Raw genomic sequence first — 144,179 nt, forward strand, 5'->3', positions numbered from 1 at the left:
AAAATAATAGATAATGAAAGATAAGCATTTATTCAGCAATAAATAAGAATAATTGAAAAGTTTTTTCAGTAGCTATGTGCATCAGTTTAAGATACACATTGAGAAAATATGACCTCAAACTGTGAATGTGGGATACTAAGAATACAACAACACATTCAAGAACTAGTCAATTGACCCTACATCAAAAAAGGATAAGAACTTCCTTGAGCAAACAAAAACATATTTTGGTCATATGAAAGAAGTGAATAATGGATTAGGAAAACTTGCTGTACTACACTTGTCGCGGTTGAAAAAGTAGGAAGTTGAAGAAAGGGAATAGATAAAGTATATTGCATGGATAAGAAAGTATTCTCACAAGAGATACGGTTTTATTATTGGAGACAGGTTAAGCTAATGTGCCATTTGTGCAGTCTCCAGAAATCAGAACTAATTGGTACGTAGGCTTGAAACATGTTTTTGAAAAAAAATTGTATCTTAATTCTCAAGCTTTCATTTCTGCTTTAAAAAATGGTGCTCTGAGAATTATTTCGTGTTTCAAAAAATGGACGCTGAATGACTGAATAGCAAAAGCAAAAATTAGATGTACAAATACATGAATCCAGCATACCATACAATGGAAATGTTCAGCAAAATGTATTGTTTAGAAACAAAACTACACATATTTGTGAAATACGTACCTTAAAATGAATTATAAAATTCTATCAGTATATATAAATGACACATATACAACATCCAAATCAAACAGAAATAAAACTGTTAGGGCTATTTCTTTTTCTCTGCATCTTACTGCCTTAAAATGGCATACAGCTGTCATGTTCACTTTTATACTCAAAAGATTTAGATGCAGGTTGAAAAATTCATTTTGGTACCATTATTGTTCATTACTTGCTTAATATTTCTAAGTCATTATGATACATAGACCATTATTTCCAGCAGAATTGAGTGTGTGAGAAAGAGCACAAATGTTTGACACAGAATCATTACCCAAGCCCAGTGGTGGGTTGCCCCTGGTTCGGACCGGTTCGCAAGAACCGATAGTAAAACCGTCGGGAAGCTCTGCCCACCACCCCGGATGTCGTCATTGGCGATCTGCACATGCGCAGAAGCTTCTGCACATGCGCAATCCCCTTGCGAACTGGTAGTAAAGGTAAGTAGAACCCACCCCTGCCCAAGCTCCATTCCTCTGTTCACAATACATGTACAAGAGGGGCAGGTCTTAAATCATGACACATCCATTGTCTTACTAGTTCATGCCTTGCAGATGTTGCTGATTTATACAGCTTCCATCACATTTAATCAAGTACTCTAAATAATAATAAACTAATACTCATATTATTGTGGAGTACATGAATTCTTCAAACAGCTGTGTAGCACTTACAATTAACAGGAATAAATGCTTCACAGCCCACAAATCCTTGGTGGTCAAAATGGCAATGATAGCAGCATAACTGAAACGCCACATCCTTTGACTGCGCATGTCTAAGATGGCGTCCCGGCGCTGAATCCCGGATCCTTGGGGGGGCAATGCCTCGGCTTGGGGGGACTTTGGGGGGGTCATTTTGAACAGCTATGACCCCCGTTTGGGAAAGAGAGCACCTGGGGATCCCATTGAGAGCTTTGTTAGCTCTCTGGACCATCCCAGCTCCGAGGAGGACGACGTTGAAGCGCCAGCGGGTGAGGGCGTGAAGGATGCGGCCTGCGGGGGCGGCACTAGCACCGGCGGCTACGGGCAGTCGCGGCGGCGGCGGTGGCGGCCCCCTGACGACGGCGACGTTTGAGGCCCCTACGGAGGTTCCCCACGCCCCTGGATGCCTCGAGGAAGATCTAGAGGCAGGGGGCGGCTGGGGGCGTCCGTGGGGAGGCCGATGGCGACGGCGACGATGGTGGCGGCGGCGGCCGCGGCGGCGGCTGCGGTGACGGCAGCTGATGTCGGGGCGGCTCCCAGCGGCTTGCAGACCTGAACTACAGCATAGGATTCTTCAGCAGCAGCCTTAGACTGAGCTCTGGGAGACTGGAGAGTGTTGGACCCTTGGGGGAAGGGTTACCTCCATGGGGACCCAGAGACACCCCCCTAGGACGAGCTGGATGGGGGGGGAACGAAATAGGGCCGCATTATCCATCAGATAATGGTTGAGGGATTGCAGGGGTCGGAAAAGAACTACAAACCTATGCGGCTTGAATTTCCCCTCCCTCTTCCATCCTTTGGACCGAGTTTAGGCCTATGGGCCTTACTACGGTTACAGCTACCCATCTACTTTGGCCTGCTGAATTATTCCAAATTTTCCCCCTTTTACATCTAGTCTGTCTGAACTCCCTGCCATGTAAAATCTCTTCAACGTGAATTTACGAACTTAAACCTCCTTCTGAGCAGGATACTTGGACCCCCGGATGCTACTAATCCCAGGAGGGATACTGGTTCTATGGACATAAGGCCAGTGGGAGGCGGACTATGGCTATCTTCACGCCCGGATTTCCATCAGAGTTTCCATGGGTGGCCTAGGTGAGAGCATGGCTGCCCTGGAAACCTCCGGGGTCGAAGGATATGCACCTCCTTGGCCATTGTCGTGAGAGGACAATGGGCTTGATGGCCTAACCATGGACTAGAATTCTCCCTATGTTTGTAACATCAGCGGTACTCCCTTCCCTTGGACTCTGTCTCCCCTGATGATTATATGTATTCGGTGTCGGAACTCCTCGCCTTGCGAGATTCTCCCCACTCGCGGGTTTGGCCCTCCACATTATCGAGGGCCTATCTCGATGACGGACTTTGGAGTCCAGAGAGATGGCATGGAGCAAGGAAGAATTTGTGGGGTTTTTTAGGGAAATTTTTTAAGATTTTAAGGGGTTCTGGGAGGGGGGTTTGTAATGATCTTTCTAGAGAAATTGGGAAGAAGATTCTGGGGGATGGGGGGGGAAATCCACCAGGGTCAGAGCCGAGCCCGGCACAGGGTAACGATTTGGGAGGTGTTGGTCGAGGGACTGGGAAAGGGATGGGGGACGATACCTATGAGGTCTGTACCATCAGCACGGTAGATGGGAGGGGCAGATATGGCGGGAGCAGGGGACCATATCATGTGTTGGGGGCTCGCACTTGCTGTTTGAGAGCAATTGCTTGCCCCGGTCCCCATGGCTCCTCTTGGAGACTAGGTGGCTTAGATACTCAGGATCTGGGCCTTCGGCTGATGTTATGCAATGCCAGGTCCGTGGTTAATAAGGCCCCCCTCATTCACGATCTTATACAAGAGGGAGGAGCGGACCTGGCGGGTATTACGGAGACCTGGTTGGGCCCGGAGGGTGGCGTCCCTCTGGTTGAAATGTGCCCACCAGGCTTCAGAGCATTCCATCAGCCGAGGGCCCAGGGGAGGGGCGGGGGGGGTGGCGGTTATTATTAACGAGGATCTGGATCCGAGGGAGACCACTGTGCCTCAGATAGCCGGATGTGAGTCCCTCCTTGTGAGGTGGGGCCGTGGGGTTCAGATGGGCTTGTTGCTTACGTACCTGGCTCCCTGCCGCGTGGCAACAGCCCTTCCTGAGCTACTCGACGTGATAGCCACGGTGGCAGTAGATACACCCAGGCTTTTAGTCATGGGTGATTTCAACTTGCCATCTGTCGGTGAAACGTCTGAGGTGGCTCAGGAGTTCATGGCTTCCATGACGGCCATGGACCTGACCCAGTTAGTTCATGGCCCTACTCACAGGGGAGGTCACACTCTGGATCTGATTTTTGTCTCTGGCCAGTGGTTGAGTGGTCTTGTTATAGGGGATATAGACATGGAACCCTTGTCATGGACTGACCACTCACTCCTTTGCCTAGATCTTCGAACCGCGACCCCTTGCCGCAGGGAGGCGGACCCAATTAGATGGATCCGCCCCAGGCGCCTGATGGACCCTGATAGGTTCCAGACGGAGCTTGGGCCATTTCCTGAGGATCTAGCACATGACTCGGCCGAGGACCTGGTAGCCGCCTGGGATCGGGCGGCTGGTGGGGCCTTGGACCGAGTTGTGCCTTTGCGGCCTCTGACCCGATGCCGATCCCGGGTGGCTCCTTGGTTTACTGAGGAGCTGAGGGAAATGAAGCGCCGGAAAAGACGCCTGGAGAGCGGTTGGAGGGCCAGTCTCGCTGAATCTGATCGAACACTGGTAAGGTCGCATATTAAGGCCTACCTAGTGGCGATAAAGACGGCAAAGTCTAACTACTTTTCCGCCTCTATTGCGTCATCAGGGAATCGTCCGGCCGCCCTGTTTAGGGTGACCCGCGCCCTGCTCCATCTGGGAGTGCGGGAGGATCCCTTAGAAGGCAGGGCGGAGGATTTCGGACAATACCTGTATGACAAAATCGCTCAGATCCGGGGGGATTTGGACTCTGACTGGGTAGATCAGGGCAGGGTGACGAGGAACAGTCTTGAGAATGTTATCTGGGAGGAGTTTGATGCTGTGACTCCCGATGATGTGGACAGGATTTTGGGGAGACTTAGTGCGGTCACATGTTTACTGGACCCGTGTCCCTCCTGGTTGGTACTGGCTTCCCGGGAGGTTACACGAGGCTGGCTCCAGGGCGTCATTAATGCTTCCTTGAGTGAGGGTCACTTCCCCGCTGCCCTGAAAGAGGCGGTGGTGAGGCCTCTCCTCAAGAAGCCGTCCCTGGATCCAGCAATATTGGCTAACTATCGTCCTGTCTCCAACCTTCGCTTCATTGCGAAGGTTGTTGAGAGTGTGGTCGCGCAACAGTTTCCACAATTCCTGGAGGAAACATCCTATCTGGATCCGTTCCAGTCGGGTTTCAGGTCTGGGCACAGCACGGAAACGGCATTGGTCGCGTTCGTTGATGATCTCTGGAGGGCTCGGGACAGGGGTTATTCCTCTGTTCTGGTCCTATTAGATCTCTCAGCGGCTTTTGATACCATCGACCATGGTATCATGCTGCACCGGCTGGAAGAGTTGGGGGTGGGAGGCACCGTGTTACGGTGGTTCTCCTCCTTTCTCTCCGACCGGTCGCAGTTTGTGTTGGCAGGGGGGCAGAGGTCGACCTCGAGGCCTCTCATTTGTGGAGTGCCGCAGGGATCGGTCCTCTCGCCCCTTCTGTTCAACATTTATGTGAAGCCACTGGGCGAGATCATCCGTGGCTTTGGGGTGAGATACCACCAGTACGCTGATGACACCCAGCTGTACATCTCCACCCCAGGCCACCCCAACGATGCCCTTGAAGTGATGTCCCAGTGCCTGGAGGCTGTGCGGATCTGGATGGGGAGGAACAGGCTCAGGCTCAACCCTTCCAAGACTGAGTGGCTGTGGCTCCCGGCATCCCGATATAGTCAGTTGACTCCATCACTGACTATTGGGGGCGAGTCTTTGGCCCCCACTGAAAGGGCTCGCAATCTGGGAGTCCTCCTGGATAGACAGCTGTCTTTGGAGGAACATCTGACGGCTGTTACCAGGGGGACCTTTTATCAGGTTCGCCTGATTCGCCAGTTGCGGCCCTTTCTTGATCGGGATTCCCTGTGCACAGTCACTCACGCCCTCGTCACCTCTCGCCTTGACTACTGTAACGCTCTCTACATGGGGCTCCCCTTGAAGAGCACCCGGAGGCTCCAGCTGGTCCAGAATGCAGCAGCGCGGGTAGTGATGGGAGCAACATGGCGCTCCCATGTAACACCACTCCTGCGCGAGCTGCACTGGCTCCCGGTGGTCTTCCGGGTGCGCTTCAAGGTGTTGGTTATCACCTTTAAAGCGCTCCATGGCATAGGGCCTAGCTATCTCCGAGACCGCCTGCTGCTACCGATGACCTCCCATCGACCCGTGCGCTCCCACAGAGAGGGCCTCCTCAGGGTGCCATCAGCCAAACAATGTAGGCTGGTGGCCCCCAGGGGGAGGGCTTTCTCTGTGGGGGCTCCCACCCTCTGGAATCAGTTGCCCCCGGAGATAAGAAGAATCCAGGACCTCAATGCCTTCCGTCGTTCCCTGAAAACCTATCTTTTTCAGCAAGCCGGGTTGGCTTAAGAAGAAATTTTTAAAATTTTTAAATTCTTTTAATTAGTCTGCGATTTTTAATTTTTTGGGCCAAATTTTATATATATTTTTAAATGTTTTAATATTTGTATTCTATGTTTTTTATCTTGGCTGTACACCGCCCTGAGTCCTCAGGGAGAAGGGCGGTATATAAATTCGAAATTAAATTAAATTAAATTAAATTAATTGATGTTGCACATACTGTATACAGAAATAGGGCTTTGATAGCACTGCCATGACTGTCATCCTAATTTTGTTGATTATCCTCCCTGCCCCACAGGCATTGTTGCATGGGCCACATCTGCAATTTTCTGAAGCAGCTGTACTTTTAGCAGAGAAACTTTGTGCCTAATGGCACTTCATTTTCAGCCAAGTCAACGCTGATTTTTCTCCCAGACTTAAGTAAAATAATCCTTTGTTTCATGGTCTTCGGTTTCAGAAAAATTTCAAGCTAGAAAAAAGCATTAGGTTATAAATAATTATTCCAATATACATGTAATCACATCTGTATATGAAAATATATAGGCTGAACATTTTAATTTGTGAACATTTGTTTGCCAGTGTCAGGGTTTGATATGGTTTATAATAAAACAATAAAACAACTCTAAAATATTCATAAACCCAAATAATTAAAAATCAATTAATAACATTATTAATAAACAATTATATCAGGCAGACGTGAATCCCCTTCAGAGGGCTGTTTTCATCACAAAAATATGTGCACCAAACAGACATAAAATGAAACTGTACTGTAAGCATCAGATTAATGTATAAGGGAGAATAGGATGAAACTATTTGTTATTCATAAAATGTGGTGGAGCTGAGTGTCCAAAGTAAGAATTGTAGTAATTCCAAAGGCAGTTAAATTATACAGACCTAAATATCAATTCCATTTTACCAACATTTAAATCTAATCCAATATTCTCCTTTTTGCAACCTCAGACAGTTACCAAATGAAAGTTATCAAGATGATGATAAATTGTCATGCTGAATTTCATTTAGCTTAAGTTACATGTTATATGGCATCGAAATGCACAATAGTAGATTGTACTTCTATGGGATCAAAAATCAAAACACAAAGGATGACAGTTATAGCCAACATCTAAAAAACCTTTGCAACTAATTTTATCACTAGTTTCCATGTCTTGTAGAATGGACCTTCACAACCAGCTACATAATTTCTAACATTATTTGGAATGGGTAGATTTTCTTCTCTATGAGAATATAAGGAACACCAAACTAAACTGATTACTAATAGATTTTAAATAAATGGAAAAACTTTACACAAAAGCTTTACTGCCTTCCCTTAACTGCTGCTTTCTGCATGTACTGGACTTCAATTTCCATAACTCCAAACCAGTATTGTGGCTGCAGAATATGAACAGTGCAATTTCATCACACAGCATTATCTGATTGCAGTAGGAAATCAATAGGAAAAGCAACAGTGTATACAATCCTTCAGATTTAAGACAGTTTCCATTTAAACTATCTAGAGCAGGGGTGTCAAACTAGCGACAACACATTGTCACATGACGTATTGCAACTTTCCCCCTTCACTAAAATGGGGGTGGGGTGGCCAGCGCATGACGCATCCGGCCTGCGGGTCGTGAGTTTGACACCCCTGATCTAGAACATACCCATAGCTACAACTATTATGTGGAAATTAATTATTTTAGCATTGTAATATGCCATGCCAAAATGTTCTAGGAGACTTTGGAATAGAAGGTTTTAGCAAATAAGATTTATTCTGTCATTTAGTTTTTTATAGTATAAAACTGGAATCCTTCTTTATCAAGGAAGTTCTTAACCATGTGTGCAACTGTGATATGTTGATAAAATAGAAATATTTCAGAATTTCATCTGTTTAGCAAGATGAAAACACCAGTTGAAGAGAAAAGAAAAGATGTACTGTAAGTATTTAAAATGTATTTCAACCACAAAGTCATTCTTTCACAAAATTGACTTTGGATTCCTGAATGATATCCCTGGGATTGAATCTGCTCAGATTGAAGAATATACTCAATATCAAGTTTCTTGTTCATTTTATTAAAGTGATACAATGTCTACAACTGGATCATCATTTTTATGTCAAAGCGGTTAGATTCTGGGTTTAAAATTAAACAACCAATTGTAAGTGGTTGTGCCAATTCCCCTTTTGTATTTCTGATTCCCTATTTTATGCTATAAAAAACATAGAAATCCTTCATGTTATTTCAAAAGAACAAAGTGGATTCAAACACAATGAAATGGAAAGCTATCATATTGTTGCTTCATCTTGGGAGTAGTTTACATTCCTGCTGTATCTATATATGCGATCAATTTAGATTATTATCTAATATTGAGTCTATTCTCTGTTATTGATTTCTGCAAGTGTTAATTTTTCCTGAATATTAAATTGGTTTGAATCCATACATTTAGCTAAAATTAATTCAAATAATATTTCAAATTGAAATCCTAATGAGGTACATATCACAAAGTAAAAAGTCAGATACAAAACAGGCTACATATTCAGAATAAAATTATGTATTTCAAGTAAAATATTTTCAGAGATTTCAGTCCCCATCCAGAGACAGATAAACAGCATATTTATTTATTTAAGTTACATCAAGCAAAATGAAAGTAAGCCTTACAACCAGGAAAAGCAATGTGGGGGTCAGTAATTGAAAAGCAGTAATGACTACTTTAATAAATAATGAAATTATGTTGCTTTCATAGTAGTAAAATTATAGAACAAATATCCTTGGTATTAGATTACACTTACTATTAAGACTCAACGTACTGCAGTCAACAGGATTGAAAAAGTTAATTTGTAAATTAAATTTCTCCTTGAGGTATGACCTGTAGAATTCACTCTAGAGTTTGGACATTCAAATAATGATGATTACCATTAAAAGAAAAGAAAATCTTTCCAAATAGCAAGTTTAAAAAATAACAACTATAATGAATCATACACAGCTGAGATAGTTTGAACAATTACATCTCATTCTTCAATATGCGTTGCAGTTACATCATTCTCCCAGTTACATAAATACTACCTTTCCAAACCATACTTCTTATCCACTTACAAAATAAGAATCTGAAAATAATTACTATATCGGCATAAATAGTAAGTTCTCTAAATAGGATAAAGGACAAACCAACTAGAAAATGAATGGTTGATATTTGGATACAATATGCAAAACCTTATGGATGGATATAATGGTGTCCAATGAAAGGACAATTAACCATTATCGAATCCCTGTATATTTTACTTGAAATCTGAATGATAAAATCTAGCTGTAACATTACATGTCTCAAATTGCTTCCCCAGAAGACAAACTAATGTTCACAGATGTGACTATCATATTCTTGAGGTGCTTAAATACTATTAAGATGCATTCCCTTCTTCCTTTGTTAGCTCAGCTCCAGACACGTTAATGTCTGGTTTAGCAGCAGACTTATTCCAAGTTTTCTTATGAAGAATATACACCTCTTTCAGAAAAAAATTATAAGTAGATCATTCTGAAGAGTAGAAAATTATTCTGTCATGATTGAGAAAATATATTATCACAGAGAATCATGTTTCTCCTTACCTGCCTTATATTTTCAGTAAGGTATTTATCCCTACTCTATTGGGCTGTACTGGCAAAAAGGAAGAATACATCCCAAATCATCAGAAAGCAAAAATTAAAATTAGACACTGATAATAAACACAAAAAGAAAAATTGACATTTTCAATTATTGGTTAAGAAAAACAAATTGTCTAAGATAGGCATATCGGAGAACATACATTTATTCGTATTTTCTTTTAGAGTGGAAAAAGTTTCTAAGGTGATTTATTTCTATCTCTCACTCTTGTGAATGAGGATAGGACTGTGCAGTGCTTCAGATCAGATCAGGAATAGGGGTTTTGGAACATGCAGGAATGCAAAGAAAATCTGTCTACAACTTTTTGTTTTCCTTGGACTGCATGGCAGCTTTAAAGTGTTGCAGATAGATGTTGTATTCATACTTCCATGTATTCCAGAGCACCTCTTCTGCATAAAATCAGAAACAGTCCACAGTCTTTGTTCTTTAACATCTAGTGAAGCCACCAAAACCTAATATTTATAAAGATGCTGGATTCTATAAAAACCATTGCCGCATATTTATTTTATCAAAAGGGGTGATTTATTTTAACTCAAATGAATTTCAAAACAGTGTATGGTAACTATTCATAACTTTCCAAATACCAATAGCCTTCATGCTATAAAGATATTTAGGTCAGAAAAATAAACAGCTCCACTCACAGTTCACCAAGCTACTGTTTCTAGACAAAAACAAAAAAGACTAAAGTTCTGATTTATTTTGATTTAATCCATTTTGCCTGAAATAGCAAAAGTATTTCAAGCAAGTTCCATCATAGGTCCTGCATTAAACAATCCTCTATTAAATTCTGAACATGTTCAGCGAGTTCTGAATTTTAAAAATTTTTACAATTGTTTCAAAACCATTAAGTAGTAAATGTTTAAGAAACTAATTAGGACAGAGGCCATAACTTCATTAGAACACCATTGCTCATGTTTTTTTTTTTTTTGTTTTTTACAAAGCATTAGTGTTACCTATTTGGCTATTAGTAGTAGCAGTTTTATCTACAATATTTAACAAGGTAAGTTGCAGGCAAAATTTTTAGTACAGTTTCAATAGAAACACCCTTTCCTGAAAATACAGCAGTATTTGATGGACTAATTTTTTTCTACATCATTTATAAGGAAACTTCCCATCTCTGAACAGGAACAAAAAAGTATCTACAAACCTTGTAAACAGATCTGCATTATTTATAAACATAAATAATTCAAATTATTAACAGCCAAGAGCAGAAATGAAAATTATAAATTTGGTGATCCTGGGCTCTCCTGCCCAATCCAGCCCTCTCATCAAAGGAATTAAGAACATAAGTTCTGGTAAGACATTCTTATGGGCCATTCTTAAGTACAGCTAATGATCCACAGGACACATAAGCAAGTTACTGTTTATCTGTCAGAGTTCATTATTACTCCCACTTTCCCCTCCCCCAGAAAAGCACCCTGAAGTCTGGCAGAAAGCTTCTTTTTAAAAAAATAAATCTACATTCGTACAATTTTATCTTCTTGTTGAAGTCCAAGACAAGAATACCATCTTGTCCATCATAGTGAGGGAGAAAGCCCAGTTTCAGTGTGTTTCTTTAAATGCAGCTAGTGTGTTAACATTCAGCATACAATCAGAGTGATGTTTCCAAACTATGCAGTGGGCTCCCTGGGGATGAAGAGGTAGCAGACTTACTCAAGTCTGTCGTAAGATGAATTCCACTATTAACCGCATTGTTATTTTTGTTGGGTGATAGTGGAAGAGGAGTTGAGTTGCGTTTTGTTGGAGCATCATCTTCAGCATCAGTATCATCAATAAGTGGAATATGAGTTTCAGAATCTTCTATTCTAAACTCAGGATGAGTCATAAAATTGTGGATTGAACTTCGGGATTCAGGTTTTTCCAATCCTTCATATAAGGAACTACGAAATGCATTCACCACTCGGATCTGCAAGTATGAAAAGCGCAAGTGTTACTGTTTAATAATATTGTTCATAGGAGAACATTGTTTTATGAGGTTGAATCCACAAATAGGTAAGACGAGTGAATTGAATTTATATAATGCAATGGAACTTGCAATAAACTGTAAAAAAATAAATAAAAATTAAGAGCATTTCAGAACAGCACTGTCGGGCTATAACAGAAATAAATGTAAAAAAATTGGTCCAAAATGTCAAGCTACAAAATTGAACCTCTCTACTTTTATAACTAATATGAAATGTTGAAAATTTTAAGCCAATTTATAAATTCTATTCCATTTTAAAGACAGATAAATATTAGACTTCTAGAATATGGAATTATAAACTACTGGCCGGGCTTTAAGAATTTTTAAGTTTTTTTTTTTTTTAAACAAATGCTGGGAACTCAAGCTATGAAAATTTCAATATAACATAAACTTGTTCAAGCTTGCTGGATTTAATCTAAATATTTGAGTATATGTCACATAAAATACTTTCATAGAAATGTGTGCCATAATTTGTAGGATCAAGAAATGCATGATAAAAATAGCCTATATGAAGTAATCTGTTCTCCCTCACATTACTGCAGATATTTCAGCCATATTATGTATATATGCTCAAATGACAAAAATATGAGCCAAGTCAGGTTTATGTGAATTTATTTTAAATACCTTTGGATATATTTTAAGCTTTTTGCTTCAAATATCCCAGTTGCCATATTTTATATACACTAGGTTCTAGATCATAACTAGAAAATAAATGTGTCTTATCAAATTAAAATTAATGGTATGCACATGCCTAGCTAAACATTTTTATTTATTGGGTTCTTGTTTTTTGAGGTTGATTCTCTTCCTACAGACATTCCATTACCAATGTAAGTAACTGATGATGCCATCTAGTTTGGTAATGAATACAAAAAGAGACAGCTGTTTTTTGAAACAGGTATTTGCTCAATTAAGACTTCCCATATCCTCCAGATGCCAATATCGTCAATGCTGAAGCTGCTGTAGATATAAACAACTCTAGTTCTTTTTCCAACCTCACTCTATAGCAGGGATGTCAAACTCAAGGCCCAGAGGCTAGATCTGGCCTGCGGGGTGCTTCGATCTGGCCCATGGGACCGCCCTGAAAACAGCAAAGGACTGGCCCGTGGTGCCTCTGCCAGCAAGAATGGAGCTTGGGAGGCTGTCGCAGCTGATAACAGAGCTTGTGACGGCCGCAGGTGGCAGTCCCAAGCTCCATTTTTACTGGCAAAGAGTTGCAGGAGGCTGTCGCAGCTAAAAACAGAGCTTGTGACGGCCGCAGGTGGCACTCCCAAGCTCCGTTTTCACTGGCAGAGGGTTGCAGGAGGCTGTTGCTGCTGAAAACGGAGCTTGGGAGTTTTTATTATCCACAATAAGCAATCCAGAGTAGTCCTATGTTTACAACTTCAACAGTATGAAACCCAACGTATGATCAACTTACATTCAGAATATTTAACTTGAGTCTGATATTATATCCACTTTATTTTGTGCATGTCTACTATTTCAAATGGAACATTAAATTATGATCCAAAGACATTAAAGTCTCTTTTGGGAAGTAATGTCTATCAAAAGCCCCCATTAGAAGCCAGATGGAACAGATCTATTTCTTATTTCTGTCTCTATAGTTCTTTTTCATTTGTGCCATGAATGTAAACTCTTTATAGAATGGCATATTTATGTATATGTATTTTTCCATAACTAAAGATGGTAATTCCACTTAGGCATTACATGTGGCATTCTGAATAATATGCCTGTCAGTGAAGACTTTCTTACCTATAAACATCACCATGACTAAGAGGATGTCTCCAAAATGACACTGACATCGACATCAATGACATTGCTGGGAGAGTTGAACAAGGCTTTTATTATCATGCATAACAATTTTTTTTACATAAAGGACATTTTAATCCTAATATTTATAGCATAGAATACAATTTATGTATTTTCACTTTAAATATTGTTAATTCTGGAAGATCTTAGAACATAAAATAACAATCTTTATGAAAAATATATGTGCTTAAAATTAATTTTGCTGTTGCAAATTAAACCCTTTCCCTCATGATCTACAAATTATTCTGAAATTACAGAAGTAAACATGAAGTAAACATATTTGTCTTGGACCAGCTTTAAGCATTTCACTAAACAAGTTTGTAGATCTTTTTGTTTATAGACTTCAAGGCATATACTCAAATATTTGTAGCTATTACTATAAATATTTTTCAAAAATGTCTGTTCTGTGCAAGTACGAAGGTACTATGTGCATGTTCAAGGTTTCACTGTATAGAATTGTTTCAATTGTTCCACTTGAACTGTGACCCTCGAAAAAGATGGGGGGGGTTAGGACTCCCATTTTGAAGGTAAAATGTGAAAAAACGTTAATGATGAATTTAACGACTGAAGGAAAGAATGAAACGTTAGATGTGTGAATTAGGAAATGTTAATTTCATGCACTTATGAACACACACTCACACCCCACAGTAGTAGAAGCAGAAGTAGTAGTAGTAGTAGTGGTAGAGGAAAACACTACATGTGTAGGGGTAGAAATATTTGTTACATCATGATGCTGGCTGGCGATGGAAGGTTGCCGCCTTAGAGCCCCCTGAATGGAAGTTCCACTCTGGAAAGCATTCACTACATCCATCTGCAAGGAATCAGAGATTGTGACAGCTTGCTCAGCAAGAGAGAGAGAGAACAAGAGAAAGGAGCATCCCATCTACAACACATAAAAAGCAAAGAAAAAAGGCACTTTTATAGAGCAGGTAAAGAGGCGAGAAGCACATTTGGTGATGAAGTAAAGAAGGAATTTGAAAGTTTAAACAGCTAATACTTTTCCCATATAAAGATTTCAGTCACACATTTTATGACTACAATCCAAACCAATACTAAGAACAATGAGGAAATGTCAAGTCCTCAACCCTACTTCCTACCTTTACAAGACCATACCTGAGTTTGTATCCTGTTTAGACCCCTAAACCATAAGATCTGACCACGCCTTAGCTCTCTTTCAGCATGATCAATTTCTTCCACGTCTTCTGCTAATTCTTCTTCAGGAATCTCTTCCTTTTGTGTTCCATGGCCAGCTTCTTTAAGGAATTTCAAATGACTGGTTGGAATAGTTGATATCAACTATAACAATGAGAAACAAAAACTTAACATATTTATGAAAACTTTCCCTTATGTTCAAATACCCTTTTAGAATTAGTGACAGACTTCCCAGCCCTTCCTTAAATAAGAAACAGCTAGTTTAAAGTTTTTCACTATTTTCTTTGGAGAGGGTTTAAACAAATTGTAGCTAGTCAACATTGCAGCATAATACTTCCATGAATTTGGATGCATAATAAAAAGATTGTATTAAATTGCTTTCTTTTCCATATTGTCTTGAGATTTCAAAGTTTAAAACAGCAATAGTAGAGCAACATGGAGAAAATTAATGACAGTGAAACTGAGTAATATGAGTAAAATGCATTCTTTGGTAATTTGAGGAACTGAACTACAAAAGTAGTATTACATACCTGGCCCCAGAGAAGTGTTCCCATTCCTAGAAAAATTGACCACAACCAGTGTTCTACTGTAAGCTCAGAGCAACTGAAAGGCTTCCCACCGAACTGTACAATAACTATCTGTTAAGAAAAATAATGATTGTATCAGCTATTTGAAATTATAAAACAATGTATTGGCTTTTATGATACAATTTCAGTAACTATTTAAAAGATTGTAATTCTAGCCATTACATGAACCAGTTCATAAGTAGACAGTGGACATATGTCATTGGAATGGCTTCCAATTTTGCTTCCCATTATAAAAAGATGTTTTTTACTGTACCCTAAGCTTCACAAATCCAAGGTTATCTTCTATGGCTTTATATTGACTTTATAAAAACTTATTACTCTTCTCAAATCATATTAACAAATGTATGGACAGTAGGCCAAAACAGGACAAACTGATACACACACATACACACACACACACACACACACACACAGAATATATCATCCTACACCAGGTTTATTTATTTCTGGGGCAAAAGATTTCACAAGTGGGCTCCATCACTGAGATGGCTCTCAGATGAACACCCTCTTTTCCTTGGATTGAAGGAAAACCTGAAGGAAATCTTGCAAAAATAATTATAATGCATAGCTATGTTATAAATAACCCTATGTTGTGTTTCAAGATAAGTTATTAACACTTTTGAATTTTATAATACCAAATTATAGCAATAGTATTATATACACTGCTTCCTAGTGCTTTATGGCACTCTCTAAACGGTTTACAAAGTCAGTATATTACCCCCAACTACCAGGGTCCTCATTTTACCAACCTTGGAAGGATGGAAGACTGAGTCAACCTCGAGCCGATCAGGTTTGAACTTCTGGCAGTGGTCAGAGTTAGCCTGCAATATTGCGTTCGAACCACTGCACCGTGACAGCTCTTATTATGTGAACACATTCTAATTATCAAGCTTGCCATAAGCTAACATGAGTGTGATATGAACATATTATACATCTTTAACAGTAATATTAAAATTAACAGTAACACAAACATATTTCTGTAAGCATATTACCAATGATAAAACCATGTTTGTACAGATCACATTATCCTCTAATGTGATACACACAGATATGTTTTACATTTAAATAAATTCTGAACCTGTCAAGGGGTGTCCTACCTGAATACTGATTATACATACAGCAATCATTGGCCTCTAAAAACTCTAACCTTCCAAATTCTGCATGACTTTATTTAAAAAAAATCTACTCACCTGTACAATAAATGTCCCAAGAACTATAGTACAGAATATAGCATTATTGAAAATTCCTTCAAATACATTCCTTTCACCATGAATTTTTCGGGCATTTATTTCATTAAATAGCTGCATCATTACAAATGTATTAAACACAATTGTGTAGTGCTCTGAAGGAGGAGCATGAAGAGGTGCATTTCTTCCACTATCAATATCAAAGATTTTTTCACCTGTAAACAAGAGATAAATATTCTCAAAATGCCACTCAAATTCATGTTTTTGTAACCATTGCTTTAGTCTTCTTTTAACATGCCTTTCTCCTTTAACATTCTATTAACATGTCAATGTCCCTTAGCATTCCTTTAAATACTGAAGAAATTCTCACAATAAAGCAAGCACAGAAAGTATTCCAGAAGTTTAAATTATAATATTATTCTTACCAGCAAACAACAATGTGAAGACAACCACAAGCTGATAGAAAGCATGACCCAGAATATTCTTCATCATGGTCCGTGAGATGAGAGGTTTGTTTCTACCATAAGGTTTTCTCAGCAAAAGTGCTTCTGTGGGGGGTTCTGTTGCCAAAGCAAGTGAAGCTAGGGTATCCATTATGAGATTTACCCATAACATCTGAACAGCTTTAAGTGGAGAGTCCTGTAAAATCAAAGTTTTTTAATATAATCACAAATATCCTAAGAAAGTAAAATTATCTAACATTTAATATTTCCAATCAGGGTTTATTATTGTACTTTAAACTGTGGTGTAGTGATTAAGAAGTTAAGCTAAGACTAGAAAAATCCACCCAGTTTCTAGTTCCATATTAGCCATGGAAACTCATTGTGTTACTTTGGGCAGTTATTCTTTTTCAATCCAGCTCCCTTACAGGAACATTGTTATGGGATAAACAGATTTGAGAGCCTGATGAATTCCTGGAGAAAGGGTGAGAAATAAATCTACCAAAGAAGAAATCACTCTCAAAATTAACTACATTGATTCAATCTGTTTTAATCCCATTACATGCAAATAAATACATAATACTTACTTGTGTAATACATGCTCCTGTGAAAGCAACAATTACAGCTACTACATTAACAGTAAGCTGGAACTGAAGGAATTTGGAGATACTATCATATACATTTCGCCCCCACATAACTGCTTTAACAATGCTTGAGAAGTTGTCATCTGTAAGAATAATATCAGAAGCTTCTTTAGCTACATCAGTTCCAGCAATGCCCTGAAAGAGAAAACAAAACACAATTACAATATGATCCTTGAATATTATGTCAGCCCAGATTATATACTACTCACTTTTATAGTCTCCCCATCTGTTATGAAGTCAAAAAAAAATAAGGAAGAATAAAGAGATACATCATTCTTCCTGCTGTCTGCCAAGTGTAGAGGAGAAGACTTTCATTATGGCCTGCCATTTATCCTGAGGAACAGAGTAGGGACAGGTTCCTTCATATTTGTTCTTCCAATCCATTCATTTGCTACCATACAATTTCTTGTGAATTATAAATTACCATGGAAGTAATTACATGATGTAATTAAACAATTATTGAAAACTCTGGATTAGAGCTAATGATTTTGTTTCTTCAGCTTTCAATACATTTTTAAAATTTTGAATAGAGGAAAAACTACCCATTAGCATGAAATTTAAGCAAATTCAGAATTATTTTGTCATACTCACTTTTTTAAAGTAGATATTATAATATCAATATTTATGCAGAAATGCAGTGGACGCTATTATGAAAAATCTTACTGATGATTCTGTCATATAAACTGAATTCAATGGTGCTTAGCTAAATATATTTATGTACATAACTGCAATACTACAATATCTGTACAGTTTTTAAAAATATTGAATTTCTTTCTACAGATAGTTCTCAATTTACAGCCACAATTGAGCCCAAAATTTCCACTGCTAAGCAAAGCAGTTGTTTAGTGAGTTGCGTCTCATTTTAAGAACTTTTTTTGCCAGAGTTTTTAAGTGAATCACTACAGTTAAGTGAATTATGTGGTCATTAAATGAACTTGGCTTCCCCCATTGACTCTGCTTATTGCAAGCCTGCTGGAAAGGTTACAAATAATGATAACATGACTCTGGGACAGTGCTATTGTCATAAAATACTTGCCACTTGCCAAGCAATCAAATTGGTCATTAAATTGAGGACTACCTGTATTGGAAGTGAATTAAAAATGATGTGCCATTTTTCAGCTATAATAATTTTATAGTAGTAATGAGAATTACACAAAGATTTATCTGCCTTAGTTAATATTTTGCACATTTCTTGCTCAATTGAAAAAGTAAAAATGGCCATTATGTTAAGTAACTTTGACTTCTAATTCCAGATAACCCTCAAAGCCAGTAGATGGCACAGGAGAATAGCTTCTGAGCATTTAATTTAGATTAATTAAATTCCTCAGCCTAGGTCAAGGAGGCAGTGTGCAGTATGTTTTGGATTCAAGGTGTGGTTCCTTAAAACTTTGACAAATCATTTGAGAAACAGATGATATTTAACTATTCAGAATAGGATATTTGTTACTGATATCGTTTGCAATAATACAAGCTTGCCTGTTTTCCCCAGTGCCTCAATTAAATGAAATTATGTTATACAAAATTTGCATGACAATGGTATGGGAAGTACCTGCAACTTAAAACACTCACAGATATACCAGACTATCTGATTTCTACTCCTTAGAAAAAACATAATGTTACAGATTCCAAGTTATAAAAAAGTGTTGAGAATAATTTGATTGTTTACTATCCTGCTAAATAATATAACTAACACCAAATTCTATTGAAGAAAAGACCACAGTTATCTTAGATGTATGTTATTGCAAAAAGCAAAGGAAAATAGAAGAATACTGATCTTAGAATTATGTATTCAAGTTAACATGGAACACAATACAACCCTACACCAAACTTTAAAATGGTTATTCTTGTAAAAGTATTTCCAGGTTCAAGTTTTAAGTTGATCATGTCAGTTAGTGTCATTCTCAGAAATATTCCAAGAATTGTACCTATTTTAACTAATAACTTATCAGAATACATATATCATCTAACATTGTTGTACATTCTTTTGTACATTATATATAATAATAATATATAATTTTAGATTTACTCTCAAGAAAAATTGAAAACATATTTTATTATTTTTAGCCTCTCTCTGAACTCAGTTAAATTGTGGAACTCAACTGTTTAAATTTACATACAAGGATTGTGATTTTCTATATCGACATCAAATTTGGACCTCATCATTAATTGTGCAATTATCCCAAGGTAATCTTAGCAGAGAAGGATAATGAACACAGGAAGCTACAATCAATTCCTCTTTGCTCACTGCTATATGTGAGCTAATTTTGTTCAGTCTTCAATATAATGTTAACATCATAACTCAGACATTTCAGTTTATAAAAGCACTTATTAGTAACAATTATAATACTTGTTAAACTCCTTACCATAGCAAAGCCAACATCTGCTTTTTTTAACGCTGGGCCATCATTGGTTCCATCACCAGTCACTGCTACAACCTGCCTTTGTTCTGACACTGTGCTATCGATTATTCCTAAAAATAACAAGTATTTGTTACAACAGTACATATTTATACATTACAAATTTCAATAATTTATTCATTCATTTACTGAAACTGAGTAAATGTCTGACTAAATCCAATATTTATACTGCATAGCAAGATATAATCTTCTATTTCTCAAGAGTGTTTCCAGCTATTGAAGAACCGATTGACTAAAAAGCTGTTTGTAAAATCTGTTAGAAAATGTATTTACCTTTCACCAGTGTATGTTTGTCAGTGGGAGAAGACCTTGCAAGTACCCGAAGTTTTGGCCAAATTTTATCTATTCGCTCCTGTTCTATCTGTAAAGATAGCTTAGATTAATTTCATAACTAAGTTTTCATAAGTCAAAAAAAGAATATTAACCATACCTACCTCTCCTTTTTCATTACGTATTCGTCTATTGAATTCCTTGCCTTCCAGGCATAAGAAGTCTTCGCCAGGATGCAAAATACCACATTTTAATGCAATAGCACGAGCAGTGTTAATATTGTCACCAGTAACCATGCGGACAGTTATACCAGCACGCTGGCATTTTTTAATTGCATCTGGTACCTAAGGAGAGGGAAAAGCTAATTATGTAGTTATTTCTCAGCAATGATTAATTTAAAAAGAGTTAACCTGCTTTTGGCTAAAATACTAAGGTTTAATTCCATCTTTGTGTCAATAATTTTATGTTATTTAAGTTATAATGCTGAAATATTTTACATATATTTCATCATGTGCTATGAAATTGTATTCAGTTCCTAGTGACATGTAGGTTTCGTCTATGATCATCTATCCTTACCTTCTTCTTTCAAGTCCTAAAGATATACATTATCTGTGATGACTATAATGTTCTTAAGGTCACAGTTAGGCAATTAATATCCTCCCAATGTTTGGGAATTAAGCTCCCACCATTCCCGAACCCCAAAGTAAGTACCGTGTTTCCCCGAAAATAAGACATGTCCTGAAAATAAGGCCAAGCTTTATTTTTGGGGTGGGCCTAAATATATATGCCCTCCCCTGAAAATAAGCCCCACCTCTCTCTCTCTCTCACACACACACACACACAGGTTCCACACCACCCCAATCCTCCCAAGGCAGCCACATCCCTGCAAACTCCTGCGCCACCCCACCCCTTTTGCCGCCCGTGGCACCAACCGTAAACTTCAAGCGCCTGCTCCTGCACCATGGTAGCGGCCCACCCACTCTCTCCCCTGTGCCCAGGTGCTGCGTCCACATAGCCTGCGTTATGGTTTGGAAGCCGCAGAGGCAGAGTTTGGGGGAGAGAAAGAAAGACTTCTGTGCTTTTGCTGCTTTCCTTGCATTCAGCCAAAAGCAGAAGCGGGCAAAAGTCTTTCTTTCTCTCCCCCAAACTCTGCCTCTGCTGCAGCCAGGGCAGCAGCCGCTCTGGGAGTGTGCTTCCCACTCTATGGTGACAGTGGCCTGAGGCCTCCAGCAGGGATGTGGCAGAGGCAGAGTTTGGGGGAGAGAAAGAAAGACTTCTGCTGCTTCTGTTTTTGGCTGCATGCAAGGAAAGCAGCAGAAGCAGCAGAAGTCTTTCTTTCTCTCCCCCAAACTCTGCCTCTGCGGCTTCCAAACCCAGCCAGGGCAGCGGCCACTCTGGGAGTGTGCTTCCCACTCTATGGTGACAGCTGGAGCTGGAGCCTGCCGGGAGAGCTGGCCCAGGCCATGGTTTCTACTATGAGCTCAAGGACCTGGTGCTCACCGGCTTCACCCACATCAACATGATGAAGCCTGGGAGGCGCGTGAGCGGGGTGGGGGGTGGGGGACAGGCACTCATGCGGATTGATCACACACCCCGTGGGAAGGGAGGGGCTTGATGGCGGCGGCGCACGAAGGGAACCTCTCTCTGTAAGTGCGCAGGCCACCCGGGCCTCCTGCACCCCCAAAATAATAAGACCCCCCTGATAATAAGGCCAAAACCTTATTTTGGGGTTCAAAAGAAAATAAGACCCTGTCTTATTTTGGGGGAAACACAGTAATCTGGAAATTGCAGTAATACAACTCCTGGTACATCTGAGACAGTCAGCTCATTGACTATGTTACTCAGTATAAGATTTTATGCTTACCCTAAACTGACTTTTTTTTTTTTTTTTTTAATTTGATTTATATGCCGCCCTTCTCCGAAGACTCAGGGCGGCTTACAATGTGCTCAGCAATAGCCTTCATCCTTTTGTATATTTATACAAAGTCAGCTTATTGCCCCCACAAACTGGGTCCTCATTTCACCTACCTTAGAAAGGATGGAAGGCTGAGTCAACCTTGAGCCTTGGCGAGATTCGAACCCTGCAGTAATTGCAGGCAGCTGGTCTTAAGCAGCTTAATAACAGGGTGCCTTAAACCCTTGTACTACCAAGGACTTACTAAGAGGTTCAGGCAAAATAAAAAGACTGGAACATATTACTGTTTAATCGATGCACAAAGAATTTGTGGCCAAACCTAGTTCTTAGGCAACAGATATAAAAAATAAAAACTATACCAATCACATCGTATAGCACAAAACATATTACAACATCTGCATTTTGAAGAAATGGCTTCAGAATTATTCTAATGCGTAAGAACCCATTTCTGTGACATTTAAGCAATTTTAAATTAAATATATATGCCTGTTATAATGAATATTATTCAATCACTACTCTTAAATAAAGAACAAAAGAAATGTGGGAGTTCATATACTTTCCCAAAACAGTAGCTAAGAATAGTTATTACTCATTTCCAGAAAGGCTTGGAAGACAAGTTTAAATCAATGGATATTAAATCCTCAAACCATGATGAATGACATTTTGCCCTACCTCAGGTCTCACAGGATCTTCAATGCCTACAACAGCAATGCATGTAAGACCAGTGACAATATCATTTTCATTATCCCATTCTGGTTCAGGTTCTCCAGCTGGGAAGTCTCGGAATGCTAGACATATTGTTCTGAGTCCCTCTGATGCCATAGGTTCTATAACAGTTTTTACAATATCATCACGGTCTCTTGGTCTGAATACTTTTGGTTCACCATTAGCGCTTAGTATCTTGAAACACCTACAAACAAAATACAACCCATTTCAAGGTTCTGAATGTCAATGAAATCTCTTCCAACGCAAAGAATTCACTCTCAATGCCTAATAAGGTTTTTTTAAAATACTTTTAATTTATGGAGATTTTGTTTAACTCCATTGAACAATGTGGAAAAATGTGTACCAAGGTTTAGTGATGAAGAGAAATTGGAAGAATGTTAGGAAAAAATATGAGAAGGATAATATGCGATTTATTCTAAATCACTATGAATTCATAATGTACTTAACATGGTTTGGGATGCACTCAGAAGATCCCTAAGTAGGAATATTTTTGATGCATAGTCTAAAGGTTAAAAACAATAAGCCATAAGAGCCAGTTTGTTGTAGCAGTTAAGGCATCAAGATAGAAACTGGGAGACTGTGAGTTCTAGTCCCACCTGAAGCCCAAAGCCAAACTAGGTGACTGTGAGACAGTCTTAGCCCTAGGAAGGAGGCAATCTTGCCAAGAGAAGGCTCAGGCTATCACCAAGAGTCAAAATTGCCTATGGTAGGTAGTATAAAAAATTGTAAGTATAAAACATCCTTTTCAAACAAGAGGTGCTACGCTTATTTCACTATTTGACAAATGTTTTTATTAACAGAAGAGTAATAAACCTTCAAAATGTATTTTTCTCTCTGTGTGGTATATTCACAGCTATAACTAACTACAAGATTCTATAAATAAGGCACAATAAAGAAACTGTTCAAGAACTAAACTGGCAAAAGCTTCCCAGGAAATACCATTATTTTCAGCAGTAATTCCAGTAAATAATAACATTCATAGTAGTAGCAGAAATTAAAAGATTATGGGACTATAACTGTACAAATAACATTCCAACTCTTCTTTTATCTAATCTATTCCTACTCAACTGTACAATCATCAATCCAGCTTTGCATTTAAAAATCATGAAGGAGAATATATTCAGCTTGGCTATATTAATTCAAATAAAAATGTAAACAAATGGAAATGTTTTTATTATTATTAAATTTATTTGCAGCCTATCTCGCTCTGGGGCTACTCTGGGCTGCTCACAACCATAAAAAGTGAAGAAATAAAAAGGAGGTTTAAACAAAGCAAAAGTAAAATAGAAAAGTAAAAGTAAAATAACCAAAGAAAAAGAAAATAAAGAAAACACATCAATATGATTAGCAAAAAAAAAAAAAAAAAAAAAGATGGAAGAGTGGGCAGCAGAGTTTGGGGTGGCTGGGTGTTGAGTCTGCTATTAATCTAGCAGCCACTTCCAGAGATAAACTCCCCCATTGCATCTCCAGGTCAACTTGCAGGGTCCGATCTTTTAAACTCTTGCAGAATAAGAGGGGATTGGGGACAGATCTTATCCTGGAGCGCAGGGTGTTCCAAAGGGCAGGTGCTGTGGCAAAGAAGGCTCTTCTGGAATCTAGCAGTCAAAGTTCTTTGACTGATGGGATCTGCAGCAGGCTGCCTCTACCAGGCTGAGTAGGACGGGAAAGACTTAATGGGACAATATGGTTCATCAGGTAGCCTGGACCTATGCCATTAAGGGCTTTAAAGGTCATAACCAACTGTACTTGGAAGCAGACTAGTAGCCAATGTAGTTCGTCAGGCAGAGGTATAATATGAACCACTAGGGCTCCAAAAATTGCTCTCACTGCCACATTTTGCACCAACTGAAGCTGCCAAATGGATTTCAAGGATAGCCCCATGTAGAGTGCATTGAATTAGTCCAGACGAGAGATGATCAGGGCTTGAGTAACTGAGTGCAGAGTCAAGATCCAGGAAAGGTCACAGCTGGTGCACAAACCAGAGTGGGCAAAAGCTCTCCTAGTCACACCCCGCTAACTGCTCTTTCAGCAGGTAACATGAGTCCAGAAGAAGCTCCAAATTGTGAACTGGGTCTGAACAGAGAAATGCAACCCCATCAAGAACCAGAGATGACAAAGCCCAGTATCCTGAGGCTCCGTGCACTCAAACCCACTCTTGCCAGTGTACAGAAGTCCATTGTCCCCTATCCAGGATCCCACAACCTCCAGGCATCACGAGAGGACAGAGACAACATCACTTGGGTCACCACATGTAGAAATGTAGAGCTGAGTATCATTAGCATATTGATAATATCTCAACTCATGGTGATGGATGATCTCACCCAGTGACTTCATGTAGATGTTAAATAGAAGAGTAGAGAGTACCAAGCCTTGCGGGAAGCTGCAAGTGAGTGGTTGGGGGTTGGATTTTTAAATGCCTATCAACACCGAGTGAGCTTAGAGAAAGGAGCTGAACCAGTTTAAAACTGTGCCACCAAGCCCTAACTTGTGAAACTGGCCCAAAAGGGTACTATGGCTAATGGTATTGAAGGCCGCTGAGACGTCAAGAAGGGCAAGAATGGTTGCACTATCTCCTTTTTGCTTTCACCAGAAATCATCCATAAGTGTGACCAAGGCTGTCTCTGTCCTATAGCCAGGCCTGAATCCAGACTGAAAGGGATCCAGGAAATCCATTTCATCCAGAATTCTCTGAAGCTGCCAAATATCCACCTTTTCTACTACTTTCTCTAAAAAGGGAAGATGAACAAAAATTGTCCAGGCAGGGGGGCTGAATGATGGTTTCTTAAGGAGAGCCTCCTTAAAAGGTCCTGGGAATATCCCCTTTTGCAGGAATGGTCAAGGAAGACTTAACTGTTTCTAAAATTAAGGAACTTTTTAAAAGATAGTTTATGAATTAATCTAACACTACAACATGTCAAACAAAAGCATTCAATTGCTAATACAGATTAAAAACACCCTTACAACCACTTTGAAGGCTGCTTGTTCAACCTTATCAGCAAAGCAAATATTCTAAATAGAATATATTATTCTAGTTTTAAAAGTTACTGAGAAGTTACAAATACAGTGTTCAATTACCAGCAAATACTCTTTCACATATTTATTCAGATCTCTATAATAAGAGTTATTTAAATGCTAGGGAATTTCAAGAATACAATTTCAAGAATACAAAGAATTCCCAAATATAAAAGATAACTTGCTTTTTAAGTACTATCTCTGAAGCACCCTTGCTGAAGATCCGGAAACTGCCATCTGAGTTCTTTAACACAGTACTCATAGATTTTCTAACAGAGTTAAAGGTGTAGACTTTATAGAGTGCCTCTTCTGGTATTTCATTTCTAACTTCCTGGTAATCTCGTTTCAAATCCAGAAGGAATCCCAGCAAGGCACATTCAGTTTTATTACCAACATGGCGAGGAAGGCCACCTTCCTTTTCAGGAGGCTGAAAGACAAAGCAATCTTTTTGACTAGGAATTTGCTTCAATTAAAATAAGCCACAATAATTTAGGATTTAACCTTTTGGAAACAGTTTTACGAATTATGAATTCTGTGCTTAAATTAAATGTCTTATATGTAGCTTCAATGAAAGTGCATTTCTCAAAAAACACATTACAGAAACTAAAATGGAGCACATTTTGTAGAATATTAAAAGCCTAATTGGGATAATTGCCATTTGTCTTCAAGGGCAACTTTTAAGATTTAGTCACATTTGGGGATTCAGATAAATTAATTAAGAAAAACCATTTGACATTTTTGTCCACATGCAATATTAAATGTGTATTTTAATCTCAGATAAAGAATTGATAGAAATAACTTCTCAATAAGCCATACATCCTTCTCCTCCACACACACATACCTATTATCATATCAGGTTTTTATATCCCAGTTTCCCCCATGGGAAGTCTCTTTAATTAGATCAAACTACATGACTGTTAGAAGCTATTGCAATCTAAAAACACAATCATATATTATATTACCACAAATGTTGGTTTGTAGTTGTGGAAACATACATAAATTGACATATAGCAAGTAAGATTCAATTTACTGACCATGCTCATAGCTTCTCAATAAAATTGTTTTTGCTGCTCTCTTGAGATTGCAAAACTAGCATAGGGGCTGCTGCGGAGAATTTGCCAGATGTCAAACATGGATTATATTTGGTTTGGTGAGTTATTTAAGGCACTTCTCTGTATATGGTCTTGTAATATGTATCTTGTAATGTATATCTATAACAGGGGTTTTAATTTTTTTTCTACATTCTAGAACAGGGGTGTCAAACTCAATTTCATTCAGGGCCGCATCAGGGTTGTGTTTCACCTCGGGGGGGGGGGGCAGAGTGGGCGTGCCCAGGATGAGAATGGCCAGCTTGACATCACTCGGGTCGGGGGCACCTGTAGTGGCCCAAGCGTTCTGCCACAGAAAACAAACTCCCGAGCTCTCTTTTCAGCTGTGACAGCCTCCTGCAACCCTCTGCCAGCGAAAATGGAGCTCGGGAGGACCACCTACAGCCCTCCCAAGCTCCATTTAGGTTATGACTGTTTCCTGCAACCCTCCACCTGCATCCCTCCTGAGCTCTGTCTTTGCTGTCAGAGGCACCGCAGGCCGGTCCTTCGCTATTTCCAGGGTGGCCCTGTGGGCCAGATCTAAGCACCCTGCAGGCTGGATCCAGGCCCTGGGCTTTGAGTTTGACACCCCTGTTCTAGAACATCTTACAATCAGCTGAAAACATTTCTGAGAACATCACTGAGATGGGATCAGATGGCTGTGTATGTTCAAATTTGTTTTCCACCTAGTCCCTTGTAGAAGATTGTGGGGAAAATAAACTATCTGAAGGGACTCACCCTTAGTTCATGTTTTCTTGTTTTAGCTCCACAGAACCCATTTAAATAGCCACAGACATCTAGGGATTTGGAGAACCCAGTTTTTGAAGAAAAAAAAACTATGCTAAGAATATGTTATATACATTTGTTTGTATCTTTTAATAGATGGTCTAGTGGTTAAAGCACCAGACTAGAAGCCAACAGACTGATTTGTAAAAACAATGAGGACAGACTAATAAATAAATAAAGCTAAGGATCACTTTATATGACCATTAATTCTATATTATCCAGAATAAAGTTTAGTTATGCTTTATAAATTTAAAATGGGTTAACCTTTGAAGAGCAAATGTAAATATAGCATTTTACATTTAATATTAATTTTCAACACCATTAAATACAAGAGAACTCATCTACTAGCATTAATTACAAGAAAGCTCTTGTAAGTTTAATAATGTTAATGTACAGATAATATTGTAATATGACATAAATATTTAAAAAGAATTTTACTATATTTACCTTTAACAAGTTAAATTTAAGTAGGTTTACACAGACATTGATTAAAATATACTTAATTAACAAAATATTAATGCTTAGTTTGGATTGAAATACCGGTATGTTCAATGTTAAAGCATATATCTTTTCAATATATACCTACCAAGATTTTGGAAGTATAAGCAGAATTAACAGAGATGCCCGTTACAAGATATGATAAGGTTTTATCAGGAATAGCTTGTACTTCAGGAATTTTTTTATAATGCTTTTCACTGATATATGCCTGGACCACTGTCATTCGGTTCATTGTCAGGGTTCCTGTTTTATCTGAGCAAATGGCTGTTGCATTTCCCATTGTTTCACAAGCATCCAGATGTCTGACCAAATTGTTATCTTTCATCATTTTCTGTTTCAAAAAAAGTACAAAATCATGTCTGAACGGCATTAAGGCATTCTTAGAAAGTATTTGTTACCATCTTACTCAAGTTAAATTTCTTATATGAAGACAAATATGGAGGTTTTCCAGCAGATACCAGACAAAATAAAGGCGTAAACTGCGTATTTGTAACATTTGGAAAGAATCTGGCAGGCTCCCAGTCTTTTAGTTTTCCAGAAGCCACTGGGATAGAGTGATGGGAGCCTAGGGATGGTTATGGGAGCATCATCCTAGGAGATGAATGGGACATTGGGGCTTTTTTAGTTTTTTTTTTTTATAGATTGTAATTTTATTATTATGGCGAACTGCCCAGAGTTGTGCTCTAAGATAAATAGCCATACATATCTTTTCTAAAAAATAAACAGGTAAAATTTATATTTAATTCTAGATTGTAAGAGTGCCAGCCATTAGATCAGATGAATAATACACAGACTGCTTCTGCTTGTTGCTCTCCTTCATGCCCACCTCCATCATGGAGCTCCCATCTGTTCATGTAATGCACTGTGTTCTGATATTTGGCTGTATCTTTTGGCTTTGATAGCACTTTCTGCAACTTATCATTCCTTTGTCTTGTTGCTCATTCTTAAGAGGGAAATTTTTCATCAAATTCCACCCAGGCATTTTATCTCTGAAGTCCTCATCACCTTCTATTACTAGATAGGCACATAAGACTTTGAAATGGACTTACATCCACTAGGGGTTAAGCAAGGCAAAAAGCCATATGATGGGGGAACTCTCAAAGTCATTTCTGCACATTTTTCTTTGAAGTGTAGCATACTGTACTGTTCCATCTTTTCTATCTTTAGTTTTGTTCCCTCAGAAAGAGTCAGTTCCCCATCTAGGAGTTCTCTTATACTTGTATAGCAGCAGATGAAGGCTGTGGTCAGGAAAGTATTTGCTAAATATTGGCTGAAGTGTCAACTATGACTGTTCTTGCAGCAGAGAATACTACTAATGGTTATTTATGCTCTTCTCACTTGGACTGCTAGAGCCAAGTCTACATGCAGCTATCCTAGACACCACTATGTTTATAACTATAGCTATATTTATAGTTAATATAAATTATAGTTGCCTAGCCTGCCTGCTCACTATCTTTACTGGAGGAGCTGCATTGTTTATCAATTCAAGAAGTTTGCTATTATATATAAAGCTCTATATTCAAGCTTGGATCTTGAATACCCTTGACACCAGTTACACCATGTAAAATCTACCCAATATACTGCTAGGGAAGGTATGCTGCAAATCCGGTCCATTCAGGAGTTGAATAGAGTGTTTACTTAGAAATTACATTTCTCTGAGATAGTCTTTATCCAGTGAAATCCTCTTGTTGTTGTTCCTTCCACCTACACCCTATTAAGGTGGATTCATCCTTCCTGTTAATATTCAGGAAGGCAGTTGAAATGTTGCTTTTTTGCAGTGTTTTCAGAGGATGAATTTCATTGCCCTTTCCAATATGAACATTATTTAGCAATTTTTTATGAGAAGGTTTGTGGTGGTGTTTTCAGATATTAAATTCTGATCTGTTGCTTTTGGTAATGATTGAATACTATTTTATTTTGCTTGTTGTACTGCCCATGTTGTAAGCCATTTGTAGTCTTTCATTGAAATGGCATATAAAATTTGAAAATAAATGAAATAAGCTATTAAATAACCACTTCAAACAAATATCACAGAAGTTATATTTTATTATAGGCATATTATTTTCCTTGGGGAAAAAATCCTATACTTAACTATTACATATTAAAACACTACATACCAAATCACATTTTTTGCTCATACCTTTACAGAGTAAGCCAACGAGATAGTTACTGCAAGTGGAAGACCCTCTGGAACAGCCACAACCAAAACAGTAACACCAATGATGAAGAATTTCACAAAATACTGAATATATATGGGTGTACATTCTGCAAGCCAAGGACGCTTCTGGATCCAGAAGGTATCAATTACAAAATATAATACAAGAATGATGACTGTAACAGCAGACATCAGCAACCCTTTCACGAAGAAAAGAGACCTAGTTAATTATTTGTCATATAAATAACAGTCTTAAATAGCATTCACAAACTTAGTCACCAGTTTATAGAATTGGAAGGTACCTTAATGGCAATCTAGCATAACCTCTTAGGGCAAAAATTCAGTAAAGTATCTTTGACAGATTACCATTTAGACTCTGTTTAAAGATTCAGTGAAGAACTCACCTTTTCATGTGGTTGCGTGTTCTACTGGCTGATAAACTTGTACAGAGTAAAGTGAACTAATAACTGCCTACAATTAGGATTTTATGCTCCTATAAACTGAACCCCAAGATAACATTTTTTTCACTAGCTATATCACATTGCTGGTTCATTTTTAACTTGTGATCCCTAAGAATACTTAGTGATACCCAGACCTTTTTCACATAGACTATTGTCAAGCCAGATTTTATGTATCCTCTACCTGCGCCTTAGTAATGTAAAATAGCGAAGATGTTAAAACAATTTCTTTGAAGCCTAGAATTTTATGAACAATGGCACATATAGTTTCAGAGAGCCAAAATCTATAGTGCAAAAAGATCTTAATCACATATATATTAATGAGGCCTGAACTGGTAATGACTGATCCAGAAATATGTTTTGGAGTTTTAGGTTTTACCTCAATGAGAATGTCAAAATATTATGTTGCAGTTAAGAAAAAGGAAAGTTTTGTGTTGCTCATTAGAAAAAAACACTGAAAAGAAAACTCTGCCATTATATTACATTTATTCAAATCTAGTGTGTATTTTAAAGCTGAAACTAAAAGCAGAAAAGGCAAGTAACACAATGAAAGGATTAGAGTAACTCCCATGGGTTACAACATTTGAGATTGTTTTATTTAGAGAAAAGGACAATAAGATAGTAAGTACACAGCACATAATTAATATTATTGATTTACTGCCATCAAAAGTATTGGTAGACAGCACTATTTATGGCTCTAAACTACTGTTTAGAAAATCATGGAATGTAAACATTGTCAATGGCTACTAATCATGCCACCTCTAGAATAAACAAAGGTAAAAAGCTTTTGAATAGCTACTGTTTTTGAACAACATGCTTTCCATGAACATTGATTTGAGTACCAAAAGTAAGAAAAGGATATGTTTTAAAAATATTTTGATTAATTCAACATGGTTTCTAAATGTTCTATGATGCCCTAAAACATTTCTTATTAAAAATTAGCATAATGGCTATTATGGTAACCTCTGAGGAGTATTGATGGTAATGGCAAACTCAATACATTGTAATCAGAATCATTAAGACACCACTCAAATAGTGTGATCAAAGCAAAGAAATGGCAGAAGCTGGACTTTCAGGGTTCAGCTTGTGAAAAGAGTCAAATTTTAAATATTATAAATCAAACCTAAACAAAGGTGTTAACTTTAGCTGACGTTCAACTACACCATCACCAGCACAAATTGAAATGTGACAAGCTCCAGTAATCTATTCTAACTAGTCTGTTGTATTCTCTGTATCACAATGCCAATCCATGGTTTTATTCTTTCCAGAAACATAACAATTGAAGAGTCATACCTGCTTTGCCAATCTGAACTGCTAGTTTTGTCAGTTTTCCCTGTAGAACTGATTTCTCTTTCTTAGGCATATTATTTCTTTTTTTGTCATCTCCATCTATACCATCTTCGCTCTTCAAAGGTTGCATTTCCATGGCTGCACCATCTTGAGCTTTTGCTAAATTCATAAAAACACAATTGAATGAACAATTTATTATGGCTCAGAAGCAGATCATGAATTTCAAAACAACCAAATACAACCTTGGAATATAGCAAAATATCATTAACTGAGTGAACAATCTGCTTCTGTTTTTGGGTCTGAATATAGCAGAATCTTATGGCTTTGATCAGGTGTATAAGTAATTTCAGGGCACCTATCTTTTAGGAAGAATTCTAAACATCATTCGCCAGAATGGCCTAATAGTTCACCTATTAAAGATTGGATCAGGTGGGAATGTAATAAGCTCCAGAAAATCTAGAGTACATATAAAAGATATGAGATTAATTTTGTACAGTTTTAAGAGGAGCTACTTTAACACTTATTGAGAGAAATACCGTATTTTTTGGAGTTTAAGACGCACCGGAGTATAAGACGAACCTACCTCTTTTGGTGAAGAAAAGAAGAAAAAGAAATCTCCCTCTGCTCTGCACAATTTTGCCTCGTTGCAGCAAACAGCAAATAGCCTGCTTTACTTTCATTTTCGTTTTCAGCATAGCTTGATTAGCATAAGGAAAAAAAAAATCTGCTCCAGCAATTTACCTCTTTGCAGCAAGCAACAGAGTCCTGTGCAAAACAGCTGAGAGCAAATCAGCTGAGAGTCGGGAGGCCATCCAATCAACTTGTGCTAATTAGGCTGTGCTGAAGCTGAAAGGAGCTGTTTTTTCTTGCTGTTTGCTTGCAAGGAGGTAACTGCTGCAGGCAGAGGCCAAAGGGTGGGGGCCAATGGGTGGTTGGGGCTACATTCGGTGTATAAGACGCACCTAAATTTCACCCCCTTTTAGGGGGGAAAAAGGTGCGTCTTATACTCCAAAAAATACGGTAAGCTTCAATTTTCAATCAATCAAAAGTATATGTTTAAATTTCCAGAGTTTCCAGCAGGCATGTGTAAAAAATTTCATTTCAAATCATATTAAGCACAAAATACCATAAATTTTGAGTTTAAATTATATCCTGGAAGTCTTTTGAACTTAAAACAGAATTATTCCAACTCCGAACAGCTCTGCCTAAAATTGCAAATAGAAATAATCAGTGAAATCCATTTTGCACCGACTATACTGTCTCAAGTGCTACTATATGTTTTATCTGCACAACACTAAAAAATATAATGTTATGCTCATTATTAAATAGCATGGTCACCAACAAGTTAGGCATCTTATTCTTTATCACACTTAAAATATTGTTCTACTAGTTCTGTTCACCCATATTGTAATTTTAATACTATCATAAACTATATATTTGATATTTAAAATTAAGATGCAGTGAACATTTTGCATAGAAGTTATTTTTAGGAAAAAATTAATACAATAATACTTTTATTAGAACAAATTGGAATACCCTGAAAAAGTGTGCAAGCTTTTGAATTCTACAGAATTCATTCAAAATGCTACTTTACCCTTTTTAAAAACCTAATGAAGAATTCTGCAAAAATTGAAAGCTTAGACATATTACTGTGGTATTCTGATTATTTCTAATAAAGGTGCTATTCTAACATATATTTGAATTTTTAAAAATATAAGTCATATTGTTACCTTTGTTACGATTTTCAATAGCACCATCTTGTTTTTTACCTAAAACCAAAAATAGTTATCATTTTCAAGAAATTGGTAAACACTTTATATATTTTTTGTGACTGAGATATCTATTCCTATTAATTTGCTAAAAACCATTTTCTTTCAGAATAACTGGCAACAATCTAATGTGAATGTTTATTGGACCATATAATGATCTACAGGAATAATGAGCAATTCAGTATGTATAGAAGGCAATATTAAACAAAATGTTTAATTCTGTTTAAAATAAATATAGGTTTAAACTAATGTAGTAAACCTATTAAAATGTTCAGAGGCAAAATTTCTGAAGAAGTGATAAGAAAACTCAGCAGAGGGCAATTAAAGTCATTCTTAAGCTTACAAGATTTCAGATACATTGCTAAAATATAGTGCTCAAACCCCAATTACAAGGTATTGCATTCTATTCATTTTGGTTTGTAAAACAGGAAATGCCTTATTATTTTATTGTTTAATTGTAATTCAGTAATTTCCCTGCTTCTCCAGCTGATTAATCCAGTCAAGTTTAATAAAATTGTATCAGTTTGCAATTTTAATTTTGTCCTTGCTTCAATTTTGTCTTTGTTCTTTTCTTGTAGCCTTCTCATAATCTCATGTTTTCCCAAAGAGTTGTTCTATAACTTTGATCATTGATTATTATTACTGTATAATAAATCCCTGGTATGATCACATTGAATATGAATACAACATGCTAAAGTATGCTTCAGGATTTATTTTTTAGACTTTTTAAATAATTATTCTGTTTTGTTTATCATTATCTGATATGTCTCATTGAACACATCTTACTTTAGTGTTATTGCTAAGAACACTTGAGAGAAACTTGATTCTACAGGCTGACAAATTGAAAGCTGAAGCTAATTTGAAACATTAGGTTGAAATAATTCAGATACTGAAAAGATTCTAATTTTGTTTTTAAATTTATTTTGAATGGCTGAAGAGTATCAGTGAATTCTAAAATTATACTACTCAAAATTTACATATAGGATAAATGAACAACAACTATCTGTAATTATTTCTAAAATAAATTTACAGGATTTAAAAAGTGCCTACTTTTCTTGTCTTTTTTCTCTTTTTCCTTTTTTTCGTCTTCATCTTCCCCTCCAGCACCAAGTAAAGTAAAGATAATTCCAGTTTGTGAGTTTACCCCTACAGCAGTAACTACCATTCTTCCAGAACCTTCCATAACATGTGTACCTAGGATGAAAAAAAATTGTGTGAATTAAGGATAAGCAATGTGAATTTTGTAGCTTTATGAAAATGTTAATACTTATTTATTTGGTAATCTAAAGAGTTCAAGTAGCTCATATAGAGTTATCTTTCATTATATCTGCCAATAAACCTGTGAGGTAGGTTGGTTGGTTGAAAGTCATAGCACAAAATTGCTAGTAATACTTAAATCCATGATAATAATACCCTGTTTCCCCCATAATAAGACATACCCTGATAATAAGCTTTTTATCAGGCTTTTGAGCGCATAGCAATAAGGCCAAGCGCTTATTTCAGGGTTCAAAAAAATATAAGACAGAGTGTTATTTTTGGGAAAACATGGTATACAAAGCTATGATCAATAAAAGCAGCACTGAAAATAAAAATATATACTTATTTTATCAAAGATGAAGACACAAAAGGGGGTCAAATGCTCTTCTGGTGCATAATAGTAAGCACTAAATGAATAATAGTAATAATAATAGTAAGCAAAATAAAGGCAGGAAGTAAGACAGAAGGAACTTGCATCTTATTTACATCAATAAGATTCACTACTACTTTTTATATATTTAAATCCCTCTAGAAAATGATTATTCAATGTTTCAAGTATAAATGTCTAGGAATGGAGTAAAGAGAGAGATTACCATGAATTTTAACTTCAATCAATCAAGCCACTAGCCTACCATTTGTAGCGGAAAACTTTTCTAATCAATCTTTCCTGCATCAATAAGTAAAGATGTAATCTTGACTGATCTTATCTTCATTGTTTTGAATTACATTTTGAAGCTTCGGGGGAAGGAATTATGTCTCATAGAAACAAAGAGCAACTTTCTCCAAGTCCTGACTCATTTGGAACTTATAGGAAGGAAGTTGTCCTCTGAAAAACGTTTAAATAAAGCATCCAGGGACCTTATGACATATTTTTTGTTTTATAGTGCAATTGGTACAATTCCAGTTTATAAAAGGAATTAGATATTAGAAGATACTTTAGAAATTTATTTATGATTTATTTATATGATTTATATATAGCCACCTATCTCACACAAGTGATTCTAGGCAGCTTACAAAATTAAAGCAAACAAACCTACCAAACCAATCCCACATCCACACTGACACCCAAATAATTCCACACAGCATCAAAATAGTAGAGCTCATTTACCCTCACCCCAAATGCATGGGAAACAGCATCTTTTTTTATAGCAGTCATTAAGCAAACTCTACTTCTCCCATTGACTTTATTTATTGGAAGCCCTCTGAGAAGATTTATATAGTGATCACATGAACCCCGGAGACTGTAAAATTCATAAGTACATGCTGGTTGCTGAGTGCAGGAGTTTTGATCACGCGATAATTAGGATGCTGAACAGTTATAAGTGTGATAACCAGTGGTACGTCACTTTTTCAGTGTCACTGTAACTTTGAATGGATGTTAAACAAATGGTTAAGTCAAAGACTACCTGTATTCCCTTGAACATTTGTTAATATATTTAAATGTTACATTACATTACATTTATTTATTTATTTATTTTCAATTTATATACCACCCTTCTCCCTGAGGACTCAGGGCGGTGCACAGCCAGAATTAAAAACATGAAATACAAATATTAAAAACAATTAAAATCTATATAAATTTGGCCCAAAATTTTAAAAAACCACAAACCAATTAAACATTTAAAAATTTTAAAAAATTTCTTCCTAAGCCAGCCCGGCTTGCTGGAAAAAGTGGGTTTTAAGGGCACGGCAGAAGGCACTGAGGTCTTGGATTCTCCTTATCTCTGGGGGCAGCTGATTCCAGAGGGTAGGTGCCCCCACAGAGAAGGCTCTCCCCCTGGGGGTCACCAGCCTACATTGTTTGGCTGATGGCACCCTGAGGAGGCCCTCTCTGTGGGAGCGCATGGGTCGCTGGGAGGTCGTCGGTAGCAGCAGACGGTCTCGAAGATAGCTAGGCCCTATGCCATGGAGCGCTTTAAAGGTGATAACCAACACCTTGAAGCGCACCCGGAAGACCACCGGGAGCCAGTGCAGCTCGCGCAGGAGCGGTGTTACATGGGAGCGCCATGCTGCTCCCATCACTACCCGCGCTGCTGCATTCTGGACCAGCTGGAGCCTCCGGGTGCCCCTCAAGGGGAGCCCCATGTAGAGAGCATTGCAGTAGTCAAGGCGAGAGGTGACGAGGGCGTGAGTGACTGTGCACAGGGAATCCCGATCAAGAAAGGCCCGCAACTGGCGAATCAGGCGAACCTGATAAAAGGTCCCCCTGGTTACAGCCGTCAGATGTTCCTCCAAGGACAGCTGCATATCCAGGAGGACTCCCAGATTGCGAGCCCTTTCTGTGGGGGCCAAGGACTTGCCCCCAATAGTCAGTGATGGAGTCAACTGACTATATCGGGATGCCGGGAGCCACAGCCACTCAGTCTTGGACATTGAACATTCCTATGAGTCAATGGGGGAAAATAAACATGGTCAAAATGATTATTTCTTCTACACTGATTTACACTTCAAGATGAATTTCTATATTAAATCCTTTAGATGTTTTATATCAAGAGAGATGTTATTCAGGATTTTTTATGAGGTAGTCATATGGGTTTTTAATAGTTTTTTTTTTAGCTAATGTAGGCTTTAACACAAAGAATGGGGTTTTATCTACCATATTTTTCAGAGTATAAGACGCACTCCCCCCTCCCCAAAAGTGGGTGGAAATGTCTGAGCATCTTACACAGCGAATGTTGCCAAAGCTCTGCCCACCCTTCGGGCATTTTGGCCTCCGTGCATCATGTTTTCAGCCTCCGCATGCTCCATATTAGACCCGTTTCAGGCTGCGGGGATCGCCACAGCACATTGCTGCCAATCACTGCCTCCGTGCGTTGCGTTTTTGCCCTCTGCATATTGCGTTTTCAGCCTCTACACATCACATTTTAGGCCTCTGCACACCTTGTTTTTGTCTTCCATGCATTGCGTTTTCGGCTAGTTCCAGGTGGCGGGGATTGCCACCACCGCCGATCCCCACCGCCTGGAACTGGCAAAAACGCAACATGCGGAAGCCAAAAATGGGGTGTGTAGAGGCTAAAAACACAACGCACACAGGCCAAAAATGCGACACATGGAGGCCAAAAATGACACATGGAGGCGGCGAGGGGCTGTGGCAATCCCTGCAGCCTGGAACAGCTGATTGGTGGTATTCCAGGAGGATGATCCAACTGCCAATCAGCTCCTCGTACTGAATCAGGCTGTGATAACGTGCTGAAGTTGACCAGGCTGCTTGCTGTTTGCTGCAAGGACGCTAGCCAGATGAATACCGATGGAGGTTGGTAGGCAGAGGCAGATTTTTTTTTTCTTTTTTTCCTCCCCCAAACCTAATACGCGTCTTATACTCCGGAGCATCTTATATTCTGAAAAATATGGTATATTTAATCTCCAAGATTTTCAGTTCTACTAAGTGGCTTATATTTTCATTAGTTTTATAAATAAAATAATCCTGAGTATAAACTTTTATAGGAACAACTTATAGGGAGTGAGAATATATTTATGACAGGTCATGATTCCTACATTATGAAAAAAAGTCATTCCATACATACCTTATTTGTATTGTGAAAGAAATCTAAGTATTGAATCATAATACTAAATGAAATGTAAGTCAAGAAATAAATGATTTCTGTATCAAATTTTGGGGACTGTACCATTCTATTGCATTTTTTGAAAGATTAACTATGTATCGCTCTTTACTTTGAAAATTTATTTCATTACTGAAGTATTAAACAATTAAGTATTGCAGGTTGGCCAGAAAAATAACCTACTGAGGGCCACAACATCAATAATTTGTAATAGTGTTCTATTCTAATATACTAGTATTCTAGAAATTATTTAATCTCACGGGAAAAGAAGATACTACAGTTACATATGCTTAATTAAACTAATCACATTAAAGGATGCTTGTATGTCTGAAATCCTACCTTTTGTTAGGCCCTATCATTTTGGTCCTGAGGAAGTTAAAAAAGTAATAAATAATATATAAGAGCACTAGTTCTTACCATACTGTCACCTGGGAAGACAATGTGTCACATAACCTAGTTCTAGAAGTAGGAAACTTTGTTCAGTTTCCATAATATCTCATGCTTAGATCCTAGCTATCATTTGATCACTCACCTGAGAGCATCATAAGATCTCGATCCAATACTTTCTTAACAAGATCAGATTCTCCAGTGAGCGAGCTTTCGTCAATTTTGAGGTCATTGCCCTGTATAAGTACACCATCAGCTGGTAAAAGGTCACCTAAAACAGAAGCCAAAACTATATTTAACGAACAAATCATAAGTTACAGCGATGACAATAAAATAAATGGGTATATTTACCATATTTTACTTGTGCAATGTCACCAACAACTATGTCAGCTACAGGTATCTGGATGACTTGGCCACCCCTGATGACAGTAAACTTCTGTTCTTGTTCAATGCGGCTTTGCAATCCCCTAAACTGCTTCTCTTTACTCCAGTCATTAAAAGCTGTCACTAATACCACACAAACGACAGACAGGAGGATTGCAGCTCCTTCAATCCATCCTGTTTCAGCTTCCTCTTCTTCTTCTCCAACTGATACTGTTCCACATACTGCAGAAAGTAAACAAATAATCCAAATTTCATATTCGGTTTTTATACTGATCTGGTTTATTCCAAAATTGCAATAATTTAATCCATACAATCATTACTTCACTATATTGAGTACGTTTTAATAACAATAACACATCTGCATATTCGGTATTTAAATTTAACTACCTCAGTTGCTTTCATATTACACACACTTTAGCAGGTAGTACCGATACAAGCATGTTAACCCACTATTGTATTACAGCTAATGTAAGGCTTTTTTAAATGGGCATCTGTTCTGTTCTTCCATGTCTTAAAATATATTTCTATTTCAATAGGTTTTCAGAATTTCCTGAAACAATTTCAGAATTGTTTAATCTCGGGTTTCTTTATTGTTGTTTCAGTTTTATTTATTTATTTAAGAAAATTTATATGGCCGCCCACTCACTCTCAGTGAATTTGGGTGGCTTATGAAAATAAAAACCCAATATACAAACAATAAAAAAATAACCCCATAATACTTCAGTTTATTAACTCATTAATTCTATTTTGGTCTAATTTAAGCATTTTAGCTTAGATTGAGTTGTCTTACTCTATATTCCCAGAGCTAGTTACAGAGGATCACTAATATTTTTTTGTAAATAAATAAGTTGGTAAGGCTATTTGGAACAATCTCTCCAAATTTTTCTTCTTGTGATGGAGTTTATAATCTCAGAAATTATGAAAGAAGCAACTGGGATAAAACACACTGTTTTTGCATTCTGATGAGATCTACTTCTTAAATTTTTGCTGGTGTATTTTGAGTTCTAAATACAAGGTATCATCTCACCACCCACTTTTTTCAATTTTGGAAAGTGGGCAGTGGCAGAAATGTCCTCTGTTGGTCTCTCATCAGCATGATCTAAACTGTAAATTTACATAGAAAAATTATTGCAACATTTACTAATTTAAGAAAATTTATACGGTCACCCAAGTCACTCTCAGTGATTACATTTTAGTAGCAATATAAAAGTAACATGACATGGATCAACACTGTTCCCTTGGCATTAAAGTAAACTTCAAAGCTATGTATGTACAAGCACTCATAAAAATAAATGTACAAATAAATAAAACTAACCAGTCAATATGTTTCATGATATATTTTATTCTTCTTCTATTTCTAATTGATGTACCTCAAATCCAGTTACTAGTCATCTTCAGAAATTCAAAATAAATGTTTTGCTATACATAGAAGGGAAAATGAAGATACCTCCTTCAACTGTTACAGCACTACTGTTTCTAGAGTGATATGTCTGCTTCAAAAGGTTTTATATGTGTATGCATACACACCTACACTGCAGAAAGCTGGGAGCAACTCCCCAAGCAATTGTATGAGCCTTGCAAAGTAATTTATAGGGAAGTACTTAATTTGTCCTCTCACAAGTTGCAGAACACCTGTTCTTAAATAGATTAAAACCCAATTAAACAGATAATTTTAAATTGACTACTCATAGATACTCTGACTTTAATCTAATTTTGGATTAAACAATTTCTCATAAAGAAACACATAACTAAATAGTTCTTACTCAATTTACTTACTCAAAAGATATATCCCATTCAGTTTTCAATGCTAGTAATTATTTGGTCAAGTTCTCATAAAATTAAAGAAAAATAAACTCCAATTTAGTTGAAAAGGCTCCATATTGGGGTACAGAACAATAAAATAAGCTTATTATCACAGGTGAACAAGCAGTACTAAAAAGGGCATGGCAAGCATCTCTACCAGAGATGATAACTCTTCTTGGGTACCACATATAGTCCATTTTTTCAGTTGAATTACAATGAAAGTTGTTTCTTTAGTGATTCAGTAAGTTTTAGAGGCCTTTATGCTTTATTAATTGTGAGGATCAGTAGATATTGAATTAAAATCAGAAGAGCTACATTCAAAATTCTATCAATAAATTTCTGCTAATGCAAAAGGCCTTTCTCTTCTCTTTAGAATTCTCCAGCTTCAGAAATCTGAAGAATAAGCAGGTATTGGGTGGACAACACATTGCAATGTAAGGAGAAACCTCGTTTACCATCCGATATCATCAACTGATAAAAAGAAAAACTGATTCAAAAAATAACAAGTAGAGCCGGTCACACTGTCATAAAATACTACTTAAGCTATATGGTTTATGTCAATCAGGACAAACATAGATTCTAATTTAAGACCAAGGATGGGGGAAGTGAAGTTGGAGCTTAATCCTCTCTTGGCCTGGGACCAGACCTTGCAATTACTGAGAAATATTAACAATGCTTCTTCCTCCTAACTTCTAAGGAATAAATACAAACAAAAAAAAGAAAGAAAGAAAGAAAGAAAGAAAAGAAAAGAAAAGAAAAGAAAAGAAAAGAAAAGAAAAGAAAAGAAAAGAACCCCAATGAAAGTGAAAAGAAACAATTACATTTTACCCAATTACATTTTAAATTAAATATTAAAGGCTACCCTTGGGCTGGCAGAAATAACTCATTATTTGTTCAGTGTGTTTTACAAACGGAATCTATTAATATTATAACATGTATGTTACCTTATAAAGCAGACTTCCCAATCTACTTAGTTCTAGATCAGGAGTGTCAAACTGGTGGCCCGCAGGCCGGATGCGTCACGCGCTGGCCATACCCACCACTGGTTTAGCAAAGGAGGAAAAAGTCATGATTCATCATGTGACAATGGGAGTTTGACACCTGTTCTAGATGTTGGCTTACTTTAATTAGTACTTGCAGCCAGCAAGGTCAAGGGCTTTATTGGACAGAGAAGGCAGGTGTACTCAAAGCAGAGATATTCTATACCTGTCAGCTAATTCCTAAAAGGAGTCAACTTTTTCACAGACATGCATGTAGCTATATGGTTTCTTACAAACAAGAGCTTGAGTTAAGGAGGATGCTCATTATTGCCTAGTTCACGTTTCCTTTACATAAACATATATTTTCCTAAATCCATTCGGGACCAAGAGAAACCAATGAAAAGGAAATGCTCCTCAAAGGTTTCTTATTCAATTATACCTGAAGGTCTACAGAATGTAGAAGGCTGATAAGTCTGCCAGAAACCATTGGAAGGCAAGCAATGCTTTAGAAATTAATACACTAGTTTTCTCCCTTTTCTTGCAATCATGATCCTTTTGAACAGAGACTTTTGCTCCAATAAAATAATACTGCTTAGAAAAATGTTATATTTGGTGGTCGTGCAAATAGTATTAATATAACTTGTCAAATTTTGAATTAAGAGGAAACTGAAATTGCTTTGTAGCAGCCTTTGTGGACTATCTTTCATAAGAGCTCCTGGAAGAAGCATTTGTTCATTTTATAATTCATGATAAAAAAATTAAGTGGCGCTGAATTGAGTGCAGTCTCTGGGGTTATATGAACATTCAAACATCAGAATTAATATAACACTTGCATCTCATATAGGTAAAAATAATTTTGAAAAGAAATATATATGAAGCATAGTAGCAGATTCAGATTTAAAGAAAGAATATATAAAGCTATACTGTATAATTCAATCAAAATGGATTGATATAGTCATATACAGTTTTGTTGTCTTTTTTTGAAACTATTACTACCCTGAAAGACAGTGTGATAACTGATGTAGTTCTTAAAGTAGTGATATTGTAAAACAGCATCCTGGCAGTTCAGAAATTTGGCATTCAGTAAACACTACTTTCTTTTTTCTACATAATTTAAGTGAAATAATGGAACATTTAAAAGGATGGCTACGGCTATCATGTGATGGCAAGATTAAAAGATGTGGAAGACAGCACTCCTGGAATCATAGAAAGCAACCATAACCAAGAATTCATTGTATTTATTTAAATTACTATATCAACTAAAACTATAACCGGACATACTGGGCAATTAAGCAGTGTTCTATAGCAAGAGTTATAAATACTTTGCTTTAAACATATTTTGTTGAGTAAGGTACAATAGCTTTATTAACAAATAAGCCTTAACCCTATTAATATACTACATTATAACAAAGCCAAGTAAATTACATGTTATGTAATGTGTAAACCATTAGGGTTGACTCTAAAGAATATCCAGGGTTCTATCTGTTCTAAATGCAATACCTGTGTTTTAGTCAGCATTGCACTGGTTTCAAATTTATTTCTCAATACAATTCACAGTTATAATTAACTTTTAAAGTTTTAATGGCCTTGCTCCATTCAGACTACCTATGGAATAAACAGACAGAACATAGATCTAGATTTATCTGAGGTACAGAAGTAAGATTTACCAATTACTAATTATACTGCTGAATAAAAATAGGGATAATTAAGCAGATTGTTACAGGGAAATGAAACAGTTTAATTTTAAAACTTACACCAAATTCAAATATAAAATTTGATTCTTTGATTTTAAAATTGTTTTTGTAATAAACTTTACTTGTTAAATGTCAGAGTTATTATAAAAACTGAAACATGTTCCACTAGCCTGAAATCTTCCTGATCCTATTCTGAATAAAGAATATGTATATCCCCAACACTGAAATATTTAAAGGAGGCTTTGTTTCCAGGCTACTTTAAAAGTAAGCCAACAATTAAGGAATAGGTTTCCAACAGATTTCCATATTACAGAATGTCTATGGACATTCTCAGTCATCCAGGTCATGACTGTCCCAAATATGCTTTTTAAAAGAGTCAAAGAAAGTCCAGTTGCCTCTTGAAAAAGCACCTTTGGGACAGTATTTCAGAAGTCATCTCAGTGAACATGTCAGAGAAAGAATTCTGCAGAAAAACACTCTCACTTTACTACCAAACGCCTCTGACAGATTTTGAAACAATATGCAATTTTTGTCTTAGACCATTTCAGATACAGTGTTTTGATTTTAAGATTATGATTTTATCTGATAATTCTGACATTTTGTAACACCATATTTAGTTATTACAATTAATAATATTACGGTAAATAAATATTTGTACTATGCATTTAGAAAAATACCTGTTCTGAAATCAGAACATGGTTTATACATCTTGATTGCTCCATTTAGCAGATTTCAATATAGATGAATGGCATTTTAAAAAAGAAATTCATCTAATAAAATGCTAATCCAGGAATATTAATCTGCACTAGTGTTTGCTAAGTAACTGAGTATTGACCTGGATATAAGAGTAAACATGGGGTATATATGTTAAATGTGTCTGCTTTTGCATTTACATCATCAGGAATGGGACTTAGAGAGGACCTTGTCCTGCCTCCACCGCGTTTCCTACTTCTTTCATTAATGCCTCTATTTAGACACTCATATTTACCTGTCCTCGGGAGCAGTAAGGAATGGAGTACATGAATCCAGGCCTGCTCCTGAACTCTCTCCAGTGAAAAATACAGCATCTGAAGAGATCCTATACTTGAGGAAATTAGATTATAGTAAAGCTCAAAATGCCAGTCCAAACATAGATTAACTGAGCTCTTTTGATTGTCTACACTATGTAACCCTGGGGAAATTAAGTTAAGAACACAGAGTGAAGTTGCTCTAATTATCCTTGTTTTCTAGATTTAAAAACAGAAGATAAAGGAAGAGTGATATGAAAGATTATATAAACCTACTGTCATTCCATCAGACATTCAAGATATGTGCATATGTGCATATGATGAATATTAAAATCTATATCTTGCTCAAATGAAGAAATGACTAGAATTTAATGTGAATATACTTTAACCTGTCAAGTTCTCAGTTCTAAGAACACAAAACCCATTTTTTTGATTTCTAACACACTTATTCTGGTGTATTTCATGATAAATAAGAATAAAAAACCCCTATTTGATTACTTACATGCTTCGTTTCCTCCTGGAGGTTGGTAAAAAGAAAGGCCCAATGATATTATGGCTGCAATTTCTAAAATTATTAACGTAACATCCTGTAGTGCTTCCCATACTAACTGAAGAAATGTTTTTGGCTTTTTAGGAGGTATAAAATTCTTCCCAAATACAGTTGCTCTCCTCTCTATATCTGCTGGATTTCCACTTAAGCCTAAACAGTAAAAAGAGAAAATGGTTTTAGAAAATGGTTTATTGTCACCTCCTAACAAAAATGAAACATTTTCATACTGGATTTATTAAAATGTTAAATATACTACAAATCTGTTATTTTGTATTTATTTATTATCATGCTATTTATCCCATGTTTTCAAGAAAAATAGCCACTAGAGTAATATCAGGACATTTTAGAGTTGCTTGCTTTTCTAAAATAGTAGCAGCAACTGGCTACAAATCACTGAATACATGTATTGTTTAATTGATTTTAATTTGATTTATATATACATATACATATACATATACATATACATATACATATACATATACATATACACATACACATACACACACACACACACACACACACACACACACACACACACATATATATAGTCTAGATAAAAACCAGGTATGCTTTTAAATATATATATTTATTTATTTTGACAATTCAGTATATGCTAAACAAGCCCCAAGTTTCGAAGAAATTAATTATATCAATATCTGGCATTAGGATTACATGAAGGGGTTGTTTTGTATGATAAGATTTTTTCTTGAATGCATAGAGGTTTGAATACAAAAGTTTTGAGTTTCTGCTCATGCCAGTTTCATGCCAGTTTCACATGTATCAAGCATATCTTTTTCCTTTTACACACATAACAATTGGTTGTGTGACTTTCCACAAGCATAAATTAATAACAGTAGCAAATTAGATGTCCTTATTTCCCATGTTTCAAGAAAGGGAAATTCCAATATGCTGGGAAGATTTTATTTTGGAAAATTACCAATGATTTCTGGGAATGTCATATAACAATTTTTTTCAATGCTATCTGAAACTGTAACTATTGTTTGTTTTTAAAAGAAGTAAAAATATATATTGTGAGTACTTAAGGCAGATTTTGACCATTTCTGGAAAAAAAAAATTCAAAAGGGAAACTTCAGACTTTTCTAACATTGCACTTCTCCGAAGCCTTTGCTCCAAAATAATTATAGCACAGAATATATGTGTGTTCTCAACACTTTGAGAACAAAAGCTGTTCTCAAAAGCTGTGCTACAAAAGCTGTGCAGACAGGAGTAGTTTGTCCACCATTTTAAGTACTAATTGTATTTGTTTATATAACTGTATGTTACAAAGCCACTTGGTTATTGCAAATAACCTTGGTATTGCAAGAGCCTTGGTAGCACAGTGGACTAAAGCATTGTTATTAACATCTGCTGCTTGCAATTACTGCAAGTTCAAATCTCACCAGGCTCAAGGTTGACTCAGCCTTCCATCCTTTCAAAGGTAGGTAAAATGAGGACCCATATTGTGGGGGCAATAAGCTGACTTTGTATAAATATACAAAAGTATGAAGGCTATTGCTTAACGCATTGTAAGCTGCCCTGAGTCTCCAGAGAAGGGCGGCATATAAATTAAAGCAAATATATATCCAATAAGAAATTTTAAAAAAGAACATATCCCAGAATTGTATTGCTGTTTTATTTTCCCTGCCAGTATTAAGGAATCATTCTATTCTACCTGTATTAATATGGAGGGGGGGGGAAATCTCACAATTTTGCTTAACAACACTAAGTACAACAGAAACAATGACAATAGAAGTGATTCCTATAGCTACTGCCAAGTTACAATTCCCAGTCGAATGCCCAATATTGGCTGGGAATTCTGAGCACTGTAGTCCAATCACATTTAGGCAACTCAGACCTTGACTACACAGAATTAAAACCCAATTTACATATTAGTAACACCCCAAGAACACTTCAGTTAATAACTGCCTCACTTGGAAGTCAACATGTAAACACCTGCACTCAGCTCAATAAAGTTTGTAGGAGAATCCTAATGAACAAATTGGCCAATAGTTATTAAAAATGAAAGTGTTTCTCTTTTAAACATGTGTTGAAAGGACATTGTACAGTCATTACAAATCTCATAAATTATGAATGGCTCAAATACATAGAGACCAAGTTTGTTCCTTAATTAGGCAACAAATAAATGTGAATAGGAGCCATGAGTTGTGGTCCAAAAAATGTTCACCAATGGTTGCTGGAAACGTCATATACATAAACAGCCCTTAATAAATCTTTTAGATCATGAGTGTCCAAACTTTTAGCTTGCGTAGGCCACACTGAGTATAGAGATATTGTCTTGAGCCACATATAAAATATATAAAATGTATATGTATGTACCTATGAATATGTATATAAATCACATGTTAAAAATTTATGATCTTGTGGAGCCACTTTACTAGCTGATGTGGACCACATGCAGCCCGTGGGCCATATGTTGGACAACCCTGTTTTAGATGGAAGATAGTATGTTTTACTATAATCCTTTTTTAAAAATATACACTGTGTGCACAATTATTAGGTAAATTGTATTTTGGAGGATTAATTTAATTATTGAACAACTACAGTGCTCTCAGTCAATCCAAAATGATAATACACCTCAAACCTGAATATTTAAGAAAGTAAAAATGAAGTTTTGACTTTCTTAGGAGAATATCTATGTGTGCTTAATTATTGGACAACCATTAGTGTGCAGAATTATTATGCAACTAAATGGAAAACAAAAATTTGCCCATCTTACGCTCATTTATTTGCATCTGTTAAAGTGAGTATAATAAACAAACAACTTAAAATATACAAATGGACATTTCTGACATTAAAAAAAAAATCAGTGATCAATATAGCCACCCTTATTTTCAATAACAGTCATAAGCCATTCATGGAGTCTGTCAGATTCTTGATCTGTTGACGATCAACTTTTTGTGCTGCAGCAACCACAACGTCCCAGACACTGTTCAGAGAGGTGTGCTGTTTTCATTCACCGTAAATCTTCCATTTATGAAGGGCCCACAAGTTTTTAATAGGGTTTAGGTCAGGTGAGGAAGGGGGCCATGTCATTATTCTTTCATCTTTAAGGTCTTTACTGGCTAGTCATGAAGTGGAGTACTTCAGTGCATGCGATGGAGCATTGTCCTGTATAAAAATCATGATCTTCTTGAAAGATGCAGACTATTTCCTGTACCTGGAAAACTTTTAGACTGTCTTCTAAAAACTGGCGGCAGGTTTGGGAGTTGATTTTGAGTCCATCTTCAACCCAAAAAGGTCCAACTAGCTCATCTTTAATAATACTAGCCCATACCAGTACCCCACCTCCACCTTGCTGGTTTCTGAGTCGAAGTGGAACACTGAACACCTTGTACTTCTGGACACACCAGGTAGGTTGCAGTTCTGGAATATGACAGCACTGGAGTATAATGGGTTCCTGGTAGCTTCATTCAAAGAGCACTGAAGTCAAAACAAGGATAGAGAAAGCTCGAACAGCATTCTTCAAAATGAAAAAAGTCTTTTGCAGTCATGACATAAGCCTAAAATTGAAAATCGGGCTTGTCAGATGCTACATTTTCTCTATCCTGCCTTACAGAGTGGAGAGCTGGTCTCTGACAGAAAGCCACTTGAAGAAACTAGAAGCATTTGAAATGTGGATTTACAGGTGACCGTTATGTATAAATTGGATTGACAAAATCAGAAATAAGGAGGTGATAAGCCACCTGGGAAAGCCAAAGGAAATCATCAAAACCATAAAAAAACAAAAGTTAGAATATTTTGGACATGTGATGCGACACGTGATGCGACACCCAGAAAAATACGGCATACTTCCCTTAATCGTCCAAGGAAAGATTGAAGGCAAACGAGGTCCAGGCAGAAGAAGAACATCATGGCTTCAAAATCTAAGGGACTGGTTTGGACAAAATTCAACAGCACTTTTTTGTGTGGCTGTTGATAAAAATAGGATCGCCAACATGATCACCTCATGACAGATATGGCACAAGAAGAAGAAGGTAGCTTCATGCTTGATCCTTCTCAAATCTTTGGCAATTAATGTGCATCTTTTTTTCTCAACATGTTTCTTGAGACCTTGTTCACTATTTGCAACAAAACGTTTTATGGTTCTGTGATCACACCCCAATATCTTAGCAACTTCAAGAGTGCTGCATCCCTCTGAAAGACTTTTTACAATTTTTGACTTTTCAGAGTCAGTTAAATCTCTTCATGGCCTATTTTGCCTGAGGAAAAGAAGCTGCCTAATAATTATGCCCACCTTGACATATGATGTTGCTCTCCTTAGGCCACACCCTCCCTCATTACACAAATACACATCATCTGATATGCTTATATCCACTAAGCATTCAAATTTATACAGCTTGGAAGTGGAAAATATGCATAAAAATGATGATATGGTCAAAATACTCACTTGCCTAATAATTGGGCACACAGGGTAAGTAGCATTCTATTTCCCCTGCTCTCCCCCCTCCCAAAAAACAGAGCAAGATACTTAAATACATTAAATACATTGAGTTTCGACCAGTACTCATACTCATGACTGTCACAGTGCCCCACAATCACATGATCATATTTTAAGTACTTGGCAACTGACATGTATTTACAATAGTTGCAGTGTCCCAGGTTCACATGATCACAATTTGCAAACTTCCTGGACAGCGTCAAACAAGCAAGGTTAATGGGGGAAGCTGGATTCACTTAGTGACTGTGGTGATTCACTTAATAACTATGGTGATTCACTAAATGACTGGCAAAAATTAGGCATGGTTGTGGTCATGGTTGACCCAACAACTGCATTGCTTAGCGATGGAAGTTCCCAACCCAATTGTGGTCATAATTTGAGGATTACCTATAATGACGTTTAAGTAGCCTGTGAGTTTTACTAGGAAGTAATCAAATCAGAAAGACACATACTATAATGGGCCCTACATATAAAAATGCCTAGTTTTAGGAGAAAATGTTTCTGAAAAAAATGCATGAATAATTTGCGTAGAATGTTTCATTTTTTTTCTAACTGAAGTGTCTGAAAAAAGTTATACATAAAATAACAGGTTTATCTATCCTTACTTGAAAAGCTCAAGAAACTGTTAAAAAAAATACAAATAAGTTATATTTTTTTGGAAAAAAATACCACATTATTGGCCTGATAAATGTGTGTTCACTATGTTGCTTCTTAAATTATTTTTTGGAAGCTTACAACACTGAGAAACAAACCTTAAATAAAAGGTTTGTTTTAATCCTAATATAAGAATATATTTAAAAATTACTTTTTAAAAGTTTTTTAAACCAACTTTTTAAAAGTTAAAGATATAGAGCACAAAGGAAGGGGAAAAAACTACTATAGAGTTTTAAAAATCTCAGAAAACTCTTTTAGTAATGCTTTTTCCCATTAGATTTGAATGCACACACACACAAACAAACAATTCTTTCAAATGTTAAGAGAGGTTGTAAAAAAGGGATCAATTTTTCATTTGTGGTGGTCATGTGATAAAGCTATATCCTTTTGGCATAAAATACTTGGGGAGATAAGTAATATCAACAAAGAATTAAATGCTTCCCAGAGCTGGGTTTACTACAGGATCAAACCTCAAGCTTAAAAGTAAAGAACATATTATCTATTTAATTTTAGTAGCCAAAATAATTACACAACACTGAAAAACATTAGATAACATAATGTTAGAGATGTGGCTTAACAAAATCTTTTCAATTGCCACATTAGAAAAATATCATAGATGAAGTTAAAATAAAGGAGGAACCTCAACTTAATCAAATTTGGTTATTTTCCTTATATATGCATCTTGAATTTATGTTAATGTAGTTACCTAATACTGTTTGTTAACTATAGTTCAATAAAAACAACAGGGGCAAAATCATCAGAATTTCTAGCATCAAATGAAATATTACATGAAATCAAGGACAACAAAGTAATGCTTTTTCCCCTCCCTTTCCATTTATTTCAAAATTGCTAACCTGAGTGTTTGTACTTTTGTTACTGACCATTGAGTTTATTTCTAATGTCTGCTTAACTTGCTTTATCTGTTGTTTTTCATGGTCTCATAATCTTATCTAGAAACTATATTCCAAATGTCTTAATTTCTCTTGCTCTGTACTATGTATAAGGAAGCCATTCCTGCTAAAATTTAGCAGGAATAGAAATATGTCTATTATGGACATATATTGTCAATTGTGCCACTGCTGCATATTCTCCAATTTTGGCCTCCTGGTCTTGCATCACTGGCAGTTTCTCTTTCCCACTGTTATACTAAATATGTCCTGGCAGGTATCAGCATGCATCTTAGTAAACTGTGGTATTTTTGACATATTTTCTGGACTTATACTTAACAGAAATATTTGCAGCTTCAATTCAATATTTATTTTGTTCAATTCTACTTTTAATTATCTTAATTTAGAACCAAATAAATCCATTTAAGATACAACAAAAGCCAGGTGGCTCTTCACGTGACAAATAAAAACATTGTCAATTAACAAGGCCTTCAGTATCTATACAAGTCAGAATTCTCTTACTTAAAATTCATATACAATCATCCTTACCTTCATTTGGAGAAGTTTTCAATCTTGTACAGATTCCATATACATCTCCATAGCATTCTTGTATTTTATGCAAACCATCAGTAGCTCGCAGTTCCATAAGTGTACGAAGCTCTTCAAGTGTAATACCAAAATCTCCATGATTAGAATCTTTTATAGTGTATTTTACACCACCATATGCCACTGAGTTGTTGGCCATGTCTCCCATGGTGTATAGTTTTCAAAAGTAAAAAGTTTCCAACAAGAAACAATTTTGTATTTTGAGTATATCCAAAAGAAAAATAAATCCTTTGTATGTAAAAACCATCAAATATGCAGATATAAATCAACTCGAAATAGCCATAAGACACCTTGTCCAGGAGTGTTATCTTGAGTGTGTTCCCATTGTCTGTTCCTTCATTCCACTTCTAGCGAAAGGTAAATGCTATCTGCAAATAAAAGAGAGATCACAGCAATAAGATGCAATATTTTCACATAATCAGTTCATTCACTGCTAACAGTAAACTATATTGTTATACTTGTGATTCACAATGCTTCTTTGCTATTATAGATGATATGCAAATATGCTTGTGCTTGTCTTTCCCACATTCCTCTGAGTCTAAGTCTTTATATTTTATATAATGTTAATATCACACTACCTAGTCTCATTTTTTCCTCACCCCTTTTATATCAGCTATTTCTCTCCTCTATCCTTTCTCACAATGAATTAACTACACTGCGGTTCTTGCCTTAATCTGTCCTTGTATTTTCCTTGATCTCGCCTTTCTTCCATCATTTGCTTTTAATACCTTCTCTACAACACTGAACCCATACTGCAGTATCCCCATACTACAGTATTTTTAAATTTACTTTAATTCATTGGTCTAATTGCCCTTTCATGTTTCAGTTTAAAGTTACTTTAGTGAGTTTCCATTAATAAATTTAATTCCCTTCAGCCTAATTTTTGCATTTCATGAAAGATTTCCTTTCAAAAATGACTGACCTTAACAATTCAAAATCAGAACTAAAATCAGACTACACATGGTCCTCAAGTTACAACCATTTGTTTAGTGATCATTCAAAGTTATGACAGATGCTGAAGGTACTTACAACTATCCCCAAAGTTACACCCTTTGCACCCACCCAATCATAGATTGTGATCTCGGTAGTTAACAACCCATTCACACTTAGCCCTGGTTGCCAAATGCTCTGTGATCATACAATTATGATCTGCAATCTTCCCTGCGATCATATGAGCACCATTTGCAATTTTACTTGCCAGTTTTCCCAGAAAGACAATGGGAAGACCACAAGAACTGTAGCATGTCCAGAGGATTCTGTCTAGTCTTCAGGGACTGGCTAAAAAAGGTACATAGCAGAATCCAAGCAGGATTTTCAGCTCCAGAGCAAAGCAGGGGATGAAAATTCTCCCTGCTGAAATCCAAGCAGGTCAGCAAAGGCCATGTAAAAGATTGGAGGTGCTGCAAACAAGTCTCTCTGGGGCTGAAAATTCTGCTTGGATTTCAGTGACTCTGCTTAATGACCCACAAGATCATTTAATGATCTCAACTGGGTGTGCTAGGATTGCGGTTGTTGGGTAAAGCTATGACATCTGGCTTACCTACAGATTCACTCAATGACCAAAATTAAGGTCCCAACTGTGGTTGTAAGTTGTGTACTACAGTCTAGCCAAGAAGCACCTGATCTTACAAATAGCTTAGAAATTTTACACAAAAGGAAAACAAGAAAATCAATTTTATACACAAAAAGTAAAAAATTAGCTGTTCAGGAGTATATCTCCAAGATAACAACTTTACAGTAGTTGATCAATTGCTTGGTTTGAAAAATACAAAAACCTAGGAACACCTTAAGTGGGATAGAACTTTATAAGATCTAAGATAGAAAGATATTAGAGATCACATTATTATTCTCTGTTCACAACAATGTGAAATCTCAGCAGCCAGTTCTTTAGCTGGTGTGGGCCTTCATATGGATCACATTTTTCCCCAAGGACTTATAATGTCATAATGTGTAGGTGTACAGATCCAAGCAATATGGCCTTTTGCAACTGACAGATGGACATTTTGTCAACTTATGATGATGATGATTTATTCCAAGTTTCCTTCCTAAGTATGTTTTTGATCGACTCGTTACAGCTTTTGATGAACATAACCAATATTTATTTTAAAAAAACAATTTAAGAGGGTCCAATAAAGGTTTAACCTAAATACAGATTTGTAATTTTATGACAGTTCAAAATCAAACGTAATTCTTGTTAAATATTCTTACAAATATGTTTCTAATGTTAAACTTCATTATACTTGCTATTTGAAAATGTATCCATGGCACACTCTGACACAAAGAGAGAAGTAAAAATTTATTATAAATTGTTTCAATTATACAAATGTGCAACAAAATAAAGTGGAGAAGAGCCCCTCATGCTTGAGAAATTTTCCAAATGTGCAAGCATATCTGCACCTGTGAAAATTACTAGCTTACAAACCCATTTCCTAGTTAATGATTATTCTAGAAAAGAAAACATTTTTTTGTGGCAGAGGGAGGGAAATTCAACAAGAGCTGCAAACTCCAAGTGGTAATTTAGATCAAGGTAACTTACATCAGGTATTTAAATAAGCCATAAGATAGCTGCATAAATTTCCCACTGATACTTACTGCCTGAGCATGCTTCCTTATCTAATAATTAACTCATGTTAATTTACAGCAAAAGAGTTTATTTATATAACATCATTCTTAAAAACACTCAAATAGGTATAAATTCAAGTTTAGTTTGTGGTTTACTCTTTTATTTGAACCTTAAAGAACTAATCTCTTTTTTCTTCCACTTATGTTCCTAATATATCTTGTCCTGTTAATATAAATGGCTGATAGACTGGCCCATCTCCCTCAAATTCACATGAATCACAATAATTACCCAGGAAGTGGAATAAAAGTATAAAATATGATCAGATACATAATTGTAATAATAATGCTGACATTTCTATTGCATTTCATGAAACGTTCCCTTCTTTCCCAATTTTTTCCTTATCTTCAAATTTTATTCTTAGCTAATTTTCCTATTTTTACAATGTTTTCACTTAATAATTATTATTAAGATAATAATAATAATTTTAATTACTTATTCCTCTGCTTGTTAGTTATTGCTAGTTTCAAATATAAGGTTAAGCCTTCAAGTGATTGCTTAATTTTAGCTTAGCCATGTTATACGATTCTAATCACTCTGGTCTCTGAAAATCATAGTTTATGAATTCATACAGTGAGTGCATCCAGCCTCATCATAAGTGCATACACCAGAGTTTGTCAGTAATAAGTTCAGAGTTCTCAGATCTTCTTTAGATAGTTCCTCTGAGAATCTCAAGAACCACATTGGCTTTTCCTAAAGACCGCAGATTTATTTTTTCTATGATGACCTATGCCTCTTGCTTCAGTCTTGCACTCTGTTTCCTACTCTGTTTCCTTGATGGAGAGAAAGCAGCTGAAGTTTTACATCCATTGAAAAACTTTCCAGGAGTATGCAATGAATTGTGTGTCTATCAAAAATCAAGTGATTAAGCAAAGTATAATTCCAGAAAGCATATTGACAGAATATATGAGACTTCCTAGGACCTGAGGAAAGACTCCAACAAGGCTTGAAATAAACAATAATAGATTCATTGCCACCATAATCCCATTAACAAGTTAGTTATAAAGTCCAAGGAAGCTGCATTATGTGCTTTGCTAAACACAGAATTAGCTTGGGAACATGTAGCAAGAATAGATGTAGCCCATGACATCCATTTTAACATGACACCATCAAAAATCATGGAGGAGAGAGGTCATTTAAGATATTCTAAATTGCCCAGCTGACCTGGTAAAGAAATATTTCCCCCCCAATGAAAGAAGGATATATAAATGGCCACCTAAAAGAGAATCACACATTTATTTAAGCCCACACTAAGTGTTGATTTCTTACTTTCTGGCTCCAATACTCTCATAGGGTGAACCAGGTCTTAGAGGAGGGAGACCAAAGGTTTTTGGGCATAGAGTAGAGGTTGGAGGACAATAATAGGATAAGATACATTCTTATTTAGTGGTGGTGCAGTGATTAAAAATGCAGTATTGCAGGCAAACTCTGCCCACAGCCTGGAGTTGGATCCTGACGGGGCTCAAGTTTCATTTAGCCTTCTGAGATCAGGGTAATGAGGACCCAGATTATTGGGCCAATATGCAAATAATGCTGACATTGTAAACTGCCCAGAGAGTGCTATAAATTGCTATGGGGTGGTTGTTAGGGTGTGTGTAAAGAGTATTTGTTGCTTGTGCAACGAGCAGAGCAGAAACACACAGGGAAGGAGATAAACGTCCAGCTCGTGTGAGAATAATACTTTATAGATAACAGTCTCGGTGTAAGTAAAACAGTCCAAGGTCATAAACAGTAATATCAGTCCAGTAAGTATCTTCCCTTACCAAAGCAAACAGACTTTAGTAACTATTGGTATACAGTACCATATAATAGACTCAGTAAGCAACAGGATACAATCAGGTATCAATCCGGAAGAAGCAGGAAGAACCAGGAAGAACGAACGCTTCTCTGTGCTGCTTATTTATGCACTGTAGCCTAATTACAGGGTTCAGCAAACCCTGATTACGTGGCTCAGTTGTTTCTTAAAGAAACAGATATTGCCTGACCAACAAGTTAGGAGTACGCTGCAAGCTAAACCTAACATTCTCCCCATTGGGCAGGACAATATACACAATAGGTACAGAAACAAAAATGCACATCCAAATCATACATTGTACAGTGGTATCAGTTACATTTCAGATTCTTAATCCAAATCTTTCACAACAATTGGTGTGTTTAATGGCACCTTGCGCTTTGGTAAAATTATCGGCAATATTGTCCTCTGATGCGCAATATTCCAATGTAATCATGTTATCCTTAACACATTGCCGAACATTCAGATAACGTATATCAGTGTATTTAGTCCTTGTCTTTACAGCAAGATTCGTTGCCATTTTAATGGCTGCCTGGTTATCCTCATAAACCGTAATAGGATAATCCATTTTGAATCCAATATCTTCCATCAACTGTTTATAATAAATCAGTTCAGTACATGTAAGTGATAGACAAGAAAACTCCGCTTCCATGGTAGACAAACTTATGTGTTTCTGGCGAATTGATTTCCATCCAATCAGGCAGTTATCCAACATGATTGCTATTCCAGACGTAGATTTTCTGGCAAAACTGGCATCAGCATATGCCTTTAATATCATATTGGCATTTGGTTCTAAATACATAGCAAAATGCAATGTTCTTTTAAGATATCTAAGAACACGTTTAGCAGCCTGCCAATGCCTATCAGTAGGCTCTGAACTATATTGTGCTAGTTGATTAACACTAAAAGCTATATCAGGCCGTGTCCAGTTGCTCAAATACGACAAACTGCCTATTAATGATTGATACAGGTCTTTACTGAACTGTGGACTCTGCAAACTATCCTGCTGGAATTCCTGTGCCATAGGAGTCTTGGCAGGTTTACATAATTCCATCCCATATTTTTTCAACAATTTGCAGATCTTATTAGATTGTGATATTTTAAATCCTCTAGATGTTTTTAGGATATCCAGCCCTAGATAATGCCGTATATGTCCTAGATTTCTAAGTTTAAATTTTGTTTGCAACTGACCGATAATCTCTCTGGCCTCAGTGTCAGTTCTGGTAATTATGGCAATGTCGTCTGTAAAGAGTAACAAGAATGAAACACATCCATCCTGTTCTTTTTTAAACAGACATTTATCTGCTACGCCCTCATAGAACCCAATGTTATGTAATTCTTGCACTATACATTTGTTCCACTCGTAACCTGATTGCCTTAAACCATATAGGCTTTTTTGTAGCCTCCAACACTCAGTTCTATCCTGTGTATCATAACCAGGAGGTTTCTTCATATATATTGTATGCCTTAACGGAGCGTTCAAGTAAGCTGTATCGACATCTAAATGAGTAATTGAGCATTTATTTCTAGCTGCCCAAACAAGCATCGTTCTCAAAGTGCTCGCTCGTAAACTTGGAGCAAAAATCTCATCATAGTCTCTATCTGTCTGTGAGAACCCTTGTGCAACAAGCCGAGCTTTATGGGTTACTACCCCATCTACACTTTTCTTTACCTTATAGACCCACCTACAGCCTATAAGTTTCTCATTTGGTGGTATTCTTACAACTTCATAGACACCAAGCCTCTTCAAAGAATCAATTTCTCTATCCATTGCCTCTTGCCAGGCTTTTTGCTCCTTTTCTGGATATAATTTTATATCATGATAACTGGATGGTTCGATATCTACTTGGCAAACCACTGTGGCTTTATAGCGATCTGGTGGATGCCGGTCCCTGGAAGATCGTCTAGGCATAACAGGACTAACATCAGGTATATTGGGTTCATCCTCCCCTAACCCTGATTCCTGTTCCTGTTCTTCAACCTTAATAGATGGTTTATCATCCATCTCAGATGAACTATCATCAGGAATATGGTCTACCTTAACATCAACATCTGTAAAACCATAGTCTGCTTTCTCTAACCTGTCCCAGCCTTCATGTTCTAGGAATTTAGCACTAGCGCTACACAAAACTTTTGTTGTTCCTTTTTCCCAGAACCTATAGGACCTATGGTTAGCCTCATAGCCAACAAAAATCATTTTCTTTGCTCTCTGTTGGTCCTTCCTTCTCTGACTAACCGGTATATGCACCCAGGCTGGTGCACCAAAAGTATGTATATAACTTAAATCAGGCTTCCTGCCGTGCCATAAAGTAAAAGGTATTTTTCCTGTAGAGGAGTGCACCACATTATTTAAAATATGATTGGCACATAGTATTGCTTCTCCCCACAATTTATCAGGTAAACAAGCATCAGCCAGCATAGTCCTAGTCATAGCTTGTAGGGTCTGGCCTCTTCTTTCAATATATGCATTATGTTCCGGCCGAAAAGGGGCAGAACGTTTATGCTGTATCCCAGCATCCTTCAAAAACTTAACCAACTGATGGTTAGTAAACTCAGTTCCATTGTCAGTAACAATGCATTTCACCTTAAACCTCTGCTTCCTTTCTACAAAACGAAGCCAATTTGTGATACATTGAAACGTATCACTTTTGGACTTCATAAGGTAGCAAAAACCATATCTGGTAAAGTGATCAACTATACTCAAAATATAGCATGCTCCCCCTAAACTGGGTTTCTTTGGCCCTATTAAGTCTAAAAAGACTACCTCCAAAGGTTTAGTTGTTTTAAACCCATTGCAGCGGTTTGCAGGTGTAACTTTACTTTTATGCTGGTTACAAGTATTACAGTTCAGGTATTTGCTGCAAGCCCTTACCTTGATGCCTTTAGACTGCTTAACAGTCAAATTCAACAACCTGAAATTCAGATGACCAAGCCTTCTATGTAGTAAATGTAAGCATTCATCATGAGGCTTTACATTTCCAAATTTAGCTTTTGACTGAACTAACAGTAATGACTTATCCTTAATGACAAATAAGTCGTTTTCTAATTCTGCAGTAACTACAGTGCCTTCACATTCCAGCAAACATTTGTTGTTTTTAAAAGTTACTGTAAACCCAGAATGTAGTAATGACTTTACAGATAAAAGGTTATATTTCAAACTAGGGATATAAAGCATGGGTAAAGGGTGCTTACTAATAGAACATTGAACAAGTCCCTCCCCAGCTACAGTCACATTCCAGCCATTAGCTAATTTGACCTTTTTAGTACTTTTCGTCATATTTAGAAACAGTTTTCTGTTTTTTGTTATGGATTGAGAGGCACCACTATCAATCACCCACCAATCATCTTTTATATTATTAGATGAACTGGTTGCTAAATTACACCCTTTCCTGGGTTTAGCAGAGTTTCTAGCAGATACTTTCTTATTACAATATTTTGCAATGTGCCCCTTAGCCCCACAAGCATAACAGCGTTTAACAATATTGACATTCTCATATACAGCTTCCACTTTTGGTTGCTGTTGCATCCTTAACTGGTCTTGTTCCTGCCTACGTTTGGCCTCATCCAGTAACCTACCAGTTATACTGGCCAATGTTAGTTCATCTCTAGACAATACTTCTAATGATGAAACAAAAGAGTCATAACTGTCATCCAACGATGAAAGAATAATATAAACTTGCTGCAGTTCAGTAAACACAAGGTCTTTCTCATGTAGCTCCTGGAAAAGCCCTGTCATGGAGTCCAGGTGAGCCATCATGTCTCCTTCTTTCTGAAGATGTAAGCGAAATAGTTTCCGTGTCAGGTAGATATGGACACCCACAGAGTCACGAACGTAGAGCTTCTTTAGCTTTGACCAACACCTCGCAGCAGACTCTTCGCCCCGGAAATGGACAAGTTGCTGGTCTCCCAGTGTCAGGCCAATGATGCATAAAGCATGCTCGTTGTCCCTGTGAAACTTCGCTATCTTTTTGGCATCTTCTTCATCATCAGCATTCAGTGCAGTTATGTCCGGTGGATTATAAACCATGTCCCACAGTCCCTCTTTTCGCAAAAGTAGACAGCATTTTGTGGACCAGGTAACATAGTTTGTTCCATCCAACCGGGTTATGGTAGAATAACTTGTACCTTGCTCAAAAGCCATCATCTTGACTACTACACCCACTGCCTGCACTTCTCACTTCCACAAAAACAAATTAAAGAGCCTGGAACGTTCTGGGCCCATAACCAATGTTAGGGTGTGTGTAAAGAGTATTTGTTGCTTGTGCAACGAGCAGAGCAGAAACACACAGGGAAGGAGATAAACGTCCAGCTCGTGTGAGAATAATACTTTATAGATAACAGTCTCGGTGTAAGTAAAACAGTCCAAGGTCATAAACAGTAATATCAGTCCAGTAAGTATCTTCCCTTACCAAAGCAAACAGACTTTAGTAACTATTGGTATACAGTACCATATAATAGACTCAGTAAGCAACAGGATACAATCAGGTATCAATCCGGAAGAAGCAGGAAGAACCAGGAAGAACGAACGCTTCTCTGTGCTGCTTATTTATGCACTGTAGCCTAATTACAGGGTTCAGCAAACCCTGATTACGTGGCTCAGTTGTTTCTTAAAGAAACAGATATTGCCTGACCAACAAGTTAGGAGTACGCTGCAAGCTAACATAACTGTAAATGTGATTGCTGTTATAGAGTAATAGCCCATGAGTCAGGAATCTAAGAAAAATGAAAAAGGGAAAATTGTTGGTCAGGCAAAATTGTTCACCCAACTTACTACTGTGTGAATTTATAAGAAAACGAGTTGATGGTTATTTAGGGATGGTTAATACATGAAGACAAAGTAGCAATTTGAGACTATGCTTACTTTTGTAAAAGACATATATACTTTTCAAGAATAGATATGATTTGGACGTCAAAGAACTTTGCTACTAAAATTTCTAAAGTACAGAAATTACCAAAATTCTGTGAGTTTGGTTTATAAAAGAAAATCCAATACTTTTAGATGAAGACCAAACACAATATGGATGTTTGTTAAAAGAAATTAAAATATTTTTGTAAAAATAATTTATGCAAAAGTATTAGAATGCTTTGGAATGCAAGTAAAGTTTTTATTAGAGGTTCTTTTATGCAACATTAGAGTGACCTTAAAAAGAAGGGGCAATAGAAAACATAGGCTATGGAAAGAATTTCAGAGAAGATAAGTATTTCTCAACAAATTAAACTTTAACAAAGACAATAATAACAATAAGAGAAAGAGAAATAAAAATAAATTATGTAAAGCAAAAAAAAAAAGTATGTTTTGCAAAATTGTTTGAAAATAAACCAGGGAAGTAGCTAGCATATAAATTATGAAAAGATTATAATAAAAATGATACTGAAGTTACAAGTGGAAAACAGTGTATTAATAGACAATTTTACCATACAAAGTGCATTTCAATAATATTCCAATCTATGTAAATAAAACAACATTTCTCTTGTTCAAGGTTGTGGAAGATAATAATTTTGGAGAGAACTTTATATAATGGTTAAGATTGAGTTATACTTCACAGAAAGCACAAATAACTGTTAATGGAGAGCTAATAAAACTCTGAGATAAAAAAAAAAGAAACAAAATTGGGATGTCCAATGTGTCCTCTCTTGTTTATCTGAAATACTGACAAGATGATTCTTCAAAATAAAAACAATGGTAAAGACAGTATTATTGAAATAAAACAAGATTAGAGGATTGTGATTAAAAAATAAATTTGTTAAGTTAAGGGTTTTTGCAAATGACTTGAGGTTGGTTTTGGAAGATCCTTTAAAGGGAATCAAAATATTAAAAGTGGGCAAATTAGAATTTGTTATTAGGTGTTGTGGTCTGCCAGCTGCCAGTGGAGCTGGCAGCAGACTTGGATGATGAGGTGGTTGGGGAACTTGGGCCAGTTCTGGAATCTAGGGAAAGCTCTGATGGATGCTCTGCGTTCGACGCAGAGATAGAGCCAGGGCTGTCTGACATTTTCCAGCCACCAGAGAGGCAGTTGCCTTTGGAGGCTGAGATGAGTGAGTAGGAAGAACAGCTGGGGCCTGTTCCAGATGCAAGTATGCACAGAGTAGTTTGGAGAGGTGAACAATGGAGGACAAGGAGTCAACTCGGGAAACAAAGCACACATGGACACTGAACGGCCCCTCACTGGCTGGGGAATAAATAGAAGGAAAGGGGAGTGGTTGTCGTAGGAGACAACAGTTCGTATTTCTGGAAATTTTTCTCATTGTGTTTCATGTATCAAAGACTGCTTGCCAGAACTTAATTTGCAGCCTTTCGGCTGGGAGCTCACGGCCTTGCAATTATCGCAAGGAACTGATAAGGTCTTTGCTGCCGTTATAACTCCTTGCAGGACTCTTGCCTGGACTTTTCGGTGGGTGAATGCAATTAATTCATAAGAGTTAAATAACATGCGGAAGAGGCCTTCATCCTGCAGTGGACAGATAATGGCTAAAATGATGATGACGACACATAATGTATACTACATTCAGAGCAATAAACATATAAAAACATACTTTTCACAATATCAAGAAAAAAATTATACTTTAAATAGATCAGAAAATGACATCCTGGGAAATATCAAGATTTATAAAACAGAAATGATTAATAAGAATATGTACCGTTTCCTAGTAAGTATTCTTACTAAGCCTTAAAGCCTACTAATGCAAAGTTGCAGGTCTATTACATCTATAATTCTAGTCAGTTCATTCATTTACTGAAATATGATTTCTGAACTAGTACAATACTTGAAATTATAAGCATATAGAACCAATGGTAAGTCTCTATAAAGTAAGACAGGAAAAATTCATTAAAGAATATTAAGTCCTCAAATCTTAGGAGCCAGAAAAAAATATTAATCACATAATTAATGACAAGATTTTGAACTTGGTCAATATATTAATGGTATAGTTCATCAGGAGATGGGTATTTGCAAGATGCAAGCGACAGATAAATTATTTATACTGACCCAGTTAAAGATGATTGGCTAGAATGATCTTTGATCCCCTCCAAACCCATTTAATTTCCAGTTCACACTTCAAATAACAGCTGAGCAGTGATGACACCAAGATAGTGGCAGGAGAAAGAGGAAGCAGAACAGCTCACTCTCAGTGGTGCCTCAAAGATCAAATAGCATGACAGGGAAGGTCATATCCCCAAGAAAGAATTCAGAAAGGGTGGGAATCTGAGCCCAAGAAAGTCCCTGCTATCCCAGAATAATTTGGCTCCCAAACTTGTAACACAGATCACCTCCCTTTCTTCTTCAGTGAATAATTGTTGGAAGTTATTACTGTATATTAACTAGTTTAATCAATATCCTATTTATCTGGTCTCAATGTTTAACATAGCTATTTGCAAAATTATATAGAAGACTGAACAACATCATGGAGGAAACACCTTAAAGTAAATATTTTAAACTGAGTGAAAGAACATAGGATAGTGTCAGATGCTATTCACTCTAAATAGTTGCCAAATGAGGCTTTGTGTAATCCTGAAAGATAGGATCAAAGTTGCCTGGAAATAAGCCCAGAGGAGACCACTGAACTGATATGGCCTACATAATTGCCAATCCAAAACAGGCAATGTCAGAAATTTAATTGTAAGCTGCCCCGAGTTACTGATTGAGATAGGTGGCTATAGATATTAAATTCATACATACATGCATAAATACTAGAATTCTGATTTATATAAGCTATAATGTGGAATTTAGAAACTATTACAGCATTTTCTCTTCCCTCCTAGACCAAAGAGTTCAAGCGGGGTTACCTATGTTCTTCGAAATCATTTCTGTATTCCTCTACAACACTATACCAGCTAATTTTTCTTGGCAAGTTGACAAATATACCTCAATAAAATTTTAAGACATTGAATTCCACATATGTTAATACAACACATAAATCTCCCCAAAGGCAAAAGAAAGCAATTTAACAATTCATCTTATCACTAGAGCTTGACATTTAGTTTTTTAAATATATGCTCTTAGCAGCAAAGTTGTGTCAATTTTAGGATCAATTAACTGAATTACAATGTATCCTGATAGATTTTTGGTATATGATATCTAAATATTTATCAGTTTTTATGATGTCCGCTTACATTGCTAAAATGTACCTTAAAACAATCTTCCAGCCCTTCAAACCAGGTTTTATTCATGGCAAACATAAGGAAGCAAGAATTGTTGCTTCACATCAGTTCTATCAGTAAACAACTGGATGTAACATAAGCATTTTTGTTTATTTTTAAATAGAAGAGCAATAATATATATTTCTTACAACATAAAATACTATCTATTCTAGAACTTAAAGTAACTTGCATTCAAGTCACAGAAAACCCTAGAACCGTGATGGTGAACCTGTGGCATACGTGCCACAGGTGGCACGCAGCGGCCTCTCTGTGGGCACGTGAACTGTTCAGATCCACCGCGCATGCGTGTGTACCTCCTGCCAGCCAACTGGTTGTTGGGTCTCTGCCACACATGTGCAGGGGCTGGGATGCGTGCAGGGGGTGCGTGCACATGCATGGGGGCGGGCCCAGGTTGCATGTGTGGGGGCTGCGCGCATGTGCGGATGGTGGAGCACACGGGAGGAGTCTGCATGCACATGCAGGGGGTGGAGCGCATGTGGGGGGATGCGTGCACATACGGGGGGTTGCGCACACATTGCATTTGGGGGGTTTGGCTGCAAGCACCCGCATTTGCGCACACATGGACGTGCTTTGGGCACCTGGTCTGAAAAAGGTCAGTCATCACTGCTCTAGAAGATAGTCAGTATGACACTTCTAAAAATGACTTGAGTATATACAAGAAATTATAGTCCAGTCAGGCTAACATCTGATTGGTAGAAACAGTAAGTGAATGAATGAATGAAAACATAATGAGTACATAATAGAGGAACAAGACTTGCTGAAGAGAAATCAGTATGAATATATCTTGCCTTACTAACCTTTTTAGTTTTTAGAGTTATCAACAAGCACATATATGGAGGTAATTCTGCTGACACTTATATTTTCAAAAAAAGCCTTTGATAAAGTTCCTCATCACATATTAAGATAGCTTAGTAGTCATGGGATAAGAAGCCTGAATTGCTAATTGATTTTTAAAAAACCCAGAAAATTAGAGTTGAGAAGGAGGTGGAGTCCCTCAAAAATCTCTTAGTTTGCTTATGTATGAACTTAACATGAAGGGGGAGCTTCTTGAAGGGGGAGCTGGCCAAATTTGTGGATACTGAATTATTCAGTGTCATAAAAACCAAATGATTATGAAAAGCTCCAGGACAATTTATTTAAAACTGATGGTCAATCTAATGGCATACAATGCAAATATGCTTAGAGAATGCATACTAGCAGAAAAACGAAAAAACAAAAGCAACTTTTAACTTGGTATGTACACTGATGAGGTTTGGGCTACCTGCAATTAACCAGGAAAGAGATGTGGGAGTCACAGTGGATGTTCAATTAGCAGCCACCTCAATATGGAGCAGCTGTGGAAAAAGTATATCCCATGCTAGGACTCATTAGGAGTCTGAAAGTAAAAAAATCAAAAATCAAAAATCAAACACTGATAAATTCCTTATTTAGGCCACAACTATGTTGGAATACCATATACAATTTTAGTCAACTTAATTTTCATACTTTCCTGTGAACCAACTTGTAACATCAGATTATTGCTCAAGACAAAGTAGTAAGCACTGAGTCCGTGGAATGAATAATGCTCATAAAATAATTTACCGCACAAAATATACTAAACTTTTATAATGTTATTTTAACTACAGACTTCTAGATGAAGATAGTCTTACATAACAAGCTTGATCTCATAAGAATGCCACAGATATGCTATACTGTTTGACCAGGAATCTAAAATATATAGTTGGTAGAACAGAATGAAGTCCCATTTCCCTTTATGCTTAAAAAACAGCTGCTTCTACAAAGAAACACTGACTGACATGTGTTAATGGGACCCTTTTTCCACTACATTCTTACATGTGCCTGTCATCAACAGAATGATTTTCTCTTACACACTTATCTCATCATTAAAATTAGAGTGATGACAAGCATTTAGAAGATGATTTTTCATTTGCAGATATCAAAGAACTTTTCTGCATGCATTACACCTTAATGCACTATAAATCCCACACTCAGATTTTCATACGGCTCGAACTACCAAATTTGTCTCTGCTTCATGAAACAAATCCTAGGAGTATTCTCTGAAGCTTCCAAAATTAACATGCTTAAACTGATCAACACATCAATTTATATTAAATATATAGGTAATGTTACATATAATGGGTGAAGAGTTTTCATCCCAATTTAAATGGAGTTTTGTCCGTTGTTTGATTACTTATCCCCTCACAGTTCTAAAACTGAAATGCAAGCCAAGAATTATTTGATAGATAGATAAGCCAGAAAGCACAATAAATGTGGTGTTGGATGTTGTTGCCTAAATGGTGACAAGGTCCTTGTGATACTACTGGAAACTTCCCACAAGGACGGTATCGAAATGAACAAGACCAACCAACATCAGGTTTCAGTGGCAAACCAGTTGGTAAAATTTGAATAATGCTAGGGCATTCCCTGGAAGCAACATGTGTTGGCATTGCCCATCAGGACAAATGGGCAAAAGCCACCAGTTCAAGGATAGAACTGGCTAAAGAAGCTAATTCAAACATGACAATATATTATTGCCACGTTGAATATTGGCATGGTCTTCTGACTGTGTGCAGCGATGAGCTTGCAGAAATACTAAAGTGACACAAGGTAAATATTGTGTGCATATAAGAAACGTGTTGGAAAGATCAAGAATGACATCAGTGAACGATACAAAACAATCTAACAAAAAAGTGTGGCTATCATAGCATGCACTGATCTGCACAACTTCATTGATCTTCATTGATCTTCATTGAAATTCTGATCACCTTATGTTAACTGTCATTGATTCTGCTCTCCATCAATTACATGTTTTCTTGGCCTTCACACCTCAAATTGGATGTGATGAAGAAGAGAAAGAACAGTTTTGGATGAGACTACAAGATTGTATAGCTACATGTATAACAAGAAGACTTACTGCTTCTCTGCAATTACCTAAACAGACAATTGGAATGTGCAGGAAAGCTACAAATCTCATGGCAGCATGGACAGCAAATCCTGGATTTTTCCGAAGTAAATTACCTCATCATCACCAATATGTTTTTCAAAAAGCACATCAGCCACTTGGCTACCTGACAGTGGCAACCACAATAGCCAGATTGGCTCTGTCCTGTCTAATGTGACTTTCCCAGTATTGTGCAGCAGAAAATATAGAAAAAGTTGGTTTACAAAGAATTGATATTTGCAGAAGACAAACAAAAATTGGCATCTGTAAACGTCACTGCAAGAAGAGTGGCAAAGAAAGCTGTTGCAAAGACCAAAGTCAATCACTACTAAGACTTATAGGAACAACTGGACATAAATGAACACGGGAAAAGCATCTATCAACTAGTGAAAAAGTACCCTAAGGCAGTAAAGGCATCGAACATGTGTTCTAAGGAATAAATGGACAGCAACTTCAGGAAATCCTGAAACACTGGCAATAGCACTTTGGCAAAATCTTTAACGTCAAATTTCCATACCTGTCAATTCTTGTTGGTTCAGCTAAAGTCTGCTTCAGTCCTGCACATTACACCTGAATAGATTATAAAAGCTATCAAAAGCATGAAGAATTCAAAAGCAACTGACCTGGACAATCTACCAGCAGACATCAGAAAGTTGAAAGAACTTTATGACAAAGCAGTTGACTGTCAAGAAAACTCTTAAACTCTCTGGCCACATACCTCCTAACTGGGCCACAAGAACCATAATTCACCTCTTCAAGAACAAGCTGACCCAACACACCATTCCCACAACCAACAAATCCTCCCACTGCACACAATGACAATTTTGAGTAGGTCCTCAACCAGCATTTCCATGACATTTTTGAAATCAGTATCAAGCAGTTCAGTTTTGTCAAAGGCTTGAGCAGGCTTGAGCACCACTGATGCTATTTGTGCAAGTTGCATGCTCATGAAGAAGCATAGAGAAAATAAGTCATTACACATCGTTTTCCTCAACCTAGAAAAAGCGTTTGATTGTGAGCAACATTAGTTGATATGATACATTCTACTTCAGGGGTCATCAACCTTTCGAACCTCAAGGACTACCAAATACATAATTTTAAATCCTATGAACCACTAATATGAATTTTTTAAAAAGATAAATAGTATTTAATGCAATATAAAAAATGCAAATAATTTTTCTGCTGACTACCAGTTGATGACCACTGTTCTACATGACCATGGTGTACCTGAGCTATTCATAAAATTGATCCAGATGCTTTATGTTAATGTCAGCAGCCAAGCATTATGCGTCACCGGCCTTTCTGACAGCTTTCCTGTGAAAGTTGGTATGCACTATTACCATTGCTGTTGATTCTCATCAAGAATACTATAATGTGAGATTTGCATCATAGTGCCCTCTGAGCTTTGCTGTACACTGACAATTTCCTGCTTGCAGCTACCAACAGGGAAGCAAAGGTGGAACGGCTGTCTTAGCCTATTTGGTTTGTGCCTCAATATCAAGAAGACTAAGGTATCTACAGACTAGCTCAGGCTCCTTCACATCCAGGTCAATGGTAAAGATCTACTGAAAATGCTATTTCCGGGAGTTAGAATGCCATTTACAAAATGACAGTAGATGTACAATGTACATGCAACAGCAACATCGCTGTGGTGGAAGAAGATCACTGGGTGCTCTGTGACGGTCATATGCCAATTCAGCTAAAAGCAAAGCGTATAATAGTCTATCCAGTAGCACTTGCATGGCACTAAATGCTGACCAACTACCAAAAATCCTGTGCATCCTTTACACGCCATGAAGATCTGCATGCTTCATTAGGCATTTCCCTTCTTGAGAATGTCAACAATACATGGCAGTAGATGCACATTACACCAATAAAATTCCTTATGTGTCTAATCATACTTAGTTAAATAAAGTGTTCTGTTCTGTTCTATTGTACAGAAAGAAACTGCAAGAAAAACACCTATAGTATTACAACCACATTCTATGAGCAGCACCCTACACCATTGCCTGCCTGCACCTACCACTTTGACATAGATGACAAATGCTCATGCGTAAGACTAAAGCAAAGATGGCAGGACATAATTAACATGGCCATGAAAATAATCCATTTGGACTCAATTGCTACATTTGATTGCATAAAATGGTATTTATTGATCAGAAAAGTGGACCTAACCTGTGGGAAAACACTAGGAAGATATGAAGAACAAGACGTTGCTGCCTAGATGTTTCCGGACTACTTTCAAGCAAAAAATTATAACAGCATATGCTCCCTTAGGAAAAGTGAATGGAAGTCTTGAATTTTCCATTTTTTAAATGGCCCTTAAAAGAGAACCAACATGCACAGATTCTTCTATTTTAGTTACGTCCAAATAAAACTTAAAAACTGAAAAGTTGCTTTCTTTTGGAGAATGTTTGGAGATTGGAATATAATCCATGGTTTTTTTTTTAGTCCCCCCCTCCCCATTGCTTTAATTATATTATGAATATAATTCTGGTTAACAATCTGGAGTCCCTATTTATGAAAAAAGTACACAAATTGAATAAACAATTTCTAATAGTATCTTTAATTTCTAGTACGCTTTCATATTATTTTTGGTCACTAAAAATTGAAAAAGAATGTAATATATTTTACCAAACGTTCACTAATCATATTTTTGCTCAGAGGCTGTTATCAACTGTTTAGCATAACAGTAGCATAAAATGTTTCAGTTTTTTAAGATACTGGATAAAATGTTTGCACTATAGGCTAAGTTATTAAAAATAATAATTTCTATATTTCCTTTCCTCCAGGAGGTCAAGTCAGATTATCTAGCACTACTTTCTCCAATTTCCCCTCAAAACAATAATTCTGTTAGCAAGCTGAGCTGAGAGTAACTGGCTCAAATCACCTGCTGTTCACAGCTACCAATCTCATTGTATGGAAGAATTATGTAGTCTCAAGCTTTCTCCTGAATATATGGGGCAATTAGGCATTTAAGGAACAAATTAGGCACATTGAACATCAGAATGATCTTGTCAGTGTTTCTGAATTTTATTTCCAAATGTTAGACTGCCACAAGCTCTCTCCTGCATATTTATACAAACTAATCCTGAGTAAGCACATAGCAGGGCTTCTGTAGAGCTCATTTTATTCCTTCTGCACTGTTGGTGGGTATATTTCATGATACTCCTTACCCTTCAAAGAATTGTGGTTTAGGGAGATAGAAACCCTGACCGTGTCTTCCTATGATTTCCTTTCTATGATACAAGACACTTTATACTCCCCAACTATTTCCAAATTTGAGAGTCATATAGATAAATGACCCTCATTATGGTTATTATTTTTATGGATGTTAACTCTTCATTTAAATCTCAGGTTTCAAAATACCTTTACCAAGTCATAACACTACACAAGGCTTTGGCATATGTGTTGTTCTCTTCTTATATGACAGGGTTTTTTCTTGGGTGATGGGCTTTCTGTAGCAAATATGCTTAAAGATCAATATGTGGTTTTCCTCCTTTCTGTGAGTCACAAATATGAATAACTTTTTAAATGGAAATGAATTCTGTATGATTATCAGAAACTGACTGAAGAATGAGAGTCTAGGAAGCAAAGTTAATATATGGATGAAGGTAGGGGACTCAGCATATAATGATATCATATATAACTCCACAGGAAATATTCTGGAAGAAGGCTATCAAATTGATGCCAATTTTGTAATGGGAGTATAAATCTGGATGAAGATTACCTGTTTGCCCAGCTCATGGCAAAATTTTGATGGCCAGACCATTTAGATGAACAAATACTGGTGAGAAAGACCAGAACTTTAGATACACCTTGGAAGATCAAAAATAAACATCAACAATTAACAGAAGTAAACATCACCCGAATACTACTTTATGATCTGATTAACAAGTATTATGGGCATCCAATGAAGCAAGGTTCAAAATGGTGCTTTGAGGTTGATCACAGGTGAGGTGATTAATGAAAGGTCAATACTGAATTTCAAATGAAATATTTTGGTAAATTTTACCAATTGTCCTACTGTCCCTAATGTCTGAAGCAAATATTAAATCTAAGCAGATTTGTATATTATAACCAACGTAATAATTCATTTGTCCAGTTAGAGATAGCATATTCCAATTAATAAAATGGATTAAATCTGTATTGTTTATTCAAGCATAATCATTATAAAAATTACAAATTAAAAACTTAGCAGCAGTCATTTGTTCATTTGCAAGACAAACTAGAAAACATTTCTTAATAGGATAACTGCAATATTCACACATGTCATCTAAAAATAAGCTTATTTTTCTTCACATCCAAATTTATGCAGATTTAATCTGAAAAAATTGCAGTTGAATAAGATGTCTTTAATCACACATTTGAGAATCTCAAAACCAATTTATTTGACATTAGGCCATTTCTACATTATTGTATGTGCATTATTTTAGGGAAAAAGAAAATTCGTTATCAAATACATCAAGGCAATGGTTTACCACATTAGAAAAACCAATGCTAATGGAAGCCAATGTGAATGCAGTGCTTACTACCTGAAATAACTTTGAACATCTTTTATTATCCTTTGGTTAAAGCAAAATCTGGGTCTTATAATATATAAATCAGAAACCAGGCCATTAAAGAACATGGTGACTGGATACCTCAAAGCTGACACCAGCCAGAAGACTGAACAACTCAAAGAAACAGTGCAAGATTGGAAGATATGGAGAGACCTGGCCCATAGAAATGCCATAGAGTTGGACATGACTGAATAGATAACATCATCATAATCATCACAAGTCAAGAGAAATGGAAAATATGAAACCACGAGTTTTTTTTTAATAATACAGGTAACACTTAATTTACTATAACAATTGAGAACACAATTTCTATCATTAAGTGATGCGGTCGTAAAGCATGACCACATTGCTTAGTGATGGCAATCACTATGGTCCTGGTTGCCATTGTTAACCGAATCCTAGTCATTAGGCAAAGTAACTTCCTGCCAGTTTACCACAATCACAACTACAAAGTTAGTGAGGAAACCAGCAGGAAGTTTCCAGGTGTACATGAAGTACTTGCTCCCAAGTAGGGAGGGAGCAAAAGGATGTGGGGACAGTCAGGAAGGATGTGCAAAAGACACAGTACAGATTTGGTAGGCAAGAGTGCAAGGGAATGTGTGATGAGGGTTGAGGAAGCTGCATCAAAGGCACACTGTGGATCAAAGAAATGTGCATAAAGGAAGGGATACACAAGAACTCCAGTAAGGATTGGGGAAAGTGTGTGAGAGGCAACACAGGGGAGAGGATAGAGGGTGCATAGAAGTGCAGTGTGGTCAGAGAGTATGCATGGGGATGAGCAAGTGGTGGATGTGACTAGGGGTGGGTTCTACTTATCTTTACTACCGGTTTGCAACGGGAGCTCATGCATGTGCGTTTCTGCACATGCACAGAAGCTTCTGCGCATATGCAGATCCTCCATAATGATGTCGGGGGGGGGGGGTGAGTGGTACCAGTTCACAAGAATCGGACCAAACCGGGAGCAACCCACCACTGGATGTGACACAAGGAAAGGTTCTGGGGAAGGATCACAGGTGATTGAGACCTTTCATGTCAGCTTCGGCACTGACTTTCTGGGGAAGCCAGCAGGGAAGCTTGCAAATGACAAACACATAGTTGTGGCATGCTTGGCAACTGGGTGTAAATGCAAATTGTTTATCAAGCACCCAGATCAAATCACGTGACCATGGTGGTATTGGGACAGCCAGTACTTCCAGGATTGGTTGTAACCACCATACATTCAACGTTGTAATTTGGAATGCTCCCTGACCAAATGGTTATAGGTTAAGGACTACTTGTACAACAAATATACACACATACCAATTAAGTTATGGTTTTGAGGGAGGACTGTGAACATGATTTTGGCCACAATAGCACTTTGCAATGTACATAAAAAAGTAGTAACAAAAATAATTTTATGCAGGAGATAGGAAATAAGGAAAAAATGAACTCAATATAGTTTATCTCAATACTATTCATTATATATACCTATACCTTTCTATCCTTGCAAACCATCTTTGCCCCATCATGTTCATGTACCAATTCATACACTGCTCCAGATGTAATAAACATGAAATATAAATTAACAAATAAGTTGAAGAATATGAAAATAATAAGTGTACAAAAAAATGCAGAGAATAATAATCTACTTCAGTATACTTTGCTGAAGTGTACTGAAAAAATAGCACAGTGATACCCCAAGGCTTTGGCATTGGTGGTATTCTTTCCAAACATGAAGCGGATATAATCATTCCTTTCCGCTTCTTTTACTAAACAGAAAGAACCATGAACAATATTGAGAAGCATATTTCTGCAGCATTTGGAAGATATTTAATATTCCATACCAATGTGAACACCACTCCCACCTATTCAAAAGCACTTATATTTGGCAGTAAATCCAAGGCATGACTGAGGATCAGGTCTTCAGGAACACTGCTCTTGTAGTGGGCATCATGGGTACAATTCTAAAGCAAAGTCTTTTCAGTTTTTTAGCCAGTCAGTAATGGTATATACATGTAGACAGCAATATGGCACAAACTTAAAACTATCCCCTACTGAGATGTCAGAGCTGTCATTGCTTCTGTGTATCCTTTTTGTTTTAATTGCTTCAAAAACTATTTTGCAAGCAGTTGCAAGAGGCAAAGAAAGCTTTTCCTGCATAGTTTCTTATCACATTTTATTTGCTTCTTGATGCACGGTAGTACGAAGTAAAGAGGCAATGGATGACCCAGACAAGCAGTAGCTTGTCTCTGCACTCAATTCTTTCTGACTACGACAGCTGAGGTCCCATATATCTTTTCATTCCTTTGCTCTTTGCCAGCAACTGAAAAAAGCAATGAAAGCTTTCCTCCTCAGTTTCTCCAACTGCTTCTCCTGTTTATCTATTTCTTGCAAAGCAGGAAATAAAAAACAATTGTATTATGTATCAGTCAACAGCTTCTCAGCTTTACTTTTTGACATTTTCTTTCAACTACTAATGAAATTATGTTTTAAGTTTAAAACCATAGCAATAGAATTTATTCTAAATAACAGCATTATGATTATCTTGCCTTAACTATAAATAAGAGAATTCTTCTAAACAAAGGAAAAACTTCATATATTTGAAAAATAAGATCAATAAGAACAAGACACAAATAGTTTGGTGGGATTTGAAAGCAGAGAACCATAAATTTAGAATAGCTAAAATAATATCCATTTCTCCTCTGGATGATGTAATTTCATTCTCAAATACGAAGTATTATAACAATTTACTCATTCTTCTCATGGAGTAAAGAGAACATAATTTCAGTCCTTCACTTCAAACCTGCACAGAAATCCCATTTATTTTGCATAGGCTCAAGATCCACACTGCTTTTGACATACATATCAATATACCATTTTCTGTCCATACACTACTTTTATCAAGAACTATATTTAATGTTTTCCCATTTATCAGATACGTTCTATGCCTGATATATTTTTCTTCTTCTTCAGACTTGAGCACTATAATTCTTTAATTTAATTCAGAAGCTTCTAATGTTAACGTAAGAAAAATATATATGGTGTTTCTCTCCAAACATCCCCAACATGGGTATTTACTCTTGTGAACCTTTACCTTTTCAACATAAAACCATGTTTTAGTATACTATATGTTTTAATTTTACTTTGTTCCTATTTAGATGAGGATGAAAACATTTTTATTCCCATGTAGAGATGATTCAACCCAAATCAAAACCATCTCTAGTTTCTGTTAGCTATCCTTCAGAATGTAATTGAAAAAATGCCCAATTACTTTCCTGTTCTTAAGAAAAAGTAGTTGTATGGTTTTATTTTTGATTATGACAGATGGTCTTCTGCACAAGCCCAGTTTGTTCTAAAATAATGTTCTAACACCTACAATATTTAATTCCTTCCTATATACCGTATTTTTCGGAGTATAAGATGCACTCCCCCCCCAAAAGTGGGTGAAAATTTCGGTGCATCTTATAGACTGAATACAGGCCTGTTTTTAGGCTCCTGAACCCTCCACACATCGCATTTTCACCCTCCCCAGCCCCCAGAAGCACTCTGCAGGCCAAAAACGGGTGCATTTTTGGCAAAAACAGGGTGCACGGATGGTTTGGTAGGCCAAAAATGGGCCTGTTTTTGGCCTGCGAAGTGGTTCTGGGGGCCAGGAAGGGCGAAATTATGACATTCAGAGGCCAAAAACTATTTTTCTTTTCTTCCTCTAAATCTAGGTGTTCTTATAATCCATAAAATATGCTAATTATAACAATCTTACAATGAAGCCTTCAGTTTTATTCAACTAGCTGAGGGGTGTCAAATTTGTGTCATCACGGTGGCGTCACGTGACATATTGTGACTTTTCCCCCCTTCGCTAAACTGGGTGTGGGCGTGGCCAGTGTGTGACACATCCGGCCCTCGAGCTTGACAGCCCTGATCTAGCTGTTTGTGCACAATAGTAGCAATTTTTAAGAAGCTGACCTCACTTTTGACAAATCTGAATTTGACTTGACTGAGTTCATTTCCCCACATCACTGTTAATGTGCATCATTATAACATTATCTACCAATTTTTGTAAGTGATATTTGATATTTGGAATGTTCATATTGAGCAGGCAATTAATCAAGTGGTCCATATGCCCAATCCAAAATTCAATATTTATTTTATTTATTTTTATTTATTTATAAAATTTGTATGCCACCCTATCTCCAAGGACTCAGGGCGGCCAATATGTTGCCTAAAGACTGAAGCTACTGTTCTGCCTATATAATTGACACAAGATATTAACAGTTCCAAAATAAGGAATTCATTCTACGAAATTATTTTATTTTTTCCATTGTCATCCATTTCTGAAGGCCTTACTTACCAGTCCCTTTGCCTCTTCAGGATATCAGTCTTAGATTCAAATGAATCAGCTTGTTCCCTTAGACTCAAAAGCCTACTGAGTCGAACAATGGGCAGAGTGCAGATACTGTCAGTTTTCTAGCTTCATTGTTTATCTGAAAAGCTATCAGAAGAGGGAGAAAGATCAACTTATCTGCCAAGGTCACAAAAATGTTTCTCTTAATGCTTGAAGTTCTTCCTATTATCTTAGATCTAGGACTCTCATAAATCAGTTCTGCTTTTTAAAGTCATGAATTTCCCAACCACTGCCACAGCCTATTTTGTTAGAAATCCCTGTTTAAAAAATCTTTGACTGAAAAATCTTTGGCTGCATTAAACTGGAAATCTAAATCAGCGGAATCCTTCGAAAGGAGGATTAAAAAAGAGGACATACAGGTAGTCCTCAACTTATAATAGGTCATTTAATGATCATTCGCAGTTCTAATGGCTTCGGAAAGAATGCTCTATGGTCCATAAAGCACTTCCAGAAATTGTAAAAACTCCCCAGGTTGCATAACCACAATTCAGGTGTTTGGTAATTTGTTCGTATTTTTTAAAATGTATTTATTTATTAAATTTATATGCCCCCAATCTTACAATCAAGTAATTTATGATTACCATTTGCAATCTTCTCTCGCGGCTTTCCTAGAAAGTAGATGGGGAAGCTTGATAGGGAAGGTTGCAAGCAAAGGACATGTTGGATTTGAGGCCTGTTCTCCCAACGCACTGAGGGATTTCCCTTCCCCTCCCTGAAGGAGGGACAATCCTGCAGAGATTTGGACCTCAAATTTGGCAAAAAAAAAAATTAGTGAATGCCATCAACTGCTCTCACAATCGTTCTCTCGGATGGAAGAGTGAGAGGATCTAGGTCTCCCACCATGCCTGGGAAGCCTGTGTCCTTTGCCTGGCATTCCACTTAATGATCACTGGGAGAGTCAGTATTGTAGTTGCTTAATCTTCACTTTGCTCAACAACCAACATTCTGGGCCCAATTGTGATTGTAAATGCAGGTATAGTCATAATAATTCTTATAAGAATACCTGATTAATATATGTTTATAGAATGCACTTACATTCATCTTTACTGCTGTATTTTGAGTCAACACCAGTTTTTGAACTCACTTTGTAAGTCATGCACTCTAGTGTGTGCCATGTAGTGCTTCAACTATCTTGGGAAAACAGTTCAATCTCTATGTCTCAATTACATATAAAAAACAAAAATTATTTAATTCTAAATGAAAACATTTAACATCAGGTAAGCTTGTAGTAAAGTTCATTTTATTTTAAGTAAGCAAGCACCAATGACATATTTAAATGCTCATATAAAATGTGACACATAAGAAAGTTAGCAAGAAACAGTGAAGTCTACCATTCCACTCATTCTTGTTTTTCACATATAACTGGTGTTTCAAAACAAAACATGCATGTATGTCTATATAGGCATGTTCAGGCACTAGGCAATTTGGTGCTGCTGTTATTACCTAAGCTTCAACTCACTGGGGAAACTGGAACTAATTGTACTAGAAAGGGAAACCAAAGAGCCATGTGCACTAAAATTACCAGCCAGCATCATTAGGGACATTCTAAGCAGCCAATTTGCATCACAATTGACCATTGTAAAAACCATGAAACATTAAGAGATAATGATTTTTCTTTCCTTCTCCTTTGCCATCTCCTTTCTCCTTTGCATCCTGTGTAAACTTAAATGCAAGCATTGCCTTATTTTTATTATTTGGTATGCCTACTTCCATTATTCTGGAGATCTTTATATTTCATACTCAAAACCAGGATATAAATATTTTAAATTAATAATCAGTAAGATATCTGAGACAGCCAGCTTGGTATAAACAGTGAAAACAAAGGACTAGAAATGGGGAGACTAAATTCTAACCACAAAGCCAGATAGGTAACCTTGGACTCACTTTCTCTCAGCCCTAGTAAAAAAATAGTTGCAAAAGTCCTCCAAAAATCATGTCAAGAAAACTGCAGGGACTTATGTAAGCAATCATCAGAAATTGAGACTAAATTGAAGGCACACACAAAAATAGGTGTTAAAGCAAATTATGGCCCCAGGGAATAGTGATTCCAAGACTATTGTTTTTACTTTTATCATTAAACCAGACAGCACAGCCCTTTTAAAATAATCCAGTTATATTAGGTATTACTACCACCAATTTTTTTTTTTTATTTATAAAATTTATTGGCCACCCATATTTCCTCATGGTAATTTTGGGTGAGTTACAATCATAAAAGATAAAAATCATATAAACTAAAAATATAAAGTAATATAAAATCCAGAATACCACAGCCCAATTAAAACATCGAGGGGGGGAGGGGGGGATCCATTGTTATTCAATCAACCACCTCCATTGTAATACTCCCCATTGGGGCACCAAACTAACTGACAGGGCCAGGTCTTTAGGCTCTTCCATAAGGTCAGGAGGGTCGGGGCTGGCCTCACACTGGAGGGGAGCAAAATGTTCCACAGGTCAGGTGCAATGGAAGAGAAGGCTCTACTCTTGGATTCCAGCAGTTGAAATAATCAGGCTGACAGGACCTGCAACATACCTCCTCTGCTGGCACGGGAGGGGCAGGCTAATCCCAGTGGGATGAGAGGGTTCGTCAAGTAGCCTGAACCCATTTTACTTTATTCTAAGTCTCCATTTCAGAGATAGCCCTGTTGGGAATTCCCTCATTGAGTAAAACCACTGGAAGAGAAAAAGCTTTGTTGCGAGCTCTGAAAGTTGAGAGATAATGAAGAAGACCTCATTCCTACAAAACAATAAGCTAAGCAGTATATGAAAATAAACTGGGAGTTCCTATCTGGTAACCTATCAACTATGACTTAAGATACAAATACTAGTACTGTGCATGGCAATGAGTATCTGTATGCTCAGAAATGATCTTCAGAAATAAGAACCGAATGAAAGAGCAGAAATATACAAAGATGAAGGCATATGTCAGCAAGAGGGATCATTTAGGATTCTGAAATGAGAATATATACTGAGTTGAAAGAAACAGCAGATTAACGGATGCAAGCACTAAGAACCACCCATGAAAGAGAACCAGAGGGGAAAATGGCACAGGCAATCTTGTTCAGAAGCAAAAACAATGTAATACAGAATACAAAGAAAAGTAAGAATAGAAGGTAGACAGAAATCCTCATGGAAAGGGGAACTTTTACTGGGCAAGTAAATAAAATCCCTAATGCAATAGTTGCATTCACACATTCTAGTAAAGAATGTCTTCCATGATTTAGACTGACTTCTTCTTCCTAGCGTATAGCCGCAGTTGCAGGGTCCGCTTTTGATTTATACTTAGTATATTCTGTGAATTCAACCAATTGCAGACAATTTAATATAACATGTTTAAAGAAATTAAGGTTTGGTGTGAAATGTAAATATAAACAGGAAAGACAAAGAAGGTAAATGAGTACAGAGAGACTTTTGATAGGCATTCAGCAAAAGAAGAAATGTTATATGTGTAAGAAAGTTTATTAGAATGGGTTCATATCAACTGTTAAAACTAAAATTATTGGTTTTAATGATGTCAGTTGTCTAATTGACTGATGCACCTAGTATTTCGGTCACTCATGCCCTTGTTACTTCCCGGTTGGACTATTGTAATGCTCTCTACATGGGGCTCCCCTTGAAGAGCACTCGGAGGCTCCAACTGGTCCAGAATGCAGCCGCGTGGGTGGTTATGGGCGCAACCCATTGTGCCCATGTGACACCCCTCCTGCGCGAGCTGCACTGGCTCCCAGTGGTCTTCCGGGTGCGATTCAAGGTGTTGGTCACCACCTTTAAAGCGCTCCATGGCATAGGACCCGGGTACCTCCGAGACCGTCTTCTGCCACCAATAGCCTCCCACCGACCAGTCCGTTCCCACAGAGAGGGTCTCCTCAGGGTGCCATCAGCCAAGTTATGTCGGCTGGCGATGCCCAGGGGGAGGGCCTTCTCTGTGGGAGCCCCAGCCCTGTGGAACGAACTGCCCCCAGAAATTCGTAAGATCTCCGACCTCCGGGTGTTTCGCTGCGCATTGAAGACCCTGTTGTTCCGCCAGGCCAGACTATCAACATAATAGTTTTAAATTGGGATATTTAAATTTATTGGGGTTTTAAATCTGAGCCACTTTATTTAATTATTTTAAATTTTATATTGTTGTTTTGTCTGTGTTTTTAAATAGGCTGTACACCGCCCTGAGTCCTTCGGGAGAAGGGCGGTATAGAAATAAAATTATTATTATTATTATTATTATTATTATTATTATTATTATTATTATTATTATTATTTCATAACTAGAGACAGATGACATTGTTTATTTATTATAATTCTGTCTCACTGCAATCAAAAAAGTTTTGGTGGCTTAAAGGCTATATAAATAAAAATTAAAAGTAATATTTTAAACCAATCAAAACAATCCTAACAATGACAAGCACGCCAGTCCTTACATAATCACACAACACAAAAACAACAAAAAACAAGAAATAATTTTTAAGAAGTAGAGAGTAAGAATATACATGCTTCCCAAGAACTGGTATTTTGCTACTGTGACTATTTTACTTCCTTAAATAACTAAGACAGAAACAGTTCAATAGAAATTAACCCCTAATATGACATCTAATCAACTACTGTAGCCCTATAATCTGCCATTTATCTACTTATTAAACAAAACTTAAGCAGGAAGTGCTGAATGACAATTTATTTCATTATAAAAATATTCTGTGTACTCTTGAATTTAAAAAAGAAGTGCCATTAATGTGTGCATAATCAAAACTACAACTATAGCATGAACAGCAACAAGAGGAAGGGAAGGTGTCCAAAGAAAGGAAAAAGAGTTAAGGCTAAAAGTAACAGGCAAGTGCAACTGCAAGTGCAGGAGAAAGTGGGAAAGTACTACCCACGTTATGTACTTGACCTTCATAACTCTAACCTTCTGCATTTCTTCAGTGTACATGGTTTCTCTGATGCACTACAATATTATATTGTATAGCATCATGGAAGACTAGGCCAGAGAGCAATATAAAAGGTAACAATCAGATATCTGACAAGAAAGCCTTGAATAAAAAACTTGCAGGCTCATGGTTTCCAGGAAACTACAAATATCTGTGTGCAATTAACACAAAAAATATGGAATTTCTCTAACATGCCTGACAGTCGTATAAATAACTATAGATAAAATGTCAGGTGCAGGGAGCAGCTGGTTTGGGATAGGACTGTGCCCAAGCTGAAACATGCATGCTGTTCCATGCACAGAATGGAACAAAATAATTTTGTTCTAGGAAGATATGGCTCCAAGCAAGGTGAGGAAAAATGGCAGCTAAGGAGAGAAACTGGGAAGACTGGAGGAAGGGCATCAATGGGTTATGCTGCGTTGAGTGGGTGGCAGAGGGGTGTTCAGGCCAGTGGGATATTCTGTGCTGAGAATTACTACCAGACAGAAGAATAATCACTAACCTTACCCTCTTCACCCAAGCCTCCGCCTCCCCTTTTTTTTTGATACAAAAGAAGGAACAACAAAAAAAAAAGTTCTAGTTTCAGTTCCTGATACAAAACATTTCAGCAGAATCTCCACAGTGATATCTCACTCTGGATCTGAAACAATTATTTCCTCATTTGGTGCACAACTATACAACAAAGGTCTTTGTTACTAAACAAAGGCTCCTGTGGACACCAATATTCCCAAGGAAACTTCCTTTCATTCCCCACCAACCCATTCAGTTTTTGTTTTGTGGCTAACCAAACCTCTAAGACAATTACTTTGTGAAAACAGCCTCCCTCTAGAAGCCATTGTTCCCACTATTTGCTCCCAAAATCCCAACAATATCACTGGACAAATAAGAACTAAGGCAGTTGTTAGCGCTGCGGAAAAACTCAACAGTATTTTTTAACCAGATCAACTATATAATTTGATTAATCCTAACACACAAAATATGTAATAGTTCACCAAATGAAACCTAAGTATTTTTGGAAAGGATCTGGCCCACAACCTACACAACACACTACAGGATAATTCATTTTATATTCACATAGCAAAGAGATAGATAAATTTTATTTAAAGCAAAAAATTGAGAATAGTAGTGAAAAATAAAGTGAATATATATTCCCCATATCATAATATATGCAATGGGCCTATGATACATACTTTAATTAATACACTATTTCAAGATTCATTTTGCAATTTCCATTATCCTGATTTTGTTTCCTAAGACATGGAAGTGTGCAGGTATAGTCCTTCACACAATCTTCAAATGAAATATTGCATATATCAAGTTCCATTATCGCACCAAAAACTTACCTAGTGAAAACTTGTGAAGGGAAATATACATTTCAGACAATAGATATGCATGGTTTAAAAAAAATAAAAAATTAAATAAATTTCAATTAATTTAAACTGTTCTTTTGTTGTATCAATACAGTATAATTCAATAGTTCAAAATGAATGGGCATGCTCAAACCCAAAAATGTGTAGATCAAACTGCTGGATCCATCTGTGAATTAATTATCCAATGATTTTTGCTATTCTAACTTCATATTTTGGTTATTTAATGTATTGCTTAAGCACTTTTTTAAAAAAAATTCAGTAAGTTTTAACATAAAACATGGAACCCTACAGAAAAGAAACAGTTCAAACAGTAACAGTTTAAAAAGTAAATCAGTTAAACTGTCCAGATTTAATGTATGTGTTGCTGTAGACATTATAGACATAATAGTGCAAACAGCTTCTGAAGCCCCTGATGACTTAAGGGGCTTCTTAAACCCAGTGAAACACTGATATTTTGGAGTACATAAGGAAGGGTCTTTCATTTAAACGATTCTATATAAGGTCCCCAAGAATCTTTTTAACCTTTAATGGCAGACCAATCAGCAATCCTTCAAACTAGCGGTTTCATACATTGTAGGCAGTCCTTCAAATATTCTTGATCAAAACTATTTGAAGATTTTAAAAACTTAATCCAGCATTTGAATTGAACCTGTAAATGCATTTGCAACCAGTTAAACCAATACTTTTCCCCATTTGACTATTTCACCACCTAAAGACCAGGAGTATCTTTATGATCTGAACTTAAGTCTTTCAGGAAAATTGTAATATCTGCATGTGAACATCTGAAAGTTTTATAATAATTTATAGAAATCCTATAGTTACTTTTGTGAATTATGAGTCCTAGCAAATAAAGCACTACATAAATATGCAATTACTCTGTATCACTACCAAAAGCAAGACGACAACCCAGAAAATATGCGCTTAGCACATTTTAATATATAGCATTATCTAGAGGTAACTTTTAATAAGTAAAAATATGAATCAGCCTTATGGATGGAGGTGTATAAACATAAGACCGTATCTACAAACTGAATTTTAAGTGTTGATATTTCAATATTGTTCCTTGCTAATCAGAGAATATCATCACGGTTCATAAAATATTTCAATCTCCTTATACCAACTGAAATCCCTTTCATCTGTTTCATAGCACTATTCTCCATCCATCCTGCTTTTAGAAGTCTTTCATATATAATCAAGAAAGGGATGACGAATACTGTAAAATAGGTTCCCAATCTTACAGTATTATTCCTTTAAAACATTTTGCCACTGCATTAAGACAGAAGTTTCAGATGAATTCCTAATTAAGACACATTTATACGCCTTTCGTTTGCTACACTATAAATCAAATATAGTGAATGTTATTTTTTCTATTGTCTGTGCAACAATCATTGATTTGATAGCAACACAAGCTTCTGGAATCAAAAATATATGCACATAAGTCACAATATATACCAACGGTAAGTTATTCAAATATCATGAGTCTGATTCTGGCTGTTTGATATCAAACTCTATTCTTTAATATATACATATTTTTCATGTTCTATTGACAGCAATATTTATATTTATCTCACAGGAAAAATGTTTATGTATAATTATTTTTCCTATATTCAAGGCTGAAGGTGATGAGAGCAGGCTGAGGCTACAACACGGTTTCTTAAGGCTATGAAGTAAGCTCATGGAAAAGGTGAAATTTCAAGCTTCCAGTTCTTGTTATTTGGTGCCTTTTCTACATGAATCTCTCAAGCTTGAATTCTTTACAGTATCTATTTGCACTGAAATCAGCAAAATTTAATAGTCTGTATATCATCAAACACCTTCATGCTTTTCATATATTTAAATTTATAGAACACAGCAGCTTCACTGTCTCCTGGGGGAGGGGGACGACACATGGAGACTAGCAAAACTAAAGTGGCTATCACAGCATTAGAATTGCATCTACGTAAATACATAGGCCAAAAGAATAAGCATTTATTTCAACTTGGTAAGTCCTACCCTACTTTATTGAAATGTTTCTACAATAGATGTGATTACAATACATAGCAATATACCACATAAGCCAACTTTTATCAGTTAGTTTTCATATGTGATGCTCTTCAGTATCTCAAGTTTCTCCTTTATTTGGGGTATTTTTTACACCAATGGCTTAAAAGTACATATCAGTTGATGAATACATGAGGTAGTCGTCTGAGCCACCAATCTTCCAAGTGCCTCTACTACTTGGATTATAGCTTCCCCTTTCCACTCTCCCCCCTCCCTTAAGTGAGGGTGAATTCATCAGCTCAGTGCTGGCTGCAATACTTAGCCCCCAGAAAGGGTCTTACAAGCATGCCATAAAACCCACAAAAGATCTACAGTATCCAAGGCTGTTTTGACCAGCTTGCCGGCTCAAGCTACAATTCGCAGGGATGCTTCTGAAATGTTTCTATCGTGGTTCTATTTTTTTTTTTAAAAAAAAGTCTCCTTTATCATTAAAATAAGTAACATTGATAGTCGGAGTGTCCGCCGGAAAAAAGAGGAATACGATCAATCGTTTCAGTTTTCAGCAATATAGCTCACTGTCAAAAGTCAACGATCTTACAGGTAGGAAAGCAGAGAAAGGCAGCCTCAAGTTCAGAACTAGCACACCGATCCCCTGCGAGACAAGGCTGAACAGCTGACTCCCCGCCAAAAGGGGATCACACGGACCGAAGCTATCGGAGACGGGCAAAGGCATCGGCTTCTTGAGCCGGCGGCGGGGACACCCTGCTGAAGGGTCCGAGGGGGTCATTCCAAGAGCGCAACGCGGCGGCGGAGCGAGCTGCGCGTTCTCGGATATCTAAGGGGGGAAGAAGCAGCAGCAGCAGCAGCAGCAGCAGCATGAGCTGCTCTCGGTCTAACCAGGTGGCGCGGAGATTCGGGGCCGGCAGCCGCAACTGGCCGCCCGTCTTGCACGGGGGTGCCCTCAAGGTCACACGGCGCTTCGCTCCGAGGCGGCCGGCGTGGTCGTCCCCCCCATCGCCCACCGAGGGGAAGAAGCAGGCAGAGGAGAGGGCGCGAGTGGGCCCACCGCGCCGACCCAGTTCTCATCACCCGCACCTCCTTCCGGCTCGCCTGCCGGCCTGCGCCGCTCAGCGGAACCCCGACACCTGCCTCTCTCCAGCTGGAGGTCCCCGGTGGTGGCACCCGGTCTCCCTCGCGCTTTCCGCCATGGTCTTCGCCTCTTACCTCAGGGCTCCTTTACCGCCGCCCAGGTTCACACGCGGCAAGAACGGCGGCTGCCGCCATCGGTACCAGTGCCTGCTGCTCGCCTGCCGAGCAAGGTCCCCCAATCCAGCCCGGAACGCTTAAGCTGCTGCCGCCGCCGCCGCCGCCACCGAGCCAGCCCGCGAGCAGGGAGGGAGGAGGGGGAGAAAGGAGGCGGCAGCGGCGGAGGCAGCAGCGGTAGCAGCAGCAGTGGAGGAGGGAGCTGGGCTCCCCGCCCCGCCTTCGGCACTAACACCCTGGCAGCACCTCGCCCTCGTTTAGTCGGCGGTAGGCGAGCACGCGTGCAAGCCGAGCAGCTGCGCTCGCCTTCCTCTCCAGGCCACTCTGGCAGGGAAGGAGCCGGCGGCTGGCTCGGGTCCCGCCCCAAGCCCCGTCAAGGCACCACACCGTCCTCCCATCCACCCGTTGCCCTCCGCCGAAGGGCTGGCCACTTACTCGCTCGCGCCGTGCCCGGCCGACTCCCCCCCCCCCCTCCTCGAGCACGCCAGGAGCTGCCAGGCTCCGAACCGGCCCGGTCCCCGTCACGTGACAGGGTCTCGCTCAATTTAGAGGAAGAGGAGGGGGTTCGAAGACATGGTGCCTTCATGGGTATGGGGGAGAAAGGGAGGGGGGGCATAAGAGATGGGGCGGGGACTGGGAAGTGTGCCCGAAAAGGCGGTGAGTGCCTTTTTTTCCCCCGCCTTCATGTCGCCTCCCTATTGGGTAGGATTGGTTGACGTGCTTGTTTCCATGACGTGTGTGGGTCGGGCCGTGGCGTTTGATGAGGCCCGGCGGGCTCCGGGTCGTTGACTTTGCCACGAGCGTTTCCCTTGGGGAGGAGGGGGGGGGATGAGGAGAAGCGGGGTGGTGGGTTAACTGTTCTGCTCTTCCTCCGCGCTCCGTCGTCCCGCCTCTTTCCCAGCATTATTCCTCCTCCGAAAAGGTACCCGCCGGGGCGCTTAGCGCCCGCGCGGGTAATCATGCTGTTGCTTTATTTCAGTCCGCAAAAAACGACGGGGCGGGGGAGAATGGATGGTAAGGCGCGTGAAAGGGTGGGGGTGGGGGTGGGGGTGGAGGTGAGTCAGATCACCCACCGTCCAGAGGCTGAGATAGTGGCTAGTGGACTGTGGAGCTTAAACTCTGGTGCAAAGAATACCGGAGCGAGTAGGAGTACTGACAGCGCAAAGGAGGCAGCTTTCAACGCCTGTGAACGACGGGCAATAGATAGGAGAGGAGGTGGGGCTGAGGTGAAGCGACGTTGTCTCAGGCCACCCAGCGGGCCGGTATTTACACTCGGAACGTAGGAGGGAAAGCTGCGGACCGCTTTCGTTCACAGGCTCTTGATGGGGGTGATGGAGGAGGAGGAGGAGGACGGATTTAATGTTCGGGGGCTGCTTCTTATGTCATCCCTGTCAGAACCCAGATGACGACGTTTGCTGTTTCATGTTTAGTCACTTCCTCTCCTCTTGCCCAAATAGTTACATCCGAGAGGTTTGCCATTGTGTTTGTACGCGCGCGCGAGAGAAAAAAGAACTAAAGAGCGAGAGGCATAAGAAAACAGCGGGGCTGCCATTAAGAAAGCAGCGGGGTGCCTAATATTTCAATCAGTTTTATTTCCCAGCAGCGTGACTGGAAAGTAGGACCCCAGTCCTAAACCAGTGCAGTCATTTGAAATGCAGCGTGGTCCGCGGATAGAAACATTGGTTGCTTCTATGTTGTCTGGTCACTTGTGTGAACTGCTTCCACATGACAGATGAAGCAAGAAGAAAATCCTATTAAAGTTCCTGTTCTTTAAGCTTTCGGATTTTTTTAGGCACGCATTCCCACAACTATACTTGGCTAGGCATTATGTAAATGCCACTGAAAGCCATTTTTTAGACACTTTCTCTCGATCTGAAGCCACAGCAGTTAGGATTCAAGGTCCATTATGGAGCCTTTATTTACATATAATATGGAACTAGTGCTAACATTAAAAATTACATGTCTTGGCACATCTTCTGTTAGTACCTCCCCAGGGCTGCTAATTTAAGGTTCTGATTTAAGGCTGCTAATTTACCTCCCTAGGGTTAGAGTAGAACAGAATAAAATTCTTTATTGACCAAATGTGATTGAGCACACGGGGAATTTGTTTCCAGTGCATAAACTCTATTTATTTATATCCTGCCTTTATTACTTTTATAAATAAATTGCAGCAAACATATCTAATATTCCTTCCTATTTTTTCCACATCAACAATATATGTTGGATTTCAACTACTAGTGTTAAATTTAGGCTATGAATTCCACAGTTGAAAGTCAGAAGGTGAAGTCTATTAGATTTAAAAGATACCATATCAGGTCATTAATCTAAAATAAAAGTTTTGCTTTAGATTGCTTAATTAAAAATGAAATCAATGAATGCAATTCTAATCTTATATTAACACTGTAAACCATTCAAAATGTGGCATGCAAGTTATGATAACATTGGACAATAATGATTTTGCTTCCTGAACACTTTTGGGTGTATCTTAAAGATGTTTGGCTGCTAATCATTAAAATAACCTGTAATTTAACCTAACATGTACCATTTTATTAAAAAAATGTTTTACACAATGGCAACAGTACCTGTTGGCTATGCTGCGCATATGAAAGAAACATACAAAAAATGGAACAGTTGAAGCACACTCAGAACACTAACTACAATAAATATCTGTGGAGATAGAAAAGTAGTGTCTCTGCTGCTTGCATTGCAACTCTAGATACTGTTGTTACAAATGTGAATGTGACAGCTGTGCAAGAGAGTTGCATTACATTAAAAAGAAAAGGTCACTCCAAAAGAATTTGGTTCCAGGACAAAAATGTGGCACCTGAACTTGTTAATCCATCAAAGATATTTTGTTGCCTGCTCTTCACATAAAACTCGGATTGATAAATTTTTTGTGAAAGCGATGAACGGGTAAGGTGAAGGTTTTCATTATTTGAGACAGATATTTCCAATAATACCTGATTAAGAGTTACTAAAAGTTATTAAGGAAGGCATTTTTGTTGGTCAGATCAACAAAATCAGATCAGATATGACAAGTGGTTTGAAGATCTTTTAATGGGCCAAAGAAAATCACTTGAAATCATTCAAGCTTGTTGCAAATTTTCTAGGCAACTACAGAACACCAAACTACATTCAGCTGGTTGACAAAACATACAAAGACCATGAAGTGCAGCATGTCATTGAAGATTCATTTTTTGCATTCCCACCTGGACTTCTTTCTCAGAAACATGAAAGTTTTCACTGAGACATTGCCACAATTGAAAAACAATATCATGGCAACTGGAATTCATTAATGTAGGCTGATTATTGTTGGACACTGCAGCAAAATGTACCAGACATTGAATACAAATAAAAATCAGCAAAATATTTTTAGGCATATTGAACTCATACAGCATGTTGGTAACATGCAATTAAATACATTAAAAGTCATTAAAAGTTAACTTCACATTTCTCAAGATTCATATATGATACAGTCATTCTGAAATTTGTGTTCAGTTTGAAGGGGTCTATCACAATCACTAGCAGTTTTTCAGGAAGCAAAAAATTTCAGAAAATTTGTTGTCCAGTGTAATGAATAAATTTGCTGGTATTTAAAAATCTAAATGCACAGTCTCCCCTAATGCATATAAAATACTATTTTAAGATTAAAGGCCAGATTACTAAAGATTGAGGTGAAGATTTGGCTGGCACATATAAGTTTTGGTTTGCCCTTCTCAGTTTGCTCCTTTTAGTACTGATTTTATTAGTTTTCATGGTGCCATCAAGTAGAGGCTAAACTGTTCATAAGTCTTTTCACCAAGATACTCTTGTCTTTAAGGGTTGAGCATGTTAAAGTGGACATTAAAAGCAAGCATTTTTACTACAGAATATCAGATAAATGTGACGGGTTTCAAGCTATTATACTTTGAGTAGCATAAACTGCTTGCTCAAGCCAAGTAGATATATTAATTGCTAAAAAGGTTTTACAAATAGAACGGTGCACTTCTTTCCCTTTGCAACGCAATATGGAAAAAAAAAAAATGAAAGCAAGCCTTTGTAGCAGAATCAGTAGACCATGTGGTCTTAAGATATGATCTTTATCAAGATAATCACCAGTGTCTAATTTCTGTTCATCTCTTATTTAGGTGGCTCTGACCTAAATCTACCATTTCCTTTTTACTTATCTGGCCCAGATGTTAATATATTTATGAAAGTAGCTAAATTTTGTGCAGTAATTTTTAGGAATACACCATTGGGCCAAGTTATTTGCACAAAAGTCTTTCTGATTTTTTGGTCCCGCCTACTAGATCCAGCAGAGAAGGCCAGCTTTAAGTTCCCATCTATTAAGCAATGCTAACTGGCAGGATCCAAGAAGTGTGGACCTTGTCTGTCACAATCCTTTTAGAATACATTACTATTATTATTTGTTTGGCCTCTAATCTCTAGCATTTTGTAATTCTTGAAGACCCAGATGCTTTCCCAGATATGGGCCCTGTGAGTTGGGTAGACTCATCATTGTGGTGTTCTTTAGCATTATGTGATTATGTGTTTGAGTTGATTGCCCTAAATCAATGTTGTGTTATTACAATACTGCATTATTATTTACAATGATATTCATTATTTTTGTTTACTGCCAAGAATCACGATTATATGGATGGCTATATAAATCGATAAAAATAAATAAATTATAAGACCATCAGACCTGACTGATCATTCTGATTTTGAATTTTTTTTTAAAAAAATTGCATAATAAAATTATGAACTATGTATGTTTCATGTTTAAGTATGTTCTGGCCTATAATTGAAATATATCATATTAGAAAACAACACATTATCATTTCCAGAGTTCCAAAGAACTTAGACTCAAGATTCATTATTACTATTAATACACCCAGTGATATATAAAACATGTAATTTCCGTTCTCAGATTTCATTCCTCATGCTCCACATCCTACCCTCCCTGGAGTCTTTTAACTACTGGGGAAGTCAAATTTAAAAAGTTTTGAATATTTACTTACATATGCTGATAATATATATGTCATTATTTAGTTATGTCACTATATTAATACAAGGGACTATTGAACTATGGAATTAATTTTAATTTGCTAATTCTAATATGTTTGTAAAACAAATGCAGATTTCTGCATAAGACAAGCAACAATGAGAACTGAGGTGCATAACTGCATGCATGGGAAGTGGACACATTATAAGGTATATTTTAGAACAAAGTATAACTAAATAGGTATAAAGAATTTTTTCACAACCATTATTAAAATTATTTTATTTCATTCTTTGACTCCATCACATTCTCTATTCCTTTTTGATCCAAGTTTGCTACTTTTGAAAAGTCCTTTAAAGAATGAAGGGACCACTGCAGTATTTATTTCCTTTCTGAATATAGCTAGGTTTTATCTTATGAAAGATATATTTAGGTTACTTTAAAAATCAAAATAATGAAACAGCACATCCTGTAGATTTATTTATGTGATTTTCTTTCATGTCTTCCTGGTAAAATAATATAAAAGTACATCACAGATTATATTGAATTCTCTCTCATTCTATCTGCAGCCCAGTATCCCCATGTATACTGATCATTGCCGCTCAGGCAGACTTCTCCAGACTTTTGAAAACTGCCTTTGTGCACATAGTTATCTGAAGCTGCAGAATTCCAATCATTTATTGTTATAACTCCTAAAAGGAACCTTTTGGTATTAAAAGTGAATAAGATGCATTATTAAGCTACTGGATCAAATTATCTAGACTTCTTAGAAATAATACATTTTATGTTTCATTTTTACTGCTCCAGTTGAAATAAACATATTTGATTTCTCTTAACATAAAAAGGGTAAAGAAAATAGATCACATTTATATGCAAGAAACAATTCTGACCTATGGAATCAATGCAGATTTTATTTCTGTGGTGTTCTATATCATTCATGCAGGTTCTGTAGGATCATTTTATGTTACATAGCAAACCAATATAATCTAAAAGCCTCACAATGCTCTTCCCTACAGGATATTCATAACGATTCTCAAATTTACTTGTTTATAATAATAGGGCATTATAAATAGAAAAAAAATGAAAAAATCCTTTATGTTTCTCTATAGTTAATGTAGTCTATGAAAGATGCATTTTTACTATGAATAATTAGGGACACACAAACAAGGTGCAAATCATTTACATATTTTTTTAAAAATAATTTAACATTTTAAATAGTTGGCTGATTTGCTAAGGATTTTTTAAAAATATTATAAATCTGGAAAATTTATAATCATGTTATAGTTCCCTCAGCCATTAATTCTTTACAGATTGTATGTAGAAAAAGAATATAATCCACTGCTTTGTCTTTAAAAAACTTGGAGTACATGATGGTACGTCTTTGTATGTGCATGTAAAATTTATATTTAAAAAAGGGGTGGGGTTTTTAATGCAGAGGTAGTGCTGGGATTAGAGGGTATGTAATGCTCTATTTCCTATCAGTAACCAGCATTGTTGCATATAGGAACAGTCTGATAAACTGAAAGACAAAAAGGACAAGTATAAAAAGTGGAAAGAGACATATAACTAAAGGAGAATACCAGCAAATAGCCTGAATCTACAAAGATAAAGTCATGAAAGCTAAGACTCAGAACGAACTACCACATGCAACAAATGTTACAAACAATTTTTTTTAAAGTTTTTTTCAGCATGTAAAAAACAAGAAGAAGTCAAGGAAATGATTGATGCACTAATGGGGGAAAATGTCAAGGAGATCTTCTGCAGAGATGTCAAGATTTCTGCAGAGAAGAAGCAGATCTGCTAATTCTTTGCATATATCTTTGCACACAAAAAATATTTCAACCTAACAAAAGCAATATCGTAAAAGATGGATTAGGAATACAAATCAAAATAGGCAACCAAATAGTAAAACCACACCTATCCAGTCCTAGATTAGTGGTGGGTTGCCCCCGGTTCAGACCGGTTCTATAGAACCGGTAGTAAAACCGAAGGAAGGCTCTGCCCACTGACCCTAATGTCATCAGAAGCAATTTGCACATGCGCAGATGCAAGACGTGCACACGAGCTTTGCTCACGCTCATGCACAATCCCATTGTGAACTGGTAATAAAGGTAAGTAGAACCCACCCATACTCTAGATCAGTGGTTCTCAACCTGTGGGTCGGGACCCCTTTGAGGGTCAAATGACCCTTTCACAGGGGTCGCCTAAGACCATTGGAAAACACATATTTTCAATGGTTTTAGGAATAATTTTATTGTTGGGGGTCACCACAACATGAGGAACTGTATTAAAGGGTCGCAGCATTAGGAAGGTTGAGAACCACTGCTCTAGATTTATTTAAATCATCAGCTGCATGTAGATTACATCTCAGGATTATGAAGGAGCTGGCAGATATGATCTTGGAACTACTGAAGTATATCTTTCAAAACTCCTGGAGCCCTGGGAAGTATCAGAGGACTGGAAAAGAGCTGATGTGATTCCATTCTTCAAAAAGGAAAAAAAAAATGGACCCACGAAAGTCCAGACCAATCAGCCTGGCATCAATACCTGGGAAAACCTGGGAAAAAAGAAGCAATGGATATGTGAACACCTAAAAACAAGCAAAGCAGTTTCTAAAGCCAACATGGATTAGTCAAAAACAAATCATGCCAGACAAATCTTATTGCATTATTTGACAAAGTGACTAAATTAGTGCACCAGTGAAATGCTGTGAGCATAGTATACTTGGACTTCAGTAAGGCATCTGACAAAGTAAAACACAGCCTACTTCTTGGTATGATAGAAAAATGTGGAATAGACAGTGTCACCAGCAGATGGATTCATAATTGACTGACCAACCGCATTCAGCTTGTAGTCCTCAATGGAGGGAAGCATGCAGTGGGGTACCTCAAGGTTCTGTCTTAGATCCAGTACTCTTCAACATCTTCATTAATGATTTAGATGAAAGGATAGAAGGGGAACTCATCAAATTTATAGACAACACCAAGGTGGTGGGAATAGCCAACCCTTTAGAAGATAGGCTAAACACTGGGCCCTATCTAACAATATGCAATTCAATGGTGAGAAAAGTAAGATTTTACACTTGGACAAGAAAAAACAAATGCACAGTTGTAGAATAGATCGTACGTGGCTCAACAGCAGTAACTATGACAGAGATCTAAGAATTCTAGTAGACAATCACTTGGGTATGAGTCAGCAGTGTGCTGCAGCTACCAGAAAAGCCAATGCAGTCCTAGTTTGCATCAACATAATCAGGCTTCCCTCCAGAGGTTGTGGTTATTCCATCATTGGAGATTTTAAAGAAGAGATTTAGCAGTCATTTGTCTGTAATGGTATAGAGTCTCCTCCTTAATCAGGGGATGGACTAGAAAACCTTCATGTTATTAATAACTCTGTTATTCTATTATTCAAACAACAGCCATGATGATTAATCAATTAATAGTAAAATCAAGTAATGAGCCCTTTACATATTCCGTGCCTCAGGCCCGCTACATAGCCAAGTTTTAAAAGCTTTGCGAAAAGCCAACAGGGTTGGAGCCATTCTAATCTCCAACGGGAGAATATTCCATAAGGCAGGGGCTACAGCAGAAAAAGTCTATCTTCCAGTTTCCGCACTCTGTTGACACTCTGGCTGATGGGATCTGCAGCATGCCCAATTTGTTGGATCAAATTAGACAGGTAGAACTCTTTGAAAAAGACGGTCCTTAAGGTGACCCAGTCCCAGATCATATAGGGTTTTAAAACTGAATCAGCACTTTGAATTGTACCTGAAAATACACCATAACCAGTGCAGTTTACAGAGTAGTGGTGTTAGATGTGCTGTGTAGCCAGCATCATTTATTACCTGTGCAACTGCATTTTGCACAAGCTGAAGTGGACAGTGCCACATAGAGCACGTTTCATTAATCTATGGTATGTTACCACAGGACTGCTATTTTCATTATTACCTTAGTGATTCTATTACTTAGGTTTAGCTCCCATATTGAACACAGTATTTCTAACTAATAGCTTGATTCTAGGCTTAGGCGAATATTAAGGCATGGAGCATGGGAATAGAAATTAACACTAAACAGAATGGAAGACTTGATAAGACATTAGAAATTTACATTTAAGGATCTTTCTTGCAAAAGATCCTTAAATAAAACAAAAGTAAAGCATGAAAACTGGATTTCAGTTAACTGTTTTAGAACAAAAGCAGATTTTCTACAGTTTTATTTATAGATATGCTTTCCTTTTTAAAGATGTTTTGTCTTATATATGCACATGGCAATGATTTTTTTAAATGGTCTTTATTTCAAACAGCAAAAGAGAAAGAATTTTTCAAAGGACCTATGATCATGGGGAGGGAATGCTAGTCTTACTATACCCAGTATTGGTGTACATGCAAAAATACTTCCCTATTCTGTTGCATTGGTTTATCCATATACCAATAGATCTTGGAGTCAAGTAATGGATTTGAAGTATCTTTTGTCACAAGAAAGTGAACTGAAGAATCTTTATGTGACACGAAAAAGAAAATGTACTGCTGATTTAGAATAGTATTCATGGCTGAATGTCAGTTGAATTTAGCAGAGACATGCTAGTTATAGAACTCATCAAATAAACCTGTGAATAAAACTAGACTGGAATTCAATAGAACAGAGTTGTCTGAAGTGGTGCAACGAATAGTTGATATTAGCTACATTTACTATATTTGACAAGCTGCATTTTCACAGATAGCTGCAGAGCTCATTACTGATTGGCAGAGTTCTCTCAGCAGGATTTCATTTTTGTGAACTTCATTACTGAAATTCTACATACCAGGCAGCTGTTATAAATGCAGGACGTTGCCAGGAAAAAAAGAAAAAGTGTAGACACTCATACAACAGGACTGTTTCATATTTGATCCCAATTGCTTGGTAATTGACCAATTCAGTGCAGCCAAAGGGGAACAAATCTGAAAACAATTTACAGACATAATTGTTAATAGTTATTTTTATTTTCATCCATAACATAGGAAAGCTGTTAAGCTAAGTGATCTGTATAAGTAAGACAGAAACTTTGGTAATTTTATAGAGTTGTTAAGAGAGATACACATTGGCTTTCACATCAAAATTAATCTCCATATGTTCTGTTATTAAGTTTACACACACACACACACACACACGGGAAAATGCTGGGAAACAATTATAATATTTTTTTTTCTTTGATTTCAATATGTTTGACTTTTCCCACCTCAATAATAATTACCTATAAAATCTGCACTCTTTATATTATGTTCCCAAACAAATCAATGCTTTTATGAGAAGTATAATAGAGAGATAATGCAAAATGTGCTTTCAAACTAATGGAACCATTATTTTTATGTGTGTTGCTCAATATATTTTCTATGATCTTATGAATTACTATCTCAAACTATTGCCATGAAATAATAAAATATTCTCATTCCCATTCTCAGAAACATTATGTTTAGTATCCCTGTCAAGACAATTAAATCCATCCAGCACAAATTTACATTTACATAAATGGAAATAAACTCAGTAATTTATTATTTTAAATCACTTAATATTCTGAGGATATATAGTCCATCAATTTTCTTGCCCATAACAATATTTCACTATGTAGTTAATTGCACTTTTTCCACATCTCTTTTCAAATGACATCAGTGCTAAACAGATATGTTAAAACTGTTTCAGATACAGGCTACATTTGAATGGTAATGTCAAACTGTTAGTTAAATTAATTGGGAATTTGTGATGAATTCCTGAGTAAAAATTAATATGGAGGGATTTCAAATCTGTGATTTCCAACATTACACATTTATCGTTTGCTGAAATGTGGAACAAGTTTATAGAAACAGGATTCACTGAACTTTGAAAAAAGTATAGAAATAGCTTGAAATAAGATCTAATCAAGGCATAACATTATATATTTATGAAATCAAGGCAACATCTGTGCATGTACATACCATCAATACCCAGGCTGCCATTTTTTCTAACCTGGCAGCCTTATTTCTTTCTTTAGCTATCTGTATAACACCTTTCTAATTTGCAACAGCTTGATGAGAAATAAAAATAACTACATTGTTCATTTATCTTGTGTTAGTGTTTGTTTGTGAGATGAGTAGATGCTACTGATGTCTAAGCCAGTGTTGTATGAGTCTGGACCCAGAAATCTCTCTTCTTCAGCCATAGATCACTTGTTTTAGGCAGTTAAACCCAAATCTGACATGCTGGAAGTGGATCACTATGTTGTTGCATTATTTGCAACAGATAGTAAAGAAATACAGAATAAAGATCAAAATTATCTTAACAGAATGGAATACTGTGTCTAAGCCAGCAGGATGAAATTCAACAGATGTAAAATGCACTATTTCAGTTCAAAAAATGAAGAGCTATAAGTATGACATATGAAGGACAACCTAACATACTATGCCACTTTTTAAAAATGAAAGCTAAAGCAATAGACTACTTATAAAATATAAACTAAAGCAATAAGCTAAAGCATAGATAGAATAAAAACAAATTGTTCTGGTCCACATTTCATCATTTCTACATTGCATCTTAGAACTGCACTGCATCCAGTTCTAAGTATTGAAATACTTGCAATATTTGGAATGGGATAACTATACTTGTGGCCAAATTCCAATCTATGAAGATGGAAAATAACTAGGTGTTTTTAGACCTAAGGAGATTTATAATTTTTATATAGTATCTGGAAACACCATAAGACTTTTCTTTGTTGAGCCAGAAGGCAGAATCAATGAAGTGAGCATTAGGGGAAAAACTTTTCATCAGTTAAGTAGAACAAATTGCCTTGGGAGGTTTCCCTTCACTGAAAATTAGAAACTTTTCCCTTCAATGGAAATTCAAATGCCATTCTATAAGAATTAGTAGCCATCTATAGTCAATAGTAAAACCATCCTTGCTGGGAATATTGGAAGTTGTCCTTTCATGCCAAGAAATATCAGGTTAGGAAACCGGTTTAACTAGGTAATCTCTAGGATTCTTCCAAGCCTATGACATAAGATTTTGAGAGAGGATTTATATCCTTTTCTCGATATAAAATGTCCCTTTGCTGGAGTTATTAGCTCTACATAAAATGAAATTAATAGCATTTATTCCACAGGGGTACTAGTTATGAAACAAAGCAAAATCACATTGAAGAAAGAAGAGGAAAGAAACTCTTTTAAAAACCACACATTATCGTTTAAAACTAAGAAAGATGGAGCCCTTTACTCATTTAGTCTTTATATTGACACCAGAATACCTGGTAACTCCTTGGTCAAATGATGTTGTTTTGTCTGTCCCCCAACCATATTAAAAAAAAATTAAGTAGGAAAAAAGTTTTTCCTACTTAATTCCTCAAGAACCAAAATATCTAAACTGAAGTCTGCCCGCCCACCTTTTGATATGTTCATGTGACCAGACCAACCTTGATCAATCATACTTAGGTTTCTGGAAGAGTTGGTAAGCAGTTTAGAAAAGAGACATATTATTTGCCCATTAGAATCCTCAAAATATTCTTTCAGTCACAAAGTGGCCATTGTCAATATCTCCCAACAGTAGATTTTCCTGTGAACGGATATGTGACCTTCATTCAGAATAGTTTTGATAATGTATAATTACATTATAATTATCTGTCAGTCCATATATCTTCTAGATGATGAGATGTAGACAACATGTTGGCTTCTAAAGCTCTCTTTAGATAGAGATGCTAGCTTGCATAGAAGTATATGAGCTAAAACTCAGTTTTGGCTGGATTTGTAGCATACTCCCCAAAATGTTCCCAAACAAACTGGTATTGTCAACATTAACAAGGAATGCCAATATGACTAAAACTGGTAAATTATTTACATTTGTTCCATATTACAAAAAATATTATATGGAAATCTTGAAAGATATGATGGGCGGCAGAAGTCAATATTTATATGCCTCTCTAGTTGATGTATATGGAAGAGATTTATTGCTATTGTGAGCCACCCAAAGTTATTTAAGATGGCTGGCTATACAAATCCATCCATCCATCCTTCTTTCCTTCCTTCCTTCCTTCCTTCCTTCCTTCCTTCCTTCCTTCCTTCCTTCTTTCCATCCATCCATCTATCAAATCAATGTCAATAAAGCAAGAACTGTTGTCCTAAAGATCTATACTGAAAATAGCTTCCTGGTTTGGCTCTCTGTAGATTGAGGAACAGTTGATTACTCAATGGATAATCAGAATATGCATCCCTTTTATCTAGGATGCAAGAATTGAGAAATAATTCAAGCAATGTGAGTTATAGAAAATCCCTATTGGAGAGTACAGTATCACTTTGGACAGCAACATTAATTAATGGGAAAGATGGCAAAGGATTGCAACCAGGGATTGTAATGTGACAACGTGTGTGGGACAAATTGCATAACTTGTTAATCAATGAAAACAAAAGACACTACAAAGGCTAAGTGCTGAATGTAAAGCATAGCAGAATTTGTTAAAGAAAAATGTGTATGTATTTGAGTTTGATGTTTTACAATATATGTCACTTGAAGCATTAGGTTTAACACTGCATATTCAAGTAAGTGCATAATATATCAATTGGGCAATTCAGAAATGGGAGAGTTTGAAATGGATTATTAATGCTAACCATTGTTACTTGCCATGTATAATTAAAATTAGAAGTCTATAGTATAGTAGTAAAACACTACACTATTTAGTAAAGCGGGATCAAACGTTCACTTTCTCTTGATCAGTTGATAAAAGTTCAGATTTTTGTAAAGTAAAACTTCATTGATACTTGAAAAATTATTAGTGAAAAAGGTGTTACATAGAATGTGTTCATGTAAAATGTGAGTCAAATGCATTAATTTCCCATTTTTGTCTTTGGTAATGTGAGATAGGGTTCGGTTTTGAAAAGCAGAGTTTTCTAACAACAATACAATTAATTTTGTTCTGCTTTATCAGTCATAACAAATTTAAAATGAGGGTTTTTTTTAATACCCTTAAGCATTTTTGAGATTCTCTTTTATCAGAAAATCCATTCTTAGAAAATAATGCACATATTTAAGTAGACCTGTGCATATATTTTACAATCTTAACTCTGACCTCCACCCATGCCTATTTACATATTTACATATGCATGTGGTTTAATCAGCTTTGATGAATCATTATAAATAAACTTGTTACTTAGCCTGTAAAGCAGAAGTGGCAACTTTCATGCCTACTTCTGCATGTTGACCTCACCATAGTTCTTTTTTTCCAGACTTTCACTTAACTTCAAAAAATTTCTCTGAATAATCTCAAAATCAAAAAATTCTCTAGCAATAGCAAAGAAACCTAGATTGTGATGTGGTAGAGAGAAGTGTGCCAGAGAATAAGAAAAAAAGGGACCATATTGTCAGAAAGAGAAAATGGATTTTCCAATTGAATTTTTCTCCCAGAAAATTAATCACAGAACGGAAAACTGCTGTCTTATTGCAGAATATTTTAGTTCTCCAATTCTCAGTAAACCAGACTGAGATGAAGCTCTGGAGACTTAGATCAAACTTTCACTTAGTATCATATCTTGTTCTGCTCTATTTCAGAGCAATCACAAAATAAAGTATGAAATATTATTTGTAGCAACTTTTTAAAACTCTTAATGTTTCCTCTTCAGATTATAAGTGGTATAAATTAATCAGTTGAATATGTCTTTGTGCTTGTGGGTTTTCTTCATTTTTTAGTGATAGCTAAAAAAACTAACTAAACTTTTTTAGTGATAACAAAAAAAAATAGATATAATTTTTTGAATGCAGAAGTACTTGAAGGTGGAACCCAAAATTATCCTTTATCAGCAAAATTTAATTGTAAATATTGCCTTTCAACATTGAATTGAAACTACGATGGACTCTCTGAACCTTCAAATGTTGCTGAACGATTGCTTTTAGCAGCCTGGTAACATAATGACTGATCAGCGATTTAAAGGATTATGACCTAATTATAACTGTATACTTTAACTCATTTTTTTCCCATGCCTAAATGGTAAAAGCACTATCAGCAATACCTTTTATTGACAAAATTGCTTGGAATGAAGCATCTGTAAAGTAAAGAATGATTACCTTGTTTTCTTCTTCCTATTTCAACTGATATTTGGTTATTTTGGACTCTGGAGCTAAATCAAACTTCGATAACAGATAATTTTCAATTTAATACCATGAAATAAACTGGCACGCAGAAGTTAATACTTGTTTTACAAAAATGCCATTTGTCCTGGTAAATAAAGACAGGACCAGGAAAAGCAATAAACCTGTAGAGAAATATTGAAAACAACTCAAAGCAAAATCATAATTCTTTCAGGACCTTTATTGTAGGATTAAAGCTGACAGTTAATTTCGTAGGTGCAACATGTGCTCAGTCTAACACAGTTCAGCTAGTTTTCACATTGTTTCTATTTTTTTTAAGTGTTAAACTTCCAACATTGATCACTCACCATTCCAATCAACATATATGTATGTATGTGCTTTTACAGACATTTATTTATTTATTTATTTATTTATTTATTTATTTATTTATTTATTTATTTATTTATTTATTTATTTATTTATTAAGCTTATATGCCGCCCTCTCTCCAGAAAGGACTCAGAAGACATACTGTAATTATGCATTTATCTATTGTTAGAGAATTTATTTTGCTTTGAACAGGCTAACAGCAAATTTCTACTTTTTGAAGTTAGATTAACAAAAGAGATGCTATACAATCATAAATGTGATTAACTGATTTATTTCACCATTCTGCTTAATAAAATCCATAGATTCTTGGGGATGAATATGATTAGTAGCAGCTGATCTTGACTTATTGATATATACTTTGGTCGATTCAAACATAAACAAATATTGGACCATAGTTTAACTCCTTGCACAAAATCATATCTAAGCACAGTTATACACTACCAATTATATTTTGGTTGTTTCCAATAAAATATTTTGTAAGTATAATGATTAAAATTATCAAAACATAATTTCTATATGTTTTGAAGTAACCACAATATTTACCTAATAGAAAGGTGAGCTCTCCTCCAGATAATTACCTGAAAATAAGAATCATTTAACATTCCCCAAAAAGACTAGAAACCATTGATAACAAAGAATTAAGGAGATGCAAGTAGCTGCAAATAATACGGTTAAAATTTTAAATGAATTTGAAAACCAGTTGTGCCTTGAGAGAGGCTTTCTGTTTGGTCAATTTAATATTTGTGTAACACCAACACCTCTTCCCCCTTTATCTGTCCATTTCATCTCCTATTTTCATTTTTTTCTTTTTCTTTCCTTTTTTATACCAAAGCTACCTCTTTCTCCATCTTGCTGTTTAAGAACACTCTAACCTGTCATAATTCACAGAGAGCAAAACTGTTAAATTCACAATTTATATACTTTGAGGCCAAATGAAATTTATCAGAAATTATCAGAGGATTCAAGCTGGTTGGACAGTCGTTAATTTTTAAGCAAAGGTTCAAGATTACCGCTAAACCATAAGGTAAGAAGAATGCCATGTTAACATATGGCAGTCAGTGGGCAAAAGGAATCTAGTAGCACCTTTGCAGACAAAGATACATTATAAGAGGCTACAACCCACTTCATCAAATGCAGTGGAGTGGTTAAACTGATCCCAGGTAGAACAGCTTTCAGCTGAAGGATGGAGTTTTGATCTTACTTTGGAATTCAAAGTCCTCCCCTCAGAAATTTGGACAAAACTTTTTCCATAAAATTATAATTGGAATATAGATTTAACTCGGTTCCATATAAGAGTTTATTTAATGACTTAGCTTTTAATAGTTTGATGGCAGAAGGTATAAAACAACTCTTTTTAAATAGAACTTTTAAGATAGCTGCAGCTGTGTTGTCTGCACCGCCTGAAGCATGAAATACTATCCATAGATATTTAAAGTATTTACTGTAACGTGTGCAATAGTGTTGCCCTAAATATTCCATTTATTCACTTTAGGGCTTTTGGCAAGCACTATAATTTTAATCTTATGATCATTAATTAAAATATAATTGTCAGTATAATGGGAAACAAGGTTCCTCAATGTTCTCCTGAGACTAATGAGTGTTTATTATAAAAATCCCAGCATGGTTTGTGTAAACCTGAATTAATGAACTTTTACCACTTTTCTTAGGTGTGAAAAAGGTTCAGACCTTCCAAAGATCTAACTAAGGTGTTAATGTAGAGACTGAAAGGCACGAGAGGAGGGAAGTAATAAATTATCCTCTTTCTGGATCTGGAAATAAAATGTAAGGTTTTCCCTATACTTGCATTTTATTTTGAAGCTTGTGTAATTTATAAATAATAAAGTGTAAATGTTTATCTGTGATAGAGGCCTTAAGCTTATAATATTTTTTTTCAAGATGAAATCAAAGTTCCCTTTAAAAATGACAAGTGTTATACATAGTTCTACTTTGGGTTGCTACAGTATTTCTCAACCATATGTTATAAAATAATACTTGATCCATAGCAGAATACTCTGCTCTTAAGCTGGTCAGAATGTTCTTCTGCTCCAGCTGGTACTTGAAATTTCTAACACAGCCAAAGTGTAATTCAATTAATAAATTCATGATGCTTATAGGATGGCAATTAGCAGAATCTGCTCTGCTGCCTTTTTATTGCCAATTCAATAGAATGTTAGAAATAAATTATGTAAATTATGGGGTCATGACCTTGCCAGAATGGGATTTAATTTGGTGTGGCAGAAGAAGACAGAAAATGAAAGAATAAGTTTGAAAATGGGCCAGTTCTGGCTGCGGACCACAGGAAAAGAAGTCCAGAAAAAAGTCCCTTCCCCCATCCCTACAGCCAGGTGGTAGAGGCCTGGAATGATAATGACTCCCTCCATTCTAAGTCCCCCTATTTTTCCTTCTGCTCAGCAGAGCATATGCAGGCCACCTTGTACATTCCAGTTACATATATGGTAAAAATCAGGTTTCACATGGTCAGAAGCAAACATCCTGATATCACATCTGGCCATTACCAAAACATGGAGCAGATAGTCTGTCTTGCTGAAAAGAGTCACTTTTAGTCCTTTATATTCAATCAGTAGGATAAAGAGGCAGAAGAAATTGAGCAATGTAGTTTGAATGGTTCAATATTTGTAGAAAGAGTTTGTAGAAAGAGTTTCTGGAATGGTTTGATAAAGGTTTCCCAATATGAAAGGAGAGCAAGAACACACACACAGAGGCAATCCAAATGCAACCTCCTGAATTAGTTCTTTTTTTTTCCCCTCACATATACAAAAACAGGCCTTATGATATGCAGTTTGATTTGTCCCTGGCATAATGTTATTGAGGAAGACTGTTGTAATGGTAAGGAGTTGGAGACATTTTCTTCTGTGATATCTTGTATAAAATGTCTTCCTTTATGTATTCTTGTGCAAAGAATGGCTTGGAAAAATCTTAGATATCTAACTGAATAACAGAGTTGGAAGGGACCTTGGAGGTCTTCTCGTTCAACCCTCTGCTGAAGCAGGAAGCTCTACCATTTCAGACAAATGGTTGTGCAATCTCTTCTTTAAAACTTCCAGTGTTGGAGCATTCACAACTTCTGGAGGCAAATTGTTCTACTGATTAATTATTCTAACTGTCAGGAAATTTCTCCTTAGTTCTAGGTTGGTTCTCTCCTCGATTACTTTCCATCCATTGCTTCTTATCCTTCCTTCAGGTGCTTTGAAGAATAGGTTGATTCCCTCTTCTTTGTGGCAACCCATGAGATATCAGAACACTGCTATCATGTCACCCCTAGTCCTTCTTTTCATTAAACTAGACATATCCAATTCCAGCAACTGTTCTTTATGTTTTAGTCTCCAGTCCCCTAATCATCTTTGTTACTCTTCTCTGCACTCTTTCTAGAGTGTCAACATTTTTTTTTTACATTATGGTGACCAAAACTTGATGCAGTATTCCAATGTCTTACCTAGGTATTGTAAAGTGGTATTAATACTTCACATGATCTTGATTCTATCCCTCTGTTAATGCAGCCTAGGACTGCATTGACTTTTTTGGCAGCTGCAGCAGAGTGCTGGCTCATATTTCAATGACTGTCCACTAGAACTCCAAGACCCCTCTCACAATTACTACTATCGATTCAAGAACTACCTATACGATACCTATGCATTTGGGTTTTTTTGCCTAAATGTAAAACCTTTATTCACTATTGAATTTCATTTTGTTAGATAGGGCCCAATGTTCAAGTCTGTCAAGGTCCTTCTGTATCTTTTGATAGCTAATGGGCAAGAAATGTAAATAATAAATGTACTTAATTATAAAGATGAAGGTAAAAGATCCAATCTGGGTCAATCACCAGGGCTTGAGGTTTAGTCTTTCAAGCTTTCGGACTCATGTTAGAGCCCATTCTTAGGGAACTTCTGTCTACCAGAATTTGTTATCGGATACTTAGGAGCCGAGAACTTGGCAGCACTAAGAGACAACAACCAACAATTTAACACCCCAATCAACAAATAAAAAGCCACATACAACCAGGCACCACATAAATACTGTGTAGGATAGCCTTAAGCACACATTCTGTCTGTGACTCTAGGGGGTGGTATTCATCTCCATCTTTTAGATAAGGAAGCCAGTGTTGTCCGAAGCTATTTCCCTCATCATATGCCCAGCATGATTATACACTGAAGCACATGGAATGCTGTTACCTTCCCACCAAAGTAGTATCTATTTATCTGCTAGCATTTGCATGCTTTCGAATTGCTAGGTGGGCAGAAGCTGGGGCAAGTAATGGCAGCTCATCCCATTACATGGTGCTCAGGTCTCAAACCTGGGCTCTCACCTTTTCCAGCTGTCAAAATCAGCATCTTTAACCGTTGACCCATCGCACCTCTTTATACTTAATTATAAGTAATTGCAATCATATATTATACAAACTTTGAAATACTTCCCTGGGATGAGCTTCAGATTAAAACTTTATCCTGGAAAAAGTGCCACATATTAGCTGTTTTCTGGGGAAGTTTAATGTTGCTTTGCTGAGGACATGAATCCCAGCAGCTAAGGAACAGGAGGTTCTATTCTGTATTCATATTGCTCTTTTAAATATTGCCACTTCTTGTTATTACCAAATATTTTTCTTTCTTTACCTGTTTATATGTTTGTTGCCTTCAGAACCATTAATCCGCTGCTAGCACCTTGCTGTGGCAAAACACTCGGGGAGAAAAATGACCTCTGACACAAAACACACATCTTTCTTATGCAGAAGAAAATAGAGATGTTTCCAATGGCCACGGCTGATAAAGGGTTTGGAAAGAATTACAGAAGTCAGGCTTGAATGTTTCCCCTTCTTATTATTCTTTCTACCCAATGAAATGTTGGAAATAAACTATGTACACTAAAGGGACTTGGGACTCTGTCCATCAGCAGAATAACTCTCTAAAAAAATCAAACAGTACAGGACTGAAAAGGGAGGGGTGGCATGGAGAAGTCACCAAAAGACTGAGTTTAACAATGCGATAGATCTGAGAAAACATTCCAGGAAAAATCCCCCATACATTCCTATGAGAAAGGCAATTAACCAAAGTTTAGAAGGCTGCTGATTGCACCATTCTTTATCCTCCCTCCTGGTCATGTGATCCAAAACAGAACTGTTATTAAGGGGATGGAAGTAATTCCAGAAACAACAACAACAATAATAACAACAATAATAACTTTATTGTCATTATACGTGTATACACAGTATACCCATACAACTAAATTACAATTTATATAAATACAACTAATATGTGTAATTTGTCTCTTACAGAAGGACACTTGGTGAAAGGGGAGCCGCCTGTCGAGCCTAGCAACCTGCTCGACACTGCTAACGCATGTTGAAAGCATCGAGGGACATATACATACTTGGTGGTGGTGGCACTGGGTGCAGGCGGCCGTCTGCGGGGCGAGGGGAGGTGGTATCGGGTGCGACGGGCTTAGGACGTCTCCAAATGATGCTGCAACCAGCACCTTCGAGAACCAGCTGAGACGCTTCCGCACTAACAAGGGTGTGGTGATAAACGGGGGCGCGGTTTAAAAGGGTTAATGTGAAGGGAGGGCTATATAAACGCCCGTTTCTAGTACACTGTAGTGCCGATTTCATTCGTCTTTACGAGTCACAGCATGTAGCCGTCTACGGACGTGAATAAACCAGCATGCCAAAAAGAGCTGAAAGGGATGCTGCTGTGTTTTGATTGCGTCTCGCACGGTCAACCTGAGACTCAGCTTTTCAGAGAGCTATGCAACCATGTTGGTCTAGTCTGGTGTCGTTTATTTTTATTTTTATGTGGTATTGTTTTAGTTTGGGACTTTAATATTTTGTTTTTGTCTGGACCTAGAATAGCTACATTTAATTTTCCATGGGGCCAATATTCCACGCCCTATGCCCCACTCCCACCTCCACAAAAGTAGGCTGGTCAAAGCTAGGTGTCTGGTGCCTCTCTTAGCCAAAGATGGTTGATGTGACAATGGGAGTACTGATATTAGATTGCACAAATTGTTTTAGCCGTTGCATTTTGTATAAAATAGAACACCGCTTGGGGGGGGGCAAAAAGCCCTATTAAGCAGGTATATACAAAAGTATGAAGGCTATTGCTTAATGCATTGTAAGCCGCCCTGAGTCTCCGGAGAAGGGCGGCATATAAATCGAACTAATAAATAAATAAATAAATAAATAAATTCACTTAACACCCAAAAACCAGGTCCAACACGCATAACAATCCCCAAACACACTCCCACCCACCACAGTTCCCCACCCCTAAACTACCCAAACATCCACATAACAGACCAAGTAATGCTGTCCAACAGTTCACTGATGGTGGCCCTTTACTTTGTATACTTTTCTAATTTGTTTAAGTATATAAATCAGGAGTATCAAACTCGTGGCCCCCAGGCTGGATGTGTCACTTGCTGGCCACGCCCATCCGTTTTAGTGAAGGGGGAAAAAGTTGTGATACATCTGTGACAACAACATGTCATTGCAGGTTTGACACCCCTGATATAGATGATAAATGCAGATGCTTGATCACTGGGAATGTGGCAATTATATTGATATTGGGAAATCTTGAAGGCAAGTTTATCACCTCAGTTCATTACCTTAATTGGTTCAGCTGGGATAGAATCATCACAAGAGACTTTGACAATTTTCTGCTGAGCTATTAGTTTTCTGCTCTCAAAGATTAAGAGAACCCTCAAATAAGTTTATAGGAATCTTGGCCTCTTCTGTGATAAAGGAGACTTAGATCTTGCTGAGGGCTGTGGGAGAGTTTGAACGTGGCCACTTACAAGTAATAAGGGTGGTTTCTTGGCCCTAACCAATAGCATTAATTGCTGCAATGGAATGCATGGGTGACCTTGAGGAAACAGGAGAAGTCATGCTGCCTAGGAACCAATCAGACAAGAGATGGAGGAACCTACAATAGTTTAATGATCAGAGAAAAAAATATATATGGATGGACTGGCAATCAAAATTGAAGGATTGGAAATTTGTACTTTCAGACTTGCAAGATTTTATTAATTTAGCCTTACAATAAAGTAGATTTAGGTCTTGTAGTTGAGTTTCAGGTCTGGTTTACCTGGGAATGCCAACAATTGATGTCAGAAAGTCTCCCTTTTTCTAGAGATTCATGTGTTAGGTTGAGTAGGAGGTGAGGGTAGACTGTGGGTTAACTGAAACTTTTCTGGGATGTAAAAATTATTTTTTAGCTATCACACAGTTCTGGTCAAAACAGTTATTAGATTTAAATCTACACAAGCATACACAAGGATAGTTTGGTGTCTTTATCATTACACATTCCTGTAGCCTCTGGGTAATTTTATTGTTGAGGGATTTGAGTTTTGTAGCTTAGTCTACAGCAACGGATCATGAACTGACCAGAGATCAAACATGTTGAATATGTGAGTGGCAAGTCTGTATACCTGCTCACACCAAGTATCAGAATAGGGCACTATACTGACATTTAAAGATGCTTAGATTTAAGGACTGACATTAATATTATATTATGCTGCTAAAGGTACTAATCTGATAAGTACTGGTCATAGAAATGGATTTTGTTTCTATATAATTGGTTTGGTTTGGAGAGTTAACTTGCTTTTAAATTGAATATAAGCCAAGAAAGTCGCATTTATATCTGTTACATTAATAAAGAGCCTTGGTGGCACAGCAGACTAAAGTGCTGTTAAATAGCACTTAGCTGCCAGCTGCCTGCAATTACTGCAAGTTCAAATCCCACCAGGCTCAAGGTTGACTCAGCCTTCCATCCAGTGATGGGTTCCTCCCGGTTCGGTCCGGTTCGGCCGAGCCGGTAGCGGTGACGATATGACGTCACCGAACCGGTTCTCCCCCCGCCCTCCCACCCCCCCCACATTATTCTTACCTTTTATTTGGTCCCACCCCCAATCTATTGCTGCCTCCTGAGTCCCAGCTGATGACTAGAGGGGAAAAAAACTGTTTAAACTCTTGCCACGGGGCTTCAAAGGGCCATCCTACAGCTGATCAGTGTTAAAAGCAAACAAATGAGTCAGGTCGTAAGTGCGAGGACTGGTCGTAAGTGCAAGGACCTTCCAGAAATGACTCTGACCAGCTAGCCACGCCCACCTAGTCACATAACCTCCAAGCTACACCCACAAAATAAGCCATGCCCACAGAACTGGTAGTAAAAACTGCTTCCATCCTTTCAAGATAGGTAAAATAGGACCCGGATTGTGGGGGCAATAAGCTGACTTTGTATAAAAAGAACACTGCTTAAGGGGGGCCAAAAGCCCTACTAAGCAGGTATATACAAAAGTATGAAGGCTATTGCTTAACGCATTGTAAGCCGCCCTGAGTCTCCGGAGAAGGGCGGCATATAAATCGAACCAATAAATAAATAAATAAATAGTGTATTTGTGTAGTTATATTGTTGTGGAAATAAGATATTAATAAGCTGCTGTTGTGTTAACAGGTGAAGGCACAGATAGAAGGGGAGTGATGGAATTGGAAACAGGGTCTTCCATAGAATCTAGCTGATGAGTCTGAAAGTCTGGGCACAGTGTCGCATTGAATGAGGGAAAGAAAGCTGCTGTTTGAAAATAATTATTAAATTATTGTTTTAAAAACAAGACTCTCCCCCCACACACACTGTAACAAGGAGTTCAAATGAATTGTTCCCTCCCTGAACCCACCCACCCCTATTTAAAATGTACCTTTTGAAAAACGGTATTAGTGATATTATTAGACTTGGATTGGAGAGGCCTGCTGAGGGGGTACATTTCCCTTCCCTAGTGTATAAGTAAGGTAAATCGCCATATAGATTTTTCTTTTTAAAAAATGCCATGTAAACCTTAAGAATATATTTGTTGAGAAAGTTAGGCTCAGAAAGAAAAACATTCTCTGACATTTTAAAGCCATTAAGCTCATTTAAGAAAACTATCAATATGCATAGGACGCTAAAATGCATGTTAAAGGAAAGGCTGCAAGCAAAGTGATATTTCGTATGACAGAATTTTTTAAAAGCCATCTGCTGCATTAAGAACATTTGATATTTTACCATGGTATAGTCATTCCTCAGCAGAGTGACTCAGATGCCATGTAATTTACTCTTGAAAGTATTCTGTTGGAGCTTTGCACTTTTCAGGAGCCATTACATGGAATTACCCACAGAAATCTAGAGAAGAGCAGTAGGCTGTTCAGCTTCAAAGCCTACTTCTGGGTACTTGCTAGGATTTTACACAACACACACGCACACACACACAACACACACACACACACACACACACACACACACAGAGATGTGACATGAATCCAGAAGATTATATAGAAATATAAACAACTTATAGTTTTCATGCTTATACAAAGACTTCAATCAAGATTTAGCTAGGAAAGAAGGTAACAAATTGCACTCTTCTAATACAGAAAACCCACAGTGTTTATTCCACACCATATGGGCTGTGAGTAAACAGAATTCTTGAGAACTGGTCCTATTCATTTCTGTGTTTCTTTTTCTCTTCATTAATTCCAGGCAGTAGGCGCAATACCAACTTCAAATAAATTTAGCAGGCCATTATTCCTGTTATCAATTCAGCTGTCCCAGCCAGCTTAATCATTGAGAAGTGTTCAAGAATGTTTTCTGTCTTTGCTGATTTCATTGTCCTGTTTGTTGGTAGGGGCCAATGCCAATGGTATGCCAATGCCAATAAATAATAAATATAAATAAATATAAAATATGCTGAAAAGTGGACATAATTATAATAAAATAAATATACTGAATTCTTATTTTGTTCATTTCAACAAGCAACAGTTAGACCATGAGGGCAATTAACCCATTATGCATTCCAACAGTTTAGTAAGATAAGTCCCCACTAGATCTTGTTCAAACAACTTCCAGTGTTGGAGCACCCACAACTTCTGGAGGCTAGTTGTTCCACTGATTAATTGTTCTAACAGGAAATTTCTTCTTAGTTCTAGGTTGCTTCTCTCCTTGATTTCATCCACTGCTTCTTGTCTTCCTTCAGGTGCTTTGGAAAATAGGTTGACTCCCTCCTCTTCTTTATGGCAACTTCTAGAATAGAAATAGAAAAAAAAAGATAGAAATAGAAAAATGATATGTAAAGAATTTACCTCCCCTTCTACCCCAATAAATATAAACAAGCCACCAGGAGCCCTGGTGGCGCAGCAGACTAAAGCACTGTTATTAACAGTTATTAACATCAGCTGCCTGCAATTACTGCAAGTTCAAATCTCACCAGGCTCAAGGTTGACTCAGCCTTCCATCCTTTCTAAGGTAGGAAAATGAGGACCCGGATTGTGGGGGCAATAAGCTGACTTTGTATAAAATATACAAAAGTATGAAGGCTATTGCTTAACGCATTGTAAGCCGCCCTGAGTCTTCGGAGAAGGGCGGCATATAAATCAAATTTTAAAACAACAAAACAAAAAACTTCAGTAACTTAACATCTTCTCTAGTATTTCAGTAAAAAAATCTGTTCTACCCAGAACTCATCTCTTATCAATAAACAAATTATAAAAACTCATTATTCCATCTTAACAAACAAAGTATATTTTAAGTACAACTAACAGAAAAAAATGACATATATATTTTATTAATCAAATAAATCTATTTTGTATTCCAATTTATCTCTTTCTCAAGATATAAATAGACATCTCTTCTGTTTTAAAAAATATTTGCTTATTTCTCATTTTATACTATCCATCTCACCTAAGTGATTCTGGGCAATTTATAAATAAAAACCATAAAGAAAGACATACTTAAAAACAATATAAGAACAGAATTAAAAATTTTAAAAAATTATAAATTACGTAGGTTAAAAAAAGTATTTAAAGCCTCATCATTCAGTGCTATTTAAAAAAAAATTCCATTAATAGTTACTGAAAATTATATATTTTAGCCCCGCTCAAATAAACCCACTTTATTTTCATTCCATTTAGTTTGAAAAAGATTGATCTCCTAATCCCTTCAAATAATCTCCCACAAGTTGAAGTCTTAATCATTGTCTTTTTGTCTTCTCTTGGAAACTTCTTCAGTAGTTAACACATCTCTTTTGTGAAAACTTTCCAGGCAGCTCTTCTGATTTATTATTTTTATGTCTCGTTTAATTATTAAGATACATTTGATTTCATTTGTAAATTCATTTGGGCATATTTTTCCACATCACTTTTGTAGTCTGACATTTTAAAATATTTTTTCCAATCCACACTAAGATCAGCTTCAATATCTATTTTGTGCCATATAAATCTGTCTCTCTTCTGTAGCCATTTCTATAGTTGCAGACAATTTTAAGAGTAATTTCTGGATGCATTGTTCCAAAATATTCTTGGGATAATTTTTATAGTCAAATAATGTTGCTACATTGTATTAATGGGTAAAAGCCACCCACCTTTAATTGTAAACTTTAGTTCTTTCTGGTTCCATCTAGTTAAATATCTCCTTATATACTAATTTTTCAATTATTAATAATTAATAACTTTTCCCATAGAATCTTTCTTACAATTAATTTCAAAATCATTGAAGAAAATTGAAGAAAGATGTTCTTAAACATGACTGTAATTTAAAAATCGTTTGAACTGAGGAAAGATATTTTTCCTACATCACCCCAAACTATGGATCTACATTTTTGGGAATTTCTAATTTGTCCCCACTCTCCACTTTAAAGATACAAATGAGGACACTCTTCCAACCAGACTTTTCAATTGTAAGGAATCTTTTTTTTAAAAAAAGAAGGCGCAAATACTTCTAAAATTAGTAACTCAAATGGCTCAATTAAAAAGTTGACATATACATCAAAATAATACAATACTAAGATACAATTTCCAAATTGAGTATGTCTTGTACTGACCTCATGACACCCATGCTGTTCTTCTTGGACACAATACAAAATTGATTTAGTGTTGCCTTCTTGGCATGTTCATTAGCTTTGCAATTTAGCCTTATAATCCTAATATTTTTGGTAGTCCATCCTCCAAATACTAACCATATATGATCCTGTTTGGAAATAGAATAGTAAAGGAGCTAAGGAAAATGGGAGAGCTGATTATCAAAATTTTAAAAAGGTAAATAAGGAATGATCAACCATTCAACATTAAGCTCTTATACAGTTAGAATTGCTAAACAAAACTCATGTAATGCATACGCTTCTAGCACACAGAAGAGGAAAGTATGGAAAATAGAGCTATATCCTTATTTATAGCCCCTCTATTTCAGCTAATTTAGAACACTGAGGATAAAAGCATTCCTTAGTGACAGTACTCCTTAGAGGACTTTGTGTCTATAAGCCAACAGTCTATACTCATTCCTACAGATAGTTTTGTGACAGATTGAAAAATAGTCTTAGTTTTCTTTCATATCTCCAGAACACCATCTGTGAGAGAACACAACAGAATGGTAATTGCTCATGAAAAATGAGTGGGGAGAGGAGGGATGACAAAATTTCACAGTATGTAGCTTCCATGTAAGGGAAGCTTTTCAGCTTATTCTTTCAGCTTTCTGTATTAGTCTCCAAGAGTGAGAGAGAGAAAGGAAGTAAATTAACATTGGGAGGATCAGTTTTCATTGGTGAGTCATGTAACAGCTAGGCTATAAATGATACTTTAGTTCTATCAGTTTATATCCATATTTGTCAAAAAGGCCAGAAGCAAATAAAATTAGTTGGATATATAATATTCTGTAAAAATAATATAGGTCAAATTGCTAATATTCGTATACCTAATATTCACCTAAAATTTAACTGGGAAAGAATTAATTCAGTTATTGACTTGAATTGATAGATATTCTAGTTTTCCACTCAGGTTTTGCTACTTAGATTTAAAAATCAGACTATTTTGCCTAACATTATGAATTTATTCCATCAAGTAACAATTATTCCTTCTCAAGTGGTATTTGCTTAGAGATATCTGGAAGATATTCAAATATTTCTTTTGGTAGAATCTAAGTGCTGATAGTTGTGGTTTTGAAAAGCCTTTAGCATATTGGATGAGAGACATAAAAGTATGATATTTAATAGCAGTCCTGTTACTAATCCTGAAAAGAACAAGAGGACCTGCCATTTCCCCCCCTTCTGTTTTCCTGCGTGCAGGGTCTGCTTTTTTTTTTTTTTTAAATCACTTGGGTGTTGACAGGAACTGCATAACCAGCTTGTCACCCAAGCCTGGCATTATAGGATGAGAAAGAGTGACTGGCCCAAAGCCACCCTGCTAGGCTTTCATGCCTAAAGTGGAACTGAAATTCATAGTCTCTTGGTTTTTAGCCTGGCGCCTTAACCACTAGACCAAACTGGCTCAAATCTGCCACTCTATATTAAAAGTCAAAATTATTCCTGTAACTGTTGTAAAATCATGTCCTGAATCAAGCAAGTGTGTTTATTTACTACATTTCTATACCACCCATCTCACTTAAGTGACGCTGGGTGGTTTAATGTAAGTTAGCTTCCTTTCGCTAATTGAACGAAAAATTATAGTATTACACTCAAGTCTATTTTGGCAATTATTTTACTCGTCTCCCACTGTGAAATTTGTGCATTTACTACATTGTTGATTACATCACCATATATAAATATTCATTTTTCTATTGGGATCTGGATTTTTGAAAAGCAACAATTGTCAGAATTCATCACACTCTTTAATAGAAAAAAAAATGGCTTTCTCCCCCCACCCCCACCCTGCCCAGTTATTTCACTGACTGAATAGGTAGGCAACTATTTCAGGGGGCAGAAATATGACATTGCCTCTATTATCCCCCAATTCACCTGCAAAGCAACTTTTAAAATGTATATTTTATTCCTTAATAACAAAAGAGAAAGAAGGAAAAAATACAAGATTTATTTATTTATTTATTTATTTATTTATTTATTTATTTATTTATTTATTTATTTATTGGTTCGATTTATATGCCGCCCTTTTCCGGAGACTCAGGGCGGCTTACAATGCGTTAAGCAATAGCCTTCATACTTTTGTATATACCTGCTTAGTAGGGCTTTCGCCTCCCCCCCCCAGCGGTATTCTTTTTTAAAAAAAACAAAGTCAGCTTATTGCCCCCACAAACCAGGTCCTCATTTTACCTACCTCGAAAGGATGGAAGGCTGAGTCAACCTTGAGCCTGGTGAATTTTGAATTTGCAGTAATTGCAGGCAGCTGGTGTTACTTAACAGTGCTTTAGTCTGCTGCGCCACCAAGGCTCTGTTAATAGTGATGGCTATACAAAATAAAGAACACATAAAAAGTTGTCTAATAAAAAGTGGGAGAACTACGACAGGAAAAAATATATCATGATATGTCATTATAACAATAAATGGTTACGATTCTGTATATCCTTGTCTAATGCATTATATTTCCAGTACACTTACATGATTATTTTTTATCTTGATTATTCTCTTTGTTTAGCATAGAGAAGACTGGTGATTTAACACCTGAGACTTGAAAAAGACATTATTTTCTTTTCTTCTGTAGCTAGTTTTCTCTCTGGGGATTTACTTTTTTAAAAATGAGCTACCTGGGAGCAGGGATGAAAACTTTGTATCTCAGGTGGCTGGAAAAAATAGACATAAAAAAAAAGCCCAGGAGGAAAAAAAAATCTAGGTAGGAAAGAAAAACAGTAATTTTTAAAAAAGTTTCCCAACAGGGTGTAAGAAGTTAGCACCCACCCCTTTCCTAGAGGAATGAAATATTTTGGGAAATATTAAAAAGGCAGAATATTATGTTTCCCTGGATGAGAAATGGAGAAGCATGTTTTAAAGACGAAGCAGCTCCCATCTTCCTGCCCCCACCCTTTGTCAATGGGCCAGAGGCAGAAACTCAATCTTTGTCAATGGACCATCATCTGCAACACAATAGGACCCATCTAGCAACAGAAACTAACACAATAGGACCCCTCTAGCAAAAGAAAGTCACCACATAGCACCTGGGAAGATTACATCAGCCAGCAAAGCTAGCTAAGACCCCCACCCCCTGGGAGTCTGACAACCAATCAGGATACTCTTTCTGGGCCCCAGGACGTTCAAAACCAGAGAAGGCATAAAACCCGGGGACTCGCTGCATCTCGCCCCTTTTTCTGTTCAGGAACTCAAACCATGTGATTCTGTCCACCATTAAACCATCTTTCCAAGCAGTCTCCATGTTTCCAGTGTCTTTTTCCCTACTTGGAGCTGAACCCAGAAGGATATTTCTTCCTACAGGGGTTTTAAACTGGCAAACTTCTCTCTTTTCAGCTATGCTGAAAAGTATTATGTATTAAAATGTGTGTACATAATTTTCACATTGTCACTTTCTCTCTCTTCTTGGATACATATACTTTATGCATATATAAAAGTATATCAAGAAAACCCTCCCATAGGAACGAAATCAATTGGCAATTGCTTCATGGAACAGAAAGGAAGGAGGGCACTGGGGCAGAGAAGGTGGAAAGTCGTGGTATGTTGTAATCTAGGCAAAATATTTTTCAAGTTATTGCCAAAGTGCCTCAAACTGACAAGATTTTCTTGAGCTGGTATATGCAAGAAAAAAGCAGTCTAAATGATAATAATAGATATGTTTGTTACCTATACTTTATTTAGAATGTGTTTAGTGCACATTATATTCACTTACCTTTGCTCCTGGTTCGCAAATGTGAGTGCGTGAGCTCAGAGCCTTCCGTGTATGTGCAGAGTGTCAAAAATGGGACGTGAAAATGGAGCCTCCCACAAAAATGGAGCCTCCCACAGCCACTCCTATCCGTTCGCCTGAATCCGATTGAACTGGCTGAATACCGCCACTGGTTTAGTGGTATAGAATAGGTTCATTCCCCTGCCCCCACATACAGCCTGCATAATAAACAAACATACATTTGTTTGTATCTTGCTTGTTCAAGATTGTTAGTCATATGAAGTCACATTAAAGTGTATGTATGTATATATATGTGTGTGTGTGTGTGTGTGTGTGTGTGTGTGTGTGTGTGTGGTTGGTCTTGTACCTTGTTTCTTCCTTTCTCTACACAACAAGAAGAAACAAGCTACAAGACCAACTACATGGCACACCCTGTCATACATCAAAAACATTTTGGAAGCTGTAGAATGTAGTTTCTGAGATCTGCAAGTGGGCATCACACACTGCCCAGAGGCTATCACACGAGGACAGATTATGCATTGTAAAGATCATTTGGAGGTGGGAGATATTTCCAATGTAATCTACTGGATTCCCTGCATGGATTGTCCCTGTATCTATATAGGACAGACAGGAGGAAGCGAACACAAGCGAGCGGTCAGACAAGGAGATCCAAACTCATTAGTGGCCTCAATGAACTGTTGTAAATTGAGGTCTACCTGTATATCTATTCAACATTTTTTAATTAGGATAAGCAAATATCATTCTGATTTGAAAGAAGACCTATTAAACCCTGAAAAAAATGCTCCCTATCAAATCTTTCAGTTAGCAAATGTGAATAATTAGGGTTTGCGGGGGGGGGGGGGGGTTTGGTGCATGAACTCCCAAAATACATATCAGAGGAAAGTTTTATTGTTTTCACTCTTTTAAAATGTAAGCTGCCCAAAGCCATTCTGGTGCCTGGAAACCTTTAAATAAACAAAGTATTAGAGGAGAAGCCCAATGGAAGATTTGGTAATCTTTCATATGGATAAACCTATTGGTAATTATAATTATTTCAAGGATATACCTTCTTTCAGAATAATAATTTTCAGGGCTAATGGCTAGCAGTCAGATTTGTAATAATAAACAACTATTATTGATTATGAACCATGGTGGTTAGAGTGCAGTACTGCAAGCTACTTCTGCTGATTGCCAGCTGCCTGCAATTTGGCAGTTCAAATCTCACTGGGCTCAAGGTTGACTCAGTCTTCCATCCTTCCGAGGTCCCAGATTGTTGAGGGCAATATGCTGACTCTGTAAACTGCTTAGAGAGGACTGTAAAGCTCTGTAAAGTGGTATATAAGTCTAAGTGTTATTGTTATTGCTGTTATTAGCAAGATTGGAATAATGTATTCTAAAGCTGTTACTTTATAGTTGACTCTCCAGCTTTCTCACAATGAGAACATATAAGTTCTCTGTAGTAAAATGCTTCCTATAATAATTAATATACTTGTTGATTAATAATTCATTATGCTATACTCTTAATTTTAATGCTAGTTTTATTATGATGTTAATACCTATGGATCCTAAAGTTCTTTGGCATGTCTCTAGTTGCAAAAGATTGCATATTATTCAAATTAGGGGAGCTCCTTTCTTTTCTATTGCACAATTTGGGTTTATTTAATATAGCTGACTTCAGCTGATGTCTTGGAAATGGAGCTCCCAAGTTCTACAAAAAGAATAACTGTGTAAGAAAATCAGTCCTTCTATGTGCTATTCTAGAATGGAAAGAGAAAAACACAAGTTGTTTCCTGTGACCCAGAAACTTTAATGTCTTAAATGAGGAATTGTGGCAATTGACACTTTGTGGGCATCTTTCCATTAGGACCTTTCTTTTGAATTTTTTCAGGGCAGATCCCGACTGAAACTGATACTAAGGAAGCAATTTCTCTCAGCATTCCTGATATACAGCATTCCTGATATACAGGAATTACAAGCAAGTACAGTAGTAAATAGATAGTTTTTATGGCAATGGAAAATAATATATAGAGAGTATATCTATATAAGTCATTTTGGCTTTTTATTAATAAAAATAAGGTCAGGTCTGCAAACATGCATAGAAGGCTTTTTTCTCTAATGTTCCTTTTTGGGACATTCAAATAAAACTGCACAAAACTGCAAAGATTATAGATGATTATATGAAGTTCATATATCCTGAACAAATTGAAATTTTGAATATGGATAACGCTTTATAAATGATGGAGCTGTAATAACCTCAGAACCATTTGGAATATAAGCATATACATCTAGAAGGGAAAATAAATTATCTTGTGTTGAACATATTAGAATAATACCTGTGCCAACATAAGACTTAACAAGAATCATCCTGAATCTATTTAAAATGCTACCTTCTCAGGAACTTTCACTGTGCTATTCAACAATTTGTGTGTGTGTATGCAAAAAATTAAAATCTCGGGTGTTTTCCCGCGTCATTGTAAATAAGTTGGTTAAAATGTTTAAAATTCTGGTTAAAATCCCAGCTTAAAATCTTCTAAAAATCCTTACAGAGCCCTCTGCAAGGTCCTTTAAAACCTCAGCTAAAATCCTACCAGTGACTTTAAAAGTTTTTCTTATAGCAACGTTTCGACATATATATATGTCTTCTTAAGTTTTCACGGGTGTGTGTGTATGTAAAAAGTTAAAATCTCGAGTGTTTTCCCGCATCATTATAAGTTTGTTAGTTAAAATGTTTAAAATCTTGGCTAAGATCCATACATATATATATATGTAGGTCTTTGGTTATTCGGGTTTTCTCCTGCGTAAAATTGGAAGTGTCTTGGCGATGTTTCGACGAAGTCTCATTCGTCATCTTCAGGCTGGTGTTTTCAGCTTTGTGCTTCTAGGAGCAATGTGTGATTGCAGCTGTTTCTTCCTTTTAACTGCCAGTGGGGGTGTGAACTGATTGGGTGGGAGCTTGGCTGTGTTCTGATTGGGTGGAGGTGTGCTCTGATTGGTTGGGGGCTTGGCTGTGCTCTGATTGGTTGGGGGCTTGGCTGTGTTCTGATTGGATGGGTGTGTGTTCTGTTTGTGTGGGGGCTTGGTTGTGCTCGGGTTAGTCTGAGTTGCAGGGGGATTTGAGCTAGTGAGCTGCGTTGCTGTTGTTTGGCTTCGCGTTCGTGGTTGTGCCACATCTTCATGGTGGGTGTCAGTGTCAGGGTGGCAATTAATCCCATTCCGCTTTGGGGTAATTGCATCTAATTAGAGACGGACCGTGGCTTTTCTTGGAGTATACTTTTAAAGAAAATAAAACCCGAGGTACATTCTAATAAAACACATTTTATTATAAAGAAGTAAAAACAGTCTTACTAGCTTTTAATTACATCTTGGCAGCGTTCCTGCCTTACCTCTTGGCAGGCGAACAAAGAAAGTTAGAAGAAAGTGAAAGAATGTGGACATGCGCAGTAGCTTAGAGATAAGGTTCAGACAGTCTACCGTAAATCTCAGACTGGGAGCCCAGCTGACAAATACAAAAAACGCAGTGACAGTCAGTTTGCTTCATGTATGGATTGGAGGGGTTTAAAGTGGCTAATGATGCAGCTGTGGTCTGGCTTCTGGTCCGTGGTCGTGCCTCATCATCAGTGTGGGTCTGAGTCTGCTTTTTGCGTGGATGTGTGGTGGTGACATCCTGTGTGGTTTTCGTGAGTGTGGGTCTGGTGTCATTCTTTGTGTTAGGGACTCATTTGTCAATAAGGGTGGGTTTTGAAATGGCTGGTAGGCAGGAGGTATCATCTCGTTTATTCATGCTGTGTGGGCGTTTTTCTATCTCGATGGCTTCTCTGATTATTCTGTTATTAAAGTGTTCAGTTTTGGCAATAGTTCTGGTCTTTTTAAAGTCAATTTCATGTCCTGTAGCTTTAAGGTGTTGGACCAGGGAACCAAAGATCTACATACAAACACCCGCGAAAACCTCAGAAAACACACACACACACATACACATACACACACACACACACATACACACACACACACATACACACACACACACACACACATATATATTCTTTTAGAACAGATTTTGGACACTGCTTAGAATGCAATTAATCCCCAAATAGAAGCTTGTATGCTTGAAAGTATTGGCAGTTGAACATTAAAAACTAATACAAATTTAAGTTGCCCCCATAATAGGGATTTTAAGTCACCTAGAGAATTAATTATGCATGGTCCACAATATGGAATTATTTTTTCCTTGAAGAATTAATAAATCCTAGAAGAATGATAGCACAACAAATCCATTTGGACTGCTTTTAAATGCAGGTTAAATTTTACAGCGTCCAATGTCTTTTTCCTGTGTATCTGTTGCGTTATATTCAAAGTGACATACTTTCAGGTAAATACCTACACTGTAACATTATAGACTATGCCTTAAGTTACTACAGTGTTTCAAAATCAACCAGTTTTCTGTATCCCTTCAAACTTTCTTCTATAATTTTTATGTCTTGGAATATATACAATATTAAGCGTAATCCCACAAATAATTATTACTTCCAGTTTTGATTTATTTCAATAGTATTTGTCTTCAAATCTTCTTCATCTCATTGCACAGATTTCTTCAAGAGATTATAAGCCTCTTTTGTAGATCCAAAAGAAAACTGTTTCTGGGTCATTTTCCTGAGTTATCATTGATGTTTCTATTTTTCATTTTTAAAACCTCGTTCAGTTTCTTTTGTATATCCAGTAAACATTCCCTTTCCAAATCTTTCTCTTGTTGTGTCATTTGTAGTCCCACTTTTGGTACATTTTCTATTTTGTCACATAAAATTTGTCCACCTCTGTCTTCAGTAACATGTTTTGGACATAGCTTATTCATAGAAGCAGACAAGTGATAGTGTTGATATTGTAGGCCCTAATTTCTGGCTCCATGCTTCAAAGATTTCCTTTAATATTTTCAAAGTTATTTTGTAAGTCCCAGTATTATTTGACCTCAAGAAAAGGCTGGTATTTTTTTTCTTTCTGCTTACAATCTTTAGACTTCCTACTATCCAGGTTCTAAAATCATAGAGTAACGTAGGTTTGTTATAATTTACAATAGCCAAGATAGCCAAAATAAATGTGTTTCCCACAAGAATTTAATTATAATTGTTTGTAATCTGTTTATAACTTTCTTAAATCAAACTCTTATTTAGCTTTTTGCTGTTTATTTATTTATTTATTTATTTTACATTTTAAGTTTATAATTCTTCTTTTCTTTAAAGTTGAAGATAAATTCAGCCAATGAGTTTTCAAATTTGTTATTCCAAAGATCTCTAATACCTTTAGGATGGTTAATAGAAAACTTCCAAGTGATTAGAAAGTGTCTTTTAGAAGGCTCCAGCAGGGTTGCAGTTAAAATGGCTAATCCCTTTGCCTCCTGGCACCCAAACCTGCAGAAAACTATTGTCCTGCAGTCCCCTTGGGAGGAACAGCAGTCTGGAGATATGTAAGTAATCTCTTGTTCTCTCCTTCTCCAGAGAGTTTCCAAGGAACTGCTATACTTGCTAATTCTTTTATATGCTACAGTTGGCAGCACAGTTTTTGCAGAGACATCTTCACCATACCTCCGCTTTAAATCCTAATTTAGTCTTTTAGGTCTTTCAGTGATACATTCATTGCTGTAACTTAGTCCATCAACCTTCCTGCTAGTCATTTTCTCTTTTCTTCCACCTTCTAGCCATCTTGAGAGATAGATCTTTACTAATAAGTCCAAAGTAGGATAATATGAGTGTAATCATTTGTGTCTTTATGGATTGTTTTGTTTTGTTTTGTTTTCTTCTGTCCCAACATTTTCAGGAGTTAATTCCTGCTACTAATTCTAATTTACAGTTTGTTTTTTTGTTTATAAAATCGATTGGCCACCCATCTTACCACAAGAAAACTCGATCCATATATATTTAAATGATAAATAAATTAAACCAACCATTAAACTCTAATTATACATGGGCAGGGTGAGAGCAGAGTGAGGAGGAGATGGTATCTGTTGCTACTCAATCAACTACCTCTACTACACTGTTCCTCCATTGGGGTCCCAAATATATGACAGAATCTTGTCCATTATGGTTTTTATTATAAATATTTCAATATTTGGGAAGCATTATAGCAGTCTTAACTTGCTTACTTGGAGACTTAACCCAATTGGGCTGTGTCAAATAAACATGCTTAGGACAAGACAAGAATGCAACCATAAGAATATACTGTATCTTTTGAAACCAGTAATTAAAACCTGTAAGTATGTACACAATTTTTTTGATATTGTTCTGTCCTGTCCTGTTCTCTTCCATTGTACAATAGTCAGATTCAGTGGTGGGCTGCAACAGGTATAACAACTGGTTCTGTGAGCAATCGCTTTGCGTGCACACACCTAACACACTTGACCGTAGCATCCAAAATACAGCAATTTGGATCTCAACTCTTACCTTCTAAGGCAGCCCCGGTCAGTAGAACAGCAGAGGCACAGAAATCAGCTGAGCCAGAAAGAAGGACATATAGGACAGGATAGGGTGGGACCAGCTGATGGTCAGAATTACCGGTTTGCTAGAATCAGTCCAAACTGGCAGCAGCCCACCACTGGTCAGATTTGGTAAGTTGATTTCAAATAATGTTCCACCAACTATATATGTCAGCATTGGTGAAGAAATCACAAGCTCTTGAAGCAGCAGAGATAGGAATGTTGTTCCAAAACAAGGTATATTAGTATTTTAATATTTTAAAATTTACAGTTGCATCTCTTCTCACTAGATATTCTATGATTTTGAACAATTGATGAAGCTATCATATTTGATATCAAAACAAAGAAGCAACAAATAACGACCAACTGAATACATATAAATATTCATTTATTAGATATTAGATATAATAGCTTTCTAAGCCAGTCTTTAGCAAACATTGCTAGATACACAGAAGCTTTCCTTCTATCTGAAGAGGGATTTAGATTAATCCTCAGTGTTTATTTAAGGACGTAAATGCCAACTGTTGCTCCACAGAAAAATAATCCAATCCCTGAATTTAAAATTACTGTTTCATTTACAGTTTAATCATACAGTACATTTAAAACATCTTCCATTTTTTGTGCAGCTAGCAGCACTGCTTTATTTCATTTATATTCAGCTGTCAGTATTGTTTTAGAGTAAAAGATTACTAAATTAATTAACCTTCAGGTTTTATTCTCTCTGTATGCATCCTGGTGTTGTATAAGAGCTTAACTGAGTTTGATTCTAAGTACTGTAAGTTTGATTGAGATGCAGCCTGAGATTATGTGACTTAAATCTTTGTAATAAACCATAGCTTTACTTAAGGTACTATTTTTGAGTTTCCTTGGCAAATTGGATTGCTCCTTTTCAACTTTGACACAATAGTTAATATTGACATTGGACAAAGGAATTACACACATGTATCATTATCCCCTACCAACTATTTTCTGTTAATTCATGAACTGGGAAAGTGCAATGTAAGTTTGTTCAGGTCATGTTTAAAGGAAGCTGGATTGCTTAGAAGGAGGGTGGACTGTTTAAAAATAGACAGGGTTTTCTAAAAGGGCAGGTGTTGCTCTCTCTCGCTTTTGTTTTGTCAAGATTTATGATATCTTTCTCTGTGAATAAATCAAGGAGTTTTGTGTCATTTTATGAATGCAATCACATGCAAGCACAGTTGCTATGCCAATAGATGGGAGGAATTTATGACTTATTTATACCTCCTACACATGGACTACCTGTACTGTCTCTACATGTACTGTTGTTAAAGTGTTTAGGACTGACAAAATACTGAATGCACATGGTTAATAGGAGAGGGTCCAATCAAAGTAGCACTCTTCTCACATGAGACTTGTGGAGAAATAGACTGCTGTTAGTTATGTCAGCCAGGGGTGAAATGATACCGGTTCGCTCCAGTTAGAGCGAACCAGTAGTAAAAAAAAAAAGCTACTGGTTCAGTTGAAAAGGTAGTTAAAAAAAGCTACTGGTTCCTCCGAACTGGTATTTCCGACGATCAGCTGTGCCGCACGGTTTAGCTTTGCTAGAAAGCAGGAAATCCTGCTTTCTAGCAAAGCTAAACCGTGCGGCACAGCTGATCCCTCCCTTGCTATTCTACTTACCCTCCCAAGCCTCCTTTGGTGCACACGTTTGGTGTGCACTGTGCATGCGCATGCAGCGTGCATTTGGTGTGCACTGCGCATGCATGGCCAGTGAACTGGTAGCAAACCGGTTCAGATTTCACCACTGATGTCAGCCCAATAGTCATCACATCCCACAAGCCAGGGTGAGAAAAATACCAAAGAAAATTAAAAAAGAGAAGTCTTGAAAGAACAGATGTACCTATTGTGACTGTAAAAATACCACTTTAAATCACAAAATATATATTGGTGGTTGTAAGAATTATATTCTGCTCACGTATGGTAGTAGCCTACCAACTTATGATATGCTCCAAGTCCCTTGAATCAAAACTGGCAGACAAAGATGTTTCCATAGCATATCTAGTCTTTCAGCCATGAGTGCCTCCCCAGGCATCCCTACATGAAAGGGTTCCAATTTGCTTGTGGTCTTTGCACAACAGTCAGGAAAATATAGTCTAGACAGAGTCTGCATATACTGACAGGGCAGGATGTCTGCAGAGAGCACCCATGCGTATTCTGGTACAAAATTGCTGTAAGCAGGAAAAGTATATTGCCAAATAATTCAGGGAAGGACTAAATGTGCAAGGTCCTACAGGCACGCAATGAGATCAGGAGCCACTACAAAAGTTGCAGAGAATGGGAATTCAGGTCAAAGAGAATGTGAGGTGAATATGTTGCTATTCCTTTTTTGGATGTCCTTATAGGAGACTGTGCAATTTAGTATACTCTGGCCTCTTCTATATAATCAACAAAAGCATCAGGCATCTACAGTGAGGAATAATGATGACATTGACAGAGATAAGCAGGAATATTAGCAAGGCATGAGAGTTGAAGCATTTTTTAAGTATAGAAAAGGACATTTGAAAGCAGCTCAGGCACATGCCTTCTTAATTCACTGAACTATAAGAAGGAAGAGGAAGTGCAGCACAATTCAATTTGTAAGATTCTGTTATCATAAACAATTTCTATAAAAGTAGTTTTATCTTATCATGGAGTTGATTTTCTGGTCTGGTCTATCTTCTGGAACTGACAAGTGTCCTTTTTAAATTACAAGAATTTAGATGAAGATTTGGGAATTTCTGGTTGAAATTGAGTGCATAACCTACAATAGAAAAGGTAAAAGGCCAATTCCTCTACATATCCAATCAAATCCTGGGAACCCCTCACATTATGTTTATCCTGTCAAGGAGTATCCGGCATGTCAAGGAGTACCTGGCATGTTCCATTGGTCCCCTCCCATAATTCCTTCCATCTCTCTCTTCCTCTCTCCAATTGACATACACCATAGTGACAATTCCCAGCTTCCTTGATCATCCTTTCATATTATCCCCAATAATCTGAGTCCTTATTTTACCCACCTCAGAAGGATAGAATGCTGAGTCAACCTGAGCCCCATCAGAATCGAACTCCAGGCTATGGCAGAGTTTGCCTGCAGTATCACATTCTAACCACTGTGCCACCAAAGCTTCTACAATTTATTTATCATATGTAGCCATTCATTTATCATAAGGCTGTTTCTTCTCTTTCTCTTTTCTTAGTCTGTATTATGAAGATAAAACTACCAGTTCTGAACTGGAAAAATCTGGATGAGCATTAGATGGAAAGAAAGACAGTTTTGGTCATCTGACTGCTACCATTTCTACGCCATCTGGATATTTGCAGTCCAGATCAGATAACTCTTCAGAACTGCCATTTAGTAAACTAAAGTTTAAAATTTCATTTTATATCATATCTGGGATGTAGAAATCATGACAATCATTAGATAGTTTTATGAACACTGTAACTCTATGCTGTTGCTGTTGCTGCTGTCTGAGGCCATGCATGTCTGCACCCCAATTATGCTAGCCCTGTATTCCTTACAGTGAAAGTTGAAGCTATAGAAATGCGAAGAAAAGGAAGCAAAGGTTGTGATCTGATGGAACACAACAGCGACATATAGAAGTGTTTAAGTGAAGTAATTGTTTGCATTGTAATTCTATTACACTTTTGATAGTTTGCAAGATAAGTATTTGCATTTTCCTCTTAGGGAAAGAAAATGCAGAGAAGCCTAGATTTCCATCCATTTTCTTTAATTTGAAAATCATTAATGCATGAATAGAGAAAGCATATTTTTCCTTTCCACAGAAAGCATAATAGAGTGTTACAAATAGCAATTCCCAGGAGTGAAATATCCATCTTCATTGAAAATTTGATTTTATTATTTTGGTTCAAAACCAAATATTTCAGATAATATAGCTGCTGCATTAGAAAGACAAATACACTTCACACTAACCACCTAAGTGTTGCTGTCTAAGCCATATGTTCCATATGGTTCTGGCATTTTAATTACAGCCTTTGAAATATGCAAAATAATTTCTGCTCTATGGAGGGTCTGTTCTAGTTAGAGGAAGTAAATTTTAAAAGATCATTTGCACTGAATACTGAGTGCTAAATCTGTTTAATTAGTTCTTTGTTCTATAAAGTACGAGAAGTACCCACTTTGTCTAGATCCATGTAAGGAATGTTGCTGTGTCTTTTTATTAATCAGCAGTTCCAAGCTACTTGGATTTTTTGGCAGTTTTAAAAAATACTTTGATATATGCTGACATTTTAACTTAATATGCAATAATGATTTTAAAATTACACCAATTCACTAAATAAACAGAATAATATAATTAGCTGAGAACAATGTGATACTGGACATAGCTTTTTCCAGTTTGGTATGCATGCTCCTAGTATGTTGGCACAAATATTTTTGGAGTGTCCAAACATTATGACTTATACAGGTACACTCTTAGAACATTTGGAGAAACCAGTTGGGAGAGGTTACTTAAGCCTTAAAATAAGATTATTACAATAATATACATTAAATCACCTGCTTCAGTACTAACTACTAATTATTAATATTACTTTCATTCTAAAGCAACTGTGATTTGTAACCAGGTAGCCAAATAATGTACTGGGAATTAACAGATAGAATACTTAGGAGCAAAAATTCAAACTGGAAAATGAGAAGAAATACAACCAAGCTTAGCTGAATATAGCGCAAATTATGGAAAAGGTTGAGGTACTTTTAAAAAGTCCTTTCCTTAAAATATAAGATATATTCCTATTATGTTCGCTCAACAGGAACCTTCTCTAAACTCCATCTCCAGAGTTTAAGAGGGACAAGTCTTAGAAACTTAAGAACCACTTCATCAGCCACTCAAAGGAATAGACATTTTAAAGCTAATCATCACCAGGATACATTTGAACTAGACAAAAACTAGAAACCATAATGATCAGAAGATTCTCAATATTTCTATAATTCACCTGACATATTTTCAGAAGATCTGTCATAACTTGCATCAAATGTACTATCGTCAATAATGTAATTATTAATGTACTATTGTCAATGCTTATAAAAATAATAGTCAGGTAAAATATACCTTCCGTGTCATGTACTGGTCTGCCACCAATTGCAGTGCCCTAATAACGGTTTTGCATTGGTGCTTTTATTGTATAACTTAGATCTTAGTTCTGGATCCCAACTGGTAGATTTAACTGAGATTTTTTACAGCCCATTTTGCAAATATTTATCCTTTGAACTATGAACATTAAACATTTTTCCCAAGGAAAAATCTCAATGTGACTGTATATTACTATATTATCTCTGATGCTATGTCTGGAATATTTCTGGCAGTTAAATTTGTTTGAAATTTGAGAAAGTAGTATGGAATTCCTATCTTCAGTTTCACTGTTAATATTCAGAAAGAATCAGAATAGAGCTGGAAGGGACCTTGGAGGTCTTCTAGTCCAGCCCCCTGCTCAAGAAGGGGGCTGAAATGTTACCTGATAACATTTCAGACAGGTGACTGTCCAGACTCTTCTTAAAAACCTCCAGTGATAAAGCAATCACAACTTCTGAAGGCAAGCTGTTCTACTGGTTAATTGTCCTCACTGTTAGGAAGTTTCTCCTGAATCCCAGGTTGCTTCTCTCTTTGATTAGTTTCCATCCATTGTTTTTTGTTTTGCCCTCTGGTGCTTTGGAAAATAAATTGACCCCCCCCTCCTCTTTGTGGCAGCCTCTCAACTACTCAAATATTGCTATCATGCCCCCCTTAGTCGTTCTTTTCTCTAATCTAGCCAAACCTAATCCTGCAACCGTTCTTCATATCTTTTAGTCTCCAGGCCTTTAATCATTTTAGTTGCTCTTCTCTGCACTTTTCCCAAAGTTTAAACATCTGTAGTGTAATGTGTTGACCAACAGTGGATGCATTATTTCAGGTGTGGCTTTACTAAGGCTTTATAAAGCAATACTAATACTTCATGTGATTTTGATTTGCCTATGCAAATCAGCTATTAATGGAATTTAGCTGCGGCTCCGTGATTCCAAAAGGGCATGATTTGATTGGACATTTAATTAAAAATAATTAGATATCAGATTAGATAATTATCTATCTATTTTTCTAGTACAAAGCTCCTCTTTATAGTAGGAAAAACATTAAAAAGTGAATACATTTTCATGGAAATGATAAATGAAATATTCCAGCCTGTTTCATGATTTAGGCTTTGGCCAAATCCAATGCAATAGGAAAAAACATTTTTATTTGTTTTAAATAAAAATCCCTTTTTCAATAAAAATTACTCTTTAAATAAAATCAAGTTTGGTTTTAACTATATTTAAAAATTTGACACTCAAATAAAATATACAAGTTCTGATTGTCATAAATGAATCCAGGTAAGTTTCCACTGGACTGTCACTTAAAGAAGCATGAAGATAGAGATGGATAATCTCTATTAACAAATACCTTAATAATATTTCTTACAACATTCACTGTTATAATACTCAAATATACTGTATAACATTTATACAGAACTGTTGAATTATTTTTTAAAAATATTCATATTTTATCTTGTAGAAAATTAAAAGTGTCAAGTTGTTGGTGCTCCAACACGGGGGCTTTTTAAGAAGAGATTGGTCAACCATTTGTCTGAAATAGTGTAGGGTTTCCTGCCTGAGTAGGGGTTGCACTGGAAGACCTCCAAGGTCCCTTCCAATTCTGTTATTCTGTTATTTTTTTCTGTTAATAATTCATTTCTAATATTCTTTTCACTAAACAGTTAAGCAAATAAATAAGTCCCTGCTTAAAATGCTACATATTAGATACCCAGATTTATAAACATAATGATTTAAACTATAAAAATAAAATGTTTCACGGATGTAGGCAAATATATGTGTCCCAGGATAATGTTGTAAAATCGATTAAGACAATTGCGAACTGATAGTAAAGGTAAGTAGAACCCACCCCTACCCACAATGATTTATGTTCAATATCTTTTTCATTCCAATAGACTATTTAGGTTAACATATGTGCCCAATGGCATTCTTTAAAACAGGGGACATTAAAACAAACATACTTATATGAAAAGCAAAGCTTTAAAATAAATACTATATATGTATTACTTGCAGTAAAAATTCCAAACAAAATTATCAATTGTTTTAAGTGGATCCAACACAGGAAATCTCTCTCCACCTGTCTCTTCTAAATCTTACAGTCATATTTTTACTACATTTATTCTTCCTTCATTTATTCATCTCTGGATTTACCCTTTTAGCTAGCTGATACAACATAAAATATTCATTTTCAATAAGCAAGCATGATGAATTATTTGCAGGTATTTAATAGAATCAGGCAATATAAAAATCTATCTATAGGTACTGTAGATTTTGATCAATATGTTTAATGCTAGTTATTCTAATTCTTCTCTCCCCTGAGCATTTATTATATTACTGAAGCATTTTTACTTAGAATAATATCCATAGGTGTACACTGTTTTGTTAAGATAGTTGTACAGTAGTGGTTAATGTCTTTTTTTCCCCAGTAACTTAGAAGAATTGTGGAAAATAAGGATTAATAACTTTTTTTGACTGTCTGTTTCTCTCTGTCTCTTTTTCTCTCGCTTTCTACACACACACACACACACACACACACACACACACACACACACACGGTAGTACCTATGAATTTATATATGTATATATATCAACGCAGGTATACCTATGAGGTAGCAAGAAGTTTATATTCACATGTCAACCAAGCAGCAGTATGAGCTATTTTGTGGAACAAGATGTCCCATTCCATTTACAAATGTAGTTACATAGTTCCATTTTAGTTCGGTTTGGATAGGGCTTCCCTTATCTCTGAAGACTGAAAAGGAGCTTGACAAGGCATAAAGCAAGGTGTTTGGCATATATTTCCAGCAACTACTGGCCACTTTCCAGAATTTTCTGTCTGAGTTATTGCCTCAGTTTGCCTGAGGCATGACAATGCTTTCTCTGCAACCAAGGAAACATAGTTACTCCAAGGTTTATTTGGATAATGGATAATAATACACCTGTTCCTGTTCTACTCGTATCCATGCTGCTTAGGTATTCTGAAAAAGTGCCCCCTTCTGTCTGAAACTATGGTTGAGTATTTGGATTTGATTGTTGCCCCTTGCTAACTTGTCCTGGCGTGATTCATCAGAAGCCTTGCCATATTATTTTCAATCCTTGGAAGGAAAATAAAAATACTAATATTGTTGGATTCATATTTTATGAACCAAGCTTTCTACGTTGTGTCACCTTGACTTTGAGCAAATGAATCATTTTATAGACTAAACACATTCAAAACATAATGGAGCATAAAACGATTTTAAAAAGTAGAAGCACATACTGACTTTCATGATTCCTAAGAAAAGATATAGACATTTGCCAAACTCCCAGAAGATTCTAGTAATTTTGATGCTATCTTCAAGTGCTTTGTGCTACAGATAACAATTGCAAAGACACTAATAAATTTCTAAATAAAGTTGGTCTGGAAATAGTTCCCATTAGCATGAATAGCTGTACTGTGATCAGTGGCGGTGGCACTGTCTGTATAGAAGGGACAAACTGCTCTCCAGAGAACTCCAAACAGTGAGTGCCTAATTCCACATTTTTCTCTTTGCTCCAGTTTATTATCCTGTACACTTTTATCTCCCCAGTGCTCACTCCCCATTTCTGTTCTTTTTTCCTGCCTTAGTAGTCAGGAACATTCCTGTTCACACAAACCCATTTGTGCTGCAGAGCAAAGCCGTACAGAAGAAAACTGAATGGTGTCTGGCCACATTGTTTTCTTGAGAGGTTCGGTAGGGTAGGGTAGGGTAGGGTAGGGTAGGGTAGGGTAGGGTAGGGTAGGGTAGGGAAAACCCTGGGCTTCTGCTGAGCATTTTTAAAAGACATATGTGGTGCTCTTAATACTGTTAAATCCAACTAAAGACGCACACCTGCTTTGTGACTGCTATGCAAAGGGAACTGCATATATACATACTTCACCCCTTTGATGTTTACTATTATGATGAAAACTATGTAGGGTGGAAGCTGTGTCATGATAGCCTTCTGATATTTCAAATGATGAAAACTGAATATGCGGAGGTTGCACCTGGAGTACTTCTTCCCTTTGTGTGGGTGTGCTGGAGGATGGTTTTGGCTTTCCTGTTGGAATGGCAAGATTCTGATGTAACTTTCTCCATTAGTTATTAGTGAAACCTTAGCTTTTCTGGATAAACTACAACAATAAAGTCTTACTTGTTTTCTCTATGTTACCTTGTTCTTTTTGACTGGGTTTTCTCATGTGCCTCATGAATTTGATCCAACTTGTTTTGTTGAATCTTTGGCTATGAAGATAGATATTCCTCACTATTTCTTATCATGAGTGGAAAAGAAAGCCCACTACTGTTAATAGTCAGGAACATATTTGTTCTGTTAAGGGGAAAGAATAAAAAGTCCTGGAAGCATTCTAGCACTTTACTTCATGAGTATGAAGAAATCAGACTTTCAAACTGGCAGCTTTTTTGTGTGGCAGCATTCTTTTGGATGCTGAAGCCAAGTCATCCGTAAGGTCCCAATTCATACTGCTGTGTTCAGTGCATTTAATCTTCTTATGGCTGATCCTCACCACAGAGTTATCTCTAGTAGCTTGGCCACATGACTGGCTAATGGTATTAACTCATCATATAAATTACGTCTTATCTTATTAAGCCCTTTAGTATGAATGCATGAAGTTCTGTTGGCACAGAACTGGCTAATTGGTCTTAAATACAATATTTGTTCTATCCTGGCTATAGGTTACAGCTCAAATATTTTCAAGTTACAATTAAATACCTATCAGGAACCAGATAATGACAAGAGAGGGGACTATTATGATTTTAGGTACCATAGAACAGTATTACTCAATCTCAGCAACTTTAAGAAGTGTGGACTTCAACTCCAAGAACACCGTAGACAGCATGGAGGTTGGGGAAATCTAGGAATGAAGTTCAGGCTTCTTAAAATTAATGAAGTTGAAAAACATTGCTCTCGGGAGATTCTGTCTGGAAAACAGGAGAAAAACCTGGTTTGAAAGAAAAAAGATTCTCTGCTGCCAAAAGAAGAACAGACCTGGAAAACTGGGTCCAGGGATAGGAGGGGTGGTGGGCTAGCATGAAATGAAATTAACCTGCTGATCAGAATTGGTATTAGTAAAATGTCAGTATATTTTTTAGTAGTTGCATATTTTGCCTATATTCAAGGAAAGCCAGTTGAAAGGTGAAAATGCACAATTATAAATGCTGTTTTTTTTTTTAATATTATAAAGAGCAATTCTTTCCTGTCCTTCTACTTCCCTGCTTCTTACTAATTGCAGATAGCAGTTTGGATGTTTTGGGAGAAGGAGGAGTCACCTGATATCTCATCTCTGAGGCCAACTAGCAATATATGTGACACACCACTATCATTATCAAAAATGAAATAGGAATTTGCAGGTACACAGATATATATCTTTAAGCATATATCTTTAATAAAAGGTATAAGAATCACACTGCAAATGCTGACACTAAATGTAAAAATAACCCACAATTCTTTTAACGGTGTCTTTAAAAGGACATAGAACAAGTCTATGAGGTTTTATAGATTTTCTTTCTACTCAGTAACATTTCGTATGCTTTATTTATCTTAATCTGAAATGAAAATATTTAAGATGCCAATTTCATTCATTTTCTCTTTTCATTGCATAATAATCCTGCCGTATAAGAGAAGTGATATTTTAGCAGTAGAACTGATTCATAGTTACTGGAGTGCCACGTGCGTTAGTTGCACAACTTGTTGAACGGATTCATAACCTGTTCAGTCTTGTTTAATCATAGGAGCTATGGGAATACAGTATGTATGTTTCTGTCTCCAGTAAGTAATTAATGAAGGCTGAAATAATTCATGGTAAATGGAATAGAAGTATAACAGCAGATACTAAAGTTAAGAATCTACTGCATTCCTAGCATCTAGGCAATACTTTAGCTGCTCAGGAGTTGTCTTCTTTTCAGTAGACATGCTGTTATATTATGAAAGAAACATTGCATGATAAATTAGTTGTGCATATCAGATTCATATGCATATTTGAAAATTTATATCATATTATACAACAGTAAAAGCATAAGCTACTCAAACTGGTGTTCTCCAGATGGGTTGATCTTCAGCTCTCATAACCTGTCATAGTTTTCATATGTCATAACAACATAGCTTGACTAGGTGGCTCAGTGGCTAAGACACTGAGCTTGTCGATTAGAAAAGTCGACAGTTTGGCAGGTCGAATCCCTAGTACAGGTCTCCTGCGTGAGCAGGGGGTTGGACTAGATGACCTCCAAAGTCCCTTCCAACTCTGTTACTGTTATTATTATTACCTCCTCAGGCAGCTGCAGTAATTGGCCATGTTGGAGTCAGCAGAGGCATTTTTAAGGAATGGTAAAACAAGTCACGATCATGCCTGCAGAGTCACTGAACTTCTGCCTTTATATATGTGAACATTCAGGATAATGGGAAGTGATCCAACTCATCTGGAAGATGTTAGGTTGTATCAATGCTATATATAGATCTAATCATGCTTACATAGAACTAAGCCTTGCTAAGGCCAGGATCATCCCAAAGCAGAAAACTGAATTATGATTTAAAGTGTATATTTTGTGAAATAACACATGAAAATGCTGCTACTCAAGAATTATAATGGTACATTATTTACTGTATTTCAAATTTGTTTTCTATCATAAACAAGGTGAATGGGGCCAGTTGATGGTATACTCTAAAAGCATTCATTCTTTCTAGTACTGTAACTGGGGGATAATTATAAGAAAGGTGGCAGCAGTCTTTCAGCAACATCTGGGGAAACAGAGATTCCCTACTGTCCTCTAAAATAATTATACTTGATTTTGAAATTAAAATCTAGCCCCAGCTCTTATATGAAGAACAGTTACAGAACACACCATGTACATCATGCATTACAGTTTTCCAATTGTTATGGAAAACGTATTAGAAAGACTAATGATATTTTAAAAATGGATTTCATTTGTTTGTTAAATTACAGGTTTGTGTGAGCCTGTGTAAGTGTACTGCCAGTTGTCCTAAGCCTTATGTGACTTCTGGAGAAGTGAATAAGTGCACGTACAAAGTGAAATTCTCTGTAAAACCCAAGCAAAGCTTTAGATAGGGAGGATAGGATTTTGCAATATCAGTTTCCGTCTGAGCTGAAACATCTATTTGTCAGTCCTGTTTATGAAACCAACCCAATGAGTGGCTCAGCCACTCTCATCTCCACCCCACGCATCCTTTAACAAAATATCCAGTCCTTGCCAAGAGATGAGCTGTATTCATGTAATCTTGGCAATAGGCATACACTCAGAAGCTGCAAAAATGTTTCTACAGTGTCAGGTCTTTATGCCAATTCAGATTGTACTGAACTCTGCTCAGAGCTGGCCTGTTTGTCATCTCTGGAAATGTCAGAAGCTATTGTACTTCTTTAGGCCAAGGCATCGTCTTCCAGGAGACTGAAAGTCAGCCTGTTTGATATGGTGGACAGAACCATTTAAAAATATATCAATAGGTAAATAATACATGTTAAATAAACAGGAGATCTGATCTACACTTGGAGACTCTATGTCTCTAATCTATTCCCCAGATTTTGAACCTTAGATTGTGCTACCACTGTCACATGAATTTGAGCAACAGAGCAATGACTCACTGTAGAGCTTGCTACCCTGGGAGAAATAGCGTTTCTGGGAGTTAGAATAATGAAGGAACAATCTCTGAGAGAGGGCAGCCACTTAAAGTGTTACTGAATGAAACCACTCGTCATAGTGTTCTCTCTTGAGATTTTTTTTTAAAAAATATTTTTCTGGGATTTTATGTAATATGTAATATTGCATTATGAGATATAGAATGGCTCTTACTTACCTTAATCTTTGAGATTGTAGGAAACATCTTGCATCAACACATATTTTCTTCTTTTAATCTTTAGCCAAAGAGCCCTGCACCTGGTTAATTTTTGCCATCAGCACTGTAGATATTAAAATATTCCATTTATCTATGTTTTGAGAGAAACAATGAAACAATCTCTTTTGTGTTGCTTATACTTCAGATATACCCTATTCAAATTATTTCTATTACTTTAATTATTTCTAGAGAACGTGGTAGCTCTGATTAGTTTTATATACTTTTTCCTCCCTGTACAGATCTAACGATTGTAGAATTGGTTTTGTGCACAATTGATCAATAAGTAATCAAAACAATCCAATCAGCTTCCTAATGAAATCACTATCTTTGTTTGCTGAATAATTTGCTGATTTTACATTGGTATTGCCTCTATTGTACATATTTCTTTTTTGTTTTGTGGCTCATGCTGGACCTCTGGGACATGGTCACTCATCCTCCTGTAGCAAAATGTACATGGCAGCTGAGCTTCTTGTTCTGCGAGATTCCCCCCTCTCGCAGGATTGGCCCTCCACTTTATCGAGGGACTACCTCGATGACGGGTTTTGGAACCCCGAGAGGTGGCATGCGGCGAAGAGGGGGCTGAGGGTTTTTTTTAAATTGTCACTAGTTAATCTTTTAAAGGGTTTTGGGGGGGAGGGTTGTTTGGCGAAGGAGAGGGAGGGTGATTTGTGGCTGGTGCTAGCTACCCAGGAGGTTACACGAGGCTGGCTCCAGAGGATTATAAACGCTTCTCTGAGTGAGGGTTTCTTACCTCCCGCCTTGAAAGAGGTGGTGGTGAGGCCCCTCCTCAAGAAGCCTTCTCTGGATCCGGCTGTTTTGGCAAATTACCATCCTGTCTCCAACCTTCGCTTTGTGGCAAAGGTTGTTGAAAGTGTGGTTGCGCGATAGCTCCCACAGTACCTGGATGAAACTGTCTATCTGGATCCATTCCAGTCTGGCTTCAGGCCTGGGTACAGCACAGAAATGGCATTGGTTGCATTGGTTGATGATCTCTGGAGGGCTCGGGACAGGGGATGTTCCTCGGTTCTGGTCCTATTAGATCTCTCAGCGGCTTTTGATACTATCGACCATGATATCATGCTGCGCCAGCTGGAGGGGTTGGGAGTGGGAGGCACCATCTTACGGTGATTCTCCTCCTATCTCTCTGACTGGTCGCAGTCCATGTTGGCTGGTGGGCAGAGGTCAACCTCGAGGCACCTTGTTTGTGGGGTGCTGCAAGGGTCGGTCCTCTCGCCTCTCCTGTTAAACATTTATGTGAAGCCGCTGGGTGAGATCATCCGTGGATTTGGAGTGCGGTGCCATCTGTACACTGATGATACTCAGCTGTACATCTCCACCCCAGACCACCCCAACAATGCCCTTGAAGTGATGTCCTGGTGCCTGGAGGCCGTGCGGGTCTGGATGGAGAGGAACAGGCTCCGACTCAACCCTTCCAAGACCGAGTGGCTGTGGCTGCCGGCGTCCCGATATAGCCAGCTGATGCCATTGCTGGTTATTGGGGGCGAGTCATTGGCCCCCACGGAGAGGGCTCGTAACTTGGGTGTCCTCCTGGATGCACAGCTGTCTTTAGAAGAGCATGTGACAGCCGTGGCCATGGGGACTTTTTATCAGGTTTGCCTGATACGCCAGTTGTGTCCCTTTCTGGATTGGGACTCCTTATGCACGGTCACTCACGCCCTCATCACCTCTCGCCTGGACTATGCAATGCTCTCTACATGGGGATCCCCTTGAGAAGCACCTGGAGGCTCCAGCTGGTCCATAATGCAGCCGCGTGGGTAATTATGGGGGTGACATGGCGTTCCCATGTAACACCTCTCCTGCGCGAGCTGCACTGGCTCCCGGTGGTCTTCCAGGTGCACTTCAAGATATTGGTTCTCATCTTTAAAGCGCTCCATGGCTTAGGGCCCGGATATTTACGAGACCACCTTCTGCCACCAATAACCTCCCACCGGCCAATCCGCTCCCACAGAGAGGGTCTCCTCAGGGTGCCGTCGGTCAAGCAATGTCGACTGACGACCCCCAGGGAGACAGCCTTCTCTGTGGGGGCACCCACCCTCTGGAACGAGCTACCCCCAGGAATACAACTGATCCCAGACCTCTGTACTTTCCGCCGAGCATTGAAGACCTTCTTATTCCAGCAAGCCAGGCTGGCTTAAAATTTTAATGGGCTATTTTATGGGTAAAGGGTTTTTAAAAAAAATTTAGGAAAGCCAAACTGGTTTAATTCTGTTTTAATTTATTTTAATTTTTCTACTGTATGTATTTTAATTTTGGCTGTTCACTGCCCTGAGTCCTTCGGGAGAAGGGCGGTATACAAATTTAATCAACCTTAACCTTAACCTATAACTGTAATAATGAGATGAGATTATAAGAAGGCAGCATAAGGTACAGAATTCTTGAAGGTAACATTTATTTCAGCATGAATTATTTTGTATAGCCAGAACCCACAACCATAAGTACTTGGCTTTCTTTATCCTTACTTGTGCCTCAGCTGCATTTTGAACTCAAACCACTTTGGACATAGAACTAAATTGTTTGATGTTTGTTTTACAGGCTGGATTTGGCAGTTCTTTAGACTTAGTAATTGTATGGCACTGACTGCTTTTGATCTTACTATTTTTTCATTCTCTCATTTTCTGCATTTCTGCTGGACAAACCCGTTTGTCTCCAACTACACTCAGTGTTGTCCATGTCTTATAAAGGTCCAAGTAGACTCAGCTGGTGCTTATTGTTTGTTAATACCTCTCTGGGTTCTTTCTTCCAGGGAACCAACTTCAGTCACTCAACTTTACATATTTATTTCTCTACTCAGAATTGGTGGTGCTATTAGGACTCAGATATTGTTATTGTTAGTTGCTAAATCATGTCTAATCCATTGTGACCGCATGGACAATGTTCCTCCAGTCCTTCCTGTCCTCTACCATCCTCTGGAGTCAATTTAAGCTCACGCCTACTGCTTCAGTGACTCCATCCAGCCACCTCATTCTCTGTCATCCCTTTCTTCTTTTGCCCTCAATCGTTCCCAGCATTAGGTTCTTCTCCAGTGAGTCCTTCCTTCTCATTAGGTGGCCAAAGTATTTAAGTTCCATCTTCAGGATCTGGCCTTCTAAAGAGCAGTCGTTGATCTCCTTTAGAACTGACGGGTTTGATCACCTTGCAGTCCAAGGAACTTGCAAGAGTCTTCTCCAGCACCATAGTTTAAAGGCCCCAATTCTTTGGCGCTCAGCCTTTCTTATGGTCCAATTTTCACAGCCATACATTGCAACTGGGAAAACCATAGCCTTGACTATATACATTTAAAGGGTGCTACAGGGTCTTTAAATCTAGAACAGATCAGTTCTACTTCCCACTCTATTCTCTTACCCAACCTCTCCAGCAAAACAGGAATTCTGGGTACCACATTATCATTGCCCTACATGTCCTTCCCACATGAGATCTAAAGTGAATGTGTCAAACAATAGTTTTAAAACTTTTAACAACCAGAATTGGAAAGAAGCGTACACCACCAAAGATCAGCATTTTGCTACGAAACTACAGTGGTATGACTTGGCTGCCTTGACATCTACAAAGTAATGTTGGGGAAGGTCTGGCTATGTAACCCACTCTTAGCTTACTCTAAATAACAGAGTTGCTCCACAGGATTGTTATAGTACTCATTTAAGAAAACACAATGAAAACAATTTGGTCTGTGATGTAAATATTGCCTGGATGCACAAATATCATTATATAGACTATTAGCAATGTTAGTTGCTATTTGAGTTTGTTTAGTTTATGAACAGAAAAAAGTTGGTCTTCCTTTCCATCTTTTCTGTCAGACGATGACCGAGATGACAGTGTGTTGTCCTTCTCTCTCTCTCTTGCTTTTTCCTCTCAGTTTCTGCTAGGATTCCTTCTTCCTAAACTTTTGATTGTTTTTTAAAAAAACACATTTAATTAAAAACATTTAATTGGGAAGCTGTCATACTTCAAAACAAAACACCAGCCTTTAGCACTATCTTTATCTATAAGATTGCTCTTGAGCATTCTTAGAAATACCTGGAACCCAGTATTTCTGCTTGTCATAGTCCCATGACAATTTTTTTGAGGAATAGATTGATAACCCTTTGATTAAATGTTCAGCATTAAATCAATTTACCCTTTTTCCATAGGCACTTTATTTAGAAGACATTTCTGACATTTTCATATTTAACTCAATAGATTCTCACTACAAAGTCATAATGAAATCCTAGATGTTTCTAGTAATGATTGAAAGGAGGTAAAATACTGTAATATATAGCCATTCATAAATGAATAAGGAATTACAAAAGCAATCTTTATTGAAATCAGAGCTCTTCTCCCCTTTATTCTTTCTCAGTATGAAAAAGAGTTTTATATCTCACTCCAGCTTTCCCTTCTGTTCTGACAGTAATTAATATGAAACATTTTATTAATAAATGACTTTTTGCCCTCTGGTTAAATATTTCAGAAAATATTTAGTTCAGATTTCCTTTTAGCAGTCATTTCCTCATTATTATAATCCATATATTTTTATTTATCACACACACACACACACACACACACACACACACACACACACACACATATATCATACATACATACATACATACATACATACATATCTATCTATCTTAGAGTTGGATTGCCTAAATGATCGATTTTTTAAAATCACCATTCGGAAAATCAGAAATTGTTTTATTCAATGTGAACAATTCAATCGTTGGTTATTATGCTAATTAGTCACTGGCCTAAATATCAACATGAGGCTTATAGTCCAAGTTTATAATACCGTCTTTCCCCCAAAATAAGACCCTGTCTTATATTTTTTTGAACCCTGAAATAAGCGCTTGGCCTTATTGCCATGTGTTCAAAAGCCCAATTGGGCTTATTATCAGGGGATGTCTTATTTCAGGGGAAACAGGGTATTATCTTGGAGTCTTAGTGGACAACCAGTTAAATATGAGCCAGCAGCGGCAGCCAAAGAAGCCAATGTAATCCTAAATTGAATTAACAGAGGGCTACAATCAAGATCAAGTGAGGTACTAATATCACTGCCAGGTGGTCAGGGTTCCAAGTAACACCCCGAATAAAAGAAAACTCCGAGACTTGAGTTTCCTCAAAGTTCCATTTTATTTGAGATGTCATATTGGCACATCTGGGAAAACCTGAATGTGAAAGCTCCCGTTGTGAACCGGTAGTAAAGGTAAGTAGAACCCACCCCTGAATTATACCATAGCAAAGCATTGTGACAGTTGCAGTGACAGATTCCCTTCTGGTTCCATTAGTATTTCATTGTAGTTTTTAGTTTGCAGTTATCTATAATTTCTCTGGTTATTAAATGCAGGAAGTTCTGAATACCCAGCATCGTAGATGAGATACCAAGGGGAGAAGGTTTCAGGTAATGTTTCTTTTGTGTTTTCTGAGTCACAATTTTCTCAGACAAGTAGTACAGACAAGCTAATTATCTCTTATGGCCTCTAGTTCATGTAGTTATTGGTTTTGTTACATTATATTGTTGTTTTATGCCTTATGAGCTGCCAAAATCTTAGATAAAATAGGACAGTGTGCAGTCACACATAAGCTCACAAAAATATACAGGGCTTTTTTTGTGCTTTAAAGCAAAGAAAAATGATTGAGAAAATGTAAATTAGATTCAGTTGCTGAACTCTTTTACTTCTTATGTTATAATGTGGCTAAAATTTTGGTAAAGGCTGTAGTTTAAATTAATGGATTCATTCTAAATATATTTGGAGTTTTAAGAAACAATGGACTGAATTTGTTATAACCTGAAGTTGATCTTGTGAAACAATATGAAAAATAATAAAGGCTGATGAAGCTCCAGTTTTCTTTTTGTATCCAAGGAAAAACCCCTTTTGAAAAATAAATATCTGTAGCATAGGTTTAGAAGATAATAACATTCAGATTTATGCAATAATAGAAAAGAAATAATAAAAATTGGAATCTCTTACATTTTCATTAGCAAACAATCATTGTTAGTAATCATTACCTCTCCTCTTTTCTCCTGTCTCCTCTCCTCCCCTCCCCTCCGCTCCCCTCCCCTCCCCTCTCACCTCCTGTCCATTAAAGATAGTTTTGTTATATAATCAAACTAACAGAGTGAACAGAGAAAAAAGTACAAGGCAATATTGTAATTTTTGTTGCTGGAATTTGCTTAAGTGTCCTTTTATTGCATTACTTCAGGTTCAAAAAAGACAGTTTGCTGGCAAGTGTCATTTCTCATTACTTCATTCAATGCTTTCACTTTCTTACTAAAAAAAAAAAAATCTGCACTAAAATGACCTTGTCACAAAAGTGAATCTTTTAAAATCATGACAGCATGGATAGTTTAATGCTGTTCTTAGTAAAAATGCTATCACATTATTTTGGTATCTGTGAGCAGTTTTTTTTTAGCTCAGTTCTAGGATGTTGAATAAAATAGGATTACATTTAAAAAAATATAAAGTAGTTAGACAAACGGCTCTGTCTTATGCTGTTTGCTGTTATAATCAAATAATGACAAAACATGACTATCTCATGGAAATTTCATATGGTTATTAAGTTGTAATGTTCTGATTCTTCTTGTATGAATATGAAGTTGAATGAAATCTTATACTCTGCTACAACATCTTTATTGAAAATGTCTGGAACAATGTGGATTTTACCCAAATGGCCAGTATTATGCCACTCTGAAAAGTGGGAATGCAATCTCAATAAAACTTCAGAAAAAACTTCTGGATTGGTGTGATGAATATCAAAGATAAGCATATGCAAAGTTTGCTAAGAGGATACACTGTTAATGCTTTCTACAGATACTTGCATCTATTCCACTTGCTCTAGTTCACTTTTGTATTTATGTTATTGTACATAATTGCATATTCTTTCAAGTGATTTTTCCATTAGGATGATGCAATGTCATAAGTCTCTAAAACATTAAAAATCCTGTAAATTACTACTGTGTGACATTTTATACCTCACATGTTTACATGTCCCAAATGCAGAAGACTAAAGATTCTTTATTATGTACTAAGAATGCACCTTTACTCAAACAGCACTGAAAAATTTGAGATCTGAACAAGAATTTTTCTGAACCAGAACGTCTAAGTATTAGTTGCTATTGGCTTCCTGCTGAAGCAAATCTTGTTGATTTCTTGTTTTCCTCCTGTGCATTTCTATCTTTTCTTTTTCTTATTGATATGATAGAAAGCCTTGTAAGTAAAATTAGTTTTTTTTTTACTGTGACATGTAAATCTTCTTCGTTTGCCTTTAGACAGTTAACTGGGGAGGTTTTTTGGCTACAGTATATTAATTGTGGATTATACATATGATCATTTTTCAGATCTTATCTTCTAGTATCATTATCCTGAATTGGTTGAAAAGCAGTCTAGAGAGATGTAACAGAATAATAATATATCATGACAAAGATAGATTTGAATTTGGGGATATAGGCCAGTTTTAGCAAGAGGCAGATAGATGCTTGGCAAACTTGCTTGAATGCTTTTTTCAGTCATTTTGGTTTCTTGAAAAGACAGGCTTTTTAGCCAGATAACCAACAGAAAATCAATGATTGCAGATAATTCACACTATAGATTTCAGTAATCAGGATTGGTGATCTTGACATGTCCCAAAAATCCATTTCAGTTTTCTTTTTCTAACTGAAATCACTGTACATAAGATCCTTTACTGAAAGTTCTTCTAAGGGCACTGACGTAACTCTTGATCTTAAATTTATAAGCATCAGTTAGTTTGGCACTCACTAAAGGCCACTTCA

The 144,179-nt window shown here is 37.0% G+C and overlaps 1 protein-coding gene across 1 annotated transcript; it reads right to left on the reverse strand.

Annotated features, from left to right (window-relative positions):
- Nucleotides 1–10,132: 10,132 nt before the first annotated feature.
- Nucleotides 10,133–86,120, reverse strand: ATP2B1 (ATPase plasma membrane Ca2+ transporting 1). Its single transcript, XM_070947943.1, has 22 exons — nucleotides 85,969–86,120; nucleotides 51,968–52,392; nucleotides 45,371–45,568; nucleotides 39,352–39,606; nucleotides 39,146–39,271; nucleotides 34,847–34,990; nucleotides 33,758–33,796; nucleotides 32,031–32,186; nucleotides 30,265–30,479; nucleotides 28,213–28,455; nucleotides 25,938–26,179; nucleotides 22,687–22,924; nucleotides 20,264–20,443; nucleotides 20,103–20,190; nucleotides 19,776–19,882; nucleotides 17,356–17,547; nucleotides 16,754–16,967; nucleotides 16,332–16,543; nucleotides 15,085–15,192; nucleotides 14,516–14,698; nucleotides 14,127–14,213; nucleotides 10,133–11,539 (listed from the first exon to the last, which is right to left on the reverse strand). The coding sequence occupies exons 2-22, from the start codon at nucleotides 52,170–52,172 to the stop codon at nucleotides 11,225–11,227; spliced, it is 3,747 nt and encodes a 1,248-aa protein (XP_070804044.1). The 5' UTR covers nucleotides 52,173–52,392; nucleotides 85,969–86,120; the 3' UTR covers nucleotides 10,133–11,224.
- Nucleotides 86,121–144,179: the final 58,059 nt, after the last annotated feature.

Source organism: Pituophis catenifer, unplaced genomic scaffold (assembly GCF_029215685.1).
Source record: "Pituophis catenifer annectens isolate HBS135680 unplaced genomic scaffold, rPitCat1.0.hap2 SCAF_7, whole genome shotgun sequence".
Lineage (NCBI taxonomy): Eukaryota > Metazoa > Chordata > Lepidosauria > Squamata > Colubridae > Pituophis > Pituophis catenifer.

Coding starts and splice junctions, on each gene's coding strand:
- ATP2B1 (XM_070947943.1), bottom strand. CDS start 52,172: ATGGGAGACATGGCCAACAACTCAGTGGCATATGGTGGTGTAAAATAC. Junction 32,187..33,757: donor TATTGAAAATCGTAACAAAG/GTAACAATATGA, acceptor TTATGAATTTAG/CAAAAGCTCAAGATGGTGCA. Junction 26,180..28,212: donor CTTATACTTCCAAAATCTTG/GTAGGTATATAT, acceptor TTTGTCTTTCAG/CCTCCTGAAAAGGAAGGTGG.